This window comes from Orbicella faveolata, unplaced genomic scaffold (genome assembly GCF_042242905.1).
Source record: "Orbicella faveolata isolate gen_17 unplaced genomic scaffold, um_ofav_v1 contig_24, whole genome shotgun sequence".
Classification (NCBI taxonomy): Eukaryota; Metazoa; Cnidaria; class Anthozoa; order Scleractinia; family Merulinidae; genus Orbicella; species Orbicella faveolata.
In genome coordinates this window covers 23,387,044-23,515,000 of record NW_028301552.1, presented here as the reverse complement: position 1 = coordinate 23,515,000, position 127,957 = coordinate 23,387,044, and the positions used below count along the sequence as shown (strand labels likewise).

The 127,957-nt window shown below is 37.8% G+C and overlaps 7 protein-coding genes, 1 long non-coding RNA gene and 1 pseudogene across 9 annotated transcripts in view; 6 read left to right on the top strand and 3 right to left on the bottom strand.

The window, feature by feature from the left end:
- The window catches only part of LOC110061642 (protein phosphatase 1B-like), a 17,376-nt gene extending 936 nt beyond the window's left edge, over nt 1-16,440 (bottom strand). Inside the window, exons 1-6 of one of the 2 annotated variants that reach the window (XM_020768520.2) lie at nt 15,471-16,440; nt 14,561-14,638; nt 11,136-11,175; nt 3,525-3,636; nt 1,742-1,796; nt 1-1,119 (exon numbers count right to left, since the gene is read on the bottom strand). The exon at nt 1-1,119 is cut by the window's left edge and continues 936 nt beyond it. In XM_020768520.2, coding sequence (XP_020624179.1) covers nt 1,093-1,119; nt 1,742-1,796; nt 3,525-3,636; nt 11,136-11,175; nt 14,561-14,638; nt 15,471-16,316 — 1,158 coding nt within the window. In that variant the 5' untranslated portion in view covers nt 16,317-16,440 and the 3' untranslated portion in view covers nt 1-1,092. Of the gene's footprint in view, nt 1,124-1,741; nt 1,797-3,524; nt 3,637-11,135; nt 11,176-14,560; nt 14,639-15,470 lie in introns of both variants that reach the window. The other variant, XM_020768582.2, reaches the window with a different exon arrangement.
- Nucleotides 16,441-21,554: 5,114 nt separating this feature from the next.
- Nucleotides 21,555-26,557, top strand: LOC149110950 (uncharacterized). Its single transcript, XR_016207917.1, has 2 exons — nt 21,555-22,188; nt 22,777-26,557. It is a non-coding gene; the product is annotated as an uncharacterized LOC149110950 (long non-coding RNA).
- Nucleotides 26,558-34,710: 8,153 nt separating this feature from the next.
- Nucleotides 34,711-57,183, top strand: LOC110062351 (MAPK/MAK/MRK overlapping kinase-like). The gene is made up of 15 exons (XM_020769261.2): nt 34,711-34,891; nt 35,013-35,127; nt 35,313-35,402; nt 37,609-37,679; nt 37,828-37,906; nt 38,628-38,676; nt 39,018-39,103; nt 39,785-39,877; nt 42,570-42,671; nt 46,507-46,641; nt 48,306-48,353; nt 50,973-51,066; nt 51,625-51,669; nt 53,516-53,719; nt 55,005-57,183. Exons 1-15 carry the CDS (start codon nt 34,885-34,887, stop codon nt 55,083-55,085), a joined length of 1,299 nt encoding a protein of 432 aa, XP_020624920.2. The 5' UTR covers nt 34,711-34,884; the 3' UTR covers nt 55,086-57,183.
- Nucleotides 57,184-60,845: 3,662 nt separating this feature from the next.
- LOC110062252 (MAD2L1-binding protein-like) lies at nt 60,846-63,163 on the bottom strand. The gene has a single exon (XM_089291616.1). The coding sequence runs from the start codon at nt 63,061-63,063 to the stop codon at nt 62,332-62,334; it is 732 nt and encodes a 243-aa protein (XP_089147742.1). The 5' UTR covers nt 63,064-63,163; the 3' UTR covers nt 60,846-62,331.
- Nucleotides 63,164-63,185: 22 nt separating this feature from the next.
- Nucleotides 63,186-79,286, top strand: LOC110061863 (conserved oligomeric Golgi complex subunit 2-like). Its single transcript, XM_020768758.2, has 17 exons — nt 63,186-63,471; nt 64,230-64,295; nt 65,270-65,350; nt 65,654-65,760; nt 65,848-65,953; nt 66,924-67,103; nt 67,702-67,977; nt 71,232-71,371; nt 71,751-71,818; nt 72,362-72,480; nt 74,762-74,821; nt 74,976-75,068; nt 75,537-75,612; nt 75,720-75,865; nt 76,711-76,847; nt 77,316-77,514; nt 78,059-79,286. The coding sequence occupies exons 1-17, from the start codon at nt 63,220-63,222 to the stop codon at nt 78,155-78,157; spliced, it is 2,205 nt and encodes a 734-aa protein (XP_020624417.2). The 5' UTR covers nt 63,186-63,219; the 3' UTR covers nt 78,158-79,286.
- A 71-nt stretch (nt 79,287-79,357) lies between these two features.
- LOC110061958 (uncharacterized) lies at nt 79,358-81,805 on the top strand. The gene has a single exon (XM_020768861.2). It carries the CDS (start codon nt 79,895-79,897, stop codon nt 81,722-81,724), a length of 1,830 nt encoding a protein of 609 aa, XP_020624520.2. The 5' UTR covers nt 79,358-79,894; the 3' UTR covers nt 81,725-81,805.
- Nucleotides 81,806-82,473: 668 nt separating this feature from the next.
- Nucleotides 82,474-87,667, top strand: LOC110062156 (proteasome subunit alpha type-6). Its single transcript, XM_020769056.2, has 7 exons — nt 82,474-82,585; nt 82,656-82,750; nt 85,270-85,351; nt 85,766-85,921; nt 86,393-86,571; nt 87,096-87,190; nt 87,391-87,667. The coding sequence occupies exons 1-7, from the start codon at nt 82,510-82,512 to the stop codon at nt 87,446-87,448; spliced, it is 741 nt and encodes a 246-aa protein (XP_020624715.2). The 5' UTR covers nt 82,474-82,509; the 3' UTR covers nt 87,449-87,667.
- A 3,072-nt stretch (nt 87,668-90,739) lies between these two features.
- LOC110055870 (tRNA (32-2'-O)-methyltransferase regulator THADA-like) lies at nt 90,740-126,159 on the top strand. The gene is made up of 40 exons (XM_089291011.1): nt 90,740-90,920; nt 93,503-93,689; nt 95,087-95,201; nt 95,764-95,870; nt 96,323-96,391; nt 96,508-96,580; nt 96,794-96,849; nt 98,385-98,508; nt 99,267-99,427; nt 102,091-102,199; nt 102,534-102,673; nt 103,412-103,507; nt 103,679-103,780; nt 104,320-104,429; nt 104,994-105,080; nt 105,979-106,189; nt 107,904-107,997; nt 108,792-108,924; nt 108,997-109,082; nt 109,473-109,547; nt 109,669-109,746; nt 111,668-111,731; nt 112,707-112,752; nt 113,357-113,541; nt 113,772-113,974; nt 114,203-114,397; nt 115,227-115,375; nt 115,557-115,700; nt 116,266-116,423; nt 116,875-117,025; nt 118,315-118,465; nt 119,212-119,458; nt 120,234-120,625; nt 120,845-120,991; nt 121,358-121,922; nt 122,227-122,472; nt 122,880-122,961; nt 124,308-124,425; nt 124,825-125,003; nt 125,355-126,159. The coding sequence occupies exons 1-40, from the start codon at nt 90,790-90,792 to the stop codon at nt 125,436-125,438; spliced, it is 5,850 nt and encodes a 1,949-aa protein (XP_089147137.1). The 5' UTR covers nt 90,740-90,789; the 3' UTR covers nt 125,439-126,159.
- LOC149110949 (uncharacterized) lies at nt 101,005-102,110 on the bottom strand (annotated as a pseudogene).
- Nucleotides 126,160-127,957: the final 1,798 nt, after the last annotated feature.

Here is a 127,957-nt window from a genome sequence, read left to right as displayed (position 1 = left end):
TAATTACTTATCAGAGATCAGATTTTGAAAGATACTTGTTCCTTCGAATGAACTTACTAATTAAACTAACCGTTAACTTCACATTGCAATAGACCTTTTCTTGTGATCAGTTAATCTTAATGCTCTTGGTTGTCTACAAGTTTGTAAATATATCCTAGGCCAGAAAGTGCCAACAAGCTGGCAGTTTACTCTGTTTTCATTAAATATCATCATCACCATCACCATTACCATCGTCATCACCATCATCGACGAGCAAACATCCTGTTAACAGATGGCCTTTGGCAATGGTTTGGACCACATTGCTTTGATTCTCGCACTAAAGTGCATATACCTTAGGATTGAAAAATGCTGTCTGCATTAAGTATCAACAATAAACAATACGACCTTATGGACTTTTTGGAACAACAAATTGGTGCGTTTTTCCTTCTTGCATTAATGGTCAAAGATGCTGATTTCGTTTAACAACAGAAAAATGTTTGAAAAAGGAACTGCTAAACAGTTCACCAGTTTTCCAAAAAGTTAGTAGGTTGTGTTGTTTAGTTCTTGACAGCCTTTTTCAGTCTCGTATATACAGCACTGCATTATCTACACTAAACGGAATTGACTTCAACTATGGGAAACTACAAACTGTGAGACAAGCAAGAAATTGAAAATGTCCAATTAAAAACAGAGGCGCAAACAGAGTGCTATCAGTTTTAAAGTCAACCCTTGCATGCTGAAAGCCAATCAGGGAGATGGGTAATGTTTTTAATTCAAAACATAGGAGTAAAATCAAAGGAGCGATAAGCTAACTGAATACATCACAATAGTCTCCTCTTATAATCACAACCAATTGTAAGCTGACAAGTAAGGACAATGTACATTTTAAGATTATAATAATAATAATGAAGACTACATGTCATCAGCTACTGGTTGCTTTAATTTGTTACACTGATCAAAAGTATACTTCTTGAAAATTTCAGAATACAAGTTATATAAACACATATCAATCTTGAAACTGTCTAATACCACATCTAGGTCTACTTAAACAAAATAATCAAACACATCACAAAAACTGTAGCTACAGAATGTCCTCGACTCTCAAGCTTCTCTTCAGGAAAGCTCCATGGCTTCTTCATTCTGACTATCAAAACAAAGCATAGAACATTAACAAATAAAGGCAGTCAGCTGTAACCATTGTTAAAGTCAAACCTGTGCTTCAGAATTGAAAACGTAAGCCATAATTTGCAAAGAAACTTTGAAGCAAGGTTTCCAATTTGACAATATTAACTTAACTTGTTGGTTGTTTCTTGCAGTACGTTTAAGGGCAGGGCTGTTATTGACTTAAACTTGACTCAATATCAGAACAACATCATTATGCCAGAACATTGTAAAGTTGGGTTGACAAGAAAAACATCAGGCTTAACATTGGCTGTTATCACCACCAACACCACTCTTGATTTACGTTATGACAAGTACAGGTCTAAAAATGAAGAATTTGAAAATTTGATTTCTAACTGTGACAAGAATAAGACTCAAGCAATAAATATAAGGCACTGAGGCATTATCGTTTATTGTTTCAGAATTATTGTTTATTGTTTCAAATACTGCAGTTAGAGAATTGTACCTTAACATATTAGCTCATATTGAAAGCTAGAACCTTGGCCTTTCTAATAAAATTTGTATTACATCATGTAGTACACCTTGAGTCTTCAATAAGAATTCTGCTATGGATCATATTGATACAAACAATTGATCTCACCTCCTCTGTCTGTTTAGCTATCAGTTTTTCCAAAGTGGTGTGAATGAAGACTTGTCTAGAAAGATTGTAAAAGCACTCATTTTAACAACATTGCAACAGCCATTGAGATATCCTTTATCTAAGGCAGTCTTATAAAAAACTGTAAACGTACCAATACTACATGTATACACGTACTACTCTTCTCAATAAACCAAGTCAGCCATTTTTTTAAATACCCACATTGCACCTAAATACAGAACGTTTTCTTACGTGAAATTGTTCCTTTGTTTTTTTACAGGAACACTTAACATACTTGAAATGTTACGTAAAAGTTGTTTCAGAGTGGTTTTCAATTGACTTTCCAAAGTAATTAAAATTGTTTTTTTACCACATTTGTGTGGTTATGGGTACAGCCAAACCTCTATTAAGTGGCCACCCCTGTAAAGCAGCCAGTTATCAAAGTCTTGCAATTGTTTCCAGTTAAATACTGTAAAAAACCCTATTAACTGGCCACCTCTATAAAGCAACCTGTGGCCACCTTTTGGTTATTTTGACGATGGTTTTCTATTGTCTTTACCTCTATTAAACAGCCACCCAAAATTAATATGGTAGTTTGGTTTTGTTTTGGACAAGGGGATGGCAGATAAGAGTCCGAAATAGAAAGTGACCACTGATAAAACTTACAAACACACATTCATTACTGTCTTTGGCCAAGTGATTCCAAGTTGCCTTAAAGAATGTTTTTATTTGAATAAATTGAAGTTTCTATTTTATTAAATTAAAGTTTGTATTCTATTAAATTAAAGTTTGTATCTGAATAAATTGAAGTTGGCAAATGGTCCTTCCAAAACCATGGCTCTCCCAGATTTTTGGCGAATTTCATGGGTCTTGTAGTCTCAGGTTTTTTCAGCAGTCATGTGTGTCCTGCAGTATTGATTTTTTCACAAGCATGTCTTGGAGTCTCGATTTTTTGCAAGGCTAAGAGAGTCATAAGGTCTGGATTTGCTTGTTCTTATAAATGATGTATGCAAGTCTTAAGAGTCTGATTGTCTAAACGTCTAGCAATCGCATTTAAACTTTGAAGTCTCCGTCTCACAATTTAAAAAGTCAAAATGTCTCAAGCTCACAAAAAAAAAAAATGCTAGTCTCGCCTTCTCGCAAAGTCTTGCGTTTACTATAAACCCTGCTTATATAGCCTAAATCTGATTCCTGACAAATTCCTTTTGTTCCCAACCCCAAATAAGCAACCACCTCCCATTTCCCTGAGGGTGGCTGCTTAATGAGGGTTCAACTGTATTTTCTTTATGTAGTCAATGGTTCATTGCATTATGTGTGAATGGGAGACAGCATGTTGAGTGGTTAGACCATAGGCTTCAGTACTCTTCTGACAACTCGCTTGGGTTGTTTCACAGCAGACTCAAGTTCAGCTCCTCAGCCAAGCTTGTAACATAATCAACTGGTCTGGGATTCTCCATTTAATATGTTCTATTTGTAGTATTTGTTTCATTATTCCGAAAATCCCCTTATGGGAAGATGATAACAAATAAATTTAATTCATTATCTATTTTTCATGTAATATATCAAACACAAGAGACAGTGTTTCATTGTTGATTTTACCTTTAAATGCTTAATAACTATAGAACAAGCTCAGTGTTTCTTGTTACTGAATTGTGTCATATACATGTTGAAATTGACCTTTTCAAAGAAATCCTCAATGTTGTATGTAATATATTCACCAGAGACCCAGCTGTAGTCACTGATGTGTCAATGTTTGTGTGCATGTTTCTGTGAAGGTAACACTTACTTAGCTGGGAGTCCTCCACCTGGCGGCAAGCCTTTGATGTCCTCACTGGACAAACAATGCATGGTATAATACAAGTCAACAACTCCAGGGTCACTGCTATCTTGGAGAACAGCTACAGCAGAAAAATACAACATGTCACTGCCAACGCTAATGGCAATGCCAATAAAAATGTCATTGAGGAACAGCTATTTTATATGTTAGTCATAGAAAAGCTCTTAGGGATGCCTGAAGAAATGACAGGTTTTTTTTTTATATACATCAAAACCAGGTAGCAGTTGATGTTCTATTTCTTCACAGCAATGTCTATCTGTAATGCAGAAAACTGATGCCCTAACCCATGCCTCTAATTTTGATACCTGTTAATGAGATGAATATCTTTACAATAATACCACAAGTGGCCTCTAGTCACCTATTAACTATCTATCTATGTGAACCTTACTGTATCTTTCTGCTAGTTACAATTTGTTGACTTGTATTTGTTGCTGCTTAGGTTACAAGTCAGCCATTAAAATCATGTCTCATTAAGAAACTTCTCTTGCATTTAAGTTGTACACTTGGTCACATAAAGTTGTAATAGTTGTCATTTGAGTTAAAATTTATTTCCTATTCAATCCACCTTGTGCGGTGGATTGAATAGCCGATCAATGAGAAGAATCAGTCAGCCTTGACCAGATCTCACCATTGGCTTCATCCACAAGAGATCTGGGAACAAGATTGAGGTTACTCCAAACCTTCGCGGGGCTACTTTTTCCAAATTTTCTTTTTTCTAACCAAATTAAGGTCATTCCCCAGTATTGCATTGCGCATCCCTATTGCACATAATTTCACGTGTGAATAGCGTGCGTGCATTAAAAAATGGCGGCTTTTTCTTTACGGCTGGACCTCGCCATGGAGGTAAATCATCATTTTCTCGCAAACGAGTATGGTGACCTATCATTTTTTTCTGTTGTTTTGACTTGAGTAATAGATTTCTCTGTGTAAAATAAATATGGACCAATTCTCAGTGTAGAACAAAAAGCAATTGTTGGAAACGTGAATTTAGCAAGCAATCGTGACTACAATCATGGTGCTATTATAAGGATTTGTTGGGTATAAACAGGTGCTGTTGCTCGTACACGAACATGGGGACCCCCCATTTTTATTTCAAAATTTAAGTTCCTATAATGTACACAATCAATAGGCAAAGTTTCACAAGAATCTCAGTGCAGGTTCTATTTCAGTGGAATGACCTTAAAGTTCATTATTCAAGGTAACATTTCCAAAAAATGAAAATAAAAACTGTCAAGGTGTCATAATCCCCAAAAGGCATGGACTCCTCAGCGACCTTTTCGCGGCAAACGGCTTAATCCAGAGACCCTTTAGCAAGTACCTTCAATTTGGGGTTTCATGTTCATCAAGAGTGTCTTCTTGTAATCATGCTTTGGCAATTGCTTCTCAGTTTGTTTTTGCTTTGTTGCACATCACTTTTCCCAATTTGCCCTTTATTGTTGACCACCGGCCTAAAACGTGCGTACCTAAAATGTGACTGTAACACTATCGCTTTACCGCGAAGCTCAACTTTCCATACTGTAAACACTAGGGGTTCTGTTATTTCATTGGCTGGCAGCATTTTGAGTTGACATATTCCTCTGAGAAGGCGTGACTATTTCTAAATCTTTAGAAGGAAAAAACTTGTACTTGTTTTTCGAGAGAATCCCTCCTCTATGGTAAGCTGTTTGTAGCAAAATTTAATCTTTGCAATATATGTTTAATGCTTTAAATAATGGTTTTATTTAAAGATATAAAAAGGCATTCAATCCAATGGCAAATATCATTTTTGGTTCAATTCAATCTTTTAATTTTCATGATTCAATCCAATACCTGGAATATTGATTCAATCCAATACCTGGAATATTGATACAATCCAATTCCTCAAATATTGATTCAATCCAACACCTGGAATATTGATGCAATCCAATACCTCGAATATCGATGCAATCCAATACCTGGAATATTGATTCAATCCAATACCTCAAATATTGATGCAATCTTCCTGGGCCAAGCGTGGCCAACAGGAACGAGAGTAACTGAGCACTAGAGACCACTGAAAACATGGCGGGTGAAGGAGAACTAGATTTAGAAGTTGAGTTTCCTAGGTTCTTACGGACTTCTTGGATAAAACGGAAATAATTTTTGAGAATTTTGACTCAGAAGTTGCAGAAGCGCATGCCAAAGTTCTTGATCAAACCATTAGTCTGCTTAGGTAAATGAGGCATTGCTACAACCGAGACACAAGGGACATGGAAAATTTAGATTCCATTACTGCTGCTTTTGTAGATGTAAGTTAACCAATTTTTATGTGACAAACATATTTGTTCATTAAAAGCTGTGTGTGCTAGCTTTTTGTAGCAAATAACGTAAACTGTAGCAAATTTTGCTACCACATTGGTCTTTAGTATTGTGCATATTTCTGCTGTCCAATCATTACTGGCATACTAAACTTTGAACTGTAATCAAAATTTTTGCTGTGCCATGTACACAGTGAAACATGTTTGTCACAAAAACTGCTTGTGTAAACCTGGCTTTATGTTATTTTTGAAATAAGAACCTTTAAATTTTACAAGACAGCATTCATTGAACATTGGGATGTGTTTTAAGTTTTTCAATGTTGTTGTCTCATGTTTTGCATTATTTAACCCACATGTGGTACTTCTTTCCTAAAAACCATGTTTTTCTTGATGTCCTATGACAAACATCGCACAAATTTGTTGCCAATATTATCGGTTACCCAGGGCTCAAGGCTAACACTACTGCCAACTAGCCACACATTTCAGTTTTGCATAGTAGATTTTGCACTTTCACTAGCCATTGTGACAATCATGATGGAATGGAGTACTGGTCTACTGGATGAAAACAAAATTGAGAATTATCCTGACAAAGTAAAACTGAAGAGAATAGAAACTAATGAAAACAGGGAAACTATGAGTGGATTTCATGGAAATAATTGCCTTAATAGGCATATGATAAATATTTAACTATTAAAGGGAGATAAAAGAAAATGGCAACACTGATAGAAGTACATCAGAGATTGAACATAAGCATATTCAAGAAAAGCAGGATTCGTGTTTATGGGAGTGAAATTTCTTAGTGATTATTATTAACATTTTAGATGCAACAAGAAATGTCCAAGATTGACCACTCTTATAAAAAAGTCAGTGAAACTGTGTTTGAAAAAGGCTGGCTGGTGCAAAGTTAGTTTTGGCTAGTGACATGAGACCTGTTAGTAGCCATTATGCCATTGCACCAAGAAGTTAGTCTTGTGTCCTGGGTACTTTTGAAAATAAGATAACAAATTAACCTTGGGTTACAAGGCAGAGTAGTGCACATGGCAGTTATGAAATGCCCTGATTTCTCTTCAGTTTAGTTGTGTTGCTAGAAGTTAGGCATTCTGTAATTCAAGCAGTTTATGAGTTTTGTATATCAATGAAAAGAAAGATGAGAAAATAATTTACTTGATACGCGGTGAGGTTTTCTGTTGTGAATTGAGTTGGAAAAACACTTTAGTGGGGCCATAATCTCCTTTACCCAGCCCACACACATGTAGTATTATGCAATTGTCAGTTACCCAAGTTTAACTGTCACAAATTCTAGAGCCTCTTGGAAGATGTCTACTCCTATTTGACTTGATTCTCTTAATGGATCTAGTCTTTCCAATACAAATGACTGCACTGAATCATGTCGTCCCAGGTCAATTTCTTCAACTACAACATTGTTATCACTGTCCAATGGAGTTGGACAATCAGGATCATCACCATAGTATTCAAAATCATATGACTTTCCATTTGAAAGGGGGTTTTCAGGCTGCATCATATGATTAAGCCACATTTGAAACAGCAACCAGTCTTTTTTCTGCTCTTACATTTTGGTGGTTGAAAGCTTCAGTGAACTGGCAAAGAGCTTGGTTTATCCTTGGTTGAAAAACTAAGTGTAAGGTGAAAAGATGCACTGAATTGTCAGTGTCGAGGATGCCTGACAATTCCATACTATAAAAAGTGTAAAAGTACAAGTGGGAAGCACAACAGAAAACATCCCTCCACAATCTTTCAATTCGTTGGTTGTGTTCATGGCCCTGCAGTGAAGCTGCCCCTCTCCTCTCTTCTAACCTACACCATGGTATCGCACACACCAACGTTTTCAACACCATCATCTACTCGTACTCTTGAAGGCCAAAATTCTCCGTCTCTGTTAACAGCATCCAGAAACAATTCAAGAACTGTTCTGCTCTATTGTTGGCACTACATTTCAAAAACATTATTCTCCGAGAAAATCTGTCTATACAGCCGTGAATTAGTATTTTCCATCGGATCAGAGAGTGATGTCCATCCAGATGCCAAAGCGAATTTACCCACCCCATCCCAAGACAGTATTTTGGGGATCTAATTTTGCTAACCTTTCTCTTATTCTTCTCCATTGAACCCATAACCCAATGGACTTAAAGAAACCTGCAATGAAGTTATATCCAGTAGCACTCCCATGGTTAGAAATGTACTCTTGAATGATTTCAGTTCCTTATCAGGTAAGCTGTCCAAACCCCTCATATCCTCTAAGCCATCCCTTGTCACTCTTCTGTGAATTGTCCATCTCGAAACTCCAATCATCTCTGTTATCGTTGTCCAGATGAATCCTAGGCCTCAAAGTTTCTCAAGCACCTCAACAGGAATTTTAAGAAATGGTCTTCCATGATTTCCTCTTTTATTGCTTTCTATTGTAATGGAATCCGCAGTAACAGTTGACGGAGTAATAGCTCTGTAGCGCAACACACTGAGCACATCTACAAAAGCAGCAGCAATGGAATCTAAATTTTCCTTGACCCTTGTGTCTGGGTTGTAGCAATGCCTCATTTACCTGAGCAGACTAATGGTATGATCAAGAACTTTGGCGTGTGCTTCTGCAACTTCTGAGTCAAAATTCTCAAAAATTATTTCCGTTTTATCCTAGCCTGTGAACAGGCTCCCGGCGAGGACGGAAAAAAATTTCGGCGAGCATGAAACAGAAGAATTCAGGGAGCAAAGTGATCGGAGCCTGTAGACTTTGTTTTTGATGTGCCTATCTGCCCTTTGTGATAAGCCTGTAACAAATCAGTCAATGAGGTAATTAGACCTGTCAAGAAGCTACATTTTCGGTACTTGCAAACAGTTTTAATCGAGCCAATACTTTTAGAGAGTTTAAAGCATATTTTGCAATACTGAAATGAGCCTAAAGAAATTATAAGCACATGATGGAGGTGTCAAACTCTGCGAAGCGATGAGCAGATAACAGCGGAAAGTCCAGAAACCACGCCTTTGACCTCTAAAAAAATTGCAATAGCACTGCCAAACCGCTCCACTCCACTAGCTTCTACTTAAAATTCCTCCTTGTAACAGAACATAAAGTACCCTTCAGTCGTATAATTTTACAAAGATCTGTCAAATATTCATCTCAAATATGTCAACAATAGATCATTTTCACGTGATGTCATCAAATATCAAAATCCAAAACTAAAGAGCCACGAAAATTTTTATCCTCACAAGGCATAAGGGGATCTAAACTTAAATCTGTTTAAAACTTTTCAGCTCAATAGTGTGCTTGGTTTAAAAACCAGTGCCGTTTGAAGTTCAGAGTTATGTCGGTGTGTGACATACCATTCCGATCGCGTTTGTGGAGAAATGTACACTTATCTAGTGAATTTTAGCCTTTTTAGGAGTTAAAGTGTTAGGAAAAGTGCTTGTGTAAATGTTTGTTGGTTCAGTTCAGATAATCAGTCACCTAGATAACCAAAGTAAGTTCCAGATGTTTGCACTATTTTCCGGCCGCCATGTTGGTGGAGCACAGAGCTCCACCAACATGGCAGCTCCATACTGGGCTCTGTAAATTTGTGCAAAACATTTCGACGAATATCTGAAGTTTGGGAAAACACAGAGACCCAAAAATTGGAGAAGTGTCTCCTTTACTTGTCTCCTATAACATTAAAATTTCTCGACTTTATCCACTGAATAGTGTTCGATTTATTTTTTCATTGCGTGACAGTGAAAACCATCTATTAGCGATTTAGCCAATCATATCATGATACCAGGAGCTGGTATCATAGAACGGCGGCATCAATGATATTGAATGTCTACAGGCTCCCTTGCTTCGTTCGGGCTCACCGGGAGCCTGTTCGCAGGCTAGTTTTATCCAAGATGTCTGCAAGAAACTTAGGAAACTCAACTTCTAAATCTAGTTCTCCTTTGCCCGCCATGTTTTCAGTGCTCTCTAGTGCTCAGTTACTCTCATTCCTGTTGGCCACCCTCGGCCCAGGAAGATTGCATCAATATTTGAGGTATTGGATTGAATCAATATTCGAGGTATTGGATTGAATCAACATTTGAGGTATTGGATCGCATCAATATTCAAGGTATTGGATTGCATCAATATTCCAGGTATTGGATTGCATCAATATTCCAGGTATTGGATTGAATCAATATTCCAGGTATTGGATTGAATCAATATTCCAGGTATTGAATTGAATCAATATTCCAGGTATTGGATTGAATCAATATTCCAGGTATTGAATTGAATCAATATTCCAGGTATTGGATTGAATCAATATTCCAGGTATTGAATTGAATCATGAAAATTAAAAGATTGAATTGAACCAAAAATTTCATTTACCATTGGATTGAATGCCTTTTTCTATCTTTAAATAAAACCATTTATTTAAAGGATTAAACATACATTGCAAGGATTAAATTTTGCTACAAACGGCTTGCCATACTCCTCTTTAAATGAATTAATAGGGTATGTAGAATCAACGGTTTGCTGTGAAATTTGGCCAGAACATTCACTGATAGATACTGAACAAAATAGTGTTGGCAAATTATTTTATTTTAAATACTTTTCTCACGGCAACCTCTAATGCAACACATTACGCGAATTTTGCAATAGTGGAACTTGACAGATCATATAAAGATAACCAATAAAAATACAAAAATGCTTACACCCTTTGAGAGATTGATGTTTTGTGATTAACACTGCACAGTTATTTTCCATCAACAATCGCATTTCAACAGACTAAGTCAGACCAGTCGGTCGTTTTGGTGTTAACTGCTTCTGCTACCTTAGGAAAGCAATCAGCAAAAAAGAATATAATTTTATCAAATTCTACATTTCATAACCTTGCTATTGATATATAGTTTGTGGGGGTTTCCTTGAAAACAGTGCGTATATGAATTTTTTATCTGGAGGATACCCACGAAGGTTTGGAGTAACCTTAAAGAAATTTTGTAGGCAGGAAGTAACAGCTGGTCATCAACATTGTCCAATGAAATTTGCAAAATTGTCTGACAAATTTTACACTCTGATCAGACATTATGACAGAGCACCAAAATGAGTTTTGGTGCTCAGTTTGTAGACCATGTTTGCTTTGAAATTTGTTAAAAATCCCAAATTGAATTCTTTGGTTTGTTTTGCTTTAACAGTTTCTCCAGACTTGCATAAAACATGACCCTGGCTTATGCCTGAGCCTGAAGAGCTCCTTGGAATTCTCTTCATTTCAGATACTTATTACTCTTCTATTTCATCTCATCACAATGTACTCTACAAAACCACACATACCAGCTATTCTTTTCTCCAAGTCAGCATTTAGTTCTGCTTCCTATGAAAGAAATAATAAAACAGATTGGTCAAAACTAATTTTAAGAAAATAATTATTGTCAAAGGCAATAATGTCACTGCAGGGAGAAAACAAGGACTGTACTGAACTGTGTTGTGGTACTGGGAATCAGATCAACAAACAAGACTTCTTTCAATAGCTGGTGAGGCTATTTGAAACCAAAAAACCAAAAACTACCCAGGATCTCAGACTAAAAATTCTTTGGGATTTAGAAATTGAAGACAGCTAATAAATTATATTAATTTTCATGCAAGGAGATTAGAAGAATGCTACAAAACAGTTTACTGACTCATGAAGTTGTTCAATCTTACTATTAAGCTTTATAATAGTAAGAAGAAGCAAAGCAAAACCAAAGCCAAGTTGTTTTGAACTCATTTGTAACAGGCAAACATCTGGAAATGGATCCCACCTTTCCAAGACTGAACCCAAGATAATTATTGGAAGTCGAAAGTATGGTTAGAATGAAAGGTTAACAGGATCAGGGAAGGTAGGAAAGCAACAGAGAATGGAGCCATGAAGTAAGGCTGGTCGGACAACCTACAAAGGGGCCACCTTAAGTTACAGCAAGCAATGTTTTAGAGTATTGCCTTTTTTGATACCATACTAAGTATTATTTCTCCAGTGCTAAGTTTGAATAGTGGTGTAATGAAATTGCACTCGTTTGTTCACTTGACAAGTTAGTTGGTCCATGTGCTGTAAAGATCCTTGGTCAAATCTGCTGAAGCTTTGCACATACATGTTATAACTTTTTGAGAGTCATCAGACAGACAAAATTCAAGGAGTTTTCAAGAACAAGAAATAGTTGTCAAAGACTAAGCTTCATTCAATAAATTAGTATTCCTAATCCCTTTTTTTAAGGTGGCTCCCTATAGTCTAATGATTGCACTCGTGCTGAGGACAAAAGCTTAAGTAATCTGTGCACACTTAAAAGAAAACATCCATGTTTTTCGATGTTTTATGATGTCAACAAGAGCTAGTGAATTTTCTCACATTTCCCTTAGTGAAATTCCATAAAATTTGGCAGACTAGTAATATATATTCTACTTTTGTTGGAGCTCATTTTGCAGGGAAATCTATCTGACCAGTTTTACCACAGTAGTAAAAGACAAAAATTTCCAAACTCGAAAACATTGTCTGTACAAACCCTATTTTTTGTGTTTAAACTTCATATCCCGCTTGATTTGATGAATTGTGAAAATTTTGGAAGATTTTGCTGAAGGAAATTCAAGAAGATCACAAATAAAACCACTAAAATGGTAAAAAAATGCATTTGTTTGGGCATTTAAAATTCAAGATTTAGGGCCAAAAATTTAACAGAGATGATGGTAAAACGCTATTTCATCATTGCTTATAACATTTACTTAGTTTGAGAGGACTGGGTATAAAAACAAATGCAAAAACAGCATTCAAAACATAACACTAGCATGAGCAACATGATAAACAATTACCCTATGGAGCCACCTCAAATTCCTATTTAACATTCAGTTGAGTATTTTACAGTTTTTAGATAGTTCAACCATGGTCAATGACATTAGTCTCTGTGACAAAATTTTGAAAACTTAATGACCACAGTCATTGGCTACCTGACTTGCACTTAAGTCTAAGGTACAGAAATATAATTTAACAAAGGCACAAAAATAAAATACTTCTCAAAAATTGGTACCGTGGCGCTTTCTCAATGCTTTCCAATGTTGATGTTAATCACTTTGTTCTAAACACATGCCTAATGTTTGTCACCTTTAAATTCTTTTACACAGCTAACCTTTGCAGCACTTGACCGTTTACAATTAAATGCACATTTTCCCATCACTAACTTATATTGGAAATGAAGGGAAAATCAAAAATACCTCCTTGAATGTGCTACTGTCACTATTGATCACATAGCCTCCAAACTCATGTTGGGGCTAATCCCACATGAGCAGCCTTGCAATGAGCCCAAAATTGAGGATATAAAGATCCAGTTTTGCTTCATGTACATATATCCACATTTGATACCCACCATTTGTCCTATTGACATCACTATGTATAAGTCACTGATGGACAAATTTTCCTTAGTAAGATCATATAATTTTTAAGAAAATGAAAGTGGCATAAACAAATTACTAAATTTCAAGGACTTTTCATGACCTAAATAATTATAAAGAAATCAAGTACTTTTCAAGGACCTTAACCAAATTCAAGGACTTTTCAGGATAACCACTAAAATTCAAGACCATTTGAAGATTGTATGATCCATAGGGAGTATTCAAAGGTGGTGTTTTAACTGACCACATGTTTCAATTTAAATATGAGACTAAATTTCTCCAAATTTGTTAAGAACAAATTTAAAAAGCCACTCAAAAAACTAAAACAAAACAATAAAAGACATTGTTTCATGCAACATTCAAATGAAATCAATGGTGCAATGATGCTTTATCAATTAGCTTTCATACAGAATGAGCTACTTATTGCTGGCAAGCGCAGAAGATTAATAAATCATCACATTGTATATGCTACCGTTTACATTAACATTGCAATCATGAGTAGCCAGGCACAAAGGCCTTTTGATTAGACTTGTCCTTGAACTGAGTCATCTGTTACAGAAATTACAAGATACAATATTACACTAGTGTGAATGTAAGTGGGGTCTCTTGTGGTTAGATAAACAAAAAGAAAAGGTACAAAGAAAAAACAACTGAACTTGTCAAAGTTAAATGCACTGGATAAGCCAAGATGCCCCAACACAAATGTGGGTTTAATATCTGACACTAGTCATAATTATCTGAGTTTATTCAACGGCAGTTAAATAAAGATATACTGAAAAACTGAAATCTTAATTGCAGGATTCAGGTTTTGCATTGTAATAATCCATCTAGTATTAGGGGTTGTGAGTGATGTCCAGCAGAATTTGATTTCTAGGTTTGGGTCATTGTAAGATTCCTCAGCTCCTGTTCAAATTTATTTACTTCCACCTTTGAAACTTCTAAAATCAAGATAAAAACATTTTAGTGTTTTGCCCAACCAGTTCTTATGAATCAAAGAAACATCTCCCAACTGTTTGTAATCTTCTGATGACTGTTATTTGTTCTGTCATCTGTGGTCAATCCAAGCAACAAAATAATGTCTTCTTTCCTTTTACAGCCTTGCCTTGTGTTTAACAGAAAGTATGGGAAGGTGCTCCCTTCCCTTGGACAGAAGATTGTATATATATCATTCGTCTTTCAATGTATGTCATACACTACACCACATTATGTTAAAGCTTGAATCTGCCTTCAGAGCTGGAATCTTATAAGATGAATAATGTATGAAGCCATTACTGGAATACATCCATATTTAGACTACAAAATCCTTCAAGTCTATGTATCAATGTACTTTAATTGTATCATACCATTTTCATAGCTTCTTCTGAAACCTTTGGTGCTCCAGCAAAAGTGATTAAGATCACACTCATGTTATCACGACTTCCCTACCAAAGTCAAAAGTGAAAGTACAAATTAACATGATTGACATGAAGAAAAGCATGCTATGTGCAACAGGAAACAATCAGTTATTGGGAAACCTAAGAAAACTTCTTTGGGCATAAATTTACAAAGATGGTTATGCACTAAGTTTAACAAAAACAACAATGACAGCAAGCATATAAACAGTAAAATCATGGCTAAACTGCAATTTAATAAGTCATCAGCATATTGAAAGCTGCCATTACTCAAGAATATGTTAAGATCAAGGTTTGTAAAGCTGTTAAGTGAAGTGTTGTTTAGATCATCACGCAGTTATTGCAGGCAGGATTTTGTAAACTCATTTTATTATAACGAGAAGCTTTTAGAACTTCCTGAAATATTTTTTCCTTGTGCTAATGTTAATATTAATTCATCCTCTGAAAAGAGGAAAAAACAACGAGTATTAGACCGAAAATACCTTCACCTGAATCCAAATGACCCATCTCTATGAAAATTTGGTACCGTTAAAAATAAAGGATTCTGAAAAGTACGTTTTACTACATAAGCACAACGTTACACTTGCGTATATAAACCAACAAATTTGACTGGAATAATTTGTCGGAATATCAACCATATCGGCTGACTATCAAAATACTTGTGCTGAATTTCTTAAAGCATTTGATATATTTATAAGATAATTCTCTTGAGCTTAGTTAACAAGCCCTTAGTAAGAATGATGAAACGGATGGTTACTCTCTCAAATTTGGTACAACTGTTTTGGTCATGTTCAAACTAACTGGTTTGAACCATCGGCAAATAAGTGATAAAATAATAACCAAAATAAAGACAACAGCTCACCTTAGCCAGACAGGTGTCGAGAAGCTCACTGCAAATAAGTTCTAAATCGTCAGAAAGTAGCATTCTTGAGCGAATATACTCTCCCACCTCTTCGTTGGTCATCACATCCCAGATACCATCGCAGCCGATAACGATAAACTCGTCCACATCTTCTTGTCTTGAAATCACAGAAATCTCAGGTTCGGGAGAAACCAGTTGTTTGTCTGGACCTAAGTTATTATCCATCTTGTACTCGAAATCTCCTAAAGCCCTAGAAACTGCCAAAGAACCGTTTACTCTTTGAATCATAACACTCCCCCCCGCCTTTTCGATGCGAGTTTTCTCATCTGGATTAGATGGTTTGTGATCGACTGTGTGGAAAGTCACTTTCCCATTGCTACATAAAATAGCCCTAGAGTCTCCACAGTTTGCAAAGATAAATTGCTTAGGAGTAATCATGGTTGTAACGGCCGTTGTACCACTTTTGTCATCCCCGTTTAGCCACGCTGGGAGTTCTCGCATCGTTTTGTCCAGCTCAAAAAATCCCATCTTGATGCCGTTTTTAAGCTGCTCCAAATCAGGCGAAGATGGCCCACTTTTTAAGGCTGCTTTAAAATCATCACTTGATAAAACACACCCTAAAAGATTCTCTGCACAATATAGACTCGCATTAGAGCCTGCATGACCGTCAAAAATGCCAAAAAATGACCATTCTTGAAGCTCTTGGTTCAACCCAGTGATATCAGTGTGTGCATCTTCCATTTCAATACGCCAACCTTGCATGGACGCGAGTCCATAGCAAAGGCCATTTCCCGACGCAGACTTCGTCAGTTTTTCAGTCTTTGGCTTGTCTAGAAATGCACCCATTCAAAATAATGGACATTCAGCCACATTTACTGCCACAAAGTCGCTTCTAAAAGTTTCAACATACAAAATTTCTAGGAAAATGTTGGTTGCAACAGACTTTTTGCAGCTAGGACCCAGGCTTCCTCTCGGAGCCCAAATTTAAGGAGCCGTTCAGCGGCTGTATTTTCAAACGTAAATTCGGTCATGTAGGGGGTCATGTAGCAGTCAGATCACAGTTTTGATACCCGTGTTTCAATCTCCTTTTTCTCTAGAACACTTGATCCTTTGGTCGCCAAAAATGGCAACACGCAAGTTAACAACACAAACTTCGGATTTTTGATAGCTAGGCTGACGTATGTGCCGTTGCCATGGCAACACGAATAAATATAAACAGGCCTTTAAAATCGGTTTTGTTTGTTTGCAGAAAATCTAGTCGTTAGATTTTCTTTTTCATTTGGATGAAACAAGATTGTAACAATGTTCACAAGTTAGCACTATTTTAATAATAGTTTAACAGAGGGATCTTTAATTATCACTTGTAAAAGTTTAACTGGAATATCTAGAATCGTCCCTGTCAATTTTCAATTTTTTTCCATATTCCAGTTACTTGTTGTCTAAAGTATTTTCGTGCCAAATTTCGTAAAATTCTAATCAGTGGTTCTCGAGAAATAGGCGTATTTCCTAGAAAGCTATTCCGCATTCAATCCATTCTCGTCCCCAGTGCTACTCGTCTTAAAATTCAATCACCTTCAATTGCCTTCGGTAAAAAACAAAAATCTGAGAATTGCTGGTTTCTTTGCATCGTTACCTTTTCTAACATACATTTTTGATAAAACAGTGAAGCCATAAATACACTGTGTTCAATTATGAGGAAAAAAAGCACAGATAGCGAGGGCATTGACCAATTAAAATGATCGCTGTATCGACGCCATGGTAGACTTGTCACAAGTCGACCTTTTCTTTATCCTTGACTGATTTATCTCCCTAGAGCGAATTCAAGCGACGAAGTCGCGAGGGCGAGCGCGAGCGACGAAAGTCGCGAGAGGTCGACTTGTTTCACTTGCAGGAATGAGAATCAGAGCGTAAACTTTTGGCGCGAAACACATGATTGACATTCTCACTTTTTATGTGCTCCGCGCGAGATCATCGCGAAAGCAGAAAATGATTTCCATCAAAGCGTTTACGAGTACAGTTCCATAACTCAAATGAATTTATTTGTGTACAGTGCAGTATGTAGCCAGTAGACAAACGGCTAAAGCTGTTCCATTGAGTAACACCTCCTGAAAAGACAAACCGTGTTTAAACCGATCGGGAATTATTTGTTTTAGTTTGTAGATTAGCCAGCGACCAGAGAGCTGCCTGACAAATGCTATAAACTTATGTAGATCTAGCTTCTACCGTCAAGAATCCGAATAAACTGAAGAAGACGGAATTATTCGGAGAGAACTTTGATTCCGTAAAGCTCTCTTGATTAAATAACGTTGAGAATCGAAGTCGCAACGAACGGAAGAGAATGAAAGCGCTGTTCCCAAAAGTCCTTCGTCGATCGACGAGTGCTTTCAGCACGGTACAGTCGGTGAAACGGCCGATGCAAATTTGCTGCGATGCCATTTCTTTGTAGAGAAGAAACTTGGTCATTCATTAAATCAACTTAAAGTGCAACAATTACACAAACTGCAGGAACGGCTCTGTTCCTCTTCGAAAACGGATCACACAGGAGCTCAGATCGCGTCCGTAAGTAAACAAACACGTATTGGTCGGATAAATAACCTTCCACTGCTTTTCCCTGTCACTCTTTGAAAGACTTGTAATTAAGTTGGATGGACCATATTCAGTTGCTTCCATAAAATTCGTATCCTTAAGTATGTCCGAGAGCAAAAGCTAACTGAAGAATACTTTTATAGTACTTGAACTCAGCAGACATTTGCTCTGCGAGTTGTGTCGTTGATCGCGCGCGACGTCATGACGTATAGTCAGAACTTGTTTGTTCATTGGTTAATGTGTATTTACGTCACCGGTGGAAAAAGTGGGAAAAGTCTTTTCCAACGGCGAAACCAACAGGCCAGAGAAAAATTATTGGAAAGGACTTTTAGAAAGTCCTTAACGCCATGGTTGCTTTGTGTAATCCTTGTTTGTGCGCTAAATGGCATTAGCAAGAGCGCGCGCGGAAATTGTGTTCGGCCACCTTAAGACTCTCGGACATTCTTGGTCTATTTAACAAATAGTTTCAGAGGATTTTCAGTCAAACCATCCGGGAAGATTTCTCAGGTAGCTTTAGGTTCAGGCGTCCAAATTAGGACCCCAATCTAAGTTATCTAAAAACTGAGCTAGATAACAGGTAGTTTTTCTTTCGCTGACTCCCGCTTCTCGGAACAGATATCCTAGCATATCTTCGCGCAAATGTAGGCTATTTAAACAATACTCCCCGGTTTTACCTCGAAAATATTCAGTCACGCGACGCGTTTAGACCAATGGCGCGCGAACGAAAATACTTGATGGATAAAAACATTTGGCGAATTCCTATCTTGCAGGGGCATTTACAAGAGGGCATTTACAAGAGGGCATGTACAAGAGGGCATGTACAAGAGGGCATGTACTAAAACCCGAGACAACAAAACAAAACGAGCGAAACCACCGAAACAAGAGACTATATTCTATAGTCTCTTGACAGAAACGAGTAAAAAAGTAAATAAAATAAGAAAAACAAAAAAAAAAATGAATGCGCTAACACAGGTAGCATACAATCTTGCTGAAAAGGATGAAAGTGGTTAAAGGAATGAAAAGAATGCATAGTTTAATACCTTTCCAGTGTGTCTTGTTGTCATCTTTTACACGGACTTACACGGAAAACCACTACCTAAATGTCTTGGAAAACGCTAAAGCGGAAGGTCGGAAGGTCGAAAGGTAATATGGAAGCGATGTAAACCAGAAACATTTTTGCACAGCATTGAGTGAATGGAGGTAAGCCATTGTTAGTTTAACGCTCTAATAATGAAATCCGGTTTTTGCTGTTGTTTTCTTTTCGGCAATTTTCGCTGATATACTCTGATTACAAGAAGTTGATTATTTACCCTTCAATAACTGTCGTTATGAGTTGCTCAAACTTGTCGTTCCGTCCTTTAAATAAATATTAGAGTCAAATTATTGTTTCACGTGGTAAATTTTTAAATAGCCTTTAATTAAAAGTCCCATATGTGTAGCTGAATGCGAGAAAATTCCTTCTTTCGCTCGCTCGTGGTTGTTGTGGTCGTTTCTCTCGTTTGCGTCAATTCACAGGGAGCACACGATCTTGTTGAGTAGGAAGAGAGTTATAAAGGAAAGGAAAGAATATACAATTTACCTTTGTCTACTGTTATCATTTCTTACTCGACAACCGCTACCTACAAGTCCTGCCCAACACTGTAGCGCTAAACTCGTACCTAGGCGTTTTCGCGCTCTGCAAATTTTTTTGGGTTTACATATAACATTAGAAAACAGTCCTAAGAAAATACGCGCGCTGATTGGTTAAAAATCGTGTTTCTATAACTCGCTAGAAACACAAAACTTGTACGAGCTGTTGACGTAATGATGACGCGGAAAAGAGAATGTACATTTTGATAATCAAAGTTGACAAGTTTTTTTTTTTCTTCGCGGTGTTTTCTAAAAGAAATAGAAAACATGTTCTCCGTGTTTCTATCAAGTTATATAGAAACACGAGTGAAAGTTTGGGAGAATTCGAAAAAGCTGTGGAAACACTCGCCTGCGGCTCGTGTTCCCACAGCATTTCTCGTTCCCCCAAACTTTCACTCGTGTTTCTATTAAGCAATTAGATTATGAGCTGGAGATTTCGTATCGCGTGAAGTTCACGAGGGCGCAGCCCGAGTCAGCCATCACGCATAGAAATCGAGAGCGAATAATCTAGTTGTTTTAGTATAAATCTACTAGTCGTTGAAAACTTTATCTAAATACTCTTCATAGACACCTCGAAAACGCAAAGAAGCGGCCGTCATTCTGTTAACGAGCGCACACTGCTACGCTACTCACTATCTATCACAGAATAGATAGTGGGTAGCGTAACCAATCGGAGAACGGCATTCGTGATAGAACGCTAGTAGATTTATACTAAAACTCGATAGAAACACGATACATGTTTTCTATTTCTTAATTGACAAGGGAGACAACTCTTTGCCCAAACGTTTTGAACACAATCCGAATATTCCCTCGAATCTCTAAATTTCGTTGCTTCCACGAAACCACACAAACACAAAACGAAGTCGAAAGATTTTTCTACAACTGGCCGAATTTGTTTTCGAATACTTTCACGACAGTCGGGGAATTTAAGCGTCTTTTGCAAAGTTTTTTCTCAAATCGCTTTTCGCAACATGATCGTTGCGTGTCAAACATAAACATGTTGTTGTCAAGAGAAATAAAATTAGGATGCAAATTCCATTACGTGACTTATCACTGCTTATGGTTTGGAAAGAGTGGGCTACTCCTGGGAGAGAGCCAATGCATTATTAAACAAAGACCCGTGTGCGTTGAGGGTACTGGTGGGTGGACGTTCTATGCTCACCCAGGGATGATAAAGGGCATATGATGAAATGATGGTTTGTTTTAGAGTATCCCTGAGCTCCGTTGAACCGGTACCAATCGCGTCATTCAGCGTGCGCTCAAGCTCCCCTCCATCTCCCACACGTGTTTTTTGACACGACAAATCTTTATAAACCCCTTCCCCGGTTCGCAGTTTTTCTTACGCGTCAGAAGTCGCCCGATCTCTGCACGGAAATGAAATGTCGCGGGTAAATACCTGAAGCGTTTTAGCGAGATTCCGCGTTTAAAATTAAGAAAAATTTTCAAAATTCGCTCAAATCTCGTTTTAACCCTCCAGGATGAGAAAAAATGACACCATTAAATGTTCAAGAGTCTTTATTCGGTAAATTACCCATACATTGAACGAATTTAATGTCAACTCCTAATCTCCATACAAACTCTTATATTTTAGCCACAGTTCTCCCTACAAACTCTTATATTACGCTTGCGTGACCTGTGATTGTATGTAAACCAAAAAATTTTTTTTGCAGAGCGCGAAAAGGCCTAGGTACGAGTTTAGCACTAGGTAGCGGTTGTCGCGTAAGAAATGACAAAAGTAGACAAAGGTGAATTGTACATTCTTTTCATTCCTTTATAATGTGATAACAGCTTTTTGGGCCGCTTAAGTTGTTATCCTTTTTACAACCATCCAGAGGGAATCAAGCTTGCAGCGACGGAGTTAGTCAGACTCCTAGAGGACTCGGGATCTGTTACCGCAAAACAATCCAACGGGAAGACAGAGAATACGCGGTTACTTGGGTCCAACCAGGGGCGGGGCAGAAGACTCCTGAAATTTTCGTATAGGCATCATCCAACAAAAAATGACGTCACATCCGGTTTAAACTGCGCTTCGCGGCTCGTTTCACAAAGCGAGAAAATGGCGTTTCAATTACTCGTGATTTCCCTCTATTTGTAAACCATCAGTTTCGTTTCATTTTATATTGAGTATGGAAGGATGTTGCAGACACATTACTTCGACTTTTGAAGCAAAAATTTCGGGAAAAGAGAAAAGTTTATTATTGTTTTGAAGCAAAATATCGGAGAGCCTTCCGTCATCGTCGGGCCAATTTTACACATTTTCAAAACTGGTGTTGTTCCGACTTTTGGTTCTTGTTGTTCGTGATTTAGTGATAACAATAAGTGCAATAGCCTATAATGTTAACAACAACCTGGATGAAGTATTGCTGGCCATAGTTTGCACTGTGTACCACGGGAACATAATTAACAGAAGCCGTTTAGCTCCGAAAGTCGCTGTCACCAGAGCTTTTGTTGCTCTCGGCTCACGTGTATTGGTAGAAGAGACAAGCTGGATCGCATGCTGAAGGTCAGTATTCCACATTCCTACATCTCTCGTTGAAGATTGTTGTTTTCGGTATCGGTATCGGTAGTTTGGGGTCATCAGTCTCTCTCTCTTCGGTGAGTGCTTTTAAAACGCCCAGTGAAAACTTGATTCACGGCATGGAAGCCTATGCCTCGCTGGATCGAAATTCGAGCAAGATTTTTAAGTTCTAGTCCTCTTTAAAAGTAATTAAATCAATTATTCAAATCCAAGCCATCAGAGGGAATCTGCCATTGAAGCTGCCCTAAGTTAAGGTCCTGTTTCTGGACCTTCCCCTTTGAAAATCGTGGGGGTGTTCTTTGAGGCAACACAGGTCCCATTTGTATGGTCTCGGGTACCCGGGATAACCCTCCCCCTGAGGCAACTTTATCAAGTGTTTGTATTAGAAAATGTAGCCCCTGTAGGCCGAGTAAAAGTTGACCCTGCATGATTATTCGTAACTCTTATTGAATAATCAAATGTGCAATTATCCCTCTTTGTTTAAGTTTCCCTCACTCATTTGATCACAGTGGGTTTTGCTGAGTTAATTTTCTCTTCTTTGATACAAATTGCTGCTTTAAATCTTAAATCTAGGCATTACGAGACACTCGCCATGCCGAGAGTTGTTCCAGTTAGGTGAGCCAAAGTGTTTATGTATACTCAAAGAAAAGTTGTTGGTTACTTTAGCTGCCAAGGCGAGTCAACTTGCCCACCTGAATTGTCTCGCCCCCAAGTCTGGTTCGTCATCCTCGTGTAAACGGTTGGTTGAATTTTGCAAAGAAATAAGTGAAAAGTTAGCTCTGCCAGGGTAACTCGGGGAAAGGGTTGTCTCTGGTACACAAGAGCTATTCTATTTTATTTCCATTTTCCCTCTTCCTCTTCCAACTGATTATGCAAAATATACTGTCCAAAATCTTTATGGGTACTGGTGTTTGAGAGTGTCATCTTTATCACTACTGTGGAATGTACCTCACCATACGGCCACCCCTGTTGACACAGCCACCTAGTTATTATGGCCACTCTATTCTGGCTTAAACAAAAGCTCAGTCGGTCATTTTTTTATTTATTAATTATACAGTCAGATTTTTGTGACCTGTTGCTGACCAGATTAACAGAATTCTGGCACATTGTAGGAGTAATTTATATACAATTTACAGCAAGCAACAGGCATCATTTTGTTAGTGAAGTCGCATGCATATATGTAACTCTTGATTATTTTGAGATTTTATCTTTATTATGTCATCAAGGCAATAATATTTTGATTCCTGCTCCAGCGGTAGGGGGGGGGGGGGAACTCTCCTCTATGTGCTATATACAGCTGTGCAGCCCCAAAGGGTATGGTTATTCAGTCGTTTTGGTCATAAATACTCTAGGGTAAGGCTTTTGCCCTCTAGTCTTTAATTTGTTATGTTTTTTAGAATAAGCTACCTCAATTTTCATCATTATTGATAAGACCATCAACAAAAGTCCTTCAAAACTTATGTTTAGGGCAACTGTAGCAGTCACAACAGTCATAAATGGGGTAGGGAAAATCACAGATTTTGGTCATAAATAGGTTAAGAGTTTAACTTTTGTGAAGAGGGCTGCACTGACCCCCACCCAATTTTTCTGGGATGTACAAAACACATTTTCTTAGCAGTTACTACAGTCTTGCTTTAGTAAATCAAAATAGTACTTGCTGCCAGGTACTTTATAAAAGTATAACCCCTCCAGAAGCCTTCACAAAGTACATGTAATATCAGGTGCTAACAATTTTTTTGCAGCTGATTAAAATTTGGTATTAAATTGTATTGAACTGGTGCAGATTTAATATACATTATATTTTGTCACACTTAGTTCACTTATTTTAAGACTACTCAGCAGCAACTAGTACCTCTTGTATGACCATGCAGTAACAGTATATTCCAAACAAAAAAAAAAAGTACATGTATATGTATTACTATCCTGCCTGGAAGAGTGTGTAGAGAGAGCACACAGTGCAGTGCCCTACTGTATGTCTTTAGTTACGTATAATAATCTTAAATTTAGAAGACTCATATTGATCTTAGAATTCACAAAAAAGTTGATTTCTTGACAACTCTCCTTTAGCTGTGTCACTTCATAATAAATTAGCAGTTTGGTATGTTGTAGCATAGAACTTTAATTAATTAAGTTATCGCACCAGTATCTGACAGAGGTCATAGGTTAGAATCCAGTTCACACCTAATTTTTTTTTCAGGCTATAATTTCACCTTTGTTTAAGTTGTGTATAGTACGTTGCAATGATCAATCACGTCTTTATAAGTTGATCAATGTATATATGTCCCACTGACTTATACTTCAACATTTTATCTTAAAGTTTGTTTATTTGTTTTATTGTGTGGTTCTATAAAATGTCCATACCCACCGCAAGGAGATTATTGGAAATTCCAGGGATGGGGAGGGTCTCAAAAGCCAAACTTTTTAAAGAAAAGTATTATTAAAAATTGGAATTTCCATAGGGATGGGATGGGGAGATCTCTGTTTAATAAATACTTAAATAATATGTACAGACCCATTATCTGATGTGAAGACTGTGCAACATATCCTGGCCAACGAGTTGCCAAGGTGTAGCATCCTTGTTATCAATTTCAAGGACCAAATTAAAGAAGATCAGCATGGTAGATGGGAGAGGGGAATTTTTCAAAATATCATAGACTAAAAATATATATATTTTCCAAACTCAATCATGTTAGTAGTGTTAGTGTCTATTTATTTATTTATTTGTTTATTTATTAATGAATACCTGTGAAGAGATAGTCATACATTCTTGCAACTATTCTGGGAGTCTCCCACATACCAGTTAGATCATCCAGTCCCCCAGGAAAGTTATGAAATTTATTGTCCAAGTAAACTACTGAACCATGGGCTCCAGTGGGGACAGTGCTATTACGATGCAATTTGCAGATGTGCTACATAATATGAGCTTAACAGTTTTGTTACCATGGCAACAGACCGCATTTCAGACCTTCCCTGATATTCTAGGTTTTTCTGGCCACCCCATGGCCTTGATTAATGTTTTTCAAGCTGAAAATCACTGCATTATTGAAATTGGGTTAGAGGAGACTGGAAAAGATTGAGTTGCCAATTGGGAACATATTTTTATAGCCATATTAGTGTGTTGCCTGTAGAACTATAAGGCTACCAAGTTTCAATGATCTCTGCTGTATATACGGTTTGCACTTGATGTAATATTGGGTTTGGTGTATGACATCATCAGTCCTCTCATTTGCATATATTTTACACATTTTAAACTTAAATATCTCCAGAATTAATGCAAATATTTGTTAAGGTAAACAGCATTTGTAATCTATAGCAGAATTCTATTTGATACTCCTAAAAATTCTGAATCAAGGGGTAAACATTTGATGATAGTAGCATGCCAAATCATTGAGTTGAATTTATGCTGCTGATATTTACATGTACTGTAAGGTGTTGAAGAGAATTTTGGAGGGGAATTTGGTGTGTTTATTGAATTGCCAGAGGTTGGTTGGCTGGTTTTGTTATTGCTTTGTCATTATCTTCCATGTATTTTTTTTTTAAAGCAGAGTGATTGGTGGCAAAAGCAAAACTGGCAATATTCTCACTTACCTGTGTTTCTAAAGTCATGTTTTTAGGTTTTTGGGGTCAATCTATTAGTAGTTGCACTGTCTTAAATTACAATAGAAAAGATGTGATATTAATTATGTAAGTTATACTTTGGTATTGTTCATACCAAAATTATAGTAAGTTTCTGGTTCAATGTTTGCCTCTGCATTAATTTGATTAAACTACTGTAGTTTATTTTTTAACGGAATTTAATTCTGTCAAAAGGGAGGTGGGAATCTGAGAACAATAGTGAACTAGACCAACAAATATGCAGAAATCTACCACCATTACTTTCATTGCTGAGTGGAGATGAATCTAAGTCAGACCAAAATTAGAAAAAAAATTACTGATTTATTGGAGGGTTGAAATGGGATCCTGGCTATGGGAGAGTAGGAATCGGGGCTGAGGGGGGTGGGTGGTGTGCTTGTGAATTTAAGAACCTCTCTGAAAGTGAAAACAAACTGTAGGTTTGAAAAGTTTAAAGCAGAGGTAAAAATTATACTTTAATATATCTTGTTTATTAAGGTGGTAATGAGCATAATACCCACTTAGGGTGAGTCATTGAAACAATGACATAATTTATGTTTGTCTTTTCTTAGGTGGTTACCTCCTGGTATATACACCCCACACAGGCATACAATGTTATGATTTAGATGATGCAACCTGCTTTCCCATGTTTAACATACACGTAAGAGTATTGATCAGTGGACCAGTGTACAAGTGTGATTTCTCTACTGATAATGAGAATTATAATAAACACACAAAGCCACTCTGGTGTGATTTATTTAATTATTCCTTAACGCTAAAGTGGACCAGTTAAACCAAAGGTTGCACTCTGTAAGATCAGGTGTACAAAAATTAAATAGAAAATTTCACTACATCAATTTTATTAATTAAGTATACTTCTCTGCAAAATATAGTTGGTATGTTGTTGTACTGGTAAGAATATAATTTGGAAATTTTTATGGGAAATGTTTCCATTTAAAAATGTAGCTCAGATGCCACAACTATAGTTCTCCTTTCTGTGGTGTTTTCTTTTGTGGTAAATTGTGAAAACAAATTATGTTGACCTACATGTAAGTTAAAAAAAATATACAAGTAGTAGCTCTTCTGAAAAAAAAAGACCATTTTCAAGATAAAAAAGTGATTTGTATATAAAATTTGAATTTTTGGGGGTGGGGACCTTTTCAGAATTTCCCTACAAAGGTCACAAGGTATAAGGGAAGAGGCAAAAATAGAATTTTAAGTGTTAAAACATATGTTTTCATCATCAGTTTGGGCCTCTCTGTGAAGCTGCATGGTATACTTGAGGATCATGTTATACCCATTTTAATTCAAAATACAAATGGAAACTTGCATTGACAATCACTTAATCTCTTGGCACTGTCTTGTTTTTTAATAATTGCCTTTTTTCACAAAACAATAATTTGAACATCTTTGTTTCACAAGCTGGGAGGGGGGGGGTGAAAGGGGTATTCTAGAAAGTTTTAAATGGAAAGGCCTTATCTCAAGGTCCATTACCCCTTACCCTTTTGTATACATTTGTACCATTTTGATAGAAATGGCACCTCTTTTGTCGACCTTACATTGCAAAAGGGTAAATGTACCCCTTTAACAAACCTATTTAAGAATACTGCATCCCTTTTCTATTCCCTTGGAAAGAAGTTAATAAATAATATTACAGAATCTCTTCATTCTGGCTGAGGAGAGTAAATGAGAGCTTTTCAACAACATTTTAGAACCAGAAGAATGGAATCCCTAAATGACAGATTTTCCTACCCTTTCATACACCTCAACTTGAGAAATCCCTATCATTAATTTTATACCTGAAGCCTGAATAAGGTACTCATCGTGAGCTGAGCCTCCCCATATAGGTCATTACAGAGAGCCTTCCCACATACACAAGTCAGGAACTCTTGACAAGTACTGTAAGTAGATGTTGGCTTTAAGACTGGTCTGAGCCAGCTTCTTCAGTTTTTTAGCACAAACTTGTTGCTCTCCATCAATTTCTAGTACAAAACCTTTTCTTTGCTGATCTGGTCCAAGGTCACAGACACTAGCATCACTCTCACGACACTGACTCTATCACTGTCACTCACAGTCCGATTCTTCAGTTTCACTGCACCACGCTTCATCATCACTTATCATGAGTTCATTAGCTTGTAAAATTCACCAGCCTGGCAGTGTCACTGTTGCTATTGCCTGTTCCCAGACTTCCTTTTATGGCTAGGTGTAGGGGCATGAAATTTCACTACTGTTTACGAACAATTTGTTTAGATGGCATATTGAAAGTGATGAATTACTGAAAATTGTCAGTATTGCTAGTGTTCTCTCATTTCCTTAGGGATTGAAATATCTTGATGTAAGATTACAAAGAGAAAGCACACTGAAATATAATGCACAATTTTTTAGTAACCTTTCAAAATGGGTTGCCAATATGACAGGGATTAATAGATGAGGAACTTGGTCTGCAAACAGGGCAAATGAGAGGGTTTGAAGAAATTAAAGGTGCATGCTTGACCTCAGTGGGGGGGGGGGGGGTATTGGAACTTAGCGCTGCTGACGTCTAACACTGGTGAAACGGAAAAATAAATTTGATTATAAATGAGAGAAAACCACGACATGTCCAAATTACTTAATCGCCGTTAAAACTAATCCTCTTGCTTTTTTTTAAGGGGTTCACGGCCTGCCTGTAACGAAGCGTTTATCAATTAAGGGATTGCTTAGGGAAAACCTTGTTTAAGGTTCTTAACCAATCGTAACATATTTTATGGCATCAGTTTGAGTCATGAGCAAACACACGAGTTTGTGTTAGTGCAAGAAAGTTCCGCAAAGCGCGTTATGTGTGTGGGTCTATTCTTGCAGTGATACGATTAACAGCACTCAAGTACTCTCGAGTGTTTGGCAACAGTAAATTTTAAAAAAGACGCTTCTGTTAATAAGGTTCCCCCATGTCTAGAAACCTGTCATTGTGCATTTTTCTTAGTGTGATGCCAACCTAAGAGAATAGGATATTTGAATTGAGTGCAACTTACCTAGAATTCATTATTTCCACACAAACGACGACTCCTGTGGAATTCAGCGAGGAAGAAATGGCGACATTTCGTAAAAAACACGCCTTCAAAACAGCGTGTTTTTGAATAAATAATTACCCTTTCCTTCAAACAAACTGATATGACGAGGAAGAAGACAAAATTTTGTTTATCGTGGCCAAATAAAACGTTAAAAATATCCGGCCGATTGCAAAATATTACCATTTTACTTACTGAGAGAACGATTATGCCATGTTCAAATTTGATTTTGCCGTTCAGCGCTCTTTTTTACCGGATGTGACGTCATTTTTTGTTGGATGATTCAGATACACAAAAAGTGCCAGGCGTCGTAGAGTGTTCTCCCCCGCCCCTGGGTCCAACAGTAGAGTTTAATCCAACAACGCACTCAGAACATAACCCAATACGGGATAATGGTATCCGGCGTCCCACCACCGGGGGCGTAACCGAAGAGCAATTTACAAAACACCTGTATTTATGCTAGACTCTGAACAAGTGATCTAATATTTCGTTTAGTAATCCTAAACCCCTATTGGCTGCCAATGAGCTCATTGTTGTTCTAGGTTATTCCATCATAGGCAAGTGAGTTATCCTTCTTGTAAATATTAACTACTTACAACTTCAGGTGGTTCTCACTACAAGGTGTTACACGATAATACAGATAAACAGGTGGTTACCATGGTTATTGGACTTTCACTTAACTGCTAACTGTTGGCTTTTTATAGTTATGAATATCGGCAAATTCTCCCCTCACAATAACTCTCTTCCTACTCAACAAGATCGTGTGCTCCCTGTGGTCAATTTGTTCCGGTCGTTTCGTTTTGGTTGTTTCCAGGCGTTGTTTCGGTTCCGGTGGTTCCGCGGTTGAGTTATCAAAACTCACTTGTCTATTATATTTTCGCAGCGTAAATTTCACTATGTTGATAAAACACACATGATGTTAGTAGCCTTTTGACATTGCAATTGGTGAAAATTGTTGCAGCATCTCAGCACAAAAGATAACGAAAGAAATCATTGACTTGAAAACATCGACTCGGACTTGAAAGTGCACGCGCTGCACTATGCAAATGTACGCGTCAGACTTTCCTTTGAAAAACTTTGCGAACTCGCCAAACAAGCAGAAACAATAAGAAACTATCAAAAGCAGGTTTTGGTTATGATTAAGCATTGTTTGAGAGACTCAGAAATTAACTCGATACTAGAGTAGAGAGTTTTCTTACATGAACTTTATTGCTGCGGAGCGAGCGTAACGAGCGAGCAGCAACATAATCAGGATTTAATATTCATCACTTTTTACCAGAATGCGGGAGAGTGCACTGTGCCACTTTTTACCAGAGTGCATTGCTCCACGAACAAGACGAGGACGTCGAGCCGTCGTCCTTTTTTGCGTGGATTTCAGCATAGTTAATCCATTAACTATGATTCCAGTGAGAAAGATTAGTGGTTTTACCTGTAAAACGAAGGGAAGGAGATCGTGCTTGACTCTCACAACTCTTGCTTTTGTTCTTAATGCAGTATGTGAAAGTTTGTAAATTTGGACGATTAATTGTGACATCTTAATTTTAAACTTAGTATGTCATGTCTTAGAGGTCTCGCCTCCTTGGTCGAATTCTTAATGAAGAGAAATCGTCGTTACTAAAGCTTGTAGAATAATTAAAACAAACGAAAACCGTAGAACACGCTCATTTCATATATGCAACGATCTATTCCTTTTCATCCAAACATGAATTTAAGCAAAAGTTTTAGCATTTTCACACATCGCGATGGACGCCTCCTCGACACAGTCTCCTGTCAACACTCTAGAGACATTTAATGCGCACCAGTACAGAATTTATAAGTTAGATTTCTGCTCCTACAATTTCCACATATTTCGATTTTCCCGACCTCGTAAACGGGAGGTTGATGTGTATCATTTTATGTCCAAACATAGTTCAGCCGATCACTATGCGCTTTTTTTGTCACGATCCCTTGTCACACGTCGCCATCGATGCATCAGCATGCATGAAGTAGATGAATCACTGCGTAAAATATGTCACGACCAACATAATGTGCCGCAGCATTACTATCTTTTAAACACCCTAGTTCTTAGGATAATTCCTCAGAAATAAAACTTTCCCTGAATGTTCCCTACCAAGCACTGTATCGAAAAATACAATAAAAAAGATAGGTCACCGTGGTCGCTAAAGAGATAGGATGGGCCGATCTTACCCCATTTATGCCTAATCACGTGCGTTCGTTGGAAAAAAATCTCGATAGGTAGAAAGTACCAGGCGCATGGAACGATGTACTATATATTTTATGGGAAAATCACACAATTCTAAACGACAATGACTCAAAACGTTCCTCGAAACGTTAAAAAAATAATAATGAAATAAAAAAACAAGACAAAAATAGAAATATAATAAAATTTAAAAGTGAATTGAAAGAATAATTAAAAATACAAAAATAAATTTAAGAAATAATGAATAAAAAAATTCACACCGCCTGCAGTGGACCTTTCATATCGCAATCATTTCGCTCAGGGCCTCTTCATATGAGCCGAGTAACAGGCCTGGCTCGGTTACTGGGACGAATTTTGTGGTCTGTTAATACGGGAAATTTCAGCCCTTTCGACCGGGATGAAACTCAAGAAACAAAACCAAAATGGTGTCACACAAACTTGAGTTGTTCGCGACTCTCGTAGCTTTGGTGATCCGCGTTTTTCTGAAGTGGAAGTACATACAAGACAAAAGTTATCCATTTTGGCCGCTATGTTGGGAAAGCGAAGCTATTTTGTCAAAAAAGTTTCGTCCTGGTCACCCGGGCTGGAGTGTTCATATGGGAAAATTTTCATCCCGGTTACCGAGATCTCGGTCGCGGAAAAAAAAAGTTTATTTATTTATTTAATTTTTTTTTCACATTTTTTACTGCATCTGCCGGTAGTTTTGCTATGATAACAATGGACCACCATACTGTGCAGTGAACACTGAGGGAACTCACCGCCATGTTGGATGGTGGGCGGGGAGGGGGTGCAGAGAAGGAAAAATAGTTTTCCATTCCCTCTCGTCCGAAACTCCTTTCGCTCGTTATTTAGCCTCATTCCCACTAAACCCGCTACAAAGAAATTTGGAGGAAGAAAACCCACTCGCTCACAAAGCTACCTTAATCGAAATACATTATCCATTTAAACGGCATTCATTAAAGGGGGCTTACGCCCCTATGTAGCTGCCTGATTCCGATCAAAACAAGAGACATTTAGTCCGGTTTCTAATTATTTCGCCTACGTTGTGACCCGCACGAAAAAGATTTTTCTCGCGGCCTCGCCATTCGTACCTTCGGGCTTCAGCCAACCCGAAGCATCGAGCCGAATGAGCGTCAGGAAAAACTTTTGGAAACCCAGGATAGGTTGTTGCTATCAACTTGAATAAGAGTAGGAGTTGTTATGACATGCACCGTCCTCGAATAAGCGAGGCCCTTGACCAAGCACCGCAATAAAACGTCAAAACGCTGTATTTTAATAAGCAAAGGGGTGCTTTTTCAATGATTAAGATTTTGTGAAAAGAGTTTTTGAGGGCAAAAAATTCGCGCGTGCGAATTTTGCAACGATCTTTCAACCGGGGCCACCGGAGAGTTCTCAACCAATCAGGTCCCGTCCACACAATGCCGGAGGAATTTGAGAACGGAGGTTTCACTCTGAAAACTAGACTTTCTAAAAGTCAGTTTCCAATAACTTTTCCCTGGCCTGATGGTTGCTCGAAAATTGCCCTCTTGCTTCGCTCGAGGGAGATGAATAGGGTAAGGATTAAAGGGAGACTGTCACGATATATTTGCTCAAAACTGTTATAAATTTTCGAAATGGTCCCTAAATTTATGTAATAAGAATTGATTAGATCTAACTAAATGATTAAAAGCAATTTCTCGAAGAAAGTCCACACTGCAGCAACATTTTAACAAAATTTCAACGATTTTTGAGCCAAACTTGAACCTTTGAAAAACTGACATCCTGACGCTTTTTCAAAAATCCATATCACAATCCGTTTCCATCCTCGCCATCGTTAGCCATCCTCACTTCCTAATGGGTTCTAATCATTTGTCGAGTACTGCTCTACAAAATAATACCATTATTGTTCAGCTTCCAATGATCGATATATGTTTTTGAGATTTCCAAAATCATGCTATTTAAAAATGGTGACAGTGTCCCTTTAAGCAAAGGTCGACTTGTGGCAAGTCTATCTGAAAACGCATCAAATGTTTTCCGTCCGGACTACGCCGGAGGATGATTTAAAAACCGACGGCAATTACCGTCACAATTTTGGATTTTACGTCGTTTTACGTCTTCTCCAGGAGGACCAGGAGGACATATACAACCAGTTAACCACTAACGGTTGATCTTCTTGTCTTCTGTAGCAGCAATCTAAAAAATTATCTGTGTGGGATAATTGTCCGATTTTAAATTTAGCTCGAAGGAAAAATCCAAAGGTGCTCATTTGTGCTTGGCACCAAAAGATCCACGAATATCCAACTGGAGTTCCTCGTCAAGGTAAATAAACCACTCCTGAAGAAAATTTGAATGAAGACAGCTCCTTCGATCCGTGTGGTCCCTGTTCACTCTGAGAAAATTGCACGATAGCATGCAGTTCAAATCCTGTCTCTTGACATTGCTGAAGCTTACTCGATCGTGTCTATAAACACACTCGACTGATCACGAGTCACCACAACTGAAAATACACATGTCATATACACATATTCTCGCAGATGGATTGGTTCTTACTTACGACGACAGGAGGACAGATGTATAGATGACTTCATTAGCATTTGTTTTTTTGTTTCTTTATAAGCCGCGTGTACATGTCTGTTAGATCACAGAAGACGTCAAAATCTGGTAAGAACATCAGTGACACACACAGCTATCGCCTCGTGTGCCAGTCGAGGCACAGATGTGTGCCTCGACTGAAGGTGGAATAGATCTGAGAGGGGGGGGGGAGTTGGTATGGAATCCTGACAGGGGAGGGTAAGGTTTAGTACTGGGGGTGGGCAAGTGGTGTGTATGTCTTAAGAACCCCCCAAAAATAATAAAAAAAAGTGGTTTGAAAGATTAAACCGTCCATTGAGGAATACCCGGGGCATTCACTTTTACCGTCAGTGAAATGCAGCGAAAGCGCCGACTTGCGGGGAAAAAAAATTCACGCACATGCAGGAATTTTTTTAGCAACTGGAGCTTTCACAGGATTTTTTTCGTACTACTGAAGTCAAGTCACAACATGATATTAAGCGATTGAATTCATACCTTCTTCGACGTCAGTTGTTCAGCCTGCATGTTTTCTGCGAACATGCAACTTGAACCCAGTCTTCTAAGAGGGGTCGCGAACCATGAGTGAAATCCCCCCAAAATCCCGCATCGTATAGCGAAGCCGTGAAAAAGGTGCAGTCCCCTACTACCGGGAAACCTAAATCGAGTGAAAACCCCCGGTTTTCCCCGAGTATCCCCTAATTGGGGGAGGGGGGGGGGGGTCAAATGACTGTTTATTATTTTGTCAGGTTCGATCGCGCTGTCCTGAAAGCAGTTTGCTGGTACCCATTTTATAGGGTGCTTAAAGGTTGAGTGGAGAATATGGCATGTAGAGCGAAAACTTGGTCAAACACCATGACAAGCACCATGCAGCTGCTAGCTGAAGATCATTGCAGCTGAAAACTACTTATTTGTTGTCGGGTGTTATTTTCCCCTGATGCTGAGCTTTGAAAATAAGAATTGCAGCCAGGGAACGTTCACGCCTTATTTTCGCGAAAGTGAATAAGCTAATTTCATTTATTTATCTCTTTAAGGACCATGGCTAATGTAATGGGCTATTTCAGTGTCTCCCGTCGTTTACTTCTGTCTCTATAGCAACGACGTAATACGCAAACTCGCTGGCGTAGAACAAACAATAGCTGTTAGTTACTTGGCGTTTCCTAAATTTATGTGCTGGCTTTTATCGCGTTTTACACGCATCTTTGAAGATTTCTAGAGACGATTTTCGCATCATCTTCGTAAGCAATGACTCTTTAGGTTCACGGAAACGGGAAGGCCATGCAAAGTAAGTATTGAACTGGTTCACGTGCTTCATAGTTCCGACATGACACTCTCTCCATAGCGTTCCAAATTAGCACGCGTTGTGCAGTTCATACTTTTAATAATGTTTTGTTTTCTTTCTACAGAATACCGTATCCTCGGGAAAAAAGGAGAAGGCACCTTTTCGGAAGTCCTAAAAGTTCAGGACATTCGAGATGGGACTTATTTTGCTTGCAAGAAGATGAAACAACGCTATGAGACGTAAGAATTCCTGTCAGATATGATTTTCTGTAACCCGCACGTATTCATGCCCTAAAACATTACAGAGTTTTGTTTTATAAAGCACCTTCATAATTTATATTTATTGTTTTGTGTTTTTTAATTCTTTGTAGTAGCTGTCTTATTACATTTTGTATTAATCGTTTTATTCGTTGTTTTTTTTCCAGTATTGATCAAGTGAACAACCTGAGAGAAATCCAAGCCATGAGACGACTGAGTCCGCATGGAAATGTGGTTGAACTCAAGGAGATTATCTTGTAAGTAAACATCTGTTGCTAGATAGATATTAACGAACTCGAGCTTAGAACGGGAGAGTTCAGAGTAAGCTAAAGCTTGTGATTCGTCTTTGATCGCTTGCGGATCGAGTTTCGTAGTTCGTGATCCGAAGGTTTATAGTTACATGCAAACTGAACGCAACTCGTAAGAAATCAGCTAGCTAAACATTGCAAGCAGCAAAGTTTGTACATGTTTTTAAATACGTGCCGCTATATGTTATTTGGGATGTTTGAAAAATTTATTTCACTTATTAAAGCTTGCATGCAGAGATGGTTCACCGACCGCACCGACCGGAAAAACAAAATATCATTAGCCTATCTTGGGCTATATAAACGATTGCTCTTATCTTTTGTTTTGTGATCTGCGGCGTAATACTCTTGTTGAAAAGGTCCTAAGAATATTTCATTTACTGTCGGCCCCAAAGAAATTGGAAACATGATTGATTTGATTATTATTTTGGAATTGAGATATTCATACGATACTAGGAAACAGCCGGCTATATTGTCTTATTCATGACTGTTGTCAAATGTAATGGACACTGATGGATATTACCTTGGGACTTGTTCCTCTTTTATTGGTTGGTTAATAATCTTTTGCAAACAATAGAAAGCTCAGTAGTATCAACAGAGAATTTTATGTTCCTTCCTTGAGAATTTAGGAAGCGTGTGGTTGCGTACTGTACAATGTCCATTTAATTTTCTTTTGTCAGCTTAAATCAAACCAAATATGGTGCTAGTTTGTCAAAGTTTGAAAGCTTGACCTTAATGTACAAACAAAATTTAGTAAAAATATATTTATTCTTGCACTGACTTTATTTAAATATGCCACTCCTGATAATTGATTGCCATTCACAAATTTCATTTGAAGCCAAAGTTTCAACATGTTTAAAAGCTTTTTGTTTGAATGAACAATAAATTCTATTGCTTGCTGATTTTTATTACCTGAATTTCTGACATAGAGTTCTCTCTCTGTTCATTGTTTTTTCTTTGTTGCGTTGTTTTCTGCGAATATTTAGTCGCAAGGGTGACATTGCCATTATATCTATTTTTCAGGTTACTTGTAATTTTTATTTCATCATCTGAAAATTCGGACAGAAAACAGTACAAAGTCTACAGGCTCTGGTTTTTAAAAAAAAATGTCAAATGTGAACTGAAGTTATGGTGTATATTTAGATACAGTTGAATCCTACTCTGCCTTAGACAGCGATTCCCTTGAGTTCTCTTTCTGATAAATGAGAGACACTTGAGAGGAAACCTCTGCTCACAATCGCTCTTTTGTTTGATCCGTTACTGTCCATAAACAGTGATGAATATGTTAAGAGTACTGGTTTTTGTCAAGTTTGACAGATAGAATTAAAACTGCTGTCCATTTGTGAGACTGCCATCAATATCTGCTACCCTGTAACTGGTTAAAAATGACAACGGGCAACACTACACTGACATGGTTTTGTCACATACTTCTCAAATTAAAAACTTGTGTCCAATGAATAATTACCATTCTTTGATCTTTTGCTGTTCACACAGTTCCAGAATCTATTGTTGTAATATGTATTAGCTTCAACAAGCTAGTCTAGTTATTGTAAAAATGAAATAAACAGGCTAGATACCTAAACACAGTTTTGCTAGATCTGTTATACTTGAAATCAACTTCACCATGGTTATGTCTCTGTCTCTGTGTGGGAAATACAATGCTTTAATTAACACAGCTATTGATTATGTGTAACCAATTTTATTGAATTTCTATTTTTGACTAAGTGAATATTTAATGTAGATATAAACGTAAAACATACATGTATACAGGAAAAGCCAGCTAAATATATTAAAACTTTTAAATAAATAAATATCTTAATTGACTTTTTTCCTGGATGGTGCTTCTCAGGGCCAGTAAAAACAAACAATGAAACTGATACTGTTAATGAATGTAACATGGTTAAGAATCCCAGATGGCAGGAGGAAGACCAGTTGGCTATTTTTAAGCATGGCAGAGGAATTGAATTGAAGTCTGATGCCCTAACCATTTGACTATGCCACAGCCTTTTAATATTTAATATTTAAACAACTGGATGCTTAGGCTATAGGGTGAACCTTTGTAGTCAGGGGCTGCCTGTCCACATCTTATCCTATGGTAAGCGAAAAAAAAGAAAGCACTTTGAATTGCTAACTTCTCAATTGCATTTTTAATTTTAAGTGACAAGAAGAATGGAGCGTTGGCTTTGATTTGTGAGCTGATGGATATGAACTTGTATGAAATGATACGAGGTATTGAATGCTAGTAAAAATTGTTTAATAGTTGTACTGTATTTTGAAGTTGCCTATTTAACATTTTGTTTGTTCCCAGGTAACCTCTAAAAGGTGAAGTTGCAAAGTTACAACACATTAAATAGGTATGCTCTTGTCTTCCCTTTAGGACGACGACACTATTTATCTGAAGTTAAAGTCAAGAACTATATGTACCAGCTATGTAAATCTATTGACCATATGCATAGGTAAGATACTTTGTCTTTCAGGAAAGTAAGTTATACATGTGAACAGGAGATACATATTTGTGTGTGCTGTAGTACTCTACATTGACAAGAGATAAATTTTTTTATCCAGCATTTTTCTTCTTGAAAAATCATCCTTTGACTAGGCAATATTTTATGGCATGAAATGTGGCAGAATGTATATAGGAGGAGCACAAACAGTGTGTCAAAAAGTAAAACCTCTTAGGAACTGCCCAGCAGACTCATAGCTCTTAACACTAACTATGGTTTCTGTAGCATGAAGCTACTTGGAGTACAAGCATATTGCTACTCCCTATAGATGGGATGTTAGTCCCTCACAGGTTACTGCTCAGCCTTCTGTCAGGTTGCTCCAATAACTCACCAGTACCCATTTATATTCCTGGGTGATAAGTGTCACTGTGAGTGTGAAGTGCTTTTCCCAAGAACACAACACAATTGTGCTGTCAGAGCTGAAATGAAGACCACCTGATCGGGAGTCCAGCGCACTAAGCATTAGGCTATCGTGACTCTCACACAGCGATGTGTTAAACCAGTCTCAAAAAGTGCAAGTAGTAACATATTTGTTTTACCCTTTCACACAAGTTATGCTTTACTGTCTGCAGTGGGATGATAAATAACATACATGTATTACCAAAGAGGCATTGGACAAGTGTATTGCTTAACTTGTTTCATGGAATAATCTTTTTATTTTATTTTAATGTAGGAATGGAATATTTCATAGAGATGTCAAGCCAGAAAATATATTAATCAAGGTGAGTTTTTTAGTACCCAATACAATGAATCTCAATATCTCAATTGAAATAGTAAAATTAAACAAATGTGTTGATGTAACATGGCCAAGTTAGTTCACCACATAGTCAATCATTTTGATAAACAATTAACATGTGGTATATATACATTTTAGAAGTATTTTCATTTGCTCCTGAAATATGTAAGCTGCAAAGTCCCTTCACAAAGTTGTGAACCGAAACAGTTTTTGAACCCCAATTTTTTTCTGATAACATTCTATCCCCTTTCCCTTAAAGATGCTCAATTAGAAAACCAAAAAGTCCTTTGCTTAAAACTTAATATGTGTTAAATGCTTTAATTTCAGGATGATGTTGTAAAACTTGCAGACTTTGGATCATGTCGTAGTGTTTACTCAAAACAGCCTTACACAGAATACATATCAACAAGATGGTAAGGTAGTGGTACTTAACCAGTCCTTATAAGGATGGGAAACACACCCTGCTAATGTTGCATGAGAAAATGTTTTAACAATCTTCACTGGATCAACTGCAAGTTTCTGTCTAAACAAAGAATGAATCTACAGTGATAAAATGGAACAACTCATTTCCTCTGAACCACTCTAAAAAGGGGTTTGAAGGATGGTTGTTGTACATGGAAGAAAAGTCAGGGCTGTCAATAAGGGCCATAACCTATAACAGCTGCTATGACTGAGTATGTTTGATGGGCCCTCGAAGTTGATACAAATCACCCAAAAAGATACAAGTTTGCTACTGGTGTGAAGATGAAGGCTACTGGTGAATCAAAACTTAATGATGGCCCTGAAAGTGACTGGCTAGTTTGAACTGTAATGAACATCCTCATTAACATGCTGAAGACCTGAACTTTATTACATACTGTCAGTAGTGCTTTCACACTATCTATGACAATTTCACAGCCCAGATATTGCAAAGCAGACATTATAAGGCATAATGCTTGTGCTGAATCAGTTTTTACCCGTGTGAGTGTTGGATGTCTCCCACATTGGTTTATTGGATTTTCTTGTACAAACAGTGTTGTAACTTAATGATAGTATAATCACCATGGGTCCAGCCACTGACCAGACCTTGTCATTGTGTTGGTGTTTGGTTTTAGGTATCGTGCTCCTGAATGTTTGTTGACTGATGGTTACTATACTCACAAGATGGATATGTGGAGTGTAGGATGTGTGTTCTTTGAAGTATTGAGGTGAATAAGTTTTTAAGGTTGAACGTAAGAAGATGTAGAAATCACTCAATACAAGGGGACAGCTGAGTTGCAGCACATGTATAGTCATGATCAAATTATCACATGTTACTGTACCTGCATGCTTCATTTCTTCATGCTCATGATTAAATTAGCTTCATTGTTATGTTTTTTAAAACTGTTTTTTTAATGTTAGGTAATTATTTGTTCAACGCAGGGACAAGTTGAACAGTATTGTTATAATACAATTTTCTTTTAGACCTAACAATGATGTGCAAAGACAATATGCATACTTAGAGATAAAATATATTGGAGACAGTAAGATATTTGTCTCAAAGGTTACAAGCTTTATGGCAGGGCTCATATGAACTGGTCGCCAGTGGGTGACTCAACTTTTCTTTTGTTAACCTTTTAACTTCAAAAGAAAACAACCTTACTGGTGGATGAAAGATACAATTCATTTGAATAGATATAACAAAACAAACCTGCGATTCTAAATAGTGCATGCACAGAGTGAATCTATCCTTTTGCTTTGCTGGAAATGATTCTCTCACATCGGAAAACTTCCAAATGGCTGACCATGTTTGAAATCGCCTTATAATGCATTGCAAACCCTTGAGCACTGAGTACGTCATGTATACCTATGGTTGTATCTCTTCTATTTAACTTTACGATCTGGTGACTATAAGTTTGCATTTGGTGACTATTTTTTACCACCCAGTCACCAAATGGTGACTTGAGGATCTTTTAATTTCGAGCTCAGTATAGACATGGCATGCTTCAGCTTTGTTCTGTAATCAAGTGGATTTTCACACATATTGTTTTAATCTCATCTTCCTCTTTTACTGAATATCTAATTACAGTGTGTTTACTGAAACCGGGGCCACCCAGACAATGAAAACCAATCAGATGGCAGAACTGCAACAATAGATCCCAACATTTTCAAATCCAGCCAATCAAATGTCCGGTACAAAACAATGAAATCTCAACTAGTTTGTTGTGATGCTAAGGCGGTGTCACTTAATAAATTGTCAAGCTCAAGCCATTAGTAGTTTCGGGTGCTTGTGGCCATGCTTGTGGGTTTAAGAGAAATTATATGCTGCACTTTCTATGCAGGGGTCGTTGGTTGGTTTAGAAAATACATGAAAAGAAAAGCTGCGTAAGAGTGTGACTCGTAAATATATATTGCCAGCAGAATGAGTGGTGCAGGGTTTGAATAATCTGAATAATGTCGTGGCTGTTTAAAAGAAACCTTTCAAATGGTCTCTGAGTAGTTTTGCATGTGCACAGGTTCGAAATGTCCTAATTGGAAAGGGATTATTTTTGAAGTAACCGAAAGAAGCTGAAAGCAAACTTCAAGCAGGAGAAATGAAAAGTTAACTTGATACAAAAATGGAAGTGTAACCTGAATTCTTTGTTTGAAATTTTTTCAATTTTTCCACCCAGGGGAGGTTCCTATGCATGGCGCTATTGTTTTTTGTTTTTCAGTGAGTGATTTTACACACTGAAGCTTTGATATAGTACAATGCGGAAAAAAAATTGTTTGAATTTTCCATGAAGATGTTATTTCAATACACTGATAACCCAGAAAGGGAACTCAAACTCTGAAATGTACAGCTGCTGAGACAGTGAACACGATGGTTTTTCCGAGAACTGCGTGGTGGATAACCAAAAGCCTTGTAAAAATAGAAACACACACAGACAACAGGAGGGGAATCTATTTTGTAAAAAAATTTTTAAACAACCATAAAAGTGAGGCCGTATGTTCACAATGGAAAACTGTCAATCTAATGAGTTTACTGGCACACTTGTCAATGTAAAATCTAAAGTAAAGTAACGCAATATTTTCTAATGCGAAAGTAGTAATGGCTTGAGCCTGACAATTTATTAACAGACACTGTAGTTGCGTAAGCATCACAACAAACAAGTTGGGATTTCATTGTTTTGAACTGGACATTTGATTGGCTGGATTTGAAAATGTTGGAATCTATTGTTTCAGTTCTGCCATCTGATTGGTCTTCATTGTCTGGGTGGCCCTGGCTTCAGTTAACGCACTGTAAGATGATGTTACACAAGCCAATTTTTATTGCAACGTACCTTATGTTAAAAATCTATATTGTGTAATATGGCACATAGGGTGAATTTTAATGTAACATTTTGTTGCTGCAATGTGTTGCAGGTGTTTTTTGAAATTGATTGAAAACCTGTAAAATTGTTGCCCCAATTTTGGATGTTGGGTTAAAAAAAGTCTTGTGTAACATACCATGCTGACCATTGGTGCAATAAAGTTGTATTAAAAGTTGTTTTGTGTAACATGGATTACTATGATTATCAGTTGAGTAAAGATGGATGGAGATGGAAGTTTGGTGACCAGGTTTTAATGTTCAAATGGTGTTGTTGCCACAGGCAAGGACTCTGTTTCCAGTGGCTACCAGTCAGCTTTTGATGTCATTAGCAGGAAAGCATGCAAAATTGTAGACGACGGCCAAAAATTTGTCACCAAAGCTCTGTCGCATCTTACTCAACTGATGATCGTAGTAAAAATCGGCATAAAAGTTGGCAGTAAAAATTGGCTTGTATAACTTCACCTTTAAGTTTATTTTAACTCTTACCTAGAGCTGTTTTTACATCTGCATCTAATACTGTGTAGAATATTTTGTGATTGTAACTGTTGATTGTATGTTCTTTTTAACAGCTTACATCCTCTCTTTCCTGGTTCTAATGAAGTTGATCAGATTGCCAAGATTCATGATGTCCTTGGAACACCATCACCAAACATTCTTAAAAAGTTACAAAAGTGAGTTGTCCTTTGACGATGACATTAACATTTCATAATTGAAGGGGTGAGTGCAAAACCATGCTAAGTGACGATTTGGGTGAAAAAAAAAATTTTCGCGAAAGGGCTTGAATTTTTGCATGTGGTCTTCAATGTAATAGAAAAACGCGGCCCTGTATTTTTGTCGCTGGTTTTTGCTTCGTTTTCGAGTTATAACGTATGCAAAAATACTTGGCTTTTCCTAGCCATGTCTTTAGGAGTTTATTTGTTGAACAGCAAACAGGCAGACTGTTTATAGTGTATGAAGTCAAAATCAAATCTCACAGCATATACAGAGCGGAAATCTGGGAACAGATTGTTTACATCGGCTATTGTGACGTGGGCACAACACGTGAATCGATCGAGCGGCAAACGAAATACCATCGAACTAAAAAGAGATGTGCCGCATTAGAGCTCTGTCAACTAATATCTTAAGCATTGTGTTAAAGTACCTTGTGTGCCTGCCTGGTGGTTGAGAGGCATCATAAAGCCTCGATAAACCCGTAAGTCATCAGCACGTTTTAAAGAATCAAAATGTGTTCTGAAACTTCGAAGGTAGCTGATATACCGTAATCGTGTTATCGGCGTTCGAAGTCAGATCGAGCCAGGCAGCAAAGTCCAAGAGCAGTTCTTGCCCAAGAAAAATACCCTCTGGTGAGTTGTGGCCCATTTGCCAAGCGTTGCTAGTGTCAAAGTTTGGAAAGCGAGAACTGGTTTTAGAGTGATAAAATTTGTCTTGTATCGACCGCCATGTTTTCCCGCGCACGAGGTGTAAAGACCCTTCCCGGCATGCATTGCGATGACGTTCTGCTCGCGTTTCTCGAACTGGTAACTAGATTGTTTCGGCTTTTTTCATTTAAAGATAATAATGGCCAACAAGTAGCGATCGATTGTAACATAGATCTGTGATCCAGGTTGCTTTGATTTTATTTCATATCGGCATGATTTGTAGTGTTTTGAACTTCTGGGATCAGCGGACATGCAGATGTATGGAGACCCGTACGTTGCGCAGAAGGGTTAATTTGTTAAACTGTTAGGCGGTGCGTGACATAAAGCTACGATCGCGTTTGTCGAAAAATATGTATTTATCTCGTGATTTTTAGCCATTTAAGACGTTGCTGTATTTGGAAAAGTGCTTATTTGATGTTTATTTGTTCAGTGCAGATAGTCATTGTCCCAGATAACCAAAGTAAGTTCCAGATGTTAACACTATTTTCCGGCCGCCATATTTTACCTATTTAAACCTGAAATCAACATTTTTGAGCTTATACGTTGCGTGAAATTAACATTTTGCTGTTTTCTAAGTGAAATCAACATCCTTGCCGTCACGCGTTAACGTGAAATCAGCATTTTGACCTATTTAGACCTGAAATCAACATTTTTGAGCTTATACGCTGCGTTAAATCAACATTTTGCTGTTTTCTAAGCGAAATCAACATCCTTGCCGTCAAGCGCTAACGTGAAATCAGCATTTTGACCTATTTAGACCTGAAATCAACATTTTTGAGCTTATACGCCGCGTGAAATCAACATTTTGCTGTTTTCTAAGCGAAATCAACATCCTTGCCGTCAAGCGCTAACGTGAAATCAGCATTTTGACCTATTTAGACCTGAAATCAACATTTTTGAGCTTATACGCCGCGTGAAATCAACATTTTGCTGTTTTCTAAGCGAAATCAACATCCTTGCCGTCAAGCGCTAACGTGAAATCAGCATTTTGACCTATTTAGACCTGAAATCAACATTTTTGAGCTTATACGCTGCGTGAAATCAACATTTTGCTGTTTTCTAAGTGAAATCAACAACCTTCCCGTCACGGGTTAACATGAAATCAACATTTAAACCTTTTTTGACCTGAAATCGACATTTTTGAGCTTTTACGTTGCGTGAAATTGACATTTTGCTGCTCTCTAAGAGAAATCAACATCCTTGCCGTCGCGCGTTAACATGAGTCAACGTTTTAACCACTTTTGACCTGAAATCAATAAATTTGAGCTTATATAAGTTGCGTGAAATTGACATTTTGCTGGTTTCTAAGTAAAATCAAAGTCCTTGCGGTCGCGGCGGGCCGATCCTTTGTTATAATAAACCGAGGCGAGACTTCGACTTATAACAAAGGCTTGGCTTGGCTATTATAACAAAGGGTCGGCTCTGTTTATCATAACAAAGGCCCGGCTTCGTTTATTTGAAGACCTCGGTGGGAAAAGGGCGCTAGGTATTTTAATCAAAAGTGAACTTTGTCGAAAACGCTCCAAATTTCCCATACAGTTTTGTTTAGGTATGTTTAACAATGTCCCGTAGTTTTTCCGCTAAGCTTCGCTTCGTTTTCGAGATATTGCGTATGCAGAAAAACCACTCGGTTTTCCTAGCGGCGTCTTTATAAACGAAGCAAAAACCAGCGACAGAAATACAGGACCACGTTTTTCTATTACATTGAAGACCGCATGCAAAAATTCAAGCCCTTTTGCGAAAAATTTTTTTTTCACCCAAATCGTCACTTAGCATGGTTTTGCACTCACCCCTTCAATTCTTTATTTCTTCATTGATTTTTTTCATTTTGGTGTAGCATTAAAAGGTTAGGGCTTAATTAGTCTACATTGGCAGTAGTTGTTACTGATCAGACACCACCTAATTAACAAGACCATCACCATTATGTTTGCAAGTTACAATATGCTAAATACTATTGACACTTAAAGTGTTTATGACACGAAAAATATTTTTTGCTTATTTGAAAGGCCCTTCAAAATACAGAAGAATGACGTTTTTCTTTTTGAAATATCTTTTTTCGTTTTAGAAATATTGACGTTTTTCTATTATGCAAATTAGATCAGTGATGACGTCATATTGTTTGCAACTAAAAATGGTAAAATACTGAATAAACGATATCTCTAGGAATATTGAAGCAGTGTTCTTGAAACTTGGCACCCCAAATGTACATCACAAAAGAAATAAAATGATACCCTTAGTGGTGCTGCCATAGCAACTCTTTCGGCTCCAGTCTCTTTCTGTCAAAAAAACAAACATCACCATTTGCAACCTCGAAAGTGAGACAAAGGGTTCTACTTGGAACAGACATAGTTCCCATATTGTCTTAACTCCCATCATTATATTGGGTGGGGTAGATGGTTCTTGGTTTAAGTCAAAAACTGGGAATTTCAGTTTTTATTAAGACAGCTCCAGCGGCATAACTGTTGTCATAGTAACAGCATTAAGGGTGTCATTTTGTTTCTTTTGTGATGTACATTTGTGGTGCCAAGTTTCAAGAACACTGCTTCAATATTCCTAGAGATATTGTTTATTCAGTATTTTACCATTTTTAGTTGCAAACAATATGATGTCATCACTGATCTAATTTGCATAATAGAAAAACGTCAATATCTCTAAAACGAAAAAAGATATTTCAAAAAGAAAAACGCCATTCGTCTGTTTTTGAAAGGCCTTTCAAATAAGGAAAAAACATTTTTCATGTCATATGCACTTTAAATTAATTAATTAATTCATTCATTCATTCATTCATTCATCCATTCATTCATTATTCATTCATTCATCATATACAAATCATTCTGTAACTTTAAATTTTTTCCATAGATGATGTTATGTGCTGTATAATTAGCATAACATATAATTCTTAAACTAATGACATCCATATGAGTATTCAAGACTTTGCACTCTTTGCAAATGGAAAAAAGAATTTCACTAGACCAAAGCTAGCCTCTAATAAATTAAAAGTAAATTACTTTAATTTGAGCTACTCAGTTTATTTTACATACCCTATTTTACTTACTTTGTGTACTCATTGTATACCTTTGTCTTGCAGTAAATCGCGTAGCATGAATTTCAACTTCCCACCAAAAACAGGGACAGGCATCAGTAAACTGCTCCCACATGATCATGTCTCTAAGGAGTGCATTGAACTTATTGAGCTCATGTGTGCTTATGATCCTGACGAAAGGTAATAAATGAAAATTAATAATTGTAATATTTTACCCTGTTTTAATCCTGAAAGTTAAACAATCTAAATGATTGTGCAGTCTGAGTACTGTAGTGAATGGTGGAACATGCACTTAATGCCAAAATATAGCATGCATGTTTTATTACTAACAATTTACGAGCAACAATTTCTGCATTCTTATTGGCCAAGACAGCATCAATTAATCCAAACCAGTACAGAAAAGTACATATTTAGTGTAGGAAAGTAAAATTCTGTGCAAAATGGTGACATGGAAAATGATTAACAGAAATGACAGCTTGATGCAGAAACAAGCTTAATAAACAAAATTGCAGACAGACACAACATTCAGACAATATAGCTACATCATAATGCAAAGACTTAGAATCAAAGCAAAGTGCAAAGCGTAATTAAAATTACTAGTTGTCATGTGATGTGGAAGATAAGAAAGACATTAAATTAAATGCCATAAGGACAAAACACAAGCAGACTTCAACATAGACTTGAAATATACAACAGGCAAAAACTGCAGCATTGTGTAAATGGAAAATCTATGGTTATATTATACTTAAATAATTAATCAATACGTTGAAGTGAAATGTGGATAATGACCTACTTAACAGCCTAAGAACCAGTAAACTCTTACTTTTGAAGGCAAAAGCTGCAAGCTGAATATACTTTTATGAAAGGAAAAAGCTTACTAGAGACTCTAAGCTTATTCAGTAACAAAATAGGCAGTGGAAATATAGCCCATGTAATGCCCTGTGAAGTCAGGTTCCAATATGGAGTTATAAATGATTGACCTGTGGTGAGAAAAACTGTTTGGGAGATTTTCCTGGGCTGTGTTTCTAGATAGCATTTGGTTTAAGCAGGACATGTTGGAATGACAGTGAAGTGTTCTCTGCTCTGAGCATTGATAAACACAGCCTTGACTTTAACAAACCCATCAAAATTAGCTAAGCTTAGAGAACTATTATGACTACATTCTGGCCATTACTCATAAACAATGTGAACTCAGTTAAATGACCTTGCTCTCCATGAGTTCTCGTAGCTCAGTGGATAGAGTGCCCGCCCAGTGTTCGGGAGGTCATGGGTTCGATTCCTGTCGGGGACTCAGAATTTTTTCTTTGTCCCACGCTCGTGTCATGTTGATTAATTCACCTTCACATTTCATTACCGAGCTTAAAATTCACCATCTTTATTAACTTATCACTCCTCACGATGAATTCGATAGCGATGATCCTAGCAGTATGCAGGACACCTATCATATATGAACTCAGTTAAATGACCTTGCTCTCCATGAGTTCTCGTAGCTCAGTGGATAGAGTGCCCGCCCGGTGTTCGGGAAGTCATGGGTTCGATTCCTGTCGGGGACTCAGAATTTTTTCTTTGTCCCACGCTCGTGTCATGTTGATTAATTCACCTTCACAATAATTTCCCTGACTAAAGACTCCTTAATAATTTTGTTAGTTTAGAAAATGTTGTGATTTCTAGTACAATTTGGACTAAATAAGGAGTCTGGTAAATGTTCCAAAGACTACATACAATTTGAAAAATGTGGTAGCAAAGCAAAGGGGAAAATCCTTATTTAGGTGCTAGAGCAGTAATGAAAGCTCTCACTAAATAAAGTACAATCTAGGTGTAATGCATTTTATGCTCTGTTGTAGAATATCAGCGAAACAGGCCTTGAGACATCCTTATTTTAGACAACTCAGGTATGTGCACTGGCTCAAAATGTTTAAGAGTGTGTCCATGAGAAAACCAGATACAACTCAAATCACTGATTTCGCTCAAACTTGGCACAAATGTTGGGTTTGGTGAGTAAATGATCACAGCAAAAACTTAGGTCAAAATATTTTTTTCCCTTCAAGTTAGGGGGACCCCCTCCAAAAATGGCTGTTTGTCACTAATTTATGCATATTTAATTAGCTGTCTTTAATTTAGTATTTCTACAACAAGAAAGGCCATGTAAAAATGAAATCCAATGGATCATGTTCTACTATCATTAATCTCTAAGCACAGATATTCATTTGAATCAGACAGTTTGATTTCTCTCCGTGGCTCCATCTTAAGTAAGGTGCATATTTTGTTGTATTGTGAATACCCTTTAATTAAAGGCAAATATCTGCCCCGGGCAACAGCAAATACGCCTTATTCTAACATGGATACTGAGAGCAATCACTAAAGTTTTAAAAAAGCTATAAAATGTTTGGGGACTTCAATATTCTTTCTGTGCTGGCATACTGTTTACATTGGACTTAAAAATATGTAAGTGGTCGTTCATTTGTATCGTTTTTTTTTTGGAATTCAATACTTGTTCGAGTCGCAAGCTTTACATTTGTAACTTTCAGCTGTACCGAACCGATGGAAGGACGAATAGCAGAATAAACATCTTCAGTGTACAATTTGTTTGTTGATTTCTTCAACAGTCTGGTTCAAATGAATATCTGTGCTTTTCAATTAATAATAGCAGAACACGATCCAGTGGATTTCATTTTTATGTGGCCTTGTTGTAGAATTACTAAATCAAAGACAGCTAATTAAATATGCATAAATTAGTGACAAATGGCCATTTTTTAGGGGGGGTCCCCCTAACTTGAAGGGAATAAAATATTTTGCCATGATCATTTACTCACCAAACGCAACATTTGTGCCAAGTTTGAGCGAAATCGGTGACTTGAGCTGTATCACCTCCTGCCTGGTTTTCTCATGGACACACTCTTAAAAGTATATATGAGCAGTTGTTACGTTTAATTTTGAATGATTTTGACATATCTTGAGCAAGGAATTTCCTAGAAGGGTGGGGTTACCCCGCTTAGTGTACTTACTAGCGTGGGCATAACCGCTCTTGCCTATCAGCACTGCTGAAGAATGTCAGTTGGCACATAATCATGCCATTACTTGTTCAATGTTAATTTGTCCAAGTGAATTTGTGGCATCAAAATAAATTGGTTTGGAAAGATCTCCACTTTGAAATTGTTTGGTCTATTGTACCTCCCCGCTATAAGTAATATTACTGTTCCTTTACTGACCATCTGTACAAATTGCTACAACTTTTGAAACTTTTTCCTGATACATCTGCCATATTTTCTCAGTTAATGTAATTTCTCTGAAATAAAACTGCCAATACATTTTTGTTCAAATTTTGTCCACTGAATATTTATCACATGAAAACTTTAAATAATTATAAAATAAAAAAAAAGGGGAGGGGGGTGCCCATGCTTGTTAAGGAGCAGTGAGGCATTGAAAATGTCCCATTTTGTCATTGTTTAATGCTTATTACAATAATGCATTCCAAGGTATGGTAAAATCTTTGTGAGCCCAGACTCATAAAAACACGCCTCAAACTACAGTCAATACTTGTGTTGTACACAAATAAACTTTTTAAGGTTGATTTTGACAGACAGCTGAATCCTTGTTAAAATATTGAATCAAATTGCTTGCCACGGCTATCAAACTGCAAAATAGAAAAGACCACAGTGCAGCTATTATTTTCCTAATTTCGTCAATTTTCAGCAATAGAAATCAGATCAGTCTTTTCTCACACAAAGCTAATGATTAGTTGATTAAAACGACTGGGAAAAAATTGGGGTGCCCGTGCTCGTTAGTGAGCTATAGCCATTTTTCAACTGACAGAACTCATTATCAAGGCAAATCCATGATGTTTTCAATGTGCACGTGCACGAGCGTGCGCTAGTGGCGCTATTGCGCAGTAAGGATGCGCAATGCAAATGTGAGGAATCACCTTATTGCCCTGACTGTTATTTGAAACTTGACTTCTTGGATCCTGCATTTTTTTGGCTATTGTAGTTTATTTGAGCCCATGGTTTATTAGAGTTTATTTCACCTGGAATATGAATTTGGTGAGGTCTACCTGGGAGACCCGACATTTAATCGAAAGTGGGCTTGTTATCAACAAAGATTAATACTGACAGTAGATATGCAGTCTGCTAGGCAACTGAAATTAACCACTACGCTGATAGTTGCACAACAAGGAAGACCTTCCATATACACAGACAAACACCTGTTTTGCCCTTTTTGTTTTTTGACAAAGCTAAAACTTTTTTCTAATTTCTTAACATGACAGAAAGATTGGTGTACCATGCACAAACATCTAGTTTATATTTGTGAATTTAAGAAAAAAGGGCAACAGAAATGGTCACCAATGGTTATAGAACATTAGTACTATATTGTCAGTAAGATATAAATGAATATTTGTACATTGCAGGTACATGTCTATAAATGTTGTATGGTTAAATATGTTTTTGTTGTGTTTAAGTATGTTAATTGAATTTGTGCACAATATAACCACTAGTTTGCTATTTTTTCAATAGAGAGTTAGACAAGCGTCAAGCTGTCAATACACGGTTGTCGTCACCTTCTGAGGCATCAGTTATCACTAAGCCGCACCGGATGGTGAAAAAGAAGGTAACTATTCTTCCATTTCCTATTAACAGTGAACTGGGTTTGCTAGCATGCGTCCTCCATGTCGGTTTTAGTTGTGATACAAAGATAGAAGCAAAATTTATTCAATAAGGTGGACATTTTTAATTTAATTGTTAAGGATTTATAGTTAAGTGTGGAAAATAGAATGACCCATGGAAATGGGTTTGCAAATTGTTGGCTTTGTTAGACATATTTTCTATTTTTTTCTTTTACAAGACTGTTATGAAAATAATCTTAGGGTTTGATATGAGAATGTGTTGTTCCAGAAAATATCCTTGCCCCTCATACCCACCCCCCTCTCCACGGAAGGTGTTTTGGTTTGAACCCCACTATCCCTCTGCAAATTCCAGTTTAGATTCATTTGACTTTATAATTTCGGATAAAAATTTGGTGTTTGAAACCCCCCTCACCTTGGATTTTCCAATGACCTTCCTTTGGTGGTTATGGATATTTGCTGGAACTGTACAAATTATCAAGACATAAGCAGAAGTTGTAATATTGTTGTGGTTTTTAATACTTTTGTTTAACTTGTGATTTCAGAGGAAACATGTGATTGGCCGAAGTCATGCCCGCTCACCCACTGAGGTATCGTAATGGCTTTATCAGTTATCAAGCATCTAGTCTGTTACACATAGTTACAACAGCTTGCATGGGTTTAGTTTGTTTCTTTAACTATGTCCAAGAAAAGAAGCATTATTTTGTCAGTTATAAATGTTAAGTTCACAGAAGAACATTGGGGTTGCAGTTTTGTGGTATTAGGCAATATTAAAATTCATGCTGTATTTTGATCATAATCTTGAATCAGGGTAATATGGTTGTTAAGAAGACAGTTCCGAGGTGGCGTGAGGTGCAAATAGCATGTGCACCAAAACAGTTACGGGCAGGTTTATTGTGTGTACGAATTTTTGCACTTACGTTTATGGGAGGGTTTTTAGACAGTTTCCACTGAGCAGTTGTTGTGTTTCTTAAAAGAGGTTTTCTGCCATTTAGAGTTAAGTGTTTTACCAATTTGGAAGTGTTTTGGCCAATTGCCGCTTTGTTTACCACTCACAAACAACGGTATGTTCCTAACGTCTGGGATGCTTCTGAAGTATTCTGAACAACCAAAGTTGTTTTTTTAACTTGTTGTTTTTTAGGGCTAATTTTTACTGTCCTATGACTCCGGACTAATAAGAGCAATGTGACTTCATTAAGAAATAACAAGATCTGTTAGATCTTAAAACTGCACTTTTAGAATTTAACTGTTTTCTTAGCACTACAGTCGCAACGCAGTGCACATTTGAAAGTAATCCTTGATGATTCATTGATTACTGTAGACATCACATCACTTGATCAACACAGACTGTACTATTGCACCATCAGTTGTAGCCATTGTGAAATCTCCGATGACGTAATAGTCTTAATCTGGAACTTTCTTTGGGATATGTATGGGCATGAAGATACGAACACTATTAACAACAGCTTTCTTTCTTAAAAGTCAAGATTAAATTAAATTTTTTTTCCTTGAGTAAAGGGCTAGCAAAGAAGTCACACAGGTCACATAATTCAAGAATTGCGTTATCCACGGCTATCTTTAGTACGGAGGTTATTTCCCTACCAATGACGTAATCCTTGCATTTTCTGACATGTTCTTTGCTTGGCTTGCAAATATTTCTGTCATTTTCCTTCCGATCTATGAACTCGCTGCGATGAAACAGCCAAAGAATTTACTTCATTTGCCTAAAACCACAAGAAATACTCACAAACTTGCAAATAAATTAATGACCGTCGCTTCTGGCGAAATAAACTTGCAAAGTAAACACAATCTTATTAGTCATGTAGCGAAAGTGAAAGCTGCAAGGTCAACGCATTCCATGGCTGACGTAATACCTTTTTTTAGCGTATTTATCATTCCCTTTGAATCCAACGCTTCAATAAAACCAAAAGAAAATATATTTTATCCACAACAAAGGAAACAATATCCGTAAAATTATCCGTGTATTAATGTTTTAACAGCTTCTGGCAGAAAAAACATTGCATGTTGTGTGACTCGGAATTTGGCCGAGTGGAGGTCTGCGTCTGGTCACCAACAAAAAAATAAATAAATAAATAAACCACGGGTAAACCATGAACTGCGCTTGGCCCATGGCCACGCGGTTAAAAAGAAGATTCTGTTCGTGTAACTGTATTTGCTTGATGTTTGGCGTTTTAAATGTACATTCATTTACTTGAACTAAATTCCAAAACCATGTGGTAACTTAGGGATGGGATGATTCTGATATTTATAGGATATGGTGAATAACCAGGGCCTTTAGTTTGTGGTTGTGGTATTGTGTCTCCTTCATGGCATTACCATGTTCAGTTTAAAACCATTAATATGTGTTAACATTAAGTCAAGGATGCACAGCTCATTTTAGTTTCTTTATTGATTTGATACTTTTTTTTCTTGTAGTCTTTTCTTCCAAAAGAAGAAGGAATTGGCTTAACTGGTGAAGTGGCACATCAACAGCCATCACTACCATCTCTAGGTGTTGGATACAAGCACACAACTTTTGGCACAAGTCTACCGAAGATACCAGTTGCAACTACAATACAAACAACAACCTTTCCCACATCGTTTCCTTCCATCATTCACCAGGAAAAAAATAAAGTCAAGGTACATGGAATTTATTGTACTGCTTGCCATTTTAACGTCACTCAAGTTATAATAATTACAGTGCTGTCTTGAAATTATATTTACATGTAAAAATGTAGTTGGACCTCTCAGGAAACAGAAGTTTACTTCAACGGGTTCAAAAAGTTATGTCTGTGGGTTGGGTTTGATAGAATTTGATCCATTTTAAGTGTTTCTTTTTTCCAAGGTTTGTTTGCTGTCATCATAATAAATATTTATTAGTGCCACTGAGAGCAAACGAAAATGCAGCTATTAGTCTGGCCCGGTTTAAACGTCGCATTTTACATGCTCCAAATTAAATACTAATTTTAGTCAACTCGAATGAATAAGTTCGGCTGATTTGATTTAAATGTCGCATTTTTTGGTCCAATAAAATTGCTGAGCGCGAGCGACGTGTTCATTCCCAGCTGACTCCACTCTAAGTTTCTCACCAATGCGGCTGACAATGATAAGGAGCACATTTTGTGTTAAGATCATTCATACCTTTCATACACCATTTGAGCAAACAGAATGGGGTGATTTATAATGCAGATGGCAGTTCATTACCTTTTAAACTCTGATTTCCTTTCACTCTGCTGGTCAAATTCAAGTTTGTAGACTTTGTTCTCCATCTTCTACATAACTTTGCTGAAGAGAACTAAGAACCACCGCACACACCATTATACTTACAGTGGCCATATTGCTTTCCTACTCCGCATGTCATGTACCACAGAGCGGTTTTTGCTTGAAGGATGAAACTTAAGCTTAATTGGTTTTGCATAACTGCATTACACGATCGGAGCGAAGCAATAACCACATATACTGGCATCTTCAACAGCCTTCCTTCTACATGATACATCTTCTGCTGCAACTGCTGCCAAAAATTCCCTTCAGCTTGTTGTGCGCATGTCATGCAGCACAAAACTGTGGAGTTATGGGTAAAATATAATTTAACATGATTTATGAATTAGATTCGGCCCATGTAAAATGCGGTGTTTAAATCAACTGTCGAACTTCAGTCGTGTATTCGACTGAACTCACATTTAATTGAAATATGTCGCATTTAATTGATTTAAATGTCACATTTTACATGCACTTAATTCAGCAATTAGATTCAGTGCATGTGAAATGTGACGTTTAATCCGGGCCTTAGGTCGCAAACTCTAGATGTTATTGAAAGGGGCATGAATATTTAAATAGATTTTTATTTGAAAAGAAATTGAAATCAAAGTTCAGTTTTAATTAATAAATTCCTTCTAGTGTTAAACAGTTTTCATCTGTCCTGCAGAACCAAACAAGCCAGAAGTTTGCACATTACAAATTACCAGCCATTGATAACTCAAAACGAGGAGGTACTCATGGTTTTTAACATTGCATTCAGTTGTGTTGTGGAAGCCCTCTCTGTGGTTCATGGTATTGACAAGTGTGATTGAACATAGGACAACAGGACTGCAGGCTAGCTGTCGTCAATTTTGAAAGATGGGCACCTTAGACAATCAAGGAACACTCAACACACTAATCTAAATGGTCACTATTCCTCCATTAGACCTTATAGCTCCTCAAAGAGACAGGCAATCAGCATTGCACTTTGTCTTTAAAGGGAATCTTGGCTTAAAGGCAGTTTAGGTTCCAGTGTATACACCAAATGGTTATCTTTAACTGATCCAGGGGTTTTAGGTTGACATCTTTGCAAGCGTTTTGAGTAAGAAGTGTTTGGCTTTCAGTTTAAATCACCTGGGTGGCAACATGTTTAGTTTATGGTAATTTATGACATCATTGCGCTGTTAGACTTCTCAATATGGAGTCTACAGAAGATTTTTCATTGGAACCGAACATATTCATCAGGAATATGAAATTCATTTAATGATTTAGGGACACTTTTATTTCTGTAGAATCACACAATGCTGCATTTTAATCTTGCACACAATGATGTGATAATTTCCTATCAAGCTTTGCAAAAATAAATGTCAGGCGCATAGAAAATTTGAAATCCTTAAATAGCAGAAACTATATGTCCAGCATTCAAAACCGGCAAAAGACTTTTCAACTTCAAATCGTTGAAACACTTTAAACATGAAGACCAACTTGTGATTTGGAACAAAACTGCTTTTTAGCTAAGATTCCCTGTAAGAGTTAAGATTCTTGAAAAAGAGAATTTCTGTTCAAAGCATATTGCATGGTCTAGTTGCACAAATTATGCAACAACATAAACTTAAACCAAGATACATGTAAGTCCTATTTTAGAAGACTAAATGACTTATCAACAAACTGTCAGTGTATCTGGTGTACACTGGAGATGTCAGTAATTTAGGGATTTTCAGTGTTTTCTGTTAACAGTGTACCATAAAATGTTTTGGCTGTTCCTCTGTTGTCTCTGTGAGAATGATCTCAAGTTACAACAAATTTGTTCTTCCTGAGGTGTATTATTTTAATATTGGTGTCTGACTGATGTAAATTAGTTTGGTTTCCTGTTTTGTTTTAAGAGGTGCATGTTCTTACAACAACTCACTATTTATTTTAATTACACAAAGAAAAACAAGCTAGGAATCTTTGTAAATGAATATTGTACATATTAAGATATTTTTATAAAGGAGGAAATATTTTTTTTCTAAATACAAATGTAGTTGAGTCATAACTGTGATAAGGAATGAGTTTTAAATAATTAGAAAAATACAGCTGTCAGCTCTTACTTGAAATTTGTCATAGACAGGTTGTTAAAATTAAAATTACTGGTATATAATTTTATTTTTACAACTCAAATACTTGTTGCAATAACAGTCATGTTGAATGTCTGATTTATAACTCTTAACCAGAAACAATTATGACTGAGGCTGTGTCCATGAAAACATTATGACTGAGGCAATGTCCATGAAAAAATTATGATTGATGCAATGTCCATGATTGAATTCTCCTCCTAGGTATTTAGGGTGTTTATGATGACTATAAACAACAACAACAAAAAAAAGATGACGGAGGCAAGTGGCTTGGTTTGCCTGTTACTAGCAATGGCCCTGCATTTTTCTCTTGCAATCTTGGCAGATGAGATGTGATGTTTTATTCGCAGTATGACAGTTCTACCTAGCTCTTACCACTAGTAATGAAAAAGACTTGGATCCAATCAAATCGCTGTACATGAATCACTCACATTGTGGCTCTAACAACTTCAAAGAATAATTTTCATTGTACAAGCCACATGTCCTTGACTGCTTTTATATTCGTAGAAGTATATTTTTTTAGATAGTTTTTTTGTTTGTTTCGTTTTACACTCAGTGGTCACAGGCTTTTACATCACAGTGATAAAAAACTTTTATTAAATAATTTAAAAATTACCAGAGATTTGTTATAGGATAATATCAGTTTATATTCAGGTAGTAGTAGTATTGAATTTAAGGATCACAGATGATCCTTAATGTAGAGCTGTAGCAATAGTGTGATTATGGATGAAGAAATAAATGTGTGAATCATAATGCTTACCTTTACTCGTGCATAATCCTTGAATCTCCCAAATATGGATCATAACCCTCCCCCCCCCCCCCCCTTGATAACCAAGTCTACTACATGGAGTGATTGGATGTCCCTGGTCTTATTTTCTGCTTTTAAAATTTCCTTGATATCTTTCTCTCCTTTGCATCATGCATCTTTTGTTGTAAATTTGCATTTAAAACAAAACGTTTGAGAAGGTTCCTTTTTTTGTTTTTAAAACATTTGTCTTGAAGTTAAGACTGAAGACTGATAATGTAAAACAAACATTTTGCAGCATGCAAGATCTATAAATAAATAAATACCATTAGATCGTTCACTCAATGTGTCGACTCTGCAACATTTCCTAGACCATGTGCTGGACCTGTGCAACACCAAGGGTGGATAAATAAACCAAATCACGCATATCATGGTGCATTAAAGGAACCAAAAAATCCTTGAACAGAGTAAATTCTTTGGTTGCCTCGATGCACCCACCAGCTGGTCTGAGATCATTGATCGCGATGCTGATCATGTGTCATGTGAAAGAAACACACCCCAAGTTTCTGGCCAGAGGATAAGTAAAAGCGAAAAGTGCCAGAAAACAGTAATGGGGTGTGGTTCCATAACAGGTACTGACATAATTGAAGGGGTGAGTGCAAAACCATGCTAAGTGACGATTTGGGTGAAAAAAAAATTTCCGCGAAAGGGCTTGAATTTTTGCATGTGGTCTTCAATGTAATAGAAAAACGCGGCCCTGTATTTTTGTCGCTGGTTTTTGCTTCGTTTTCGAGTTATAACGTATGCAAAAATACTTGGCTTTTCCTAGCCATGTCTTTAGGAGTTTATTTGTTGAACAGCAAACAGGCAGACTGTTTATAGTGTATGAAGTCAAAATCAAATCTCACAGCATATATAGAGCGGAAATCTGGGAACAGATTGTTTACGTCGGGTATTGTGACGTGAGCACAACACGTGAATCGATCGAGAGTCAAACGAAATTAGAGCTCTGTCAACTAATATCTTAAGCATTGTTTTAAAGTACCTTGTGTGCCTGCCTGGTGGTTGAGAGACATCATAAAGTCTCGATAAACCCGTAAGTCATCAGCACGTTTTAAAGAATCAAAATGTGTTCTGAAACTTCGAAGGCAGCTGATATACCGTAATCGTGTTATCGGCGTTCGAAGTCAGATCGAGCCAGGCAGCAAAGTCCAAGAGCAGTTCTTGCCCAAAAAAAATACCCTCTGGTGAGTCGTGGCCCATTTGCCAAGCGTTGCTAGCGTCAAAGTTTGGAAAGCGAGAACTGGTTTTAGAGTGATAAAATTTGTCTTGTATCGACCGCCATGTTTTCCCGCGCACGAGGTGTAAAGACCCTTCCCGGCATGCATTGCGATCACGTTCTGCGGACGTTTCTCGAACTAGATTGTTTAAACATAAGAATGGCCAACAAGTAGCGATCGATTGTAACATAGATCTGTGATCCAGGTTGCGTTGATTTTATTTCAAATCGGCATGATTTGTAGTGTTTTGAGCTTCTGGGATCAGCGGACATGCAGATGTATGGAGACCCGTACGTTGCGGAGAAGGGTTAATCTGTTAATCTGTCAGCCCTATTTATAGCGCGTTTTCACGTGAAATCAACATCATTGAGCTTATAAGTTGCGTGAAATTACCATTTTGCTGTTTTCTAAGTGAAACTAGCATCCTTGCCGTCAAGCGTTAACGTGAAATCAACATTTTAACCTATTTAGACCTGAAATTAACATCATTGAGCTTATGCACTGCGTGAAATTGACATTTTGCTGGTTTCTAAGTGAAACCGACATCCTTGCCGTCACGCGTTAACGTGAAATCAACATTTTAACCTATTTAGACCTGAAATCAACATCATTGGGCGTATGCACTGCGTGACATTGGCATTTTGCTGGTTTCTAAGTGAAACCAACATCCTTGCCGTCACGCGTTAACGTGAAATCAACATTTTAACCTATTTAGACCTGAAATCAACATCATTGAGCTTATGCGCTGCGTGAAATTGACATTTTGTTGGTTTCTAAGTGAAATCAACCTCCTTGCCGTCACGCGTTAACGTCAAATCAATATTTTAACCTATTTAGACCTGAAATCAACATCATTGAGCTTATGCGTTGCGTGAAATTGACATTTTGCTCGTTTCTAAGAGAAATCAACCTCCTTGCTGTCACGCATTAACGTGAAATCAACATTTGACCTAAAATCAACATTTTTGAGCTTATACGTTGCGTGAAATTCACATTTTGCTGCTTTCTAAGTGAAATCAAAGTCCTTGCGGACGCGGCTTGCCGATCCTTTGTTATGATAAACCGAGGCGAGACTTCGACTTATAACAAAGGCTTGGCTTGGCTATTATAACAAAGGATCGGCTCTGTTTATCATAACAAAGGCCCGGCTTCGTTTATTTGAAGACCTCGGCGGGAAAAGGGCGCTAGGTATTTTAATCAAAAGTGAACTTTGTCGAAAACGCTCCAAATTTCGCATGCAGTTTTGTTTAGGTATGTTTAACAATGTCCCGTATTTTTTCCGCTAAGCTTCGCTTCGTTTTCGAGATATTGCGTATGTAGAAAAACCACTCGGTTTTCCTAGCGGCGTCTTTATAAACGAAGCAAAAACCAGCGACAAAAATAAAGGACCACGTTTTTCTATTACATCGAAGACCACATGCAAGAATTCAAGCCCTTTCGCGAAAATTTTTTTTTTCACCCAAATCGTCACTTAGCATGGTTTTGCACTCACCCCTTCAATTACATTTTCTAGAAAACTGTCAAATCACTTTACTGGACCAAGTATCCGTAGAAGTACATGTAGTTCACGTGAAAATTCAATGGACTGGACCATCTTGAGCTACAGTAAACACCTACACATAAGAACAAATGGATTAAGAACACCAGGCTGAAATTTGGCCAATAAAGCCCCATTTTCCTAAGAACAAGATCAGCCTAAACATGTTTTGGATAGTATTACTAAACAAAAATTTAAGAACATTTTAAGAACATTTTGAGCCTGATTTGTCACTAAGCACCAGATAAATAAGAACTCAATCAGCCTGACCTCTGAAATCGTGTGTTCTTATATGCGGCTGTTTACTGTATTGTATTCATCCCTGGAAAGTGTGTTTCTGACAGTGCGATATCAAGAGGCTCCCCTTAACATGACTGAGTTTCAACTCAGCGGTATGCATCGGGTCAAGTGGAGCTTGCGTAGTATTACCTGGATGGGATGCTAGTCATTTACAGCTTTACCCCCCAGCATTAAATTTTATGGTAACCATATTTATACACCTGGGTGGAGACAGGCAATGTAAATGGAACTCAATGTAATGACTGGTCAGGCAGCAGGCAGCCATAAGTGTAGCCTGCAAACAGGTTCCCAGCAAGGGTGGAAAAAATATTCGGCGAGCGAAGCAAGCTGTTTAGCTCTCTCATCACCAGACCGCTCTCAGTTCGCCCTGCACGTCCTAGATCACAAAAACTGCACTCGGCTAGCTTGCACTAAACCCAGCTGGGAGCCTGTTCGCAGGTTACCATAAGTGTTTTATTTATCAGTTCAGTATCAGTAACTGAAGATTGTTCATAAACCTGTCACAGATTTCACCTTAACTGAATTGACAATCAATAAAATGGTACATTTAAAATTTCTTTTTATATTGAAGCTAAAGAGCATTTAAAACAGCAGGCTTGACAAATATATGGAATAAACTTCCAGTAACAATTGACTTATGGAAGTAAGATTCATTTCATCAATGGTGAACTGTATCAGGATTGAAAATTGTCCTAATTGCTGTACATTGGAATACTACCACAAAATAATCAGACTCAAAAAGGGACTACAATAAAAATTAAGAACATTATCACATATGGAAAAGACAAGCAGTTAATGAGGACTTGGGCAAAAGTGGGTTGAAATAATTATTACCGCTGGTTATCTTCAAGTTTTGCAGGGTACTACTGAAAATTACATAGACTGATCTGAAATAAGTATAGTCTGTAGATATTAAAGATCTAACCAACAAAATACTTTACTGATCAAATTTGACAGACATGGATAGAGATCCACAAAGCATTCAGTCTTTTTTCTACACATTTCTTTCAACATTACCTAATTTCAGGTTTACACACTATGCAAAATGGGTGGAATAGATGCATGAATTAAGTGTAAAGTATGCATCTGGTTTGCCCATCCCCTAAAATATGGTATAACCCTAAACTGGTGCTCTGTCCATCTGAACCAAACTGAAAAACATGGGCAAATTCATAGAGCTATGTATCAGGAGAGTATGAGCAGCTCTTCTGCACTGAAATGGCAATTTTCCCCTCACTTTTTTTTGCTTCTTCGAATCCTTGGCACAGAAAGGAAAATAGGGAAAATTTTTTGTCTAATGGTATCTATAACAAAATTCTTGATGGTGACTAGTTCTCTGTGCACCTATTTGTCACATAATCGGCATGCAATTACATGGGTGTCCAATAATTATTACAGGTACATGTTATTTGCACATCAATTACACATGCTTCAATGGCTTCCTTTGCAATGTTTCCTACAGATTTCAGAACTCATGAAAAGTGCTACAGACGTTTTCACTCAAAAAAAGTTCTCAAAAAGCATTTTAAGTCCAAAATTTGCTATAGATATGGTTAATTAGTAATTGGACCTTGTGTCTTACAATTCAGGGAGTAATTGTGCCCATAATGTAAAATCGGCCTTGCACGTAACGCTCATCCGTAATTACCCAATGAACTGTCCTCCACACGGTCCAATTACTAATACCGATGTGTAGGGAACTAGGGAAATCAAATTTGACTTGTAGTAGTATTACTGTTTTTTTTGCTAGACTATGGGCGCTTCAGCACTACCCATTTTGGGAGATTTCCAAGGATTTAAAAAAAAAAAAAACAGGAATCAGTCAGAATCTGGGAGGCTCTCAGATTATGGGAGAGCTAGAAGGTCAAAAGCAATTAAACTTTTGTGCCAGTTTAACTGTCAATCATATCATGCATTTTGCACCAGTGCTGCTTTGGGAAAGGTGCTTAGATCCTCAATTATAAAAGCGTCTAATGGCTGTCTGAAAAGATTCCCAAAATGGGCATATTGTTTAAAATAAAATCCTACATTATTTTATACTAGGGACCGACACCGGTTCTGTGCCTGTACCCCCTGATAATAACTGGAGCCTGAAACCATAACCACTCATCCATGCTATGTTCAGGGGGTTCGCCCTCACTGGCAGCCGGTTGTTCGTTGTAGCTGGTAGTCCTAACGTTTATTTTACAGGATTGACCTCGGTGAGGTGGCTTGAAAGTCGGCTTTGGTTGAAACCACTCAATATCGGACGATCTGCTAACCTGAATGAAAACCAACATGGAAGTAGGAGAAATCTCCTTGAAAGAACCAAGTTCTTGATTCGAAATCAAGCTCCGTATCAGTTTTCGACAAGCTGAATTGCATACTCTTGGTGAACTGTCCACAGTTTTACCTTCATTAACGTTTTGAAAATCAACAAAGTAATGTTCTTTTGGACTGACCGGGGTTGACCCTAGCAGAACCATGGCAGCATTGACTTTTGTCGACAGGAACAGCTTGTTTATGTGATCAAACAAGCATTCCACGTCTTCATACACTTTCTTAGCTTTCTTGTATTCAGTATTAAAGGATCGCCGGGCCAATACGCCTGCTTCTAAGCCATCGCACGACTTTTCTTGATCTTCTACCAATTTTATTAGCTCGTGGTAAGGTATCGGAAGTTGTTGCCGTTGGTACAGAAGGTATTCGATGCAGCCCCTCAACAGTCGTGAATTTATAGACTGGCCGACTCCTTCGTTGAAAGTCACTTGAATTTCAACCTCTTTTGCCATAAATATTAATCGAAAACTGAAAAACGTGTCAGCGTGATTATTTTCGAATGTGCCGCTTCGAAGCAATATTTGCTGGGGCCCACTTTTCAGATCTTCTGACGTGCCTTCATAAAGTGGGCCTCAGAGGGAAGGAATGCCTGGCACTTTTTCGATGTGATGAGTTGGAACAAAATGGCGGACTCTCTGGAGGAAATCGTTCCTCGAGAACCAAGCTCGGCTATCTTTTCCAGAGCAGATTTCATGAAGGAATCTTTTAGTGTGGATAGCTTTGTTGGAAGCTGCAAAGGGAGCGTTCCTCTAGATGCTCTGAAAGCAAATTTAGATGATTATTTGAAGTCATTAAAACATGCCCTGATTGAGTTGATCAACGAGGATTATGCCGACTTCGTGAATTTGTCCACAAACCTGGTGAGTACTTGGTTTGCTTAAGTAGCGATAAAGCAAGTACATTTTGGACAAGTTCCTGTTATGTGTTACTGTTGTCAATAAGCTTAAATGAACAAATATTAAGCCTTAGACTGCGGTAGGTGTATTGAGAGGTTGATCCTGGATACTAGCCAAGTTGCCCATCAGGCCGGCGCTTATCTCTGGTTTCTGAGGCATGAGGAGGGGATGTTAATCCATCACAGGGTTACCCCCAGCATTAAATATTTATACAGAGACACTGTGAGAGTTTAGTGGCATGGTGTTAATTGCAGGAATGGCTCCGGACACTGAGGTTTTCTCTCTAAACAAGGAAAAAGAAAAAGACAAATTGCAAGCCAGAATCAGAACCCGGGTCATTTGGGTCATGAGTGAGTCTCATGACCACTACACCACTATAGAGCTGGATGCTGGAAAGCAATTATTTTAAGAATATATTGTGTTACTATTACAAATATTAAGAGCTAACTCAGTAGGTTAACCGGAACACTAGTTAAGCTAACTAGAGCAAACAGTAGGCTAACCTGAGTGAAAGGTAGACTAACCGGGTGCTATAAATAGCTAACCATACTCATTCCTAGTGCATTCGGAGGTCGGAGCCATTCCTGTAATTAGTCGCTATAGTTTAGTGTCCAGCCCAGGAACACAACACAATGTTTCCAGCCAGGGCTCAAACCCAGACCACTTGATCTGGAGGTGAGTGCACTAACCATGAGACCACCGTCCTTACTGGTTTATTTCAGGTTGGAATGGATAAGAACATTGCCAGTTTGTCAGTTCCTTTAGGACAACTGAAAGAAGAAGTATTGGTAAGTGTTTGTGTATGAAGTAACAGGCCACCACAGTGATTTCCATGGAATAAGTTTTGCATTTTAGTGGCCAATAAATAAATGCAGCAACATAGTTCATAAACTGTGGAACTCATTGCCATCCAGTACTAAAGCAATTAATTTATTCGCTACGTTTAAGACCAGCTCAATTAACATTCATTTATCAAAGCGAGGAATTTATAGTCCTCCAGGCTAGAAACTAATAAGGTTTGATACTTAAACTTTAATTTACATATTTATCACATTTTTATTTGCTTTTGTTTATTTTTAGTGTATATATTAAGTGCATGTACATGTATGTTGAGTGTATTAGGGGGTTAGATTGCAATTGGGATGCTGGTTCTGTTTCTTTCCCCCGTCACATCCCATACTATTTTGAATTTATTTATTTGCCTATTTTGTTAGCCTAAAGCTAAAACTAAATAAATAATTAAACTGACTACTTTTTTCCCTAAAAAAAGCAATTGCATGATTGTCATCGCAACACTTGGCGCAAGATATGTGATCTCTCTGTGTTATCTGGAGCTATCATTTGGGTGTCTCAAAACTTAAGCTCTAAGCTCTAAGACCAAAGACCTAAGATCTCCTCTGAATCTCAAAAACTAAGACCTCTCAGCTTTCCATCCCCCTTATCTCAATTATTGTTCCCTGGGGTGGATTTGCACCACTTTGAAGCCGATATTCTCATTCATTATTGTTAACCATTACCTTTTTAATATTAGGGCTAGGGGCATTGTTTCTGTTCTTTATCTATTTTTTGGCCAATTATTAAGAGCCTTGTAGACCTTGTAAGTGGTACAGGTCACCCCTTCCCTGTAGTCAATCCCTGACCAGCAGTACAATTTATCCAGCCTGGAGAACCTAGTGACTGACTGACTGACTGAGTAAGTGATTATCACCCCACTCTTGATACTCCTTCATGTAAATTACAATTGCATGTTTTTATTTTTCAGCTCATTAAGTCTGATCTTGATGGAACTATTGATGCAATACAAAACAAACTAGATGAAAGAGCATTGCTGAGACAGAAAAAGGTATTATCATTAAATCGAAGTGCTCTATGAGCAAAGTCGTAGATTTCCCAGTGAATGATGACTAACATGAGCTAACCTTTGCATAAAATGGAATTACTCTTTTCATAAAAAATAGGTCCACATTGTGGACATGAGTGGCTTATGGGTTATTCTGGTTGTATGAGTTACTTTATTGACTTTTGGCAATACTCATCATAGCACTAATTGTGGGTCCACTAGATGTGGGTCTAAAGTTAAAGCATGGGTATTATTGAGTTTTGTAACAAAAGTCTTGATGTTGGAAATGTCTTTTTTCTTTCCAAGATGTGTATGCAACATTTATTGAACATCACAAAGTCACTGGAGAAGATCGAGAGACTATTACAAGGGTCAAGGCTAACCCAGGATGTGTCCTCCAAAGAACCCAAAGGGTGAGCAAACACTGCTATGGTCTTCAGTTCAGTTTTGTTTCAGTTTTTACAAGAAGTATTTGTATAAATTAAAATATTTTCTTGTAGGGATGATGACTCGCACCTGATTGAGAGAGTGGCCAGTGAGTTTAATCAGCTGCAGTTTTATGTTACTCAGAGTCAAGGTCATCCATTGGTGGAAAGCATCAGAGGGGTTAGTCAGACTCGTCTTCATCCTTTCTTGTGTTTTGGACTTTTGTATTTTAATCTTTTCCTCTCTCATATTAAGTTTTCTTTTTTATCATATTAAAAATAAAATCTGAGAAAATCTAAATAAGACTTGCCTGTATACATTTAATGTATTCCTTTGCTTCTAACTATAATAATATTGTTACAATCTGTTGACATCTTTTAAGTGTATTTCTGTGAGACTAAGACTGAAAGTGTTCAAGAAATTAATTTGGGTAATAAAGCATTAAAAGTTTAATAACATGTCTCCAATACTATTGAACAAATTGTTATTGAGTCTGACTGAACATTTAGAGTTATGTTTCAGTTATTTATAAGTGTTATAAGTGGCGTTTCTATTTCACCTGACATAAAAGCAAACTTGAAAGAGAAGCTCCTTCAACTCAAATTCAGGTTTTACTTTGTAGCAGTAGCAAGACTCTTAGATATGTATCACTTTTTTCTCATTGGATAAAGGATAACTGAAATCAGAGCTGCAGTAGATAAATTGGCTACAAAAAGTAAACTGCCATGAATGGCAAACTGAAAAATATGCACAAACTAATCAACACGTAAAAGAAGACTGTCTAGTACTTTTACCAAGGAAGAAACTCTTGTAAGTTAGATCATTCTCTCTTTTGAGCAACTAGAAAACAGATCCAAGCCTGGTCAGAGTCAGTGTTTATGCAAAACTATATTGGATGTGTCAAGAGTGATTACATTTTCAAAATAGACACTTATCTGTAAACATCAATTTGTTAAAAATAATGATAAAATTATACATGTGACAAAAAACTGTTGGCAATAAACTTAGATAAATGAAATGGTCAGCTGTTTTTGTCCTGGATAAAGCTTTTGTTAATGTCAGTACGTTGAATAAATCACGCTGTCTATTAGTGTAGACTTTTGCTATTGCAGTAAGTTGATTGCTTGGCACTTTTTCTTTTTCTACAAAGCGTATTGCAGCCATAACAAGCACCCTTCAAAAGAAATTGGAAGCAGCATTTCAAGAAGGACTCCAGACTGGAGAGCTGAATCTGCTATCTCGTGTTCTAAGAACATATGCCATCATTGACAAGACAAAAGATGCTGAAATGTTGTTCAGAGAAGTTACTGTAAAGCGTTACATGAGTGAGGTAAAGCAAGGGAGCTAACTAACAGATTTACCATAATAATAACTTGTTACAAGTTTCTCGTTTTGATATTTGTTTGTCAAGATGGGCAATTCTGCAATTATAAATTATTTGTTTTCAATGTCAGAGATGTTCAGAGGCAGCCCAAAAATGAAGAAATAAGTAAACTCTGAACACTGTAACCTGAAAGGTTTAATATTTGTTTTGTATGTCTATAACAAAAGAAATAGTAAATTTAAGTTTCAATGTATTAAGGCCTGCACTCTTTTGAGCTAATGTCTGATCTTACACATGGATGGAATTGACATGTCTGCATATTTTATAATCTTCATCATTCACCACTGCAGTAGCTGTGATTTAATTCCAAAGATGGCAAGGTCTGAGCCTTCGTCATATCAAAAAATGAAAATGCAAAGTTAAAATTACAGTTATCTATTTTTGTTAAAAATTTCTTTACTATTCCTGCAGAAGAGTTTGGTCTCAAACTGAATTTCTTTAGCGATTTTTTCAAAATGTTTGCATTGGAACAGAGAAGACCAGTAGCAGTATGTGAAATTGTATGACATTTTGACTAGTTGTCTGTATTTTTATTGTTCCATAGGTTATTGTTGAGAAGGCACTGACTACAGATTCTTCACAGGGTCTCTACAATGTCTATAACAAGGTTCTTGAGTTTGTTCCCAAACACTGTGCACAGATGATGAACATAACATCAGGAAGGTTTGTAGCCAGTGATGTGGAGATGTTTGGTGAACAGAGGGCAGGAATTCGAGGCTTTGACTTTTTAGTGAATGCTGTGTGGCCTGAAGTCGTGAGTCTCGTTGAGGCACGGTTTGGATCAATCTTTGCCCCTGGAAATCCAGATGCTTTTCATCAGGTCAGTAATTTGTTAAAAATAAAGATACTTTTACTGTCATGCTTGAGTCCCAATTAAGATGTCGTGCTTCTGCTATGCTGAACTAAATTCAGGAATTAAGTTCAACAAAAGCACTGCAGAAGTACAGCATCTGAATCAAGCTTAAGTTTGGCAAGCAATATTAAAGTTCGACAAGCTCTGCCATGCTGCATGACTCTTACATGGCAGTGATTCAAATGTTATACTTCTTCTGCACCAAACAAAATTTGTAAATTATATTACATGTAATGTATTTTGGTGGGATTCCATAGCTGTGGGGAGTTGATAGGAAAATAATTATGCTCCCTCATCATAGGCCTGCAGTGCATGCAGAGAGCTAGATAATAAAGCTCTGAGGGAGATAATATTATGCTCCCTCATCAGAGGCCTGCAGTTCGTGCAGAGAGCTAGATAATAAAGCTCTGAGGGAGGTAAAATTATGCTCCCGCATCATAGGCCTGCAGTGCGTGCAGAGAGCTAGATAATAAAGCTCTGAGGGAGATAATATTATGCTCCCTCGTCATAGACCTGCAGTGCATGCAGAGAGCTAGATAATAAAGCTCTGAGGGAGATAATATTGTTACATGGCTTCAATAAATCCAGAATTTGTTATGACTCTGTCACAACATTGGAATCAGAGTTATGTTCCTGCCACGCTGCAGTTGAACCTAGTTGTAATTAAGTTCAGCACCAACATGTGAATGTTGTCATATTGCTGTAGCAAATAAATATTTTAGTGGATCATGTTAATCCCTCAAAATCTGATCTTATTAAGGTGACTACCAACACTTTTCAGCTCTCCCCAGCGCTTACACTTTGATAGATCAGTGCTATCACACTTTATGAGCTGATACTTCAATAATGGTATCAAATGAATGTTCCTTCACTGGTGGACTAGCTGCTGTCATCTTTAGTACATGACAGATTGTCATAGCAATATCATAACTTGTTGAAACACCCTTTATTTAAGCTGTAAGTGCTTGTAATTTAAAAACAAGCTAAGTGACCCTCCGGTTTCTTTATTAAATTGTGTGACAACATGGTAAGGAGGGGGGTGTAGGGGCCTATTAGAAACCAAAAAACCACGTAAAAAATCACCAAAAACTGCAAAACCGAAAACCAAAATAAAAGCCCTCACTAACAAAGCTTTGGTAGTCTTCAGAATTTCTCTTTCTGTTATTTAATTTCCATACGTCTAATTGCTTATTTTACTTTCTGACATGCTCTGCGTATTCCCTTGTTAGTGCACAACACATCGTGGTCTAAAAAGCTGCTTTTTAATTTGTGTAAATCAGCTCCACAGACCTATAGCAATGTGAAACTAAAAACAATTTCCACGATAAAATGTTTTTGGGTCATTTTTGTTTAAAAGAAACACCACATTCTCGAGTTACTTTTTGAATTCCACTGTCAGAATTTTCATTTGTGTAGGCACAATGGCAGCCCCATTTTATAACCAAACTAATTTATTTTACAACCAAACAGTTTCTCCTTTGCTTTTATTCCATGTGAATGGAGCAAGGAAGCACAATGTTATTTCCGCGACGAAACAGGGAGACAACTTGCAATTGAGCTGTTAGAAACTCGATGGTCCATAGTCTAAGGTCAAAGTCCACAAGATATTTTCCCAGCCGCGTGATATTTTAGAAATAGTCTTTTGTTTTGATGTTATCTTTAGCTTTTCATAGTCTGCTTGGCAGCCGTTACGACCCAAATAACAGCTGTTAAAGCCAAGACTAGGCTTGTCATGCATTCCTCTAACTGTAAGTGGTCCCTTAGAATTAGAGTTTTAGCCCGACTGCGGGGTGCAACTTCCTTGGCAAAACCAGAAAAACCATAAAATGCATTGGGCAGAAAAATCGGAAAAACTGCTATCATTGTTGACAAAAACTGAAAACCAAAGACTAAATTGGAGAAAACCCGCAAACCGCACAGACACCAAAACCGAAAAACCGCAGTTTTATAGTGAGAAAACTGAAAAACCGAACCAAAAACGGACCCCTTGGTAAGATGCAATTCTTTGCACAGTTTAAAAAATTCCGTAGAGGGAATTTTGAGCTTCTTAAGTTTTTGAAAATTGATATAATGATAAATAAAGTTTGGTATTATTGATCCATCAATGAAAGTATACAGTAAGTGTGCGTAAGGGTTGGGAACTGTTGTTAGCCATCTTAACAGTGTTATCTTTTGCATAGTTAAGAAATGGTTATGTTAATAAGGTAAAGACTAAGTTCTAACTCAGAATTTTCAAGATGCATTTTCTCATTAATCCCACACTGTCATATCCTCCAAGACCTTTTATCATATAAGAGACATTTTAATTTGTGAAAAGAGCAAATATTGGAGAAGTTAAGATTTGTTAATGGACCATAATTATAATAATGGTTAAATACCCCTCGGTACACAAAGAACATAGCCTGGGGGGCAGAACTTGTGCGCTGCAGGGTAGAACTTGTGCGCTGCAGGGTAGAACTTGTGCGCTGCAGGGCAGAACTTGTGTGCTTTAGGGCCGAACTTGTGTGCTGCAGGGCAGAACTTGTGTGTTGCAGGGCAGAACCTGTGCACTGCAGGGCAGAACTTGTGCGCTGCAGGGTAGAACTTGTATGCTGCAGGGCAGGACTTGTGTCATGCAGGGCAGAACTTGTGCGCTGCAGGGCAGAACTTGTACACTGCAGGGCAGAACTTGTGCGTTGCATGGCAGAACCTGTGCACTGCAGGGCAGAACTTGTGCGCTGCAGGGCAGAACTTGTGTGCTGCAGGGCAGAACCTGTGTACTGCAGGGCAGAACTTGTGCGCTGCAGGGTAGAACTTGTGCGGCAGGTATCCTTCAAACTGCAACCTCAAGTCGCTTGTGGATGATAAGTATTCCAACAAAAAAGTCTCTGTTAAGTGAAGTGTTTCTGCCAGTATTTGAAAACGCTGTATCTGGTAAAAAATCAGTGACTGAGAATCATGAATGCTTACACTGATAAGCAGGAGCTGAAAAAGAATATATTCAAAATTGGCATAAGAATGAAAACTGTTGTTCTTCAGAACATTCAAGCAAATAATTTACACATAAGGAAGTAATAAACATCTTGAAGATTATCTACAACTAGTAACAAAATTGGCACATATAATTCTTCTGTCTGGAATGGCTCAGTTAGCCTGTTAAGCAGTCATGTCTATCCCTAATGAGGAAAGTTAAATTGATATTTGTTTTCAGTGTGTCATACCATTACTCCTTTCTCCTACAGAAATATATGACCACGATATGGTTTATCAGTAAGTTTGAAGGTGTTTGTGGGTCAAAGTCAAGTGTACAGAGACTGAGATCACATCCTAGCTTCACTGCTTTTATGGCAAGGTGGAGTTTACCGGTCTATTTTCAAATAAGGTTTGTAGATCTATTCATACGGTGCAAACATGAGTATTAACCGCGTCCATTCTAGTCTGTTGTGTATGATTAATTAAGGTGATGGTGTTTATGAGCTCTGCATAGAAGAAGTGGGACTGCATTTCCTAGAGTTGAGGTTAGTTCTCTGTCTCACTTTAAATTTACAAATTATTTCAGAAATTAAATGCCCTTCAAGAAAGTATGCATTAAAAGCTATACAAAGCTATACTACTATTGGTTATGGTTGATTTGGCCTACAGCCTCATCAACTATCACTTAGTAAACTTGAGCTTGTAATCTAATGTTAATTGAACATGACAGAAATGGAAAATGTGTTTTCTATTTCTTAGATGTTACATTTTGCCATCATTACTTTTAGGTTTCAGGAGATAGTTAATAAGTTTGAAAATTCACTGCAGTTGCCTGAAGATCTAGACAGAACAAAAGGTACAGTGAGTGTGATTAAGAACAGCTTATGATGCTTGAAAATCTTATGTGCTAAGTGTTGGAATATTCTTAAAGATTACTGTAGACAGGAAATTAAGTTAAGCCTTGTCCATTAAAAGAGGGAGAATAGGATGATTATTTTGACACATTTCTCACAACTTTTCTGCTGAAGATAAGAAATAAATTTGACAGTTTTGTGTAGTTCCAGTAAATATCCATACCCACTCCATAGAAGGTGACCAAAAATTTTGACGGATGTGGTGGTGGGGGGTGGGGGTCTCAAAAGCCAAACATTAAACTGGAATTTCTGGAGGGGTGAGGGGGTGGGGGTCACACCAAAAGTTCCTTTGTGGGGAGAGTATGGATACTTCCGGGAAAGAAACGTTCTGTGATTTGTGCCGAGTGTACCTTATTACTGAATGGATTTGATTTTGTTCATCAATATGTGAAATTCATTATTCCTCCACTTTCAATACTCAAGGTATATCTCTTGTCAAAATTCATTGATTATTAACTAATGCTCATGGTAAATTATTCCCTCAGATGCTGAGTTGTACTCAACATCAGCTGTGAGTGTATTGTGGTGGTGTATTGAGAGATGTTGGGAGGACTCTGTATATATTCAAGCCCTGTGTCATAGATTTTGGAGGCTGACCTTACAGGTAAGAAGTTGCTCTTTGTAGGAACAAGGAGACTATTGTACAGTGGTAACCCATCAATATGGTCACCAACAGGCCATGAAAATTTGGCCATATTAACAGGGTGGGCGTATTAATGGGATAAAGTCAAACCTCATGACTGGTCTAAATCGAGTGACATCTTTACAGATCTATCACAATTGCACTTAAACAGCCGGAATGCAGATGTAATTTGAAACAAAGATTGAAACTTGAATCAGTGTGTAAATATTAACAATGGAAAGATGAACATAACTGACCAGTTTGAGTGACTGTCTAAACCAGGTAAAATTATAAAGGGTTATACAGGTTGGAATTTCAGACTGAGGCTGTTGGCCGTATTTATGGGGTGGCAGCATTAACGGGGCTTTCTTATAAGAAAATGTATGAGCGTTTTGCCTGGCAAAAAAAAGTGGCCGTAATAATGAGGTGACCGTAAGACGGGGTTCCACTGTAACTAAAAATATTTTTTTACCACAATTGCTGCTAATCTCGCAATCTGATTGGCTAATTTGCTGTTGTTGATAAGAGTTCAGATCACTCTGCTCGCGTCAGTGTGTCGTGCAATGCCTTTTTCAGCTCTCGCTCTGAAAGAAACATTCTCTTTAACGATGATATTGTGGTAAAAAAACAAATCGAAATGTGGTTTAGCGTGGTCTGTACTCTTATCGACAACGATACGTGTCATCACAGTGATCAAAATTTGTTGTGGACTCACTCGGCTGCGCCTCGTGACTCTGCAACATTTTGACCACTGTGATGACGCGTATCGTTGTCGATAAGAGTACAAACCATGCTACAACCTCGTTCCCAGGGTCCTCTCTCTACCTCGAGAAAGTACCCTGGTTGCGGCTGATCACTGTCTACTAGATTTTAGCAGATCCCAGAGATGTGATTGAATGGAGGGGCTGGAAAGTTAAAGTTTGTCTCAGCACTGAGATTGCCTACTGAGCCTAGTAGGGAGTGGAATTTGTATCCCTCCCGTTGTGGATCGGCAAAAAGCACAGCGAAGGCATTGACACATTCGATATAGGAGTTCAATGCGTTCAGTTTTCGGCTACAAGGTTAGCTCTGCATTTAGCTGAATTTTCCCCGTCGATAGTTGGACGGTCTTTGGAATTTGTGGCAGTGAAAACATTTGGCAAAGAACTTGGACACGACCACCACCACAATAAATGGACCGCGCGATTAATTTAATTTCACTTTTTATTTTTCATTGGGCAAAATCACGACGAAGGTTTTTACTCGTTCCGTTAGAGTTAACTTGAATACGTCGTATGTTCGCCTACAAAGGTAGTTTTGAATTGGATTGAATTACTCTCATCGACAGTTTGACGGTCATTCCATTCTCTTGCGGCGAAAAAATTTTACGAAGAACTTGACATCAACAACGTCTGCGCGCTGAATATTAAAGCATGATTTAGCTTAAGTTTATATTTTTCGATCGGCAAAATCACAACGGCGGCATTGGTTCATTCGTTTAGAGTTTGATACGTCCAGTGTTTGGCCAAGAGACTAACTCTAAATTTGATTGAATTCATCCAGTCGAAAGTTTGACGGTCATTCGATTCTGTTGCAGTGAAAAATTTTATTAAGAACTGGACAACAACAACATCGGCCGCGCGTTTGCAAAATCCAACGGCTTTCGTTTCAAAACTCTTTAGCTTTAAGTCCAATTTTCGGTCGAGAGACTAGCTTCTCATTAAATTGAATGCATCCCCTCGAAACTTTGACGGTTATTTAATTCTTGTGCTGTGAAAAACTGATTAAACTAATCCGAAGCAGGCTGTTGACGGTTATTTAAAAAAAAGTAGTGAAAAATAAGCAAACTCTTCTCTCAATCAACATCTCATACTCATAGAAGTTCAGATGGAAACGAAGCACCGGTCAGGCAGGATCTCTGACAAATAACATGCTTGACTTTCAAAATAACGTCTGTAAGGCAGCGCAACTTTCACCTCCATAGACAGTGTTGACAAAATTAAGGTCAGGACCCACCCTCTGTGCGGCTTTGGTTGGAATGCATAGAACGTGACCAGACGCAACCAGGGTACCTTCCCGAGGTAGAGAGAGGACCCTGGGAACGAGGTTGACCATGCTAAACCACATTCGATTTGTTATGTAAACAGTCCTTATGGCATATTTTTGATGAAGTTTAGAGTAATTAGTGAATGTTATGTTCATTTGGATTCAATTCTGTTATCACACGTGAAGATTTGGACCCCTTGCCATCAAGTCCAACCACCTTTTCTTTTCCATTGTCTAGTTATTGTCACGTTTGTCTGTGTGGATTAAAGAAGATGTTTCTTCTACAAGAGCTGCCAGTGTAAGTATAGTTGCCCTGTAATACTAATTGTGGTATGCACTCACAGTTTTGACTGAGAAGTGCAAGGTGGGGACGTTCATGTGCAACCACAAACAAATGAGTTCAGAGTGACAGTATTTGATATAGTTAGCTAACTGGTGCTCATATTGTTTAGATCAGTGATGGCGACACAAGTGAAGCTACTGGTGAGGTGACCACATCGTATTTAGTTCACTTACTCAGTGACTTAAATACACTTCTTACAAAGGTAAGCTCTAACATTAACTGACTGCGATAATGAAACTGTCATTTTCTAAAAATAACCGACTTTTTCTGGAGCTGGTAGGATTCAATTGAAGCAATATACATTGTAGGAATGATTAAGGCTGGTTTGCTCAATAAGCAACATATACAGACACAGTAAGGTGCTGCTAAGTAACGCCTTTTGTTGAGAAATTTTCAAACAAAGGGTACTAATAAACAACATCTTATTTCATCTGTGTGTGTTGGCTTATGCTTATGTGCCAGTGAAAAACAGCCTCAACCAAAAAAATGTAGTCTGGGATCTGTTTGTATTGTTCAGAAAGTAAATGTCTCAAATATTGATCAGAGATAGTACTCTACTATGTTTGTGGTGCTTATCATACTGCCATTAAGCGGGCAGTCTTTAGGTGTCTTGTATTAGCTTGTTTACTAAACTGTGTGTTGAAAATTCAGTTTCTTGTTTTAATTTTAGCTTCCTGAGTTTTTCAGACAAGGGATCTTACCAAAGCTACGTCAAACAAACATTCAAGACACAGAGATGCTTTCAGGTAGATTGATAGTTTTTGGGGGGGAAATAAAGCCGTTTCTTTTCCGTAGACCACCAAGTGTCTCTCCTAGCAAAGCAACTAAGTCTGTTTTTCTTTGCTGTTTTTAGAGGCCATCCTAGAATCTTGTGGGGCTCTTCAACAACTGGTGCCAGGACTGGAGGGTCAAATTGTGAGCCAAGTGGTAAACAAGGCCTCACAGGGGCTTGAAGCTGCCAAGAATATCCCGAGACTGTACCGGAGGACTAATAAAGAGGTAACTCATTATTAAGCTGAATCTTATCACGACAGAGCAATTACAGCAGCACGTGTAGTAATGTATCTAGTATGTAAAGATGAAATGTTCAGCCTGTCGTGAGCGTAGGACAAAAAAGTGAAGGAATAAGTCGATTTTGCTTATTGGCTCTTAGTAATGTAATAAATAAACAATAGCGTCCATTTGGCGCGGAAATATGCTCGGATATTTGTCCGCGGATATTATCTGTTCCCAGAAGCGAACAGTTTTCCGAGAACGTAGCTGGAGGAAAGCTCTGAGCTTTGAGGAACAGATAATGTCCAAGGACAAATATCCGAGCATATTTTCGCGCCAAATGGAGGCTATTGTGTTTATTATCCTTCAAATCTTTTTCGCAACGCACGCGGTTTTGAAAATTGGGGAATATCACTCGGATATTCTCCAGTTTTAGCTGGGGAATATTCAGTCACGTGGTGCGTCTGGACCAATCGCGCTGGGGCTAAAATGTTTGATGGATTATAAATAAACAATAGCCTCCATTTGGTGGAAAAATATGCAACGATATTTGTCCGCGGACATTATCTGTTCCGAGAAGCGAACAGTTTTCCGAGTTTTTCTCGAGGAAAACTGTGAGCTTCGAGGAACAGATAATGTCCAAGGACAAATATCCGAGCATATTTTCGCCCCAAATGGAGACTGTGTTTATTATTCTTGAAATCTTTTTCGCAACGCACGCAGTTTTGAAAATTGGCGAATAATCTCGGATATTCCCCAGTTTTAGCTGGGGAATATTTGATCACTTAACGTGTTTAGACCAATCGCGCGCGAGCGAAAATATTTGATGGATTATAATGATGATATTGCAGGCTCCAAGTAAGGCGTCTACGTTTGTGAGCAGCGTACTGAAGCCTGTCCGTGAGTTCATGGAGGACAATCAAACTCTTGTTAAACAACAGCAGCGTCAAGCCTGGGCAGCGGCTATTCTACAAACGTTGCTTGTCAAGTGAGTTCTTTGTATGGTCAATGATACCTGACGGATTAAAGTCCTGGGCAAGCGCATTATGGAAATACCTTGATATAGCGCAGGTTATCGCTTTTACGAGGTTATCGCAGAACGCAGCCATAAAGAACGCGAATTATGTTTGAAATTCTTTAAGTTTTTTTAATGACCGGAAAATCAGCTGGCACCGTAGGTTGGTAGGACGTAATGCTGCGATACACCTGACATTAAAATCTCCTCTAAATACCTACTACAAATTTAGGTATATAAAAAGGTAGGGAAATCTGTCATTTAGTAAATGACAGATTTCCCTACCTTTTTATATACCTAAATTTGTAAAATCCTTACCCTTTTATATGCCTGAAGCCTGCAAAAGGTCCTCCTTTCGGGTGGCTTCTCCTCGTGAAAGGTTATTCTATGGAGGACCCTTCGGGACCACTGAGTATAACCTGCTCGCCGTTTTGGTTTCAGGTATCACGCGGTTACAGGTGATGTGTTAACGTCCATCAAACGAACCGAGGACAGTCTAATGCGTCTGAAGCGATCCAGGAAACAGCCGGGATCTGGAGCGAGTAGTCAAGCACTCAACCAGGAAAACCAGTCTGCCATGAGTGATGACGACAAGATTCGGCTCCAATTCACTCTCGACACGGAAGAGTTTGGACGAGCAGTAAGGAACTACATTGCAGATACTGGATCCAAACTGTTGCCAAACTGTTTTAAAATTATCGTTCGTTAATACACCTCAATTTGAGTTAGTCTTAACCATGTTTGATGATGTGTAACTTCTTACTAACCGCACTCAAATGACAGAAATTTGCCAAAAAAATTCCAAGGAAATTATCTTAAAGATAAGGTTATCAAAAGCTTGATACCAGTGTTACGGACTTGTCGACGCCATTTTACAAAGCAGTTTGTTCGCGTGCATTTCAAAAGTAAAGAAACTCGATTTCTGTGAGAGAAACGAATCAAACTGAAATATATTTACGCTAAGCAACTGTTTTATATGTCCTTGCTGATGCTTTCGCTTCGTTGTGAAAGGTATCTCAGGTGTCGTTGGCCGGTTTGAGTGTCTTCACTGTGAGATTTCCTGAGATATGAGGATTGATGTTAGATCGCAAAAATGTATTAATTTATTTATACTGATATACGTAAATGACGCGATTGAAACGTTTTATTTGTGATTGTCTGCAAATTTGTGTCCTTTCTTTTAGATAAAGGAGTTGGGCATTGAAGAAAACCGAACCCCAGCATATACTGAATTACTCAACACAGTGAAAGCTGCTCGTGCCTCAAACACTGCCATCAACTGACCAAGCATCAATTATCAGAGGACAGATCCTTGCGTTGCAGGCAGAACAAGTTCATGTAATGCTAATATTACAAGATACTGGGATCACTTCATACAGTCTCCAAGGACTTAGGGCGAGTACTAAAGAACTGCCTGAGAAACTTTGAAATACAATCAACTCACTCGGCTTGTTACAAGAGAAGTGAGGATTATTTTCGAGCTCACTGGGATATGTTCTAAGAGGTCTTGTGAGGAGCTTTACAGGGCGATATTATTGAAATGTTGGCTGGACGCCCGACATTAATTTGTTAAAGGGCTAACGTGGAAATGAGTCGTTATTTGTCACACACTAAGGTCACTGTTATTTATATCATGTACATTACTTTGTGATGAGGTCAATATCTTTGTTATAAATTAGCAGATATTTTAACCGGAGAAATTAATGTAAAGAAAAAGACATTGTAGAGAAGCGGTTATAAAGAGATTTAAAATGTATATATATAGCTAATTTGTTTATAGCTTGGCTGCGGATGTCTATTTTTCTTTAACACTTTTTAGACTGTGAAAAGAAACATTAGACTCGTGCATGCAGGCTAGCAGCCATACTACATCTGGGACCTAGATTGTGCTACCGGCGCTAAATTTGAAGTTTTCATCCAAAGTTCGAACATTCATCTGTTCTACAGAATAGGTGTCAATAAAACATTGTTTTGTTAACATTACTGACCTCATACCTTGGGCTATATTGGCCAGTTTATTAATTTCTATCATGGTATGAGGTCTGGCAATCGAGGCAATAGTCTTCTCGGGATTGGACTGGAACTAGCTTGAAAGTGAGACTGATGCGGGGAGTCTTCTGAAATGGAAATGACATAAACCATTCCCGAACATGCCCCATTGCAAGCTATTTCTAGTCCAGTACCAGTTTGCAATCCACAAATTGATCAGTGGTAGTTACATCTGACGCATGCGCATTAATTATTACTTGATCTAAAACAGAAAGAATGTGAATCACTAGGTACTGTGCATCGCTGATAGATAATCCAACAAATAGAAATATTGTATTTGTCAGACGGGCTTGTCAGATTACTTAAGAGGTAGTTCAAACGAGTAAATTGGTTTTTCGTAAAACGAGAAACTCGGATGCTGGCTCTTAACGACTGAATTTCTTTCTCCGCTCCTGCTTTGCTTTTGTTGGTAAAATGTCACCAAATTCCCGGGGGGGGGGGGGGGGCACTAAATGCTTGATAGTTTCAATCACAGGTAAACTAACTTCACTGGTACATTTACCCCGACTTCTTAGCGCACGAAGACTTTAACAACGCTCATAAAAACGTACAGAAAAGTTCTTAAATCTTCAAACCTCGCATACACTGTCATTAGCACAGGGGCAAATGTTGCAAAAATATGGCTTTCCTTGTACTTTATTGGCTGTGTAAGGTTCGCATGGTATTGTGATAACATGTACAGCTGCCATCTTTTTACCTACGGAGGATTGTGACTGGTTGACAGGTTTGCACCGGTTACATGCATGTGTTTGGTTTGAGTTTCAATGGTTCACTGCACTGTCTGCGTTCTTTGTGATTAGCCAGGGTCATAATTTTGGTTTGGTCGTATTACGACACTAAATTTGATACGTAACCGCTCTAATACTTTGTATGATGTATTCTAATTAGGTCGCGCGCGCTACCTCACACTTGAAATTACTCATAAGAGCTTTGTGACGTGTAATCAAACACGACGACTTGTGAGAGAAATCATGGCGGACGAAAGGAAAAAAGATATGTCCATTGTTGAACACAATGTATTAGAAGTGTATGAGGTGAAGGATGGCGCTGTACAGGAGTGTATGATGTTTGTTAAAAAGTTGAGTGAAACAAGTCTGCGCGATCTGGAGACTGAAAGAAGCAATTTGAACGATTTGCTGACGGAGGCCGAGAAGGAAGTAACGAAATTAAAAACCTCACTAAAAACAGCCAATGGCAACGTGGAGGAACTATCGGCAACCGTGAAATCAGAAAAAGAACAACGTCTGGAAGTCGAGGAACTTCTTCAGACAACTCAAACTACGGTGGGTGAATTGAAGAGCGAGCTGCAGCAAAGTATGGAATCGGCGGCCGCTTTGCAGAAACTACATCAGGAGAAATGCGACGCACTTACAGAGGCTCAAGAGATGATTACTAAATTTACAGAAGAAAAGAATGCCCTCCAAGAAGAACTCAAAACTCTGCAGCACTTGAGGTCTCAAGATGAGGAAGAAGCTAACACGATACATCAACGCCTTCGCAAGGAACAAGAAAAAATTTTACAGATTGAAGAAGAACACGAAGAAGAAGTAACACAACTGAAAAAAGAGCTGACTGAACTACAGAAAAATTTAACATCAATAAAGGAACAAGCTGCCGCTGAATTAGCTCAACTCAAGCTAAAGCTTGACCTTGAACAGAAAATGAATGAAAGCTTAAGCAATGAAGCTGATAGCTGTGTTGATGACATCAAGACACAGCTTGTCAGGGTTACACGTGAGAACGGAGAGATTCAAGCCAGCAAACAATCGGCTTTACACCAACTAAATACCGCGGAGGAAGAGATATTGACACTGCGGAGAAAACTAACTGAGGAGAAACAGAGACGAGAGGAACTATACCAACATAACAAGGTGAATATGGCGGAGGCAAAGAGCCAGTTAGAGAAAAAGATTTCCGAGAATGAATTGTTAACAATTGAAAAAGATGAAATTGAGAAAAAGCTTGATTCTCTGGAAGAAGAAAAGAAGAAACTTCTTTGCAGCGCGGCAGAATTGCGAGAAAATATGGAGGCAGCACGCTGTGAAGTTTGTTCCCTTCAGGAAGAACTGGAGGCTCTAAGAGTCTCTCACAAGGTGCAAGGTGAACATAGCGAGGAACCTGGTTATTCCTGGGCCAACAGGGTGGACGAAGAAGAGGATTGGGAGCAGAAATACAGAGAGATTGAGATTGAGCAAGAAACACTGCAGAAACAGTTTACTCAAGTCAGGAAACATCGAAACCGAGTGCTGCGTGAGAATGGTGGACTGCGTCGTCAAATGTCCATGGCAGCTGCTCAGCTGGCAGTCACCAATCAGAAGTTTCAAAGACAGCTTCAGCATTTCCGTACACAGCTCAATATGGCGGAACACTTGTATCGTGAAAAAATGTTGGAATGCAGTATTTTAGAGGTGCAAATTAAGCATCTATTGAAGTCCTCTCCTACTGCTCAACAAAACTACGATTACACTAACAACTCTGAAGACCAAGGCCGCGAGTACATTGCCAGATCTATTGATTTTGGCCGCCGACACGTCGGTCACGATTTCCCTGCGCCCCGGTCAATCCCGCGACCACGTGATGACAACACGCGGCACGTGCAACACGCTGCGCGTCAGCAGCATTCGTCCAAGCACGTGACACAACAGAAGCGCGTGCCTTGTATCCAGTCAGTTGAAGTACAGCCTGACACTTGCATCTCTACTGTGGAACAAGAATGCAGTTATCCAGATAGCTGTCCTGTTGAATATGTTGCACTGCCTGTTAACAGCACTACCGCTCCTGAACCTGACTTATCTGTATAGACTACAAATCACCAAATTTAAAGAGCATGTATTGAACCATTGTCAGCTCATCATAGCTCAATAAATTGTTTTGTTATGGAATGTGGTTTCCTTGACTTTTGAATTAAGCTGGTGTATCCTGTGTAGAATTCTCTAGATTCTTATTGGAACTGAGATTAGTTTTTGCGATACGCCGATAACTGGTGTCGGGTGAATTTTAGAGAGACAATCAGATATGGACGAAACTCTCTACGCGCATTGCTATAGGTTATTTTCCAACCTCGTATCCAGAGTCTTGCGTAGTAAGAAACCAAGACCCGAGGAACGAGATTGGCTGTTTACTGAAACATACTCAGCCATCTAATTATAAAGAACGTTATACGGTCGTTATTTGTAAATGAAGCCACCACTATCTCCTCGCACTGCCTCTGACTCATTCCCTCCCCTTCAATAGCTCCTTTTGCGTGCCCCTTAAAGCCTGAAACACAAGAGAGACGCGACTGGGACGATTGAGCCATTTGTCAGCCTCTGGCTTTTTTTGTCCACCTTGCGCTAGATTACAAATCCTCTTCTTTCAGCCATAGTTAGTAGTCAATTGACTGGGTCACTCTCTCTTTTCCAGCCCATACACTTGTAGCCGAATGTGTTGACTAGACTGCAATATCAACATCAACATCCGAGCAACAACAAATAGATTTGGAGAACACGAATCAAACTTCTCCCCTCCCCTCCCCTCCCTCTTTCGGAGGAAACTGAGTCATCTACCCCAGTCCTCGCGCGTGTTTTCCATTGGACGGAAATCCAAGATGTCGCGTGGTACGAGTGCTGGATTTGACCGACACATTACAATTTTTTCGCCAGAAGGGCGGTTATACCAAGTTGGTAAGTTTACAGGTGCAAAAGTATTTATTTCTGTTTTCAGTCGCCAATGTTCGATTTCTCCTGTCCACAGAATATGCTTTCAAAGCGATAAATCAAGGTGGACTAACCTCCATTGGTCTTCGAGGGGCTGACTCAGCAGTGGTTGTCACTCAAAAGAAAGTACCGGTCAGTTTATGCTCTTTTCTTCTAATTAACGTAGAAAAACTCTTTTTATTCTTCAGAATCGGCATTTGTCGTACAGCACTTTGTACTTGTTACTGAAGAGTCAGTATTTTCAAAGTCTCTAATATAATCTTAATAAGCTTAGCTTTCCAGCCCAGTTGGATAACAGACGGTCTTTCCGTTAGGTTGCTTTAAAATTGTTCAAACTTCACTTGGATTGATTCCTTAATGCAACAAATTGCCTGAAAAACTACCCACCAAGGTTGTCCAAAGATTGTTTCAATGATAAGTTAATAAAGATGGTGAATTTTAAGCTTGGTAATGAAATGTGAAGGTGAATTAATCAACATGACACGAGCGTGGGACAAAGAAAAATTCGGAGTCCCCGACAGTAATCGAACCCATGACCTCCCGAACACCGGGCGGGCACTCTATCCACTGAGCTACGAGAACTCATGGAGAGCAAGGTCATTTAAGGTGGCCGAAGACAGTTTTCGCGTGCGCTTTTGCTGATGCAATTCAGCGCGCGCACAAGGATTGCAAAAACAAACATGCCGTCAACAGAGCGATCATTTTATTTACTCAACACCCGCACTATCTGCGCTATTTTTCTCTATTATTGAACGCAGTATATTGATGGCTTTAGTCTTTTATTACAAAGATATGTTAGAAAAGGTAACGACGCAAAAAACCCAGCAATTCTCAGCTTTTTCTTTGTTACTGAAAGAACCCAGTTAAATGCAGCGCATGCGCAGTTGCTCGAAAAATTGAGACCGATTGCTTTTGCAGAAACATGCCGATTTCTAACGATCCAGTCGTTAGAATTTCCAGAAATTTGGCAAAACAATAGTTCAGAAACCACGTGAATGATTTATCGCAAAAAATTTGAATTTTGACATAGGGAATTTTTAATAATACAGAACATGCAGTGAAAACGGTTAACGGCGAATTACAAAAATCGCCTATGTCAAAATTTTATTAGAACAGTGTTGACAGAAGGGATTTAATGTCAATTCGTAGTGGGCAAATGATGAAAAAAATCTAATGGCTGAATTTTTTTTAAATAACAAAAAAACATTTTTTAAGCCTTGTTTTTAACCAGCCCCATTGCCATGGCAACAGCACACACCTTAGCCAAAATGCGATAATAAAGCCTTCTGTGGTTAACCTTGATGCTTGCAAAAAACGGGCACCAAAGCATAAATAGCTTAAAAGTAATGGTGAATTAGGCATAGGCTCTTGAAAACTGTGTTTGGCCACCTTAACTGAGTTCATATATGACAGGTGTCCTGCATACTGCTAGGATCAACGCTATCGAATTCATCGTGAGTAGTGATAAGTTAATAAAGGTGGTGAATTTTAAGCTCGGTAATGAAATGTGAAGGTGAATTAATCAACATGACATGAGCGTGGGACAAAGAAAAATTCTGAGTCCCCGACAGGAATCGAACCCATGACCTCCCGAACACCGAGCGGGCGCTCTATCCACTGAGCCACGAGAACTCATGGAGAGCAAGGTCATTTAACTGAGTTCATATATGACAGGTGTCCTGCATACTGCTAGGATCAACGCTATCGAATTCATCGTGAGTAGTGATAAATTGATCCTAGCAGTATGCAGGAGTTTGCAATACAACCAAAAAGTGATAATTGTGAAGCCCCCAAAATGGCTCATCCATTGAAATTGGTTTATCAGCTGAAGTGTTTTCAGAAAAGAGTTCTGAGTTCTTCGTACAGAATAGAAACCCACCAACCATTCTTCAGACCTTGTGAGGTCTTACCACTGTGCTTCAAGAGAGTTCTAGGTCAGGACCTGACCTACAGTTATGAAAGAGTCAGAGGACTGACCATTTAGCATGTTGGGTAGTTATTAAATGTTTTCTGCTGAAAAGAGGGTGCTTACTTGGGACGGTCTTATTGGCTTATAACTTGTAACCCAGGGCATGAGGTAATGCTGCAGCCTTGTCAATGGTCTGAGATATTAGATTATTCGGTTTTGTTGGTGATCTATGTAATCAAGAGTTCTAGGTCTGCCATGTAAGTCTGATTCTGTCTTACTGTAAGGGAATCTATCACACACTCTATATATACAGGTTCTGTACTCACCTGTTGAATGGTGTGGCTAAAAAATTTACCAAAAAGATGATTTAAAATTTTTATTTTTCCTAACCTTTTTGATGTATGGATTATGTCATAAACATCCTTGCAACATATAAATTCAAATGCAGCACACTCACAACATTGAACGTAACCAGTGCGCGTAACCAACTTGACAAGTAAGATAAGCTGAATGTTCACTGAAACAGTAGTGATTTTCAGATTTAGTGCCTGGGGTGTCAACTGAATTTTGAGAGGTAGAGGAGTGATCAACATTTCCACATCTTCTTTTCAACCAAGAACCTTTACAGAAAAAGTTACTCATAGCACTGATTAGGTATAGATGATGATAATCTAGTTGTTTCACTTTGCCTTACAAGTGACCCACTGGCTTACCAGCTTTTGTTGTTTGATGGTGTTTACAGGACAAACTGTTAGATTCCAACACTGTAACACATCTCTTTGAATTGTCAGAGAGAATAGGATGTGTCATGACTGGACTTATAGGTAAGGCATTCTCCCTGGTACCTTGTTTTTCCAGTTACACTGTACTTTTATGAAACAAAATTGTGCATTTATTAAGTAGCTGTAATCTTTATTATTGCTTTTGCATTTTGTGATATGTTGTTCATTTCAAATCATAACTTCTATGGCTGGGAACACTGTTTAGCAATAGAGTCTGTAGCAACTATATGGGAAATTTCAAATATGAATGGACATTCTCATTTTTAACACACTCATCATTAACAGTATTGATTTGATTTGATTTGAAACAAGACCTGTTTTTGTGCAGCATTCAAAATATGTTGACTTTGTCCATTAGGTCCATAATGACAAGAAACTTCATAATGCATTTGAGACAACATTCAGTGTATTGTTGACTTTTAATTTTACATAATATTTAATTGCTTTCATTTGAAGCTGATGCACGTTCTCAGGTTCAGAGAGCAAGATATGAGGCTGCCAACTGGAAATATAAATATGGCTATGAAATTCCTGTGGACATGTTGTGTAAAAGAATTGCTGATATTTCACAAGTCTATACCCAAAATGCCGAGATGCGACCATTAGGATGCAGTAAGTACAGTTGCTAAGGGCTGTTTGTTAGTGAGGAATACCGTGGAAGGTAACACGGCCAAATCTGCTTGTCTGGCTGCTTTCCTTGACTTACTAGACATATAAAATATGTACATGTACTAGTAAAATCACTTTATAGGAGTGTCATGGTAAAATCTGTATCCTAGAACATATAAAGAAACCATATCCATGTATGAAAACTGCCCCAAAACAATCATGCACAGTACAATACATAGATTTGAGCTCTTTATTTGTAGATAATTTTATGTGTTAACTATCTATTTAGGCTGTTTTATTGGTAATAAATAGAGAATGGATCTACATTCCTATTTATTGGTTTTCGAATTCTCAAGCATTTTCATGTTGTGTCTTTGAGGTCATTTGCATTGCATGGCATGAAAATGACCAATAATGGTGATGTGGTGTTTTTGTCCAGCGTTCATTGTTCTGTGTGGTCTAATATTATTCCAGGTATGATTCTGGTTGGAATAGACGAAGAAAAAGGTCCACAGCTATACAAAACAGATCCTGCTGGTTATTACTGTGGTTTCAAAGGCTGCAGTGTGGGTGTAAAGCAAACAGAAGCCAACAGTTTTCTGGAAAAGAAAATAAAGAAAAAACATGCTTGGACACAAAGCGAAACTATTGAGGTAAGTAAAGTATTAAAATGCATGCTGTAAGTCTGTTTACCTTATACAAGTACCAGAGTTGAAAGTGCATATGAAGGTTGTGAGAAATTCCTGTTATTAACTTGATAAAAATATTGATATACCAAAAGAGAACCTTTGCTGAGTCATTTTAAAGTTACACTACATTAGCTTCAAAATATCAATGAAAAAGTTTTGCACAGTGTTTCAGCAAAGTGGTCAAAAACAGGTCAAAAACTCTACAAGGTCAGCTACATGACCCAACAAATCAATACAAAATTTATAATGATTTGGTGGGAGCAGTGGGAATTGACCCGTTGGAATTCCTTGTTGACACCTTCCCTCAAAAACTTATCTGGAACCCTGTTTGCAGTTATGAGAACTATGTTAAAATGTGTTCAATTTAGTTATTTTTCATCATTATTGGATAGCTGTTGTAGAAGCTCTAATGTATTGTTAGTGACTGTTGTAATTCAGAGGGTTTTTGACTGTTTGGTTATTTTAATGACATAGTGTTATTTCCACAGACTGCCATCAGTTGTCTGTCATCAGTGTTGTCTGCTGACTTCAAACCATCTGAGATAGAAGTTGGTATTGTCACAACTGACAATCCACGTTTCAAGTAAGTTAAATAATTTATTTTACTAGGAGTTCTCAAAGTGAAACCTTTCAGTAAAGCCCTGTAACTGTGAAGTGGCTGGTGAAGGTTTCAATGGGTTTGTTCACTTTTAAATATACTTGTATGTAATGATAATAATTGATAATTGATTATTAATGTCTTCTGTTTAAAGTGAAAACTTAAATGCCTTTTTTTATGTGTAGGGTTCTCACCGAGGCTGAAATTGATTTACATTTGGTAGCCATAGCTGAGCGGGATTAAACAAGCATTATTGGACAACACTGGCAACTAGCTTTCAGGAAAAGAATCAAGATTGTTATCATTTGCAGGAGACTTTAACTGCTTAGATGTCTAGAAAGACTTTCCTAAAAGCTAACTATGGTCCTCACAACTTTGCAACTCAGTAATACATGCACCTTTTTAAAAAGTTGGCTCACTTGTATTCCTATAACCACCAATAAATTGATATTATTGTTGTGATCAACTGTTCTTTTTGAGTGAATTGAATTTATGAGTTTTAGTTAGAATTTCAAGTTTGAGCTTCTAGTTTGAGTTTGAATTATTTCCCCTTTGGCATTTTGTAAGTCCTGGTTATTTAGTTAGGGTTTTTATTGTCATTTTTGCTTAAAATGTTGGGAGGAAGTTTGATACAGTAGTATGAAAGCTAAGCTTCATAGGTTTAATAAGGTGCTCATCAGGGTCAGCAAGCTTCAGCAGAGACAATGCTAAGGAGGCTAACTACAGTGGTATTAAGTGTTACAATAGTCATCAAACTCATCAAATGGACAATCCCTCTTTTGTATAAATACTCTTACTAGTACTGGTGCAAGCCCTTAGCCAAATACCTGTCAAGGATAATTTACTGACCATGGCTGTCATCAAGTTTTGAGTCACCTGTACCCTTGATCTTCACACCTGTAGCAAACGTGTTACCTTCTGGGTGAATTGTATCAACAACACCATGACATCAAGGGCCGATCAAACATGCTAGGCCGTATCAGGGGCTAACCCGAGAACACTGAGCCCCGGTCCACGGACCCCCACAACGGACCGGGTCCACGGACTACCCCTATGGACCCCTCTACGGACGACCCTAAAATAGTGTAAAAATAATAAATAAAGATTTCCCTTATGGGTTGTCTAATAGATTCAGGCTCGAGTCGGTGATTTTTCGAGTGTTACACTGTACAAATGTAACAGACTTGGGTTTTTAACACCCCACCCCCGGCCCCTTCCAAAATAAAATGCCTAAAAGCTGTTTTCAGCGTAAGGAGATGCCGATGGTAAGAAGGAAAGTTCTTATCTTCCATTCGTGACTCAATCTGGCTATGGAAGATATATTTTTAGGCTGTTTATTCTTGTTGTTTGTGTTATTCCGCTGAGCAAATTGTGAAGCCTGGAGCAAGTTCACGAACCCACGGGAGAATGGGCTGAACAAAATGGCAGAGGGGAAAGAACACAAATTTCGAGGCTTCTTTCGTATACTTTATGGCCACAGCAAAGGAAATGGCAATGTGTAATGATATAAATTGCACACGAGCCTGAATTCAGGTCTGTTACATTAGCACAATGTAACGTTCGAAATTTCGCTTTCACGAGTAATCTTTTAGACAACCTGTAACTGAAATATTTATTTATTTATTTTGTAACTGAAATATTTATTTTTATTATATTTTGGGGGGTGGTCTGTAGAGGGGGTCTGTAGGGGTAGTCCGTGGACCAGTCCATTGGTAGTCCACGGACCCGGTCCGTAATGGGGGTCCGCGGACCCGGGGTCAGTGTTTTCGGGTTACCTCCGTATCGGGTGTTACGGGTTACAGCCCTTAATGATAGCCCTGTTGACTTTGCAGTATATTTAACTAATGGTAAACGCCACAGCGTGCACTATCGAGTTATGGATGCACGCGGGAGGTTGCTAAGCACGAAAGAAGCGTAAGAGTCGCACGAGGCGATAGCCTCGTGCGACTCTAGCTTCTTGAGTGCTTAGCAAACCTCCCAAGTGCATCCATAACTCAATAGTGCACGCTATGGCGTTTACCATTTGTTTTATAACATAACATTGAGACATTGGAACAACAGAAGTCCTTTTATTGAGCTACATCACAAAAAAAACGTTCGCGTAGTCTTACATGACAAGAGAAAACAAGCGCGCGAAAATTCATTCATGACAACTGACTGCACACCAGTAACTCGATAAAGTTTCATCTTCAGACAACTGTGAAGACAGTTTCGCATTTCTGGCAGAAGGACGTCGGCCATTACTTTGGAAACAATGTCTGTCAAAAGATTTGCTTTATAAACATTAGCACACACGTCAGCAGCGTACACCCATGGGCAAATAGTACACGCTGAATTAACCAATCAGAGCGCGCGCTTTGCTTTAGTTATGTTATAACAGTGATTAGACAATGACTAAAACAGATGCACATGCTCTTATAATATTTGGTCAATAGCTATTTATTATTTTACTGGTGAAGCTCAGAGGTGTACCCAGCAAAGCTCAAATGAGGAGGCTCCACCCTAAGGTTTAAACCCTGACCTTTCTAGGTGTATCATCAAATTTCATTTTTGACAGAAAAGTTAACCCTTTTTAAATGTCTCCATAGAGAATGGTACGTACACCTCTCACAGACCTACATACAGTAGGCACACTAAATTGCTTTTGCAAAATCTAAGATTGAGTAATATAACACTTAGATGACTCAACTGCACGAGGGTGGAGGTTTCTTTGAAAAGGGCCTTTTAAATTCCTAAATGGCAGTTTTCCTTCCCTTTTTATACTTGAGCTCATGAAGTCACTACATCTTTGGGGCAGAGCTTTCAGGATATAGTCTTTTGCAGATAATAATCTCCTGTCCCTTGGAGAGCCAGCATGAGAAAGCAGGGTCAGGGAGAAGCCTGGTGGGGGACTCCCTATCAAAAGGTCAGGGATGCTCGTAGTTTCGCTCAGGGGTACAAAATCCGAAACACCACTGTTTTAGCTGTCAATTTATCTTAAGGTGCACCGGAAGAAATTAAAATAAAAAGGCTCTTATTTCTGTTTTTAGGCTTGATTTCTGCTAGTCTCTCGAGCCTGGTCTAGTAGTGCATGCTAATTACCTGAACAGCGGCTAGTAATCAAGCCTATTCTGTTTTAAGTGGTATCTTTTAGGAGTCAAATAAAGCTCGAGCTACACCCAGATTGGTCTCTTTTAGGGGTTTAATTAAAATTTTTTGACGAGGATCCCCGACCCTTTCGTATGGGAGAAGCTCCAGCTTGCTCTTGTAAACTTTTGTTTGCAAATTATGCTGTCACCTGTTTGAATTTGTCATGACTGGACTCTATGCGTCTCCACAAGGATGGTAAACCCATCCTCAGCTGGGGGTAAAGCATGAAAATTATGTCACAGTAACACACCACACATTTCACAGATGTGCAGCCTTGAAAAATTGTAGAACCACTGAGCAATCTGATCATACAAACGGCAGAACACACTATATGAGTTTTACACCACATATGTCGCCGATATACATTCGTTCTCAGTTTGTTTCCGGTTGGCTCATTACTGCCTTTGAAGACTGGGCACTAGAGAAAACAAAATGGTGGACCAACTTTGAAGTGAATGAAGGAAAAATCTCCAATGGTGGATGAAAGTTCGTGTCTTCAAGAGATACAAAACCTTATAAGCACTTGCGGAAAATCTGGACGAAAGTCATGGCTTGATATTTGTGTGAAGACTGAAGAATATTTGCAGTGAGTGAGCTTGTTTATCATGTTCATAGGTTGCACACGTGCCTTTCACTGAATCAAGGTCATTCCACTGAATTAGAACCTGATCTGAGATTCTTGTGAAACTTTGCCTATTGATTGTTTATATTATGGGAACTTAAATTTTGAAATAAAAATGAGGGGTCCTCATGTTCGTTTAGGAACAACAGCACCTTGTTTATACCCAATAAGTCATTATAATAGCACCATGATTGTAGCCACGATTGCTTGCTAAATTCACGTTTCCGACGATTGGTTTTTGTTCTACACTGAGAATTGGTCCATATTTATTTTACACAGAAATTTATTACTCAATTCAAAACAACAGAAAAAAATGATAGGTCACTATACTCATTTGCGAGAAAATGACGATTTACCGCTATGGCGAGATCCAACCGAAAAGAAAAAGCCACCATTAAATGCGTGCGCTAATCACGCATGAAATTATGCACAGTAGGGATGTGCAATGCAATACTGGGAAATGACCTTAAGCTTATATTACTGTATAAATAGAATAATTTTTATGTCTGGATGAGGACATTATTTATAAGGGAAACTATTTAGTCATTTGTCAAGGAGCAAAGTGCAGACTGCAGACCAGGTACAAAATGCAGACTGAAGACTGCAGACTAGGTGCAAAATGCAGACTGAAAATATAGACTGTTTTTTCCTCAAATACGTGACAACATGTCATTTTATAACTAAGTGTTATGCAATCGCTTCTCTGGATTACTGGTCACCTTGCCACCAGGAAGTCTCGCCACCAAGTTAAGTCTCCTTGCTACCAAATTACTAATGATCTAATAACATTAAAATGAAATTCATTCTACTCTGCGTAGTTGTATAACTTCCACAGCTCGTGTAAGGTTGAAGTTTTTTTTTTTTTTTCATTTTTTTTATTTTAGACTTAATTTTTACTGACACTGCTTACAATACGATATTAATGTAGTTACTTACACTACTTACAAAAAACTTATTACTTACGCCACTTACGATACTAACACTTACTCTAGATAATACACATACTCACGTTACTAACAATACTAATACTTACACTGCTTACAATACAACATAATTAGATTACTTGCCCTTCTTACAATTCTAGCACAGCAAGATCATACCAGTTTACTCCTGTCACTAATGTAAATTCCGAATCGCAAATTACAGAAAGTATGCATGGTATATATGCGCCTTGTTTCTTTTCCTTTCATTTCTATTTTCGTTTTCAGGGGACTAGGGTCAAGCTGTCAAGAGATTACAAAAGAGGCTGTAAGGTTGAAGTTGTATGATCATTTAGCTTAAATGCAAATGCAACAGCGAAGCAACTGAGCAGTAACAACACAGTCAGTTCTCAAAGAAATATACATGTAGTTGAATTCTAGAAAGCTATGGTTTCTCATTAGACAATGGAACAGATATTGTATTATGTCACCAACAACATGTTGACATCGAAATTTGCAGACAGACAAGCTAACAAAGGTACGAATCAATGGACATTGTAGTTGCTCGAACAGCTAATACACCTGGACTACTTTACTCTAGTTTATCTTTCTCTTGGTTTTTGGTGGCAAGGAGAGTTCTCTTGGTGGTGAGTTCGTTAGTGGTAAAATTTCCTGGTGGCGAGGTGACTGGATACCCTTTTCTACGGTCATCTTCAACAAAAATTTGTATTATTGGGGATTATCCTGGGCCTGTTTTATGATATGTTTTGTTTTTGACAAAGCATCAAGGTCATGTTGTTTCTTAAATAGATTGTGACGTTGTCATTAGTCTTCTCACATCGCAGGCGAGGTCGGTAGTAATAAACCCAAATAACATGTAATATTTAGTAAGCAATGATCAATCAGTGTTCATGTTGTAGCCAAATGCAGACTTGTCGCCCACGAGCAGGCTCTTCACAGGGTCAAGAAATTAGGAAAGTAGAAGAGGAAGAAGACTTAAAGTCAAAGTACCATAAAATCCCACGTTGAAGCCCCCATCTCCCCTCCAAATATAAGCCCTTCTATTTGCCAACAAAGATATTATTCCGAGTATAAGCCCTCCAGATGTAAGCCCATCTAATGTATAAGTGCATTCCTTTTGCGTTTCTTTACAAAGATCAAAATTTTTGATAGAAAGTCATGAATAGACTAAGAGTGTAACAGGATGTAAGCCCCCCATTTATAAGCCGACCCAAAACCCCTTATGAAGTTACTTAAGCCCAGGGCTTTGACGTGGGATTTTACAGCATTCCTTCATCTTGATATATTTTCAATGTTCAAGGGTGAACACACACTGATTGTTACATATCATTTGATGATTGTGTACTTAACTAGTTGCAAAACAGCAACAAGAAAAGCACAAAGTAGTCTGCAGACTGCATTTTGTACTAACTGCTTGGATAGTGGTGTAATTATAAAACTATCAATGAAAATAATTACTGATCTTTTAATGTATGCTAAATAATTTCGGGAGTAAGCCTATTAGGTTATTTTCAATTTCAGAAAATGTAGTGCAGTATTCAGAAGCTGCCTTATGTTTTTTAGTTGATCTTTCTCCAACATACATGTTTTTTGTTCTTTTGTTAGGGAAGCCTCTGTCAAGCAGAGATTGTCAATCCTTGACATAGTTTGGAAATGGATTTCAATACTTGTAAAGAAAGATGACTTTACGTCTAACAATACTGAAGAATTCATACTTCTTCTCACCAGAGTTTGGTGTACAATTTATCTCTGCTCCTTGGGAAACCTCAAACTTTGTCAAAAAGTTAAAAAGGTAAACTCAGTAAATTTACGTTGACGTTTTTCTTCAGGAAGACTGGATATTATTCAGTTTTACAGTTAAATTGATCCCCTGAATTATGATATCATTTTGCTGCAAGATGTTTCTTGTAAGTTCAAATGACGGTTTAAAATTGTTCACCTTATTTTTGTGTGAAATTATTTTTTTCCAACTTGCTGTAGGTCCGCTCTAAACTATGTCAACACTTAATTGCAATATTATCACTTTTTAAAATTACTGATATTTTGCGACAAAAATGCTCATGTTTTCTTTGAACTTTGAAATGTTTGGAATTCATTTGTTTTATAAAATTTCAAATCAGCAAACCACAAAAGTGAAAACCACAACATGAAGATACATGCAAGGTGCAGTATAAAATAATTTTATACCTTACCTTACCATTCAGTCTTGAATAATACTGTATTTTTTAAAAAATATAAACAGCCATGAAATACCACGTGATCTTTTGTGTGAAAACATGATATCTTCACATGTGAAAATAACATGTTATCTTCACATGTGAAAAGATCACCATTGCCATGGTTACATTATGGTGTGGTATTTCATATAATAAATACATGTACATGTAGAACATTACATGTCTGGTTGGAGATATGAAATTTCTCTTCTTGTGTTGAATTTGAGAAATAGAAAACATGTACTGTACTGTGTTTCCATTGAGTTTTAGTATAGATCTACTGGTCGTTCTATCACAAATGCCATTCTCTGATTGGCTATGCTACTCGCTATCTATTCTGTGATAGATAGTGAGTAGCATAGCAGTGTGCCCTTGTTAACAAAATGAAGGCCACTTCTTGGCATTTTTGAAGTGTCTGTGATCATGAAGAGGATTTAGATAAAGTTTTGAACGACTAGTAGATTTATACCAAAACAATTAGATTATTCACTTTTGATTTCTATGTGTGATGGTTGACTCGGGCTGCACCCTCGTCAACTATCATGTGATAGAAATCTTGAGCTCATAATCTAATTGTTTAATAGAAACATGAGCGGAAGCTTTCGAAGGACGAGGAATGCTGTATGAACACAAGTGGACAGGTGAGTGTTTCCACAGCTTTTTCGAGTTCTCCCAAACTTTCATGAGTATTTCTATAACTCGATAGAAACACAGAGAACATGTTTTCTATTTCTTTTAGAAAAGTCTGTGACCAAAGCAAAGAAAACAACTTGTTTACTTTGATCATCAAAATATAAATTCTCTTTGCCCCTGCATTTATAGAAACACAATTTTAAACCAATCAGGGCATGTATTTACATAGGGCTATTTTCTAAGTAATATTTATCAACACAGTTACACTCCAAGAAAAATCATGCATAAATATATTTAACAGGTAGCTGTTAGTGATGAAAAATCACTTTTCTCTTTGCAGGTTTTCAGCTCTCTTTGTGTAATCAGACCCTATCATGCCAAATGTGAAATCAAAAGAAATATCAGTGAGCTTCTGTCCTCTTCCACAAACCAAATTGTGAATGCTGTTGAAATAGGTACCAAATGTCAATGGCCATATCCATAAAATTCAAATATTCATAATCATGATTATCATAGTAAAATTTCGGACTCTGTTTTGCTTACTATAATCAAGCAGCCCTCTTCCCTGAAAGTGGTTTGGTTACATGGCAGTAAGTAACTGAAGTTAAGTGCTGTTACCAGCAATCCACTATGTTCCTACCCATGTTTATTATAAATCAGTGGTGTACATGGAATATCAGGAAAGATGATAAATAAAGCTTTTGCACATTTCCAGTTCCTGTTGTGGTGCACTGAATTTTCTGAAGGCTAGGAAACTGTTGGTTGTATATTTGTACAGTCTCAGTAGTTTTCTGTTATTGATCATGATATGCTGATCTACAGCTAGGTTTATTAAAACCACCTGGTTATTGATGCTTGTCATATAGTTGAATATAGTTCAATTATATGTATTAAGTCTCTGGAATATGTTCAGGAAATGACTGGTAACAATATTCAAATTAGTGACAATGTGACAGCATTGGATACAGACTCATGTAATTATAAACTATGTATGTTTTTTTTCTGTGATTGATATAGTTTGTCAGCTAATTGATGTTTCTGAACTTGGAAAGGAGTGTGTGGATGAGCTGTTTGATGACTTTGTTATGTCCATTTCTCATTGTTTGGACTCTTACTGTCAGCAGGTATGAAGGATGCAATTTTAAAAAAGGCATTTGAATTTGACAATCAGCTGATAAAGTGGGAAATGGTTGTACAAAGCATGTATGCCTTTAGAAATGAGCATCATGGGATGATTTGAGCTAGACATACACACAACAACCTGAGAAATTTTTCTTCTAAAATTGAAAGGGAAAATTTAATATGCTGTTTCCATTGTTATAAGGATTTTGGGGTCGGCATTGGCTGCAATTACTTGAGAACAGATCCCACAGTAGTATGTATGTTAATGTGGTGTGAAATTGCCTTTTAAGGAAAAAATTTCCAAGAGTTGATAATGAGAGTAACACCCAGCTATAAATGAAAATTTTGATAGTAGTTGTTGCAAATCTGTTTCTTTCCTTTCAGGATGCATAATTTCAGCTGTTAATGTAGTGCGATTTCAATTTAAATTAACTGAGTATTTTAATTTCCACAGTATATTCAGCACAACTCTGAGGAAGCTGGATTGCCATTTAACTCAGATGTTTTTCAGACTATTGTAAAGGTAAGTCAGTAACAAGCACGTTGTTGTGTTCACTTTTGGTCAGGTTTAAAGGCAAGTTGATGGATTAACTAGAACCCAAAGAAACTTGGTTTTGTCTTCAAACTATCTGATTACAGGCAGTTCTGAAGACCTTCCAGTACTTCCCAAAGAAAGTTGGTTTGCTCATTTGCGACTGCACTGCAACTGAAGGTAACAAAAAATGGTCTTTTATATACTCATAGGTATGCTAGGTATGTTTCTTAAGATTCAAACATCAAGTGACTGTAATTTACTGGCTAAATTATCAGAAACAATTTGCATAAATTCAAGGGAAAGAGTCAACTTTGATGAAGTTTGATTAGGTTTGTAAACGTTAATTTTAGTCAAAGTGGTTATTAATAAACTTTGTCTGCATTTTCATAGGAAACACAGTCCTGGAGACGATCATAAATAACCTGTGGAGGATATTATTTTGCAAGGCTAGTTATTGTACTAACTAGTAATGGCTAAGTTACATGCTATGACTTTGTCAGACAAAACTATCCACTTCATACATGGAGCTAGGGGCCACTTATTGGGATGAGGGCAATAATTGAATCAATACCGTAATGTTAATGTTCTTTTCTTAAAATTTACCTAGTTTGAAATATAGTAGAACCCCGTTAATATGGTCTCCATGGGGCCATGAAAATTTGGTGGTACTAATGGGGTGGCCATATTAATGGGGTGGGGTCAAATCTCACAACTGGTCCACAAACTGGTCTGTAAATTGAGTGACGTCTTAACAGATATATCACAATTGCACTTCTAAACAACTGTTCTTTAATGAGCATCTGGACTGCAGATATAAATTTTAAAAAATTGAAACTTGAATCAGTGTATGAAATATTATCAGCAGCAGGTATATTTTGCAGGTTACAGGTTGCAGGTTGAAATTTAATTATAACTGGAAAACTGCTGGCACTTAAAAGAAACGTACAGGTGGTAGACTTACCGTGACTGTTACATGAGTCTGTTTACAATCGCTCAGAAAGGTGGCTTCCATCAAAGAGCCAAACCAGCTGAAGCGATGGGAGGAGAGTATATTCCTATGATTTTAAGCCTGCAATGAATTATTGTTTTTGAAGAAACATCTGAAATATCATCTGAAATATCTGCTGAATTTGGTTTCTTCCCTGTGAGTACCAAAATGAAAGCACACTGAGCTTGTGCTAGTACATTCCGTCGGTTAAAATCTTATATTATTTCATTCCTTTATTTATTTGCTTCATTTGTGATGGCAATCTTCTGTTGTTAAGGGAAGACTTGAGCCAAATCTGGAATCGATGGAAACATCTGTGGAGCGGCCATCCAGATGGCTTTGAAGAGATTTCACTGGTCTCAGCGTGTCAATTGATAAGTACTTATAGCGGATCAATCGTGTTTTCACTATGTGAAAGAGGCGAACTACTTTATGTAAGAACCTCTGATGAGTATATAGGTTATTAATTACTTTTAGTCCCAGCAGTTTTCCAGTTATAATTAAATTTCAACCCACAATCTGCAGCCTGCAAAATATACCTGCCGTATTATCAGTGGAAAGATGAACATAACTGGTTTGAGGGGCTGTACAAACGGGATAAAATAATAAAGGATTGCAAAGGCTGGCAGGGGTTTTGTTAACAAATTGACCGGCTGTGAGGATGATTTTGCCCACCTGGATTGGCCATCTAAGGAAAGTTTTTCTTAAAAAGAAGTTCAGGCCGTGATTTTAATAAAGTTTTGCCCACCTGTGAAAACCAATTGCCCTTTTGCTGAAAACATTAATGAAACCCCTGGGTTGGGATTTTAGAATGTGGCCATTGGCCGTATTATGGGGTGGTCACATTAACTGGGTTTCCTTATAAAATAAATCTATGCCTGTTTTGCTGGGACAAATGAAAAGTGGCCGTAGTCATGAGGTGACTGTATTAATGAGGTGACTGTAAGGCAGCTTTCCACTGTAATAGCTTATGTGCAAATTCTTAAATAACAGATCCTTCATAAGGAATGTACATTTCTGTGTGGAACAGCCATAGGCTTGTTGCTAGGCATTGCTGCAGATCTGGAGCCTTGCTTGTGTGCCAAAGAAATTGTTACACAGTTATTAATTGCATCAGGTTAGTACACATATATTAGCAAGTGTGTCTCATGTTTCAACTGTATTTTGCTTCAGTCTGTATCATCTGTGTCAACTTCACCAGACTGAATCCACCAGTCTCTTGTATGGGTCACCTAATCTGGTGGATTATATGGAGGAAAAATGTTCAAAGTATACATTTTCATACTCATCTTGGCCACTTTTGGACAATATGTGATGTGTTTTTGTGGTTGAATAGCTCTCCCTTTTTGCTCTGAATTTGGGGAAAAGATAAAAGGTGTTCAGCTTTCAGTGCCTTCTAAGCAGCACAGTTGGTTGTGTAGGCCAACTTCACTTTTTTATTAGTGAGATCATGCAAAATTAAAGAGAAAAAAAATACAAAAAGTGTTTATCAAAAGGAACCAATTGACTCTTTGAAACACAGATGAGAATAGAAGTAACAGCTTATTTATAACATAAAAGTAGGAAAAAAGCTGTGGCTTCTATTATTTTTTAGTTTCATTAGCTATATCACTAAAAGATAACTAGTGACCAGTTTTTACTACATAATTATACAGCCAAATGCACTATATGCCCTATGCTGTGCAACTGCTATTTTCTATTTTATATAATTTACAAATTAGTTGAACTGGATGGGGAAACTTCAAATTATGTATTAAAGTTCAATTGAAGTGTAAAATTTTAATTCATTTATTGATACTGCATGCCAGTGGTTGAGTTTAATCTAATTCAATTCATTGCAGAGTTATTTTGGGATACATGTTTTATTTTACACAGGAGCATCATTCATGAAGAACCAAGCTGTACCACAGCACTACCACTCTGTGATGATTGGATGTTTTAAATTTGAGTTGCCATTAGTTCAGTACAGACCTATCACCCAGTTAGCCATTGTAATGGGCATCATTAAATCACAGAAAAAGGAAATTCTACTGGAGGTTTGCAGTTCCTGAGTGTGATTTCTTGGTTAAACGTATCTATAACAAAATTCTCGATCGTGATTGGTTCTCTGCGTGCCTATTTGTGACGTAATCGGTGCGTGATCATGTGAGTGTCCAATTGCAGGTATCCAATTTGAACTTTTCGTAATTGGATACCTATAATTGGATACCCACGTAATTTTACCGAACGCTTTAATGGCTTCCTTTGCAATTTTCACAACTTATGAAAAGCACTACAAACGTTTTTGCTGAAAAGAACTTGCCAAAAGACATTTTTAATTCCGAAATTTGTTATAGATACGATTAATTAGTAATTGGACCTTGTGTGGTACAATTTAGGGAGTAATTGTGCTCGTATTTTCAAATCGGCCTCATGCTTCGTACTCGTCCGATTTTGAAATTACTCACATGATTAGTCCCTGAATTGTACTCCACCCAGTCCAATTACTATTATTAATCAAACAGTTTTTTCTATGATTTTTATCCTGTGTTTTAAAATAATTTACCTAATGTTGTTTTGTCTGGAATGAAAATTTCCATTTAACAAATTGACGTCAGTTTTTCTTGCGTCTGTCCTGTTATTGACGATGAATCTCATCATAACATTGTCAAAGTAGCTGTGGATCCATGAGGCAATAGCCGAGTGGAGCTGCAGACTACTTTGACAGGGCCATTCCAATTCATTGTCAATAACAGGACAGACATATGAAAAACTGATGTCAATTTGTTTTTTACGATAACGGATTGTCAAATCGTGTGCGCTCGCTCGTTGATGCGTTGCATAAATTATAAAATCATGTGTCTGTCCGCATATTGACAATGAAGATTAGCCAATGAATGCAGGACAATTTCTGCAGTTATTTTAAAAATTTCATTTAAGGTCAAATGAACGAAAATTTAGACATCTTTACTTCAGTGATTTTATAGTGACAAAATGTTACAAAAACACACGTAAAAGGAAATTTATGTGAAAATTTTTCTTTCTGAGCCATGAAAAGGAGTAATAAAGTTAAAAGTACGAAGACAGCGGATGGCTTCACGAAAACATTTCCAAAATGACTGTGTACTTTAATGGAAGGAATGGAACTGAGACTCTGCTTTGTGATGTCATTGTTGTCTTGAACATTGCTATGCTTCTGTGTCAGTGAGTCTTTCTTGGGAAATGGCCAAGGAGTTGGCCCACTGTTTGGCGGGTAGTATTCGCTTGTGTTTGGTTGTTTTTGTCCAATTGCCGGCTTGCAACATTCCATAGTGAAGTTAAAAGTTGTCTGTACTGCGTCTTCCTTGACTACAAGTTGACGAAGCTTGAAAAAGGGTCCCGACAAACTCCTTATGACAAAATTCTGTTCAAAGCTGTCTTTGGTTAAGTGTTTTACACAAATGTGCGAATGCTTTGAGGGCATGAAACATTCTCTTTTCATTTTTATAAGCCATTCTCTTTTAAGTTTTGGGTCCTGGGGGAACTTGAAAGTGCGAACTTTCATCTACATCTACATTATGGGGTCTTGCAAAGGGAGGCATGCTCCCATCACTGCAAGACATTAAATAAAAAAAATAAAAAGCAAGGTGGGGGGTTGGGGGGTAAAAAACCTTAAAAATATATAATAAAATATGTACATAATTTAAAAAGATTACTAAGAAAAGTTAATTAAGATTAAAAAATTAGAACCCAATTAAAATGTCATCATTCTAATCTAAGAGCGTTCTTGAATAATTGACTTTTTTTAACATCTAAAACATTGTTAGGTAAGGCATTCCATTTTCTAATAGTCCTACAATAGAATGAGTTCCTATAGCTTTCTGTGTTTGGAGTTAGTTTGATGAACTTGTCTCTGTGAAAAGATCGAAGTTGACAATTACGCCTTTTGATATAGCATGGGATTTCCAGTGCTGATTCACCATGAATAGCTTTATGAAGTAATGTGAGGCGAGCAGATTTCCTTCTGTTTTGAAGGGAGGGCCATTCCAAATCATCAAGTAAACTGAAAACAGTTCCAGGTGTTCGCTGCCAACAGTTCTTCACAAATCGAGCAGCTCACTGTTGGACATCTTCTATTTGCTTTATATGCTTGTCAATCCAGGGATCCCACACCAGCTTGCATATTCCAGATGAGGTCTCACTAGTGCTTTATAAGCTAATTCTTTAATTGATTCAGGGCAGTTGCCAAGATTTCTTTGCAGGGAGCCAAGAGTTTGGTTTGCTTTGGTAACCTTACTGTCAATATGATGGCCCCAGTCTAGTTTAGAGGATAGCTCAATGCCAAGATATGGATGCTGTGACACTGATTCAAGGGAGTGTCCCATTAATTTATAATCATAAATAACAGGATCACGTTTTCTGGTTATCCTCATGACAAAGCATTTACTTGGGTTAAATTGCATCGGCCAGTTCTTTCCAAAACTTTCTTTTGATTTTGAATAGTTTTCCTCTGAAGTTCACTGTGAATGTGAAACCAAAACAGTTTCAAATTTCCCGCATTTCTTGAGTTCACCAACAGTGACGTCACAAGCTTTATTTCCAACAATTATCCAACAATTTTCCTGACTGCTCTATGATTATAAAGGATAAAAAACAGTGATATTAATGTTCCAATATTTCTGCAATGCTTTGTCCAATTTGTTTGAAAATTCTTGTTGTGGTATAATTTGTTTGTCCTCAGATGGGTAATGAGGAGCAAACTACTCTGATGGAAGGACTGCTGTTTCAGACCATATACACTCTCTGTAAAGAGAGCAAAAATTCACCAGTTCATTATGTAGCTTTTGAAGGTAATTTATATCAGATTAAATAAACAACATCTTTGAATAGTAGATCTTATCAGACAGTTTGTGTATTTGACTGGACTGGTACAATATTTTAGAAGATTCCAGGGTAGGTCAAAAATACATTCAAACACCACAGTGACTTAGTTAACATTTAGTCTAAACTGTCAAATCAAAAAAATGTTATCTCTCTATTTGAAGTGTGTATAATTATGGTTCCCATGGTAACTGTAAATGCTTACTCAACAATGCTATAAATATTCAGGCCACAACAGTTAATATTGTTGTTCCTTGTCTATAGTGACATGTCTGCTCATTGTTTTTTCGTTTGTTCTTCCAGCCATGAGGCAGTGGCTTCTGTGCATGAAGAGTCTTCTCAAGAAGAAAGCATTCCATGAAGGTTCCAAGTGGATGACAAGTGTGGAGTCATATCATGTCACTCATCTAATTGAAATTATTTGGGAGAATCTAGAAGACCCTGTAAGTTAACAAGTTAATAATAGTCATTTATGTTTAATATTAACATTTCTGGTTGTTGGATTTCTCAAATGTAAGGGGTACGTTTTGTGGATGGGGTTGGGGTTTGGTCAGTATTATAGATTTTCAGTTCTGCTGACAGCTCTCTCTGTATACTAGTGATGATCAATTATACTATTAATTGTTTAAATTATGTTGTACAGCCTAAAACGTGTTGATTTAACAAACCTTTGTCCTGTATCTCACATAAATACGTACTAGTTATGCAAAGTTTTTGAGTGTTACAATGGAATATGCCACAAGTCACTTGTATTTTCTTGGTATACCTTTAGGCCGATGTGTATGCTAGGAAAATATAAGTGACAAGTGGCTTTCCTGTATTCTGATTGGCTGTATTTTCCATGGCATGGTATTAATCATAATATTTGATGTGCAATAAACACTTGCTACTGAAGTTAAATTTCTATCAATTTTCTCTGTTGTATGAGTATCAAACACTAAGAGAATTTGATGTTAATTTAAGTATTCCCTGTGAAGTATTTAGCATGGTTCACACAGAAATAATGTAGGTACCGTAAAAATGATGAAAGCTGTATTTATCATGCTCAAGTTGAGAATTGTGAGCTTGTTTCTCAAATGTGACTGCCCCCATTATTTATCACTGAGCAGTACTTCCCCCTCTGACCTTTGCATATTAGTAACATAAAACTGTTGCCAATTTGCATTCAATATTTTCTCCAGATAGATGGTGTACCAGGCTTGGCAGTTACTCTGTTTAGCTTGTTGCTTGAGTTACACAAAGATGAAGAGATGGCAAGAAATTCAGTGGATGAAGCAGTACGTTTAGCAATAAGACAACACATGCATGATTCAAGTGGAAACAATATGGGACTTCCATGAACAATATGGGACTTCCATGCATCAATTTTGTCATGTGAATAATCAAGTGTAAACTATACAATTTCAAACAAAATTTATAATAATAATTGTTGTTTTTGTTTTCTTCAGTTTTACGCATCACTTAGGGATAAAGTCATAGGACTTCCTTGGCATGTGAAAGGAAGATATGGCTTGATTTGTTCACTTCTGTCTTGTATTGGCCTTCAACAGGTGACTATTCAAAATAGCTGTTATAGAAGGAATGTCTGCCTAAATAGTCTGCAATTTAAAACCATGTAGTAGCTGAAAAGAAATTTCAATATGTGGAAGGAAAACTTTTTTGACAGAGTAGATTGTTCCAGTTTAGCAGAGATTGAAAAGACAATTTCAAGAAAAGTTTTTTTGTTTTTCATGCATAGTTTTCAACCTTGTCTGAAAATTGTTTTATTGTAGAATGCCTACAGTATTCATTAGCTAACAAGGGATGAGTTCTGTAGCTTGTCCAGTGTGAAGTATGTGCCGCAAGTAGTTACATACATACATGCTCTACTGACTTTCCCCTAAGAGGCTTTTCAAAGGCAATAACTTAAATTTAAATACGTACAACAATAAAAATAAGATGGCAACTATAAAAATCTACTTTAAGGACCCTAAACTGTCAGTAGGTGACCATCTTGCTGTCTGACGCAGTGCCAAGATTCTCATTTAGGGCAGAATTATTGTTTCTGATTTTGTAGCTTTCTCTGTTTCTTGTTTGTTTTTGTCATTAGATCCTAGAAAAACAGCCTTCTCTTTTGGATGATTTGATTCGTTGCCTTGGAGTCAATCAACTGACATCTCCTTCAACAAATGCTTTCAAGGCATTTCTTGAATGTGGCAGGTACATTGCATGAGAGGATTGTGATAGTCACTTGTGTTCTGTAAATTTACTGTCACCTTTCTTTGGTTCATCTGATCTTGTATTGTAAATAAACACTTCTATCTTGTCCATTACATTTACATATGGTGTTGGACTATTAAGGTTGTCAAAATAGCTCTGGAAAAAAATCACCACCTACTTAATGATTGTGGCTGATTACTATGCTTTGCTGTTTGTCTGATTCGTTATCAGCTCAATGAAGACATGGCAAAATCAGCCACTCCCCAGTAGTAAAGCCATCTCTCTCAAAATGTTTTGACAACCCTGGACTATGAGCTTATGTTTGCTATATTGAACAACAAATGAAAGCAAGCAATCAATATGTTAGGAATTTAGGATCCTTATCCTCTTGAGCAATGAAAACTAAATTTTATTTAAGAAATAGAAAACAATTTCCGTGTTTCTACTGAGTCATAGAAACACAAGTGGATGTTTGGGTGAACAAGGTGGTGCTTCCTTTCAAGGTGTTTTCTAATTAATTTTCAAATGTAATAAATGGAAACAGTTGTTTTATTTAACAATCAGGAAGGAAAAGGAACAAACTGAGTTTGTGAAGCAGTGGGAGAAGAGTTGGCAAGATGGATTATTCAGGGCACTTACAAATGAAGATAGGTAAGTATTTTTGGCCTTTTTGTTAAAGTTGTGCATCCATTATTTGGTAATTGGACCTTGTAATAAGCTTATGCCGAACCAGAGTATGTTTACAGGCTGCACGTGGTGTGGCTCAACCCAAAATTATCCCTTGTATACCAACTGGGAGCTGGGGCCTGTTTCTCGCAAGCCCTGGAAACTTTTCGGGCCCGCAAAGCCATTTGTATTTAATCTGTATCTAAAAACAAAGTGGTGTATACGCCTGAAACTGCTTGTAAGAAGGGAGCCTCTGTTCACATTTAGTATATGTGGATAAAACAGCTCTGTAATCATAAGGTTTGAGATTTTGCTATGGCTTTTTGGGTGTGAAAACATTTCAGGACCTTTGAGAAACAGTCCCCTAGTCATGTTGTAAGTGGGTAATACACTTGTAGATGGTGAAGGTAATTATATTCATTTGGGATCAGTTGGGTGGGTAGATCAGCTGGTAGATCAGAGCATACTGGAATGGCAGAGTTCGTGGGTTTGAATCCCCTTCAAGCCTGAATTTTTGCAGACTTTTTCAACTGCTTTAACTGGTGCTTAACTAGGATAATCTCTTTCTTGAAATCTTTATCTTGCAGTTAAAAAATAATGATCTTTTGTATGTTCACTAGTATGCTGGTGAAGTGGTGAGTGAGCTTGCATCGACCAGTGTTCAACTCACCTTTTTAATTAAAAGTGGCTACAAATGACACTACAAGAGAGCAAATACACTGCTTACTTATGCTTACTTAAAAAATGGGATGAAATAATCCATACTTTACTGTATTCTGGATATAAGAGAACTCTGAACACTGATTTAGCATCTTCTGTATCCTGAAAAATGCTCTTAAACATGCTAAGATTGTGAATTTGTTTGTACTTTGTTTGTAAACAGGTTACTGCAGCAGAATGCTTCCCTTTATTGGCTTCCATGTGTACTCAAGTGCATTCCTGAATCTCTCAGCTATTTACTTGAAAAATTGAGACATGCTCATGATAAAGAGAAAACAGCAAACAAGACTTCAGAAGGGACAAGATTTTTGTCAGCTTATCTTTCAGTCTTAAAAGTCAGTCGTTCCTTGGCCATTTTGCAAACTCATGACCTGGTAAGCAATCAATTGACACTGAGTGAGTGATGCAGTTATATAATGCAGCATGTGCTTAAGACATGTTTGAATCTTTTGGTGACATGTTGCATAAAAATAAAATATTTAAAATGGAAGCACATTAACTCCATCCTTGTTTTCAGTTCTTTTCTAGTTTGAAATAATGGTTATTTAATGTTCTACCTCAGTCTAACTTAAATTAGAGGGATTAATTTAATTAATAATTTATTAATTAATTCTGTAGACTGCCCAGGGCTACACTTTTAAAGATTATAGCTCTAAATAGTGAAATAAAATGGAATATTAATAGTTAATCTTATTACAAGTAAAGCATTTTGTAATTTATTGGTAACATTATATTTAGGTTTTTATTTTGCAAGGTCAGGTTATAAGAATAGATGGGCAAACAAAATGCTTAATTTTTTTTATTTTATTTTTTTTATTATGCATTGTTACACACATGGTTACAATACTTATACAGCTATGCTACTTACAAGAGTAATAGATATACTTACATTATTTATAATACTTCGTATTCAATGTAATTTACAATGCTGTACATACATTACTTACAATACAATACAACCACTTACGCTACAAAAAATACAAATGCTTACACTACTTACAATACAATACGATATCTCAAGTTGCTTAACAATGCTAATTAGCATTACTTACGCTACGATTACTAAGGTCACTTGGAATAAAATTCAATTACTAATGCTACTTGAAACTTTTACACCTTGACAAAAAGCATATTTCCATTATTCCATTATACAGGCCAAGCTATATTGAGGGGGAAAATTGCAAAATCAAGTCAGTGAGCAATGCTCGATTTTCCATTGCATTTGGAGTTTGGTTTGAAGTTCAGAAATATTGGGGTTCTCAGAAAAAATCTTACAGGAATAGACATAGTGTGTCATGAGAAGCAAGAGAAGATCCAGTCTGTGCTTTTGGATGGAGGTCAACAAAGCTATTTCATCAGTCAAGTTGAATAAAATCTGTTCAGCAGAAAGACTCACATTTAATTTGTGTATATTGTTAAACCACTTTATGGTACTTGAAAATACTGAAATAGAGACATCACACTCTAGAAATGTATGCATTATAGAATCTCTCCTACATATAGAAGAGAATTGCAATGGTCATTGGTTGCAATATTAAATTTCTCAAGAAATTTAATATTGAAAATGCTTCATTCATCAGAAATCAAATAGCTGGCTGGGTTGGGGAGTTGGGGTGGGGTGGGGGCTGCACAGGACACTGTTTACCAGGTGAGTTTGTTAGCCACTGCACACCAATCATATTGTCACTGTGTAAGGTATCTGCTAACAACTCATTAGCTGTATTCTTTGGCAGTTTGTCTAATATTTTGCCCTCTTTATGTTGTGCTCAATCCTTTCACTGGGATACATGTCACTTCCTTTAACACAGTAAGCAGCTACTGAAAGGGGTTTCAGTAAAGTTTTCACCAAGAGGGCAACTGGTTTTCACGGGTCGGCAAAACGTTTTGAACTGAAAATCTTTATAAGAAAAACTTTCCTCTAGATGGTCAAACAAGGTGGGCAACGAAAATCATTCTCACAGACGGTCAATTTGTCTCATTATGACAGGTATATAATAAAATCAGATTCTTTTTTTTAATTGGATAATACAAAACAAGACAGTGCAAGGTACAATTAATAACTGACAAATCAAGTTTTCTCTCTTTCAGGATGAAAGCTGTCTACATCAGGGCCTGACTCATTTACAGGATGACATAAGAGCTACTGCACTGTCAGTGATTAGTTTTACACCCAAAACTGCAGGTGATCGAGTCACATTGTTTTCTTTGTTAATGAAAATGCTTCATTTAACTTTTCAGAGTTGGTCATTGAAATTTATTATTTTTTATGAACTGGAGAGGTGAATCTGAATTACTGTATGTTCACTGTCAATCATTCTTTGTTCCATTGAACAAGACACCAAAGACACCAACATGGAGGGAATTGACGTAATTTCGTAATTGACGCACACCGTGGCAAATGGTCAGGTTACCATCGCATTTCCAAACACCAAGAAGAGAGTTGAGAAAACGACGCATAGCAGAGTATTTCTGACAAACTTTGAGATGTTTAGAAATGTGATCAAATGCTGTCTTGAGTGTTTGATATATCTTCTCAATCGAAACTTAAACTAGGGAGAAAGTGAAGAACTAAAATGGTAGAAATCTTTTCCATCACAGTCATGATTTCCTCAGTTTAAAGGTGATGAATTATTGCTAAGTTTGAGAATGCTATTGTAGTGCTAGTGTTAGCACTTTTGATTTAAGAAGTGTTTTTCGATGTAATAATAAGAAAGAGAAAAACGGTTTCCCAGATTCAAAAACCCTAAACCCTAATCCTAACCCTAAGATTCAAATAAATTGTCCCTAGGGAGAGTACAGCTGGAAGGGCCTGTAGAACCAGTAAATCATGTAAGACAGAAGTAAAGAAAGGATCACGCAAATTTGATTTGTTTAATTTCCACCTGATCAACTCACAAAATTATACACGTGATAATTATATTGGAGCTTTTAGATTCTAATGGCTTAGTGTTTGTTCATGTTTTGATTACCTTTTAGAGCTCTTGTCATTGATGGAACTAAAACTTCTGAAGGAATTCCTGCCTCACAACTTAAACACAGCCTGTGCTCCATTCAGACAAACACTCTTTGTCTCTATGAAGAAAATCCTTGGCAGAGTCAGGGACGGCAGGTTGGTATATAAGTTTCAGTGTGAACAGTAGCAAATTGAATTATTTGAAGTTATTTGTTGGTGTGATTGCAGCTTAATCCTGTTGAAGGAACACTTTCAACTTGCTAACCAAAGAAAAAAGGACTGTGCTCTACCTGACACAGTGTACATGATGTTTGGTGAGTAAGAGAAACGTATTATTCATAAAAGGCTCTTGAATATTTTAATGTATAGGTTTTTCAAGTTGGTATGTGTAGAGACTTTAAAGACAACGAGGATATTAAGCAGAAGTGTACATAGTCATTGTAGTTCTAATCTTTGATTGAAAGTAGAATCACACATTTTTACTGGTGAGGACACTCACCATAGCCCATCTAGCTTGGTAATTGCCACTGTTCATCCACAATGTGTTTGTCTCTGTCGATATATCACTCACAAGAGCCAAAGGCGATCGATTTACAAGCGTTTAGAGAGTTTAGTCTGTTGCACCAATAAAGAAAAGTCAAGGAATGAGTGAAGACATCTGACAATGTAACTATACTAATTATCCATGTGCAATGTTGTTGCAGAGTTTGTTACTTGGCTATTCGATCTGGTAGTGGCATGCTTCTTTCCAGGAGCCTCCTATCAAAGACAGAAGACTGGTGAGGAGAAAACTCAATATGATAAAACCGCTCCCTGTCCTAATGTTCTTACTCATACATGTATGTTGCCAAATCATGGTCTGAGGGTAATGCCTGTTGATTGTTTTTTACATGTTTTCAGCAATGCACCTTTTAGGGGCCATCTTCGATGTATTTTCACTAAAATGGCAGCCAGACAAGAAGAAGGGTCAGCCACCAGGTATGTATGTGGTGCTTGGGTAGTGCGTGTCTGTTTGCACAGATATGTATGGCACAACAGAGTTTCTGTGCTTTCTATCTTGTCTTCAGTTGAAGTTAAATGACAAGATGAGGAAAACATAAGAACACTGTAAGAATGTTTAGCCAATCAGGGAAGATCTAACTCTGACTGGAATTCAGGGCACATTTCCTCATTAAAGTTAATGCGCATGCTTGCCAGGAATCACATCAAAATGTTTGCAGGCATCATTATTTGCTCAATGGACAAAAGATATTGCTAGCAGAACAAAGACAAGTGATAGCGTTCTTCTTTCAAAATATAAAATCTTGAGTCTTTGTACATTTCATAGCATGATAAATAATGTATAGTTTAAGTTTATGGCATCCATAAACTGATGTTAATGAGACCTGAGAGACAATATCTCAAAGTCAGGCACACACATTCTGCATTGTAACACTTTATTTCAGAGACATGTAACACTATGAACCTCGTGTCATGCTCATAAGTAAATCCCAGTAACATAGGTAACATGCCACCAATTCCTGATCTCAAAGTCCATCAGGGATTCCCAGTTGAAAACAATCACCCCCTTTGGATATCACAACAAACCTTTCATTTCCTAAGTAAAGCCACTGTTATCTACATCTGTAAAAGACAGTGTATCAATGGTTCCAGTCATGTCTCTCACATGTCCACCTCATGCCCCTGACCTCTAGTCAAGCACACGTTCCTCGTTTTATTCAGTCTTCTCGTTTGTGCCGATCCTTCGACATGACTGGGACCCTTGCTCTACACATCTGAACCCCTGATACTACGCTTTAGGACCATCTTCAAGCGAATAAACAAAATCATTTAGATCTATAGAAATGTTCACCATGAATAAGGCTAATAATCTGCCTTTCCCAAAAAAAAAAAAAAAAAATAGGGGCAAGCTTTGACACTACAATTCAGAATGTCGTGTATAGATACTGAACATTACTATTCTGCTACTTTTAGAAAAACAGTTATCCATATATACTTATGATATCATTTGCTTAGTATAAAATAATAATAATAACTATTATAATTATACCATTAATGGCTATAGGCTAGGGTTATCTGTCTCCTAGCAAGCCTTAGACCTTATCATTCAGGGTGCAATGAACAGAGACTGTATTTCGGTGACTTTCTGTTGTTTGCTATTAAAGGATGGTGGCAGGGAAGTACACCCATTAGCTGCACTTTACCCCACAGTAAGGCTCTAGCCCACTGGAGACAGGTCCGGAGAAATTACCTATTCCAAGGTGGCTACCCCCGGTACCACCTGATCTGTACTCCCCCCAGGAGGGGCTCCCCCTCCTGGTTCCCTCAGTCCCCTGGGACTGTGGGATATGGGCCTCACCCCTGGAGGCAGGTCTGGAACTTTTATTCCAGGGTGGCTACCCCCGTTACCACCCGATCTGTACTCCCCCAGGAGGGCCCCCTTCCTGGACCCCTACTCCCCAGTCGTCCTTCCCTGCCACCCAAATTTTACCCACAGCCAGTGTGGTATTTCCTAAATGTAGTATGGTTAGTGGAAGCTCAGACCAAGCCTCGAAAGAGGATCATTAATTGTAGTTTTTCACTTGAGTGTTGAAAGTAATTCGCATTTTTCATAGCTTTGTCGTCCATTCAGAAGTAAAACCAAAACCAATTTTACACGTGACTTGGCCGTACTCGTTTTCGAGCGCTTCTGTCAGCTGCATGTTTTTGCTTTGAGTTTTGATTGGTTCACTGGATTGTCTTTGTCCTTTGTTATTGGCCAGTGGTTACTTTTGTTTTGGTTTGGCGATATTCAGTTCATGACCGCCCTAGTAACAAATGTAACAGCACTTGTTACTTCTGGCCAGTTACCAACTTTAGTTACGTGCGGAATTATGATAACTCTGTTGTATTGTTGCAGCTTCATGTCACTTGCTTGTTTCACTGGCCAATCAGCATGGATACTTAAAGTTCTTCTCTACCAGGTATGATCTTTGTATATTTGTAATGAGAACCCTTCTGAAAACCCATTTGTGATGTGGGCTTCCTCACTAAAGACAATAAGACGCTTAATGGTTTGATTCTGGATAAGATAAAGGGTTGGATTGAATAATGCTTCTCGTATTAGTTACCTTGCACAGTGATATTACTGTACACTTAACCAGCATTTGCAGTATCTGTATAGCAGAATTTGTAAACATATCAACTGTGCCACAATATTACTCACTTAATTGTGTAATGAAGTTTTTATAAACATAGTCTTAAAGGCCATTAAGATCAAATTCTCCATACCCATTTTTTACATTTTCGCACACAATAGGTCTTTCCTAGATTTTTTGCCAAATTTCAATCTATTACGAACATTAGAACTCATTTCGTTTGGACCTTTATTTCCGAGAATTTACGGCCGTCATTAATTTTCCTTGCTCCAAGTCTTGGTTGAGAATTTGAGAAAATGACGTCATTTTCTGAAAAATACCACACGGGTTGAAATTATAATAACAATTAGCACAGCAATTCGCATAAAGAATAACAAAAACTTTGGCTCATATATTCGTGCAATTTTTTACATTAATTGTTATCATAATTTCAACCCGTGCGGTATTTTTGAGAAAATGACGTCATTTTCTCAAATTTTCAACCAAGACTTGGAACAATGAAAGTTAATGGCGGCCGTAAATTCTCGGAAATTAAGGTCCAAAAACCACGAGTTTTAATGTTCGTAGAAAATTGAAATTGGGCAAGATATCCAGGAAAGACTTAATGTGTACGAAAATGTAAAGAAATGGATATCGAGAATTTCGTCGTAGTGGCACTTTAAAGTTTATATTTTTTTGGAGTTGTTGGTTGCTTTTTTTCACTTTTCGTATCCTAAGATTTCTACTCAATAAAGAGCTGAGATTAATGGCAGAAGCTTAAGTTTTCAATTGGTGTCAATTGTATTTTTTTTACATTATCAGGAGTGCTGCCATGTTGTTTGGATGTATTGAAAGTTCTTACGCTGATGTAAGTAAACTGTTGTTGAAATAATTATAGTTACAGTAATGGCACATTTAATTTGTAAATTTGTCAAGAGTATGACTTTTGTGTGAAACACATTGGTACATTTCTCTGATTGTTGTTACAATTATATGTGCCTTTAAGGAGCACCAATGTCGGGTGCTATTTGATGCGACTATACAGCACGAAAACGACCCACATCATGTGCGAAATCCAGCTTTAAAATGTTTTCAAACCAGATTGATCCTCATCGTATGCTTTTCTCTTTATTACTTATGTGCTCACACTTGACATGCATACACAGTGTTGACTAGAATGACATAACTGTGAATGAATGAGCCTTTCTAAACTTTTAGTAACATTCCAGTTTTGATAGTATAGTATCATATGAACATGCCAAGCATCATTTTTATTTGAATTGCGAGAGAAAGATTTACAGACGTGAGAGATCATCGCAGTAATGTATGCAACTTGGGTAGCTGGAAATAAAGCCTGAGGGGTTTTTTTCGGCGTTATGGTCGCAGCTGCCTAAAGTGGGTAGATAACTGCAATGATCTCTCATGCCTCAATTGTGTAGCGTGTTCTTATTAGAGAACTGTTTGGCTTACAGATTCGCGATACAGCATTCTACCTACTCCAAGAACACTTTTCATGGCCTCTGATATTGCTAGAGAACGATTCCACAGGCAAAGCATCTGCCAGTATATTGCTACAAAAGGCCTTGACTCTAGTGAGAAGCCCAAAAGTACAAGACTGTGAGAGTGCAGCTGTTATATTTCGACTTATTCAAAGAAAGTATGTTCCACTGAGAAAAATATCATTATATCTTTACGGTAGACTCAAATGTAAAGGTCATAATGACCCTAACTCAAGTTCGTAATCACTTGAAACTGAGACACTCGCTTAAGTTGCTGACATCAAATCCTTTCATAATCGTTTATCTCTGTTGAAAAATGTTGTACATGAAGGCATTAAGTAATTTCAAATCTAGCTGATGTAAGCTGTGTTCTTGATTATTTTTAAAGATATGTGTCAGAATTAGAATGGGACTGTAACTTCTTGACTGTGGAAGTGAAACCCTCCGCAATCCTTGCCAGTAAATCAAGTAGCAGTGGGAAGTTGTTTAGTGTTGTTCAAATGCTGCAGCAACTCTTGGCTGAACTCAAAATGCATGTGAAGGCTGCACAGGACGACATGAAGTTTGCATCACGAAATGCACCAGGCCATGGTAGGGGTCCTGTGGTAACAGGTTATATGACGTCATTGTTAAATGATGATAACGTTTTCATTATTTGTTTATTGTGGGTAGTTTTAATGTTGTGTTGGTTATTATAATGAGCTTCCTACACGCGTCAACGTCTACCCATTGTAAAGGTAGCCTTGAAACACAGTTCTGTTTTCTTCTTATTTTCAATCCAGCTTTGTGTCTGTTATTTATTTCAATGTTGTTGTACAGGCATTTCATTGGCCATGGCACAAAGTGTTGAGGAAACATTCGATGATATCAAGGACGCTGAGCTGTGTAAACTGCGTGGTGTAGAGTGTTGGCGTCAGCTGCAGACTGTACTGCATGACACTGTGGACACTGCTGTTCACATCATTACTGACATGATGGACACGCTGTCTGGAAACTACGGCAGCACTCATGCAAGTATGACAGCCTTGCTATTTTCAGTTTAGATTTTTTTAAATTTGATTTTTAGGAATTTAATGCTGAAGTATACATGTACCTTGCGTACATTCTGCCAATGCAATTAATTAATAGCAATGACGAGATATTGATGAGCTCTTGAAGGGGTTGACATGCACCCCTCTTATACTCTCAAAATGTAAAGTGTAACATGTTGATAGCAAAAACGATGGTAAATGTGGAAGGAGTGAGGAAACTGAACCCGCTGATCAAGCTCGCATCATTAAATACCATCTGTTGATACATTGCACAGTTTTGTTATCCAAAAACTCCAATAATATGTCCTTTGTTTATTTTTGTGCAAAAGGCTTTTCTGTTGGGATGATTTTCCTAGGTGCTTATCATTAGAAGGAATTTTTGGTTTCAAAAATAGCCGGCTTATTTTTGGAAAAATTGGTAAAACACTCAAACTCGATGAATATAAACAATTTTGGCATAAAGTAACTTAATTTTCGTTGCACTTCACCTCTGCTTTGTTGTAGTACATTTTAGACAAATTTCTGGTGTGATCATTTGAATTAGTAACATAAGTGCTTTACAAAGTTTCTTTAGCTGACATTTCGAGCGTAAGCTCTTCACTATGGCAAGGATGAAGGACTAACACTCCAATGTGCACTGACGCTCAAAATGTCAGTTTCACAGACTCGCTACTGCTTTTAATTTACCTTTATCAACTTCAAGGTGATAAATAGCAAAGTGTTTGAGTTGCTCAGCGATGAAGCCCGACGGTTTCTTTACAAAGTAATAGCTTAGTTTGTTTTTTTTTTAATATATATATTTTTTCCTGTAGTTGGTGGGGCGTCATTTGCTGATATAGGTCAAGCCTTGGATGAAATATTATCGTTCTCAATGGATGTGAGTGATGAGGAAACCAAAGAACCCTTTTCTGTCCAGTCACACAAAGACATTGTTATTTCATGTTGCTGGCTTCGTATCAAGGTAAGGTCTTGTTTGATAACTGCACACTGTATTTGTAGCTGGTGTTTATAAAACAATGATTTGTGATATGAGTTGAATATGACTAAACCGCTTCCACATACTTTTACACTAACACTCAAAATCTGAGCCAATTTTGAACATGTCTTACATTTACGCCATTTCATATCACTGTTTTCTGCAGTGTGCATGTCAGCTTCTGGCGGTTATCTTTGAAAAGAACACAGTTAAACTTGAGCATATGTCTATGGCTACATTACTTGATGATGAATCTCTCAAGCTTGTCGCAGAAACAGCATGCAAAGTTATACTACAGTGCAGGCACCAGGTACTGCTTTATTCAATCTTGTTTATTCTAATTATTTGTCATTTATTCTAGTTTAAATACAAAGTCTGCTACGGAGGAATTGTAGCATTTGCAGGTGTATTTTTAGACTGTTCACAGCCTTCAATTTTCTCACATTTTATTCGATCGTTGAACGCGCGGAAAGAATCGCGAAAAACTGGACGCCAGCGCAAAACGAGAGACTTGACACGTTAGGCGGTGGGGACCGAGAAAAATAGAAGGGCTTCTGTCTTCTTCGTTTAGCTGGCTTCAATCGTCAAACCGCCCCCACCCCCCCCCCCCCCCCCACCCCCGCCAGCTTTGGGCTCGTTTCGCTCGCTTTTTCTTTCGCATGCGTTGAAAAATAGAGAAGCTCCGAACAGTCTAGTGTATTTTGAGTGAGGTATTTTTGTCTTTTTTCAATTACTCACCCTTCACTTGATGCAATGATTGTTATATGATACCATTTCATTTTGCAGTTTAGCTTGAAAACTGGAACTGGCCTACAACAACAAAAAATTCGTCAAGGCTAAAGGTAAATGAACGCTTTTACCTTTTTTCTCTCCAGGGTGTCGTCCAAAATTGTCGGGGAAGTTTTATGAGGATTTGCCAGTGTCTATTCCATTCATCACAGCCATGTCTTCACTGTTTGCCAAACACATGGTTAAATGAGATGTTGAGCACAGTGTCTTCAACAAGCTCTGTGACCTCCGTTACTAGACGCAGGTTTGTATGGACTCCAGCTCTATTAATATTCGACAAAGTAGTGATAAACACAAACTAACCAGCTTGAAAAGATAAATCTACCCATGAGAGAAATTCTATGGCTCATTTCTGCTGCTGCCTGAAGTGATCAAGTATTCGTCCCCCACCTGGATGGGATGTTAGTTCTCCCCTGTCACGGCTTTTTTTTGCTCGCCCTACCAATTCACGTGTACTCTTTGATACTTCTACTTGTAGAAAGACACACACACATTATAGGGACTTAGGTAAGGGCTCCAACCAAGACCTCTCAATCTTGACTACCACACACGCATCATTTAAACAGTGTAAAAACTGTAAAGTGTTACTACTTTGTTTCTGAATAAATACCAACCCGAAGGGTATGGCGTTCGTTAGACAGTGCTGATCTCACTCCGAATGTTCGTTAGCTAGTGTTGCTTTGTTGTATTTTTAGTGCTGGGCTTCCTGTGGTTTTCTCGACCATTTTGTCATGCGAACCAACATCTGGACAAAGACCTCTGTTAAAACAGTGTATGGAGTCTCTTTTGGACACTGCAGCATCACCTCTTCCTACTGTGATCGACGAACATAAAGATCTGCCTCAGGTATACGAGTTAACTGCTCCAGCAACTTGTCTCACACTCGTGACTGTTCGGAGAATTAAAGACAGACAATCTGACATAGACTAATTAACCCTTTGAATACCAAACTTTCGTTAAAAAATACCGCATTTAACCGTTTGGTCAGGTTTTTTGGATGCCATGACGCTAAATAAGCCTAAGTTTTGCTAAGAAAACTTTTTTTCCTACATAAGGAGAGATTTTTCGAGGATTACGTACAAAATTGAGTAATATTTCAATTCCGGGCATGCGCCTAAGCCAAAATTTGGCCTTTTTTTTTGCCATTACCCGTTCTCAATTTTGTTTGTTGCCCCTTTCCTTTCTTTTAATTCTCGTCCCTTTTACTCTGGCTACCTTTTGCGTTGCATGTTCTTTCTGGCCGCCGTGAAAAGTTGGATGTTAATTACGTGCGAAGCTTAGAAATGAACAATGATCAATCATAGGCATAGTGGACCATTTTACCACCGTTTTTGCACCAACACTGATAACGTTGTCTTTCGATTTGTGACGTCGGAATGTCGTCGATATCTAAACCTGACCAATGTACGGAAAGGTCTAGCCTAGTTCTCCTATCTGCTTATCAACAATATCTGATGGCATTTAAATTGATGACGTCACAAGTGAAACAAAGAGCACGACCATTAATTACGCGTATATGTGTACTTAGGGCTCAAAGGGTTAACTTGTGATTAACTTTGTGGACAGCTGGTTTGTGGGTGTTGTTGAAATTTCTTATTTAGACACTAATGTTTTACTGGAAACTACACCACTCTTAAAATTCATACGAAACTACATCCGGGACCCGAGTGGCGTATGTGCCATATCCTCACTGGTGAGGATATTTCTCGCTTTTTCACGGTTGTTTGCGCGAACTGTCAGTTTGTCTGTTTAATAAAAAGAAAATTACACGGTGGCTTGAAGATATTAATTTTCTTATCTCGTGTTAAGAAAAACATTGTACTCGCTCGCTGTCCTCGTTCGTAAAATATTGTTTTTACTACTTGAAAATAGAATTCATATCTTCGTGCCGCCACGCAGTATCCTTTATATGTCAAAATCCTTACGAGGTCGTTATACACTCGTGAAAAACATGATCACTACATGAACTGAATGAAGTTCTCTGTTCGTTGATGATTAGAATCTGTCGAGACGTACAAGAAGTAACTCTTGCACTTTCTTCGTTTCCAAAAAAGTATATTCAAAGGCAATTACTGACAATTACGTTGAATGTTGTTGTTTTTTAATCGATCTCTGGTGGTTTCTTGACAACCCAGGTACACGCAATCAATATTCTCAAAGCTCTCTATCAAGACACTTCTCTTGGTTGTGGAGTTCTACAGTACGCCTCACAAGGAACTGTAATGGCTGTCACTGGCTTTGCATCCTCGTCATGGGCGGTTAGAAATGCTTCTATGCAGCTGTTTGGTAAGCGAACCAATAATACCATTGCAGGGTTTCCACAGGTCAGGAAATGGGCAGGGAAAAATTCTTCAAGGTCGGGGAAAAGGCAGGGAATTATATTTTGAGTCAGGAAAAATTGACATTTTGAAGAAAAGTCAGGGGAAATGAAATTATAGCACCGCTGATGTACTATCATTTTAGGTTTGTTGGCTTGACAATGTTTCCCGAAGAAGGTCAATTTGTGCCAATCAGTATAAATGAAACATAGAAACATCAAAATAATGGGTGGAAAGGACGACTGTTAGGGGAGGCTGAAGGCCGCTCCTCTAGCTGAGATTTTGTGGGTTTTTTCAGTCAGGGAAATTTAATTTTTATCAGAGAAAAGTCAGGAAATTTTTAAAGTTGATGTCTGTGGCAACTATGCATTGTATAGCTTTGAGTACTGATTTGTATTTGAATAACAACGCAGCTTGTATAAAATGACTCTGGTTGTCAACCTCGTTCCCAGGGTCTCTCATCTTACCGCTTCCAGGGGGCGGTAAGATGAGAGACCCTGGGAACGAGGTTGTCTGTTTGTCTGTTAATAAATCCACTGATCTCCCATCCCATTCTTCTTCGTGATAATTATCTTAAAATGCATCCAGTAGTTTATTTTCTGTACACACCTAGGAAGGAACCTTCACAGATTTAATGGGTGAATAGTGTTTAACGCGTGATAACATAATATTCTGGTGTACTGCCGCACTATTCACGGATATGTTAATTTACAGGTTCCTTGGTAAAGCGAATGCTCGGTCAGCGGCGAGGAACAGATGACGACCGTGAAATGAACGCAATCAATGCCATGGACTTTTTTAACAGCTATCCTGCTTTGCATAATTTCTTCCTCAGTCATTTACAAAGCACATCAGATTCTGTTTCTAACACCTCGCTGTTTTCACCAATGTCAAGACCTGAACTGTTTCCTATTCTAACACTTCTGTCCAACCTTCACCCATGCCCTGAAGCCAATGAAAGGTAAAGTCTTTTCTTAGCAATCTATTGAACGTTTATCCGGAGTTCACATTGCGTATTGAACTGTCGAAACTGTAGTGAATAAATCTGGTTCCAGTCAACTAGCATACAAGCTGCTGGGAGTCATCTCAGTTATTCTGTTGGGAGGGAGAGAGACAGGGTTGCAGAATGGTAAGACAACTCTGCTGATCTTAGCGTGTGTAAGTCGTGTAACTGTATTTGTTAGTAATGTAAGTCGTTTAGTTATTGTAATTTAAATAGTGTAAATAATTAGAGCAATATAATGTAAATAGAGTTAGTGTTGTAAGTAAGCATTGGTTTCCCTTGTGTTATTGCAAATTTTTTATAAAAAAAAAACAAAACAAAACAAAAAAACAAACAAACAAACAAACAAAAAAATGATCTTAGCGTGTGTAAGATACTCACAGATGTCAAACTGTTTCATTCAGTGAAAGTCTGAATAAAAGAGCAATGACTTCTGCATCAACATACATTATCAAGATAGAAATTGTTGACCCTGTCTCACAAATGCTGTGCATGAAACAAAATCACATTGAAACTCAATTTTCCAGTATTTTGTACTAGGTGAAGGTCGCTTAGTACAATTCTGTTGAATCTGTAACTTTTATAGCTTGATAGAGAGTTCCTAAATATTGATTTTATAACTTAAATTCCCAAATTCCCAGTGAAGCAAAAGATGCCTTCTGGTTTGTACATTCAAAACAATACGTGACGTCACTGATATTGACTGTACATTTTAACTTTGTTTTCATACCAGTTCCTCGAGCCTTTTGTCAGGCTTTGTCCCTCATCTCCAATCACTATCTTCATGTCCAACCTATGCAGTGCGTGTTGTTTCTGCGAAAGCTCTTGTACCATTCATACCATGTGAACATTTGTTAAACAAGGCAAAAGAACTGGTAAAGCTCCTGCCAGGGCCTGGGGAGAGTTTTTCACAGAACTTTCTTCATGGAACGTTGCTCCAGATCAGTGCTGTTCTTCAAGCTGTTACGTGGTCTGCGGTAACCACGACTGGCAGTGGTCTCCTAAATGAAATACTGAACAAGAATTGGATATGTTCCTCTAATAATTGCTGTCCTTTAACACGAGCTTCCTTCCTCAGTATTGTCATGAGGTTTGGGCCTTTACTTGGGAAAGACTTTGAACGTGGTTAGTTAGTTTGTTTTTACGTCAACATTTGTAAATTTTGCTCGATAATTTATCATGACATTGTATAAGAAGTGAGAACTGTGATCATGCTTCTTACTTCATCTCGTAAACAGCTAGTTTTGTCTTCTATGTTACAGTTTCAAGTTTGGAGCTTTACCGAGATAAATAACTACAGTAGTACCATTGTTGGCAATTTTTTGGTGTGTTTTTTTTTTTTAGATTTTAAACCAGTGCAGTGCATAGTGATGGATAGTTTAGAAGCATCAGATCGTGGAGCTAATCACACATCACCAGGTGACGCAGAGTGGCACCGTACACTAGTCAGGGCGTGTCTGGAGTGTCAGTTTCATCAGACGTGGCCCAAAGGTGAATATCTGAACAGGACAGTATGTAATATTAGTTTATTTAGCGACTATTGAACGGTCTGTGTGCTTTTAGACCGGTTTAGCCTGGTGAAATAAATGAAAAGGTGACTGTTACTCACCCCGGTTTTGTTCCAGAAGAAAATTCTTTCAGTATTCTTTTCGTGTTTTTCATATGATCTATTTGAAATTCTAAGTATATGTTTTATATTCGTTAAGTTTTGTTTCTATATTACGCCCATTTCCCTTGCCAGAACTTTATTAAGGAAGATTGTGTTCAAACCAGGTTCAATAGATTTTGGGACAGTCTGCATCTTAAATGTCTATGAGATAGTTGTAATGGTAATCTTTAATGCTTCATCTCTTTTAGATAACAAAACCAAAGAACAGAGAAGCCTGCTATCCCTTCTTCTTTCATCAACAGACAAGGAAAGGAGATTAGCTGCTTTGGAATATTTATCCAAAGAATCGCGTCAAATGCCGAACTCGATCCAAGTCGATCTAGTGGATCTTATAATTACCGAGAGGGATCATGGTTGTGTTGTGGTTGCACTGGACATGTTTGTGGAGGTCTGGGGCGGGTTAGATTCTTGTTTATTGTCTTACGCTGACTTGAAAATCCTCTGGGACAAATTGGCGTCATTTGCTCGTCAGTCACGTGGAGTTAGTGTGGCTGGTAAAGCCATTCCTGCTTATAGCATTGCTCTCAAGTTTATGATCAGCTGTCAAGAAACCAACTCATCGGAATTACAAGCGATGTTATCACAGTGGCGTGAATTGATCGAGACCTATTGTCAATGGGAACAAGATGAAGTATTAAGGCTTGGGACAGTTCAGTCATTACAGTATTTTGGCGTCACTGTATTGTGGTATGTGATGAAGTGTAAAGAGGAAAGTGATCTGGAACAGCCGTGTTTTGTAGAGACTGCCATCAGGTACGAAGAGATGTTTGGTTTTTGCCTCTCTGAATAGATTGTTACTGAACACTTGCCAAGCCGTTTATGTGCTGGCGAAAACGTCGCACCGCTAACTGAATGATTATTAAGAGTGTATGTTATTCATTTTGTTCATGATAAGCAGTCATTTCTCAGACATTTGCTTCCGTACCAAAATGAGGTCTGGTGTAAAATGAGCGTGACTGCATAAAACAAGTTAAGCTCGTTTTAACTGGATAGTGCACATATTATCTGCAATCAAGTTTCCTCCTAAGCGTATTTTTGTCTTAACCTGTGTTTGCAGTGTTCTTAGTTCAACTCTGTGTTTGCTACAAGATGAAGAAGTGGACGTAAGATCCACTGCAGCTCAGTTTGTCACTTTCATCTCTGAGCCTGCAAGCAGTGTGACCTGCTCAGCGGCCTTACAACTCGCACTTCATTTCATGGTTAAACACTTTTGGTCCGTTCCAGCATGTTGGGTAGCCATGGAAATCATGATACGAGGACACAAATCCACTCAGGATGTCTTGAAAGAATACTCACGCGCGAAGTAAGAAAGCCCTTTATTATCTCAAGCAGTTTCAAACACTAAAGCAGCTGTTTGAATTCCACGTAAGGAGCAAGCATCTGTCGTTTTGATTAAGTGGGAGCTTGTCATGTATAGATTGTAACGTTCAACGCTAGTTGTCGTTAGAAGCTGTGTGTCTATTTGTCTGTCTGTTTGCCTGTCTGTTTGTCTGTTCGTCTGTCTGTTTGTCTGTCTGCCTGTCTGCCTGTCTGTCTGTCTGTCTTGAGAGTATTGTAGAGGTATTTACATTAAGCTCTGATGACGATTATGGCGAAAAGCTATGTTTGAAGTAAGTCAACAGAACTAATTATTTTTGAAATGCTCAGTACGTCTTCAGCTTACCCTTCACAGTTGAACTTTCAAGTGTATGTCACACATCTTCTCTTTAGACAAATGCTGTTTGAGCAGGAGGACTCGAACCTTTATGTTGAGCCCGTGATCTTTGCCAAAATGGTTGTGGAGCACTTCAAGGTACGAACCTCTTTCGTACATGCAGTAGTTTTCTATTTGACAAAAACGTTTTTCTTTTCGTCATAAGTCGTGAACTTCGCACTTTTCCTTCTTACGTTTCGCTTGAAAATTACATTAGTTAACTGTCGCAAGGTCAAGCTTTTTGAATGCTTGTGAGAGCAGTTTGTCTCTGTGTTAATTTCACTACTGAAAACATCACACATATAAACGATAGCCTCCATTTGGCGCGAAAAAAAATGCTGGGATATTATCTGTTCCTAGTAGGGAACACTTCTCCGAGAGCGAAGCTCGAGGAGAACTGTGAGCTTCGAGCTCAGCAGCATCTTTTAAGTCAAATGGAGGCTGTTGACTTTATCGTCCTTCAAGTATCTTTCGCAACACGCGAGATCTTTTGAAAACTGGGGGAATATCACTCGGATATTCCCAGTTTTAGCTGGGGCATATTCAGTCACATGACGCGCTTAAACCAATCGTGTGCGAGCGAAAATATTTGATGGCTTATGAGTTTTATAGCTGGTTTTCACATGACGTCACTAAAATTCAAACTACAAAACTATTGATCTTCCTGAGATTTAACTTTAGTGATGTATAAGAGCAGCTGAAAACTAATATTCAAACAAATTTTCGCTCTGAATGGGTTCTTGGTTTTGTGATACATTACACTCGAATTTCCAGGCTTTTGCGTGACGCGGGATTTACATGACGGCCTAGAGAGCTGTCATTATGGTTAAGAAAGTGACTTATTTCGAGAAATTTGGCTATCTGAACAGTTCATGTCTAAGAAGAAGTATTGTTTCAATGTTTTAGAGTTCCTCGAGGGATAAATTCAAGCTTCTGTGGCAAAACTCAGTGACAGATGTTTCTGTTGGTTTCCGGCCGCCATGTTGGTGCCCATCCGTATGGGCACCAGCATGGCGTCTCCATACAAATCTCTATAAATTTGTGTAGAATCTCTCTCCGCATATCTTGGAGAAGAAAAATTGCTTTGACCAGAATCTTGGCGAGAGTCTTTGCATATTTACCTTTTTTCATTTCCCAGATTCTGGACTTAATCTATTGAACGGTTTTGATTTTGATTTTGATCTATTTTGAATGGCGTGACACTGAAAACCAGCAATTCCTTACGTGATCAATGTTTTTTATGACTGCTGTAAACAGAACTTGAAGTTGACCAGCTCCCAGTCGCTCGTCACTCGTAGCATCTACACCGTTGTCCAAATGTCATGGCTTCAAATCAAAACGTTAACTCAAATTTTTGTCTACGTTTTGTTTGAAACTCCTTTTAGTTGGTTTCTTAATTAACTACCAATAGTAGTTTTTCACACGTTTTTTTGTTTATCTTACAGCTTGTTATCAGCAAGATACTGCCATGTGATAAAAATAACGTTACAGATGATTTCCTTGAGTGGTTTGTGACCGCGTGTCAGAGACTCGAAAACGATCTTCGGGCACTGAGTGAATCAGGTATTTTATCATATAGACGCGAGTGTTTTAATGGGAAATATACCACTCGTAGAGTTCCCACGAAACCACATCCGGGACCCGAGTGACATATTTTCCATATCCTCGCTAGTCAGTGAAGATATTGATGACGTAATTTCCCGCTTTTTCACGGTTGTTTGTGCAAGCAGTCAGGTTGTCTATTTAATAAAAAGAAAATTACACGGTGTTCAAAACAATACAATACACACTCGCTGCGCTCGTTCGTAAATATTGTTTTTACCACTTGAAAATGAAATTCATTTCTTCAAGTTACCGTGCAATATCCTCTATATATTGCATATCTTTTTTGGAACTTTGAAAGAACGTGAAAGAACTAGGTAGAACTGCTGTCTGAATGTTAACAAAACCTCTTTCCTGTAGGTTTAGAGGATTACGGATCTCTTTCCAATCCTAAACCATTTACTGTACGGTTTCGTGTCATGTGTATGGCGCAAGTGCTTTGGTGCGTGATCAACAGTGGTGTGAGGAACGATTCATGCTTAAAGGAAATCAATGCTGTCAAAGAACTGCTGGTGAAGATGCTGCAGGACATTATTCAGGTAACTTGTGCAATGAACGACTTTCTTGCAAGCGATCAAAACTGAATCTCCAAGAATAAGAAACCATTTCGAGCATCTTGTGAAAGCTGTGTTTAAAGCCGAGCAACCGTAATTGTTTCCACGAGGGGTTGTCTTTGAATTGTGAAACCACGTGTGGAGGAGTAATGAAAACTACATCGCAATTGAATTTTTGTTGGACAAAAATATCTGTATCCAAGAGTACATTTGCCTTTAAATCAAGGTGCTCGTAATAGTTGACTGTTTGGATCAATGTTTGCATGAAGTTTATAATTGAATTTTTTTTATGTATTTTCTCATTTAAATTCGTATTCATTACCTTTCACTTCACAGGTGAACAACCCGCTTCATCCATGGCTTACAGAACATGCGAACGAGTTAATAAGCATAGTCTGTGAACAAGAAGAAGCTAAATAAGAGTAAATACAGCGATACGAGAAGAGGGGATGATATATTTGTAATGTACACGTGTACGTTGTGACGAGGTCCTTCAAGTAACAGCCAGCTGTGAACTGAACATTGACCTTGGGCTGCCTTGTCTCTTCGCAGCCGTAATCACAGCATGAAGGACACTACAGTTGTCTTGGAAGCGGATCATTTGTGTCAAGAAAAACTTAGCTGTTGAAGAAGTGTTTTGTTGCCGTCTACAGATAAAATGATCCAGGCTTTTTACAAATTTGTTCAGTACTTATTTTGTTGAAGGGCTTTTTTAATATACCTTTTCATGCTTCACACAAATAAGAGGTGACATTTTAGGACAGTGAACTGTACAAATCTACGATTAAAGACCGTCCAAGAGCAATGAAAGAGCTGCAAAAGTAGTGAAAGAGCTACAAAAGCGAGCAAAATCCCACTGACGTTTGGTCGTAAGCTCAAAGTTAGAATGAAATGTTATTAATGCTAAGTACAAACTATAGGTGGTCGATGAAAAAGAAACGCTAACGATAAAAAAAAATTAGTCTTCAGCAATGAGTCTTGTACGAAAGGCGTCAGTCTGTGTTGTAATTAGCGTTGATATTCAACGAATAGCATCACATATCCGAGGCAATCAATGGGGACACTTTCTCGATTTCTTTTAGAAGGCTAATGTGAGTTTCTAGTCGCCGAGATCTTGTTTTAAAAATGTGATGTTGTCGTCGACCTGTCAGCCTACATCACGTGTATTACACCCGGAGGGAACTCCCACACAAAAGGACGGGAGTGCTCGTCGGAAATTTTGAAAAGAACCCCTAAAAGGTACCAACATCCTGTTTTGTGGGCGTGGCTTGAAATGTCTTTCACCCCTATGAGGTACCAATTGTTAAACATCACATTAAATGACATTGCCTGTTTTGGGCTCAATACCCTAAAAGGTATCGCCAAAGCTCCGCTGTGGACCTTTCGAGGCTGAACACCTGAAGAGGTACCAAACCAGCTTTTTTAAGCCCTAAAAGGTATGACGAGCACCCCCCGCCCTTTCTGTATGGGAATTCCCCAGGACATTACACTGGTCACATGAGGGGGACTATATTAACCATTGTTGAGTTACGATTGGTTTCCGATTGGTGGTAATCATCAAGCACTCGTCTTCTCGCTGCTCAGGAGGGTATTTGATTGCGGAGCTCCGAGCGGAGCCCCATAGCTTAGAAAATTTGGGACTCATTTAGCTAAAAGTTTGCTTGTCACGTGACTGTCCTTACGTACACAACTTGCAGTGCGCGTTTCCAAATTTACAAGCTTTCAAGGTCTTGTTTTCGTTCAAAACACAGAAAATTGAAAGAAAGAAAAAAAAATCGTGGGCTAGGTAATATATCAAACACGAAAGACCGTGTTTGACCAAATTTCCAAACACCGAGAAGTGAGTTGAAAATACGATGTGTAGCGGAGTATTTTTGACGAATTTCGAGGAAACTTCGTTTGGAAATGTGGTCAAATATTGTCTTGGGTGCTTGATATATCTTCTTAGTCGAAACTAAAAATAACGAGAAGACGAAGAAACAAAATTACAGTAGAACCTTCGGGCCATGGAAAATTGGTCGAGGTAGGGTCACATCATGATGCAACACGCTTTAAACATGTACTGCACATGAATACCTTTAATTCGACTATAAACCAACCTTTTTAGAATTATTCTTCAACCTTACAACAGCAATTCATTGCAACTGAACTAAACAGAGTGCATGTAATGCGAAAAAACAATGACGTCTTTCAGTTACTCTACAGGATATGGCCTCGTGTGAAATGTCTGGAAGAGCCGTTATTTGTCGGATTGTGCCTGTCTTCACTCAGCTTCCTCACCAGTCAGTTTAACCGGTCGTGTTAACGGGGTCATTTTATAAAGAAAATAAGGACTGAGCACTCCAAAGGGTGGTCGTTAGTCTTAATAAAGGGGTGGTCGCTTTAACGGGGTGGTCGTATGGCGAGGTTCCACCGTAAATCATAAAAATCTATGCTAATTAAGATCAGATATGATATCCAAACACATTTCCTTTGTTCAAACTTGATGAATTATTAATGAGGTTGAGAAAGAGTCAAAATCTTGCTGGCGAAAACTGGTGAAATTTTTAGCTCTTTGGGTGTAATATTCAAGGAGCCATTGCCTTTCAAAAACTGAAAAATTTCTGGGTGGCAAAATGAGCGCTAATTAGCTCATACATTGTAAAATTTAGAGTTTTTAAATCCGTGTTGCACAAAAGGTATTCAATACATCAGGCTCATATTCATTGGTGGAGTAAATCGTACTATGGATTGTTAATATTCAAAACTGATTTATTTGTAGCTCCATCAGAAACTGAATTGCTTATGCTAATGAGGCAAATATTGTAAACAATGATTCCCCTATAAGTGCAGTTTTGTTTCAAAAACTTGACTCTTCATTGACCCCAGTTTCCTTGGCTTTGTGCCCAGACCACAAAATCATCAGGGGTGGGGCTGGGAAAAGGAAAGAATGAAATGCG

What these genes read in the sequence shown, in the direction of transcription:
- LOC110062351 (XM_020769261.2), top strand. An exon ending in GAACTCAAGGAGATTATCTT is followed by an intron (nt 35,403 to 37,608) that starts GTAAGTAAACAT and finishes TTTAATTTTAAG; the next exon opens with TGACAAGAAGAATGGAGCGT. An exon ending in AGGAAAAAAATAAAGTCAAG is followed by an intron (nt 53,720 to 55,004) that starts GTACATGGAATT and finishes TCTGTCCTGCAG; the next exon opens with AACCAAACAAGCCAGAAGTT.
- LOC110062252 (XM_089291616.1), bottom strand. Translation starts at nt 63,063, where the DNA reads ATGGCAAAAGAGGTTGAAATTCAAGTGACTTTCAACGAAGGAGTCGGC.
- LOC110061863 (XM_020768758.2), top strand. Translation starts at nt 63,220, where the DNA reads ATGAGTTGGAACAAAATGGCGGACTCTCTGGAGGAAATCGTTCCTCGA. An exon ending in CATTGCTGAGACAGAAAAAG is followed by an intron (nt 65,351 to 65,653) that starts GTATTATCATTA and finishes TTTCTTTCCAAG; the next exon opens with ATGTGTATGCAACATTTATT. An exon ending in TGGTGGAAAGCATCAGAGGG is followed by an intron (nt 65,954 to 66,923) that starts GTTAGTCAGACT and finishes TTTTCTACAAAG; the next exon opens with CGTATTGCAGCCATAACAAG.
- LOC110061958 (XM_020768861.2), top strand. Translation starts at nt 79,895, where the DNA reads ATGGCGGACGAAAGGAAAAAAGATATGTCCATTGTTGAACACAATGTA.
- LOC110062156 (XM_020769056.2), top strand. Translation starts at nt 82,510, where the DNA reads ATGTCGCGTGGTACGAGTGCTGGATTTGACCGACACATTACAATTTTT. An exon ending in GATGCGACCATTAGGATGCA is followed by an intron (nt 85,922 to 86,392) that starts GTAAGTACAGTT and finishes ATATTATTCCAG; the next exon opens with GTATGATTCTGGTTGGAATA. An exon ending in CACAAAGCGAAACTATTGAG is followed by an intron (nt 86,572 to 87,095) that starts GTAAGTAAAGTA and finishes TTATTTCCACAG; the next exon opens with ACTGCCATCAGTTGTCTGTC.
- LOC110055870 (XM_089291011.1), top strand. Translation starts at nt 90,790, where the DNA reads ATGAAGGAAAAATCTCCAATGGTGGATGAAAGTTCGTGTCTTCAAGAG. An exon ending in TTAAAGTTCTTCTCTACCAG is followed by an intron (nt 111,732 to 112,706) that starts GTATGATCTTTG and finishes TTACATTATCAG; the next exon opens with GAGTGCTGCCATGTTGTTTG. An exon ending in TGCTGCAGGACATTATTCAG is followed by an intron (nt 125,004 to 125,354) that starts GTAACTTGTGCA and finishes TTCACTTCACAG; the next exon opens with GTGAACAACCCGCTTCATCC.